Source organism: Notolepis coatsorum (genome assembly GCF_963971535.1).
Source record: "Notolepis coatsorum genome assembly, chromosome: 8".
Taxonomy (NCBI): Eukaryota; Metazoa; Chordata; class Actinopteri; order Aulopiformes; family Paralepididae; genus Notolepis; species Notolepis coatsorum.
Genome location: NC_140172.1, coordinates 93,862,479 through 94,006,657, shown reverse-complemented (window position 1 = coordinate 94,006,657; position 144,179 = coordinate 93,862,479). Strand labels below are relative to the sequence as shown.

Genomic DNA, 144,179 nt, shown 5'->3' with positions numbered 1-144,179 from the left:
GTGCTTACAACATTTTCTTATGTACCCCAGTTGCTATTGCATGTACTTATTTGTGTTTCATTACACGTATATGTACATGCTTATCAACAGTTTTGCCTGTTTTATAGCAACACACTACTATCACCGACATCTAAGAAGGGAGATCCCCCCTTGAACGGCCCTTCTAAGGTTTCTCCCCTCCACTTTGCCTGTGGTGCTTTTTTCCTATTGCTAGGTTTTTAGTGAGTTTTTCCTTACCTTCATGTCTGGGAGTGTTGCATTAATTTAATTTATTTATTTTACATTTTATTTTGGATTTCCTGGTGTTTTTGTCTTTGTTCTTGATTTATTGTGATGAGTCCCTGTGATCTAAAGAGAGAGACGTAGTATTCACAATGTGTCAGACCTTATAAGGGAAGTTTGATTGATTGTAGCCACGCCCTTTTTAGTTTGATTGATTGTGCATCCGCTCCTTTTGGGCTTCTCTGATTGGTCGAGGATTCAAGGAGGCGGGACATCCGGTTTCGAGGGGAGGGACATCCGGTTTCGGAAGAGGAGTTTACAGAATTTTCAGATTTTTTTTTCAAACTAATTTTTTTTTTTTTTTTTTTTTTTTTCAAAATAAAAGTTTTTTTTGTTTTCAGATTAAACATTTCAGAATGTATTTGTAGGGGAATTAAGCAAAAATACAATATGTATATGTTCAGAATGTATTTGTAGGGGAATTAAGAATACATTTCAAATGTGTGTGTGTGTGTTTTCCTTGATAAAGCCATGCATGTTAGGGGAATATTTTTTAAGAAAAATACAATGTCACAATCTTTAGACACTTGTTTCAGAAAATGGTTGCATGGAGGATTAGAATGTATGTGTGTGTGTGTGTGTTATGTACCATGAGCTTGATCACTCCTGTGTCACTGGGCATGCAGCTGAGGGCTGCTAATTAGCTAATTGCTGCTGATTGGTTACCTGCTGGCAAGGTAAAACCAGTCCTTCAGACACACATGCACTCTGTCTGTGGCTAGAGGAGTGTGTGTTAACAGAGAGTTGTCACGTTCTCTCATTCTTTGTTCTTTGTTTTGTACCAGTAATTCATTGTTAGGGTAGTATTTTGAGTTAAACACAGGTTTTGGTGTCGGTTTGCACATAGGTTGCGTCCCTTTGAGCCAGGGTCGTAACAGTTGGGCGCTCGTCCGGGAGTGAATTTGGAAACAAATACCCCTAGAATTTGTTTGGTGTTTGGTGTTTTTTTTTTTTTTGCATGGTGTGTCGTGGTGCTATAGTGTGGATGGTGTTAGTTACATGTTGTGTAACGTGGGGGCTCAAACAGGTGAGTATGCCCTTATTTGTTTGTAATTTGATGTGACTACTTAATGCTGTTAAAATATATAGTTTAGTGCACACCACATGTAGGTAGGGACATTATTTTCTGGTTGTTTGTTAGCTTCCTGTGCACCACATACTCCTGGGGCAGTCAGAGAAATGATTAGCACCATCTACTTGTCTTGTACCATACCATATACTTGACGGGTGGATTGTCAATATGATCTTTGGCTGGTAGCAGGTGTGGTTGAAGAGGGTTAGGTCTACAGGGCATTAGCTTAAGGGTAGGTAGGATAGGGGGGCCAGAAAACACAGGTAGTGTGGTAGGGCCTGATTTAGTGTTTTTTAGGGTAGACATGTGGTGGGCCGTTTTGACTGCAGTTTAGATGTAGAAGCGTAAGTAGTCGTATCAGGTTATAAGGGGCACCTGTTTGAATTTGTTTGTTGTATTTATTTTGTTTGTTTTGAGTGTTTAGATAGCCTACCTGTTAGCACCTGACCTCCTGCGCGTATGACACATCTATTTATTTCAGGGTGGTTGTTTTTTTTATTTTTATTTTTTTTGCAAACTAGAAAGGTGCGCTCAGTAGAGCACACATTTCCACCGCGTCTCCTTATGGTTATTGGTATTGGCATTAGCATTCTTTATGGTTCTTCAGTGGTTCTTCAGTGGTTCTGTAGTGTTTCTTCAGTGGCTCTTCGTGGTTCTTCAGTGGTTCTTTGGTGGTTCTTCAGTGGTTCTTTAGTGGCTCTTTAGTGGTTCTTCAGTGGTTCTCGGGTAAATTGTGTGTATGCTAGGGTGTTTTTGGTGACTCTAAAGTGAGCAGGTTGTGGCGCTGGTGCAGTAAAGATGGCTTCCATTAAGGATTTTGTTGATCACCCTTCTCATGACATGTTGGAGAGGTTTTCCAAAGAACAGCTTCTGGAGCTTGCTGTGCACTACAAGGTAGAGCTTACTGCCAGTGAGAAACGTTTGAAGCCAACTGCCTTGGGTGCTTTGAGGGTCTTACTCATTAGGGAGCAGGTGCTTGTGGCGAGGGTGGAGGAGCCTCCTTTGTCTGACGTGTCTCCGCTGCTATCTGCGGTGGCGGAGTTTAAGGAGAGACAGCTACAGCACGAGCGTGAGGAGAGGAGAGAGGAGCGTGAGCTTAAGGAGAGACAGCTACAACAAGAGCGTTACTTGAAGGACTTAGAGCACGAGCGTGCGCAGAAGGAGCTTGAATATAAGCATGCTGCCTTGCAGGCGGGTGCTCTGCATTCAGGGTCGCGTTCCGGTTTTGATGTCGGCAAGAATATTAGGATGGTGCCTCCTTTTGTTGAGAAGGATGTGTAAAAGTATTTTCCCCTTTTTGAACGGGTGGCAACCACCTTGAAGTGGCCTGGACACTGCTGCTGCAGTGTGTTCTTGTTTGTAGGGCGCAAGAAGCCTATACTGCTCCGTCCCTTGAACAAAGTACTGACTATGAGCTTGTTAAAGCTTCCATATTAAGGGCTTATGAGTTAGTCCCCGAGGCCTATCGTCAGCGTTTTAGAGGTTATCGCAGGTCGGAGGGACAGTCGTATGTTGAATTTGGAAAAGAGAAGGAGAACCTGTTTGACAGGTGGTGCACCTCTCAGAAAGCAGAGTCAAGAGAGCAGCTTAGACAGTTGATTCTCCTAGAGGAATTTAAAAGATGTGTTCCTGATACCGTTTCCACTCATCTAAACGAGCGTAGGGTATTGAAGATAGGCGACGCTGCTATCTTCGCTGATGAGTTTGTGTTGACACACAAGTCCGTTTTTGTGGAGGACTACCGTGTTGAGTCCAGGGATAGATGTCCTTTTCAGGGGGGGCCGTTTCCCAAAACCTGTGTCTGCTGGTCAGTTAACTTCACCTCCTAGGCGGGGTGGTTCTGCTAGTGCATTCCCAGAAGGGATTATATGTTTCTACTGTAAAGAGCCTGGTCATATCGTTGCTGGGTGCCCGGTGCTTGAACAGAAAAATTTCAGAACGGTGGCTCTGGTAGAGACCATATGCAGAACACCTGTGCCAACATTAGAGGGTGATGGGGAAAGTATCAAACGTGTGGACAAGGAGCTTGAGGATTCCTCAAGATTTATGATGGATGGGTTTGTTTCCCTGACTAATGCACTAGAGTCCAAACAGGCTATAACAATTTGGAGAGATACCGGAGCTTTTCAGTCCCTCATTCTGGAGGAGAGTTTGCCGTTTTCAGAAAAGTCTTCTTTGCATTCCGGTGTCGTTGTTCGTGGCTTTGGAGGTGGATTTGTGGATGCACCTTTGCATGAGGTCACACTCAATTCTCCCTTAGTATCAGGCAATGTTGTTGTGGGGGTATGTTCTCACATTCCCATAAGAGGGGTGTCCTTCATTCTAGGGAATGATTTGGCTGGTGATAAAGTGTTGGCAGTTGTAACTCCCATTCCTGTGGTTTCTGAGGTCCCTAATGAGCTGGCACAGAAACATCCAGGAGTGTTCCCGATGTGTGCTGTGACACGGGCAATATCAAAGGACAAAAGTGATGTTGTTGATACTTCGACTTGTGACATTACACTTAGTGACATATTCTTTGGTGAATTGAAAAGTGTACCTGTTGAGAATTTTGGAAAGCACACTGTAGATGTACCTCTGCATAATGATTCTCTTGATTGTGCCTTTGTGTCAGGCCCGGTGGTCAAACCAGAGTTGACATGCGTGCCGGATAGGCATGTGGCAGGAGATGATCTGGCAGCGCAGTGTCTCAAGGTCTTCCCAGCCTGTACGGTGGCTGAGGCCACGAACGAATTGGAGGATGAGTGTGGGAAGGATGCTATGAGAGATGCTGTTGATTCATGTGACACCGTTCTAGTTGAAGAGGCTACAAGGCCTGACTTAGGCTGCCAGCCTTCCCACAGTAGCTCTATTGTCCCTGATGTTTCACTTGTGGGAAGGGATGGTCCCAGTATGTCAGTTGATGATTCTGACATTGATTCACGTGTCCACACTGACTCTCTGCCATGCACTAGGTGTGCTAGTCAACCTAGTTACCTGTGTCCTGTGGAGCAGGAGCTGCCTTCGCGACCTGGTCTGATGAGTGGCAACCATTTTGATCAGGACAATGTTATTTTGTGTGACGCCATTTTAGATGGTGTTCCAGACGCTTTTGTGACTGATGTATTGCCATGTTCCAGGGACGGTGGGTCTGTACCTGAGGCGGTGCATCCTACTCTGGATGTTCACGGTTTGCAGTATCCTGAACTGCCAGTGCCAGGTGGGATGGAGATGGGCGCTGTGGTGGTATCAGAGATCTATGGTTTTTGTTTTTCTGTGTTCTGTCCTGTTGAGCGCAGTGAGCTTAGCTCTCAAATTGATTTTGGTTTGCAGTCTATTTTTGACAGGTCGGTATCGGTGGAGGGGCCTGTTGAAATGGAGCTCATATATGATAAGGTCTTGGTTTGTCGATGGGGTCCTCAGTGGAGGAGGCGCCTGCCCCACTCCAGCCATATACCGCAGTGGCGGAACCTTTTGTGAGGTCTAGCTTGCCCGAGAGTCGGGACAGGGTTGTTTTTTGTTTTACACAGCATTGGCGAAGGTTCCACAGTGGGGAGCATGCGACACGGTTGGTGGTCGTGTTCGACAGGGGCCGGCCCATTATCGCTGTTGTGGTAGTGGCCCTGACAACTAATGGGTCACAATTTTTTTTGTTTATGGGTTTGATGTGTAGTGGTTGCCTCTTGGGCAACCAGTTTGGTGGGGGAGGTGTTATGTACCATGAGCTTGATCACTCCTGTGTCACTGGGCATGCAGCTGAGGGCTGCTAATTAGCTAATTGCTGCTGATTGGTTACCTGCTGGCAAGGTAAAACCAGTCCTTCAGACACACATGCACATGCTAGAGGAGTGTGTGTTAACAGAGAGTTGTCACGTTCTCTCATTCTTTGTTCTTTGTTTTGTACCAGTAATTCATTGTTAGGGTAGTATTTTGAGTTAAACACGGGTTTTGGTGTCGGTTTGCACATAGGTTGCGTCCCTTTGAGCCAGGGTCGTAACAGTGTGTGTGTGTGTTTTCTTAATGCCAAATGCCAAATGCCAAATGCAAAATACAATGTGTGTTCAGAATAAAGTTTCAGAATAAGTGTGTGTGTGTGTAGGGGGCTTAAGAATAAGTGTCTGTATTCTACATGATTCCTCTGTGTGTAGGGGAATTAAGACAAATACAATGTATTTGTGTATTCCTCTGTGTGCGTGTAGGGGAATATTTTTAAGAAAAATACAATGTGTCTATAAGTGGAGAATGCTTTCTTCCAAGTGGTATGGTTTCTGTCTCCCCTCCGTAGGCTGAAATGTCAAGCTGTGAGTTCTCAATCTGTTTCTCAATAGATTGGTTCTGCAGTGACACTCCTCCAGCGCTGTCATAGAAGGGGGGTGGCCAACCTGAAAATTATGGCACACCCCCTGGTGAGTGGATAACAAAGTATCCAGCTCCTGTCAAGCGGTGTTATATATTTATGACTAGTTCCCCTTTTTTTGCTGGATGCATGTCTTGTCCGAGTCTAATAGATTTACGACAGGGTGTTTATAGGAACACGAAAAGCTTACGTACAGTCCCCTCCCCATCATATGTATATACTCTGTCAGGATCTAGGGGTAACAGTACTGTATATTTGAATACCGCCTATGTCACAAATGTATCAGTACTAAACACCTATATGTCCCTATGCCATAAATGTCATGTATGTTGTGTATGTCATAAATGTCTATATGAATTGAAAATGGGGGACCCTGATGGAAACAAGACAAACGTCTTTCTCAGGTCTGCATCCCCTTAACAATTGTATGTATTGAGCCGTACTGTATTGTACCCATTCTGCAATCTGTTAAATAAAGTTTTCATTCATTCATTCATTCATACGCTTCAGAGGTGTGTGTGCGTGCGTGTGTGTGTGTTTGATTCTAGGGTTTCCCCCTTAGTGATCAGAGGTGTCAAAGCGTGCCATGCTTGGTGATCCATAATGTTTTTACAGAAGGCCAGACTGTATCTTTGATACGACATTCTGTTAGAGTGATAAAGAGATTCAGAGGTGTCCATGGGGGTTGCTCTCACGTCCTTAATATCTTAGTTATAATAAGAGGAAGTATATGAACACTACGTGAATGGCTAGAATTTCTAACACATAAAGTAGGTGTACCCTTATTTCTTTTAGATTATTCTCCCTGTTATAAATACATCCCCATAGGTTTAACTGTGTTGTATCTGTGTATTCCTCCGTGTTCAGACATCGAGAATGGCCTACGAGAATGGTATACATGAAGGATTGTGTTTTTTAAAGCAATACAATTATTAAGCTCAAGAATGTATTTACAACAACCTTAATCTCTATATTTTAGATTCATATCCTCAGCACTGGTCTGACACATTGCTATCCTATGGTAAGTACGAATTAATGAATACGATTCTATTTTTAAAAGAGTTAAATCCTATTCCGTGTGCGCTGGTGCCTATTATAACGGCGTGCCTTATTTTTTCTTTTTTCTTTTCTAAAAGCAGGAGAGGCCTTACAGACGGGGCGTGAAGCGGCTAGCTGGTTAAATGATAATGCATACGGTAAGTTTTTATACATATAAAATATATTAGATTAGAAATAGATTTTGACAATGTATTTTTCTTAGAAAATATCCCCCTAAACATGCATTTATCTTTAAAACTCTTACAGATGGAGACGCATTGATGGATTCTAGTGACGGCACCGTTGTAAATATCCAGGGCGAGATCGAGGATTATGACAGATATGGTAAGTGTATAAACATCCTCAGTTTAAATAATTGTATCATGAATCAATAAAAGGCTAATTATGACATTCTTTTATTCGTTTCTACACAGCTCGGGACATTGCAAACGACTGGGACCGTGAAACGATCTGGGAGTTGGCTCTCATCGATAAACAAGCCATTGCTAAAATATTAAAGGCCCTACACAGTGATTCGTCCGTCCAGCAAGATTTTTATGACGAATGGTGAATTGATATATTAAGCCAGATTGATTGTTTCGACAAGACAGGTATGTGTAAAACGAGTCTAGTACTATATCATAAATACATATGTTCTAAGTCATCATAATGATAATTGTGACCTTCTTTTATTCTGTTCTACACAGCTAGTGTTACAGACGACGATTGGAATCCGGAAATACTTGATGAATTAAGCAGCATTGATCAACAAGCCATCGATGACCTCGTCGCCCGCCACAAGCCGGAGGCCATCGATGACCTCGTCGCCCGCCACAAGCCATCGTTCCACAGCACCCCCTGACTCTTGAAGCGCCATACTCCACGAAATACAGACGTACAGTATTATCATGCCATGCAAGACTCCACAGGGCTGTACCCTGTGACAATGCCTGTGAAATGCAGATATCTTAGATTGTAATTAACTTGTGGGGGAGTCGTTTTTATTTTAATATTTTTGTAAACACCTATAGCTAATTATGGAGGAAGATTTAAGCGATGCAGATATACAGGATTGCTCATTGCCAGATATGGGCAAATTTGAAGCCTATCTGTTCTCTGATGAGTCTAACCCTTGGCTTTTCAACATAACTCTAGAATCCCAGCGTGTCATGACCAATACCTATGTAGACCCTGCAGATTATCTTCATTCGATAGAGATGATTAATGCGATTACAGCTTTGAATAATTCTGTACAAACTACCCCTGTAACTGAAATCTTAGATTTCGTAGACCCCACCCCTGCACCGATCGATAATGATTCCTTGCTCACTGCTATATGTGAGACAGAGGCTAATATTCTAGAACTATGCATGAATAGTTACGATGATGACAGCGTTCCTGAAGATTCTACAGCGATGGATGAGTTATTTGCTGAATTAGACGAAATACAAGCAGTGGAGGCACGTGTCGTAACAACTCCATCTAATGAGACTCGTATACCACCTGTCCTATCGACACCTCACTCAAGCACTGACAATCCTACTGTACAAACTGGTAGTGGTCGAGCTACAGTACATAACCGTGGACTTTTTAATAACACAGAGTTAAGAGAATATTTTAACTTACACCCTACGAAAGGCGTACCAGACTACGCTACATTCCATAATAATATTATGGCCACCATGGAGCGTATGCTAACTAGAATCCAAAGTGAGACAACAGATAGAGACGTTATACAGGTATCGTTAATAGGTGAAGGGGTGGTAGACGAGGTCTATAGATACCTACGAAATGGCCGTGAGAGTTTTGATGAATTTTACCAGATACTTGAACAGATTGTGCAATCAAATCAAGCACTGCTCGCTGATACGTCATTACAACTGGTAGCCCAGATCGTGCACGTCCCTGTGGGGGAGGGGCGGGGGAACAGAAGAAAAATCTACGGTTTATTAGATAGCGAGGTCCTCCCCAAGAAGAGACGCTTCTTAAACATCATAACTAACCCTAACGATCGACAATGCTTCGCCACAAATGTTGCATTGCTCCTAGATCCATCTATAAATCAGGATGAGGCCTACCTGCAAATCTTCCTGAAGGAGGTGTGGGTTTCACCGATATACAACGCTTCGAGCGGGTTTTAAATCGTTCTATAGTTGTATTCTTCCGAAATGCTAAAGGTTTCTCGCATTATAATTCAGGGTTTGAAGGACCAGAACCTGCTCTGCATCTTCTGTTACATTCTGAACACTACTACGGGATAACCAGACTGCATTAGTTTCTAGGCACATCATACGTGTGTCCTGGATGTTTTGCGGGGTACACTAGAAAGGGGGGACACAGCTGCAAGACTACCTGTTGTATATGTCACAACGTTGATTGTCATACCAAGCCAAAAGCGCTACAGAAATGTAAAGACTGCAATCGGATTTGTCATTCGTCTTTCTGTTATGACCAGCATAAAGCAAAGCGCTCAACCGTTCTAAAACAATGATCTGTTTGCGAAGCCTATAAAAAATGTGAAAAATATGGTGAGATCGTCTACATCGTGGTCTCGAAACCAAAAGAACACAAGTGCAGACTGGCTACCTGCTACACGTGTAAGGAGCCTTTAGCTGACGAGATGTTTTGTAGACATAGGAAGTTCTAAACAGGGATCAAAATCATATTCTGCTGTAAAATCCATTTTACTCACTCAATACCCAAAAGGTTTCGTGGTACCGTTAGAGTATAACCTTCTTTTATCGTAAACCACTCTGACTCTCTTCAAGACGGTGGCATTAGATAGAGATAGATCCTTTTTACATCTATTTATGTTGAATTGGGGAGCATACAGAATATGTTCTGGTGCAGAAGGGTCACGTTTTAGATAGTGTTCAACTAAATCACACATACCCCCAAATGAAACCTCTTTGCAACTCTCATAAGTTTGGCTTATACCATTCGCTTTCAAGACAACATTATCTTGGTTAGTACGATAGGCGTACGATTTTGGTCCACAAGTTAGCCAGTCGATGATAGATTCGCCCGGTCGTAGTTCGCCCGGTCGTAGCTCGCTAGTCAGCTTGCCTAGATAGGAACCTAAGATTAAACTCTCGCCATCCTTATCTGTCTTATAAATCACACTATCAGTGTCATATAAAACATTTTCGCCAAGTTTATGCAAATAACTATACAGATGCATACGTCCGTAGCCTGTCACAAAGGATGCTATGAAAATATTGGTGTTTCTTTGACTGAGAATATGACGTTCTGTATAACACCACTGAACTAATGCGACCTCATCGTTAACACTTTGAATGCCACGAGGTGGCGCCAGAGGTAGCGCTTCAATGCCACCATCGTCGCCAATGTTACGCTTAATATCGCCTAATCTATGTTTTAAATTATGGCTATGTGTCTAATCTGCCCGTCGCTTATCAAAGAATCCTTTTCCAGTCAGTGCTGTCAAGGCAGATTGGTTTTTTATCGCTTCATTTCCGTTTGAGAGCATTTAGAAAAGCACCCGTTTTGAGGTAAAAAACAGTTCATTCTGGACCATTCTATGATAATCGTCTTTTACTGGAATATTCCAGAACGTTGATATTCGTCGGCCTATTTATGAATCGTTTTCAAATAAACGCTAGATGATCAATATTATACGTGCACGCAAGCACATTCGAGCCGCGCACGGATAATCGCCGTGTTCATTTCCTCTTGGACTTTTACAGTGAAACCGAAAGAGCCCATTTCACAAAACAGCTTATATCTTCATCAAAATTAGTCTGATTATCCTAACACTGATAACATAGATTCCTTACCTGACATCAGATGGTATCCAACTGGTATATTCCAATTCCTGATCACCATTCGAAAAAATCGATAAGTGTATGGATTTTTGATTTGAAGTCTTTATTTCGAACATGCAATGAATATAACAAACAATAACAAAAAAGAAAAACAACTCAATCTGCATGTTCGAAAAGGAGTAGGAAGAAGTATACACTTATTTAATCCTACCCCTTTTCCACTACTCAAATGAGTGTACTATTTTAAACATAAAAAAGAAAAGAAAAGAAAAGAAAAAAATATATATATATATATATATGCAAAACAAAAAACAAAAACTATATATGTATAAAATAAAATAAAATAGAAACAAAATAAAAATGTAAACACCTGTGAATATCAAGTCCCTTCTTCATCCCTGTACCTTGTGAACATAATTTCCTTATACATCAGTTTGAATTGTCTCATGTTTGGACATTGCTTTAACACCACATTAAGACTGTTCCACAGTTTCACTCCACATATTGAGATGCAGTGTTTTCTCATGGTAGTGCGTACGTTTAGCACCTTTAAATTGTGTTCTCCCCTCAGATTATAACCCCCCTCCCTATCAAAGAACAATTCTTGAATGTTTCTTGGAAGTGCATGACTTTTTGCTTTATACATTAATTGTGCCGTTTTAAATTCCACAAGATCATGTAACTTCAATGTCTTTGACTCCAGAAACAATATGTTAGTGTGATCACGATAACCTGCAATGTGAACTATCCTTATGGCCCTTTTTTGGAGTATAAAAAGTGGTTGTAGTGTAGACTTATAATTGTTTCCCCAGACTTCAGCACAGTAATTTAAATATGGTAAAACTAGTGAACAGTAGAGAATGTAGAGTGATTTTCCATCCAGGATGTGCTTTACTTTACTCATGACTGAAATGCTTCGTGAGAGTTTAGATTGGACATGTTTTATGTGAGGTTTCCAACAGATTTTATGGTCTATTATTACACCTAGGAATTTATTTTCATAAACTCTTTCAATAATCACATCATTTATTTTAACTTGTACCTGAGTATCCAATCTACAGTTTCCAAACAACATAATTTTAGTTTTGCTCAAGTTCAATGATAATTTGTTTCTATCAAACCATTCCTTCAATTTCTTCATTTCAGATGTGATGACCTCTAAAAGCTGCTGGACATTCTCACCAGAAAAAAAAGATTAGTGTCATCCGCAAATAAAATACATTTAAATATATTGGATACTTTACATATCTCGTTAATGTACAAGATGAACAGTTTTGGACCCAACACTGACCCCTGGGGGACACCACAAGCAATGTCCAAACATTCAGATTTATAATCTCTCATTGTCACAAATTGTTGTCTTTTATTTAGATAGCTTCTTACCCAGTCCAATACTACCCCCCTGATCCCATATCTCTCCAATTTCCTGATTAATATATCATGATTAATAGTATCAAATGCTTTTTTTAGGTCAATGAATACTCCAGCTACATGTTTTTTTTGATCTATGGAATTTGTGATTTTTTCAATGAGTTCTATTAACGCTAGTGATGTTGACCGGTGTGTTCTGAATCCATACTGGCTATCGGTGAGTAAATTATGTTTATCAATGAATTTATCTAATCTGTTGTTGAAGAGTTTTTCTAATATTTTTGAAAACTGAGGAAGTAGAGAAACAGGCCTATAATTTGTGAAGTGGTGTTTATCTCCAGTCTTGAACAGAGGTATGACTTTTGCTATTTTCATTTTATTCGGAAATCGACCAGTTTTGAATGATAAATTGCAGATGTGCGTGAGTGGTTTTGAAATCCCAATAATGAAATTTTTTACTATTTTCATATCTATTTCATTACTGTCTGTAGATGTCTTGTTTTTACATTTATTAGTAGTTTCTATAATTTCATTTTCATCTACCGCTTCCAGAAACATTGAACTAGGATTTCTTTCAATGTAATTGTCTTTTATGTCTTCAGGAGTCACTGGATCTGGGATTTTTCCCGCTAATTCTGGTCCAATATTTACAAAAAATGTATTAAAGTTGTTAACCACATCATCCATATTGCTAATAGTTTGATCCTCTTCCATAAAATACTGAGGATAGTTTATTTGTCTTGATCCATTCCTGATAATACCATTTAATATCTTCCAAACACCTTTAATATTATATTTGTTGTTATCTAATATTCTACTATAATGATCCTTCTTACATCTTCTCATAATATTAGTCAACTTGTTTTTATATTTCTTATATTTATTTTCTGCCTCTTTAGTTCTATGTTTTATAAATTCTCTATATAGTGTATTTTTCTTTTTACATGCATTCTGTAATCCCCTTGTGATCCATGGGCTGTCTGAGTGTTTATGTTTACTGCTATATTCTTTTATTGGACAATGTTTGTGATATAGTAAGTTAAATATAGATAAGAATGTTTCATATGCTTTATCAGTGTCATCCTCTTTATATACTATCTCCCAATTTTATAGTAGCAAATCATTTTTGAAAGCGTTCATTGATTCTTCAGTCCTTACTCGTTTAAATTGTAGTTTATTGTCCTGCTTGTTTTCTGTGTAGTTGTTGTCATAAACTGTAAAAACTGGTAAATGGTCGCTGATGTCATTTATTAGTAATCCACTCACTGTATTGTTTTCTATAATGTTCGTAAATATATTGTCTATCAGAGTGGCACAATGGGATGTGATTCGGCTGGGTCTTGTGATTTTTGGATAAAGGCTCAAACTATACAATGTGTTGATGAATTCCTCAGTCATTTTATGTTTGTTTGGATTTAAAAGATCAATGTTAAAATCCCCACAGATGAAAATAGCCTTTTGATTATTGTTTATATACATTAAAGAACTTGAACTTGAACTTCTTCCATCCAGTCCTTGAAAACTTCAATATTCGAACCTGGTGCTCTATATATACAGCTCACAATTATATTTTTCTTTTTTTCTACACATATTTCTATTGTTATACATTCTAATAAATTATCAATCACATTTGTCATTTTTTCTACAATCTTATAATTCAAGTTATTATCCACATACACAGCCACTCCTCCACCACTCTTATTTTTTCTGTTCATATAGTTGAGTTCATATCCGACCATTTCAAAATCCATTCCCTTTTCCTCGTTCATCCAAGTTTCTGAAATGGCAATTATGTTAAATGGTTGTGTAAACTGGTTTAAGTATTCCTTAATGCTGTTAAAGTTTGCGTACAGACTTCTTGAATTGAAGTGAATTATTGATAGTTTGTTAACTGTCTTAATTGTCCTGTTGTACTGATCTTCAGTATAGTAGCAGCAGTTGTCGTTGATGTTGAAGAATATATTATTGTCTGGGTCAATATCATTTTCTATATCCTGTAGATTGTGCTCAGTGTATTCAAATGTTTTGAGTTTCATTTTTTCATGTTCAAGAATCCACTGTGTCAAATCCACATCATCTCCACATACATTCACATGAGCTAAAACCAGGCCCTTGTGAAGGCCTAACTTAATGCAGGGTATATCAGTATTGGATGTAGTCATAGAAATTTATAGAAAACAAAAACAAAAATGAAATGAAAACACAACATCCTCCATCTAAAACAGCCAGGGGGTCACCTTTGAGTCTCTATACAGTTGTCCATTTATGTACAGTTTATCGACTGACAAAGCCACTCTGTGATTCAGGGCCCTGTTTTCCCTCATGATAGGAAGCAGTTGTTTTCTCCTGTCATTGATCTCCACAGGAAAGTGGTCATTTAACCACAGAGAGGACCCCTTCAACTCCTTACCACGGCTCTTCACCAACTCCTTATGCTTGTAGTGCTCAAACCGAGCTATAATTGGTCTGTTTTTTCCTTCAACAGGTCGGCCCAGTCTGTGAACCCTTGAGAAGGTTATGTCCCTAACCACCTCAGGGGACAGTTTGAGTTTTTTTGACATAAAGTCTCTTACAATTTTTTCCGGCTCAGTTTTATCCTCAGCTTTGTCCTCACTGATACCAGAGAAAATCAAGTTGTCCCTCATCTCTCTGCACTGTATTCCCAGTAAGGTCTCTTTCATATGCTTCTTCTCCAAGGTGAGAGAGACAGCAGATTGCTGTACCTCCTTCACCACACCCTTAAGGAAGGCATTTTCCTTCATCAAGTCCTCAATCTGCTTTTGACTAAACTCCAAGCTGGTTTTCAACTCACGGATGTCATGTTGTAATGAGTCAAGGATATCCAACTTGGTTAGTCTAGCGTTGATTGATTCCAACAGTGCTGCATCCACCTCCACGACACCACCCGACTCACCCACACTCTCCGACCAAGGTTGATTAGATCGTAGTAGTTTCTTGGGCAGTGGTTTATCAGCAGCCTTTTCAGGTACCACCTTGTCACCGGTTTTGGGAGGCATCCCAGCAGGTTAGAGGGCTTGAGCAGTACAGACCTCAGGTAGGCCCAAGGCTTGAGCAGTACAGACCACAGGTAGGCCCAAAACTGAATCCTCCAGGTATCTTCTCTTTTAACCATCAATCCACAACGACCCTTCACTTAAAATCACTTTACTACTACAAACAGTAGAATAAAGCTTATATTGACGTAAAATCTTTAAAAACTGAGAAAATATCATAAAAAAACGACAACAGCAGCAGAAGAGCAATCTCCAGGTGCAGCAAACAGGAAACAGGAAACAGGAAGTCAACAATATCCAACGTGATACAGTAGTACACATGATTCCGCGGGGCTGAGAGGCTCCAGAATGAACTGTGGTAACCCCGGCTGGATCAGTGGACTGGAAAATGTGGAGTACCGGATTTTTTTTTCCCCCATCCATTTTCATTGAGTCCATTCCAAAATCCCTTATGTCATCTGGGAGACGATAGGGGGCGCTTTTTTCCACATATGATCGCCGGCGGCGCTCGGGTAGGCTCGCGTGATGCAATATGATTTCAGATCGCTAAAAAAAAAATTAAAAAAATACGAGAAATCTCGTGAGTGGCTTTCAACATAACTATCGGAAACCCGAGATATCTCGTGTGTGGCAGTGAAAGTGTTAAGGAAAGATATATATTTAACGTCTTACTCTTCAGAGAATACAAGTTTGAAAAACTCTGAAGGGTCTCTTAACAGCACCGTGTTTGGTAAATTAGAGCGTTGGGCAAATTTCCCCCAAAAAGAATTCAACATCAATTTGAACAGACACCTCTTTGATGGGTTCGATGTGATCGAGGCTTTATCTAGCAGTATACCTTCGCGGGTCAGGTACTCGGCTATGTATCTATCTTTATCAGCCTCGGTGACCACGTCAGAGGGGTAACCGCTCGCTTCGGTTTTGCCCTTCAAGAAAGCTTTGATGTAAGAGGCAAAGATATCGTTACTACGTTCAGCGAAATCCCATACTTGATGGATTTCTGCTACGCGATAACCTGAGTCTATAGCTTTGTTTAACTCGGGGGTAATCCATACACCTGTTAATGATCGTTCTACATCAGTGTGTAGACAATCAGTATCCTGATTGTTTGCGAGAGCGCACGTTCGACACAAGGGGAATAGGAGTTTACCGTTCCCTCTATAAGGGAGTACTGGAAAGTATAGCCCTCTCGGGGGTATCACCGTGGCCTTGATCAGTCCAAAATAAGTGTTTAGGTCCTTGAAATCGCTTCGTATAATAACGGGGTGACCTATTGGGTAAAAATATTCTGAACTACGCATCACGTGCGGATATAAAGAACACACGTCATTGTACGATATTGTCTCATCGGCTGTGGTTATGTAACGTAGTCTTATAGCAGATGTGCGACCTCCATACAAAGCATCTCTAGGGTTCAAACATTCCTCTGTTAGACTGTACGGGTATTGTTTAAGGAAAGATTGAACTTGTACGTTTGTATCTTTCAAATCTTTCCACTCATGTTCCCAGATCACAGTTGTATCTAGGCCGTACGTCGCTTTTAAATCAGCTATCTTAGCTAAACTATCTGTATACATCTCTCCATACAGTTTACGGGTCAAAGGATTCAAATCATGGGCCTTGTAACATTCTGTACAGCCATGGAAGAAGCAGCCATAAAACTCGAAGGCACGTTTCTCTAGGTGGCTCTCATGGTACCCGTCTACATAGTAGGGCCCTACACGTGTCTCACCACCATTCAAAGCATGTTTTATGGAAATAGCATGTTTTTTAATAATAATAATAATAATAATAAATCAAATTTATATAGCGCCTTTCATAGAACCCAAGGTCGCTTTACAATCAGGACAAAAAATAGGGCAAGGAAAGTAGGGGGGGAGAGGGAAGAGGGGATGAGGGAAAGTAGGGGATAATGGACCTAATTTAGTCTAAAACTAACTGATGGGGAAAGCCTTGGTGAAGAGGTGTGTTTTTAGAGCGGATTTGAAGGTGTCCAGGGTTGGGGCGTTGCGGATTTCGGGGGGGAGAGAGTTCCAGAGGGTAGGGGACGCCACGCTGAAGGCTCTGTCCCCAAAAGTCCGTAACCTGGTGCGAGGGATGGAGAGGAGACCTAGATCAGAGGATCGTAGGTTCCGGGATGGAGTGTACTGGTGGAGGAGATCAGACAGGTACCGGGGGGCGAGGGCATGGAGGGATTTGTAGGTGAGGAGCAGGAGTTTGAAGGTGATGCGGAACCTGACTGGAAGCCAGTGGAGAAGGATGAGGGTGGGGGTGATGTGCTGCCAGGGCTTGGTGTGAGTGAGAACCCTGGCAGCTGAGTTCTGGACATACTGGAGCCTGTCCAGGGCTTTGCTGGGTACCCCGAACAGGACTCCATTACAATAGTCCAACCGGGAGGTGACAAATGAGTGGATCAGGGTCTCCGCCACAGAGTCTGAGAGTGAGGGTCGGAGACGGGAGATGTTCCTGAGGTGGTAGAAGGCAGACTTGGTGACAGATTTGATGTGGGAGTGAAATGAAAGTGTGGAGTCAAGGGTGACGCCCAGGTTACGGACTTCGAGAGACGGGGAGATGGAACAGCCGTCAACGTGGAGGAGGAGATCTCCAACCTTCCCGAGCAGTGCCTTGGGGGCCACAACCATGAGCTCTGTCTTTTTGCTGTTGAGTTTGAGTAATTTGGTTGCCATCCAGGTTTTTATAGCGTGGAGGCAGTTGACTACAGACTGTGGGGGGAGCTGGGAGGATGGTGAGGTGCTGATGTAGAGCTGAGTATCATCAGCATAACAGTGGAAGTTGAGTCCGTGGTGACGTATAATCTGACCGAGGGGGAGCATGTAAATGGTGAATAGTAGGGGACCCAGCACAGAGCCCTGGGGGACACCGTGGTTGACTGGGGCCGGGGGGGAGGATGAGCCGCTGACGCTGACAAACTGAGATCTATTAGTGAGATATGAATGAAACCATGACAGAGCTGTACCGGTGATGCCTAGGTTGTCGGAGAGGCATTTGAGGAGGACTGAGTGGGATATTGTGTCGAACGCCGCGGAGAGGTCGAGAAGGATGAGGAGGCTGATGTGTCCGGAGTCTGCAGCAAGGAGGAGGTCATTAGTGATCTTGATGAGGGCGGTCTCTGTGCTGTGATGTGCTCGGTAGGCTGACTGAATACATTAGACATGTATTCGAGCCATTGTATGCCAGCATTAGAGTAACATTTCTAACTTCTATAATTGTCGGGATCCGGTATGGCTAAGGTGTCTGCTTTTAGATATTTTGTTTTGAAAACTCGTAAGCAGGCCGCGGCGATGGTAATAGACTGAAATGGATCGACCGATGTTTCTTTAATGAAATCCTCCCGAAATTTCAGACATCCACGGCTAAGTATATCTATGTCGTTGGTACAATAACGTTCCGCCGCCGATGCAAAATTAAAAACACCCGTCTTAACGCGATCGTACCAGAGAAAAAAAAATCTCGTTCTGTCGTGGACATTCGATCGGGGTTATAGCACTCGGGTGCAGGATAGGGACCTATGTAGTTAAGGTTGTCTAGAGAGCTGAATGTGGGAAATACCCCTTCACTTGATCTGCTTGCAGTATTTGACTAAGCTTCATGGGTAGAAAGGACACAGAGTCTATATATCTCTGCCGAAATGTTTTATCGTCTAAACATAGGATCTTACTACCTTGGGTGATTAGATCAGGGGTTAATCCATCTTTAACCATCGGATTTAACACTAGATAGCTATCGAAACCGCGACTATTATGGGCAATGAATGTGTAACCTTCAAAGCAGCGTTTTCGAAAATGTTTAAGGAAGTGTTTAACACAATCTGTCCCTTTCCATGAATCTTTGCGACTATTAGTCTGACTACATATGAGATACGGCACATGTCTGTTATTAGCATCCACAAATGATTCAATGTCATAAAACACTATGCTGGCTTTAGGCTTCGTGTCGACGGGTATTGTTTTGAAATAACATTTATGATCACGTTTGGCTATCTCGTCAGCTAAAGGCTCCTTACACATGTAGCAGGTAGCCAGTCTGCACTTGTGTTCTTTTGGTTTCGAGACCACGATGTAGACGATCTCACCACATTTTTCACATTTTTTATAGGCTTCGCAAACAGATCGTTGTTTTAGAACGGTTGAGCGCTTTGCTTTATGCTGGTCATAACAGAAAGACGAATGACAAATCCGATTGCAGTCTTTACATTTCTGTAGCGCTTTTGGCTTGGTATGACAATCAACGTTGTGACATATACAACAGGTAGTCTTGCAGCTGTGTCCCCCCTTTCTAGTGTACCCCGCAAAACATCCAGGACACACGTATGATGTGCCTAGAAAGAATGCAGTCTGGTTATCCCGTAGTAGTGTTCAGAATGTAACAGAAGATGCAGAGCAGGTTCTGGTCCTTCAAACCCCGAATTATAATGCGAGAAACCTTTAGCATTTCGGAAGAATACAACTATAGAACGATTTAAAACCTGCTCGAAGCGTTGTATATCGGTGAAACCCACACCTCCTTCAGGAAGATTTGCAAGTGTGTGTAAATCTCGACCGCGCAGGTAGGCCTCATCCTGATTTATAGATGGATCTAGGAGCAATGCAACATTCGTGGCGAAGCATTGTCGATCGTTAGGGTTAGTTATGATGTTTAAGAAGCGTCTCTTCTTGGGGAGGACCTCGCTATCTAATAGACCGTCGATTTTTCTTCTGTTCTCCCGCCCCTCCCCCACAGGGACGTGCACGATCTGGGCTACCAGTTGTAATGACGTATCAGCGAGCAGTGCTTGATTTGATTGCACAATCTGTTCAAGTATCTGGTAAAATTCATCAAGACTCTCACGGCCATTTCGTAGGTATCTATAGACCTCGTCTACCACCCCTTCACCTATTAACGATACCTGTATAACGTCTCTATCTGTTGTCTCACTTTGGATTCTAGTTAGCATACGCTCCATGGTGGCCATAATATTATTATGGAATGTAGCGTAGTCTGGTACGCCTTTCGTAGGGTGTAAGTTAAAATATTCTCTTAACTCTGTGTTATTAAAAAGTCCACGGTTATGTACTGTAGCTCGACCACTACCAGTTTGTACAGTAGGATTGTCAGCGCTTGAGTGAGGTGTCGATAGGACAGGTGGTATACGAGTCTCATTAGATGGAGTTGTTACGACACGTGCCTCCACTGCTTGTATTTCATCTAATTCAGCAAATAACTCATCCATCGCTGTATAATCTTCAGGAACGCTGTCATCATCGTAACTATTCATGCATAGTTCTAGAATATTAGCCTCTGTCTCACGTATAGCAGTGAGCAAGGAATCATTATTGATCGGTGCAGGGGTGGGGTCTACGAAATCTAAGATTTCAGTTACAGGGGTAGTTTGTACAGAATTATTCAAAGCTGTAATCGCATTAATCATCTCTATCGAATGAAGATAATCTGCAGGGTCTACATAGGTATTGGTGATAGGGTTAATCATGACATGCGGGGATTCTAGAGTTATGTTGAAAAGCCAAGGGTTAGACTCATCAGAGAACAGATAGGCTTCAAATTCGCCCATATCTGGCAATGAGCAATCCTGTATATCTGCATCGCTTAAATCTTCCTCCATAATTAGCTATAGGTGTTTACAAAAAAATAAAAATAAAAACGACTCCCCCACAAGTTAATTACAATCTAAGATATCTGCATTTCCGATACACATTGTCACAGGGTACAGCCCCGTGGAGTCTTGCATGGCATGATAATACTGTACGTCTGTATTTCGTGGAGTATGGCGCTTCAAGAGTCAGGGGGTGCTGTGGAACGATGGCCTCCGGCTTGTGGCGGGCGACGAGGTCATCGATGGCCTCCGGCTTGTGGCGGGCGACGAGGTCATCGATGGCTTGTTGATCAATGCTGCTTAATTCATCAAGTATTTCCGGATTCCAATCGTCGTCTGTAACACTAGCTGTGTAGAACAGAATAAAAGAAGGTCACAATTATCATTATGATGACTTAGAACATATGTATTTATGATATAGTACTAGACTCGTTTTACACATACCTGTCTTGTCGAAACAATCAATCTGGCTTAATATATCAATTCACCATTCGTCATTAAAATCTTGCTGGACGGACGAATCACTGTGTAGGGCCTTTAATATTTTAGCAATGGCTTGTTTATCGATGAGATCCAACTCCCCGATCGTTTCACGGTCCCAGTCGTTTGCAATGTCCCGAGCTGTGTAGAAACGAATAAAAGAATGTCATAATTAGCCTTTTATTGATTCATGATACAATTATTTAAACTGAGGATGTTTATACACTTACCATATCTGTCATAATCCTCGAACTCGTGCCGAAGACAACGGTGCCGTCACTAGAATCCATCAATGCGTCTCCATCTGTAAGAGTTTTAAAGATAAATGCATGTTTAGGGGGATATTTTCTAAGAAAAATACATTGTCAAAATCTATTTCTAATCTAATATATTTTATATGTATAAAAACTTACCGTATGCATTATCATTTAACCAGCTAGCCGCTTCACGCCCCGTCTGTAAGGCCTCTCCTGCTTTTAGAAAAGAAAAAAGAAAAAATAAGGCACGCCGTTATAATAGGCACCAGCGCACACGGAATAGGATTTAACTCTTTTAAAAATAGAATCGTATTCATTAATTCGTACTTACCATAGGATAGCAATGTGTCAGACCAGTGCTGAGGATATGAATCTAAAATATAGAGATTAAGGTTGTTGTAAATACATTCTTGAGCTTAATAATTGTATTGCTTTAAAAAACACAATCCTTCATGTATACCATTCTCGTAGGCCATTCTCGATGTCTGAACACGGAGGAATACACAGATACAACACAGTTAAACCTATGGGGATGTATTTATAACAGGGAGAATAATCTAAAAGAAATAAGGGTACACCTACTTTATGTGTTAGAAATTCTAGCCATTCACGTAGTGTTCATATACTTCCTCTTATTATAACTAAGATATTAAGGACCCCCCTGGACACCTCTGAATCTCTTTATCACTCTAACAGAATGTCGTATCAAAGATACAGTCTGGCCTTCTGTAAAAACATTATGGATCACCAAGCATGGCACGCTTTGACACCTCTGATCACTAAGGGGGAAACCCTAGAATCAAACACACACACACGCACGCACACACACCTCTGAAGCGTAAGCTTTTCGTGTTCCTATAAACACCCTGTCGTAAATCTATTAGACTCGGACAAGACATGCATCCAGCAAAAAAAGGGGAACTAGTCATAAATATATAACGCCGCTTGACAGGAGCTGGATACTTTGTTATCCACTCACCAGGGGCTGCGCCATCATTTTCAGGTTGGCCACCCTCCTTCTATGACAGCGCTGGAGGAGTGTCACTGCAGAACCAATCTATTGAGAAACAGATTGAGGACTCACAGCTTGACATTTCAGCCTACGGAGGGGAGACAGAAACCATACCACTTGGAAGAAAGCATTCTCCACTTATAGACACATTGTATTTTTCTTAAAAATATTCCCCTACACTCACACAGAGGAATACACAAATACATTGTATTTGTCTTAATTCCCCTACACACACAGAGGAATCATGTAGAACACAGACACTTATTCTTAAGCCCCCTACACACACACACACTTATTCTGAAACTTTATTCTGAACACACATTGTATTTTGCATTTGGCATTAAGAAAACACACACACACACACACACATATATACATTCTAATCCTCCATGCAACCATTTTCTGAAACAAGTGTCTAAAGATTGTGACATTGTATTTTTCTTAAAAAATATTCCCCTAACATGCATATGGCTTTATCAAGGAAAACACACACACACACACACACACACATTTGAAATGTATTCTTAATTCCCCTACAAATACATTCTGAACATATACATATTGTATTTTTGCTTAATTCCCCTACACATACATTCTGAAATGTTTAATCTAAAAAAAAAAAAAAAAAAAAAAAAATGAAAAATAAAATGAAACAAAAATTATTTTGAAAAAAATATCTGAAAATTCTGTAAACTCCTCCTCCTCTTCCGAAACCGGATGTCCCTCCCCTCGAAACCGGATGTCCCGCCTCCTTGAATCCTCGACCAATCAGAGAAGCCCAAAAGGAGCGGATGCACAATCAATCAAACTAAAAGGGGCGTGGCTACAATCAATCAAACTTCCCTTATAAGGTCTGACACATTGTGAATACTACTTCTCTCTCTCTAAAGCTACAGCGTATGGGTTAGAGTCCCTGTGATCTAAAATCACTAAAGCTACAGTGTAAGACGTGGAAAGAGAGCCGGGGTCCGAAACAGACTGAGGTCCAAACGACACAGAACCACATTGCCCAGCATATTGTTGGCCAATGTGCAATCGATAGGAAATAAACTGGATGACATCAGAGCACGGATCCAATTCCAGAGGGACATTCGGGATTGTAACGTCCTCTGTTTCACAGAAACTTGGCTGAGTCCAGATGTCCCGAATCACGCAATAGAACCGGCAGACCACTTCTTCGTTCTCCGCAAGGACCGGACGGCAGAAGAGTCATTAAAGAAGAAAGGAGGCGGCATTGCCTTCATGATAAACAAGGAGTGGTGCGATTTAGGCAACACAAAGGAACTGTCTAACCACTGCTCCCCAGACCTGGAGTTTATCACGATAAAATGTCGACCCTTCTTCCTCCCAAGAGAGTTAACGTCCATCATCCTCATCGGAGTGTACATTCCACCACACGCGAACACTGGGGTCGCACTTTCAAAACTTCACGACGAGGTAAACAAACTCCAGGCAGCTAATGTTGACGCTGCCATTTTGGTTCTGGGCGATTTCAACAGCGCGCGTCTTAAAAAGGTGCTGCCGAATTTCTATCAGCATGTGACCTGTCCCACCAGAGGCGAGAACATATTAGACCATGTATACTCGCAATTTAAGAATGGGTACAAGTCACAGGCTCTTAGTCCATTCGGTAAAAGCGATCACGCCGCCATCTTTCTTTTGCCAAAGTACAAACAAAGTCTCAAGCGAACGCCGGTGGTCTCGCGAGAGGTTAAGCGTTGGGCCGTGACGTCAGAGGAGTCACTCCAAGCTGTACTGGAATGCACAGACTGGAGTGTATTCCGTGATAACACAGCCAATATTCACGAATACACCGAAACGGTGATTGACTATGTCTGTACTCAGGTAGAAGAAACAATCCCCTCCACCAAAATTAAAATCTACCCAAATCAAAAGCCCTGGGTAGACAAATCCGTCCGTGAGGCTCTGAAAGTGCGCACATCAGCATACAACACCGGGCTGGTGACAGGCAACATGGAAGAACACAAGATGGCAAGATACAACGTCAGGAGAGCAGTAATAGAGGCAAAACGACGTTACAGGGATAAAGTTGAACTTCAGTTTGAACAGGCTGACTCTAGAGGCATGTGGCAGGGCCTCAGAACAATGACAGACTACAAAGGCACCCCCCTCAAACTGAACAGTGACATCTCCTTAGCAAATGATCTCAATTCCTTCTATGCGAGGTTTGAGGCTGTGAATAACAACACCAGCCTACAAACCACGGCAATGGGGGGGGGGGGGGGGTCTGCTGATGGAGACTCAGTGTTCAGGGTAACAGAGCATGAGGTGAGACGGATCTTTAAAAAAGTGAATATCAGGAAGGCAGCAGGACCGGACGGCATCCCCGGCCGCGTCCTAAAAGTCTGTGCCGACCAACTGGCCCCGGTATTCACTGACATCTTCAACCTGTCCTTGGAACAGGCTGTCATCCCCACCTGTCTGAAGAAGTCCACCATCATCCCTGTACCCAAAAAATCTACGCCCGCTTGCCTCAACGACTACCGCCCTGTAGCCCTCACCTCCATAGCCATGAAGTGCTTTGAGAAGCTAGTGAAGGGCTACATTTGTTCCTCCCTCCCCATCAACCTGGACCCTCTGCAATTTGCATATCGCCCCAACAGGTCCACGGAGGACGCCATAGCCCATGTGCTGCACACAGCAGCATCACACCTGGACAAGAGGCAGGGGAACTATGTGAGAATGCTGTTCATCGACTACAGCTCAGCATTCAATACCATAGTCCCCTCCAAACTCATAGCCAAGCTCAGGGACCTGGGCTTGAACTATGACCTGTGCCAGTGGGTCTTGGACTTCCTGACGGGCAGACCCCAGGTGGTAAGAGCCGGCAACTGCACCTCCTCATCCATCACGCTCAACATAGGGGCCCCCCAGGGCTGTGTTCTGAGCCCCCTCCTCTACTCCCTGTACACACATGACTGCGTAGCACAGCGGAACAACAACACCATCATCAAATTTGCTGATGACACAGTAGTGGTGGGCCTGATCTCTGCCAACGATGAAAGGGCCTACCTGGAAGAGGTAGAGAACCTGTCACAGTGGTGTCAGGAGAACTGCCTCTCCCTGAACGTCAGCAAAACAAAAGAGATGATTGTGGACTTCAGGAGGTCGGGGGTCAAGGACTACAGCCCCCTCAGCATCGACGGGGCACCGGTTGAGAGAGTGAACAGTTTCAAGTACCTCGGAGCCCACATATCCGAGGACTTGACATGGACCACACACATTGACAGTGTTGTGAAGAAGGCACGACAACGCCTCTACTTCCTCAGGCGCCTAAGGAAGTTCCAAGTCAGTCAGAAGATCCTTAGGAACTTCTACTCATGTACAATAGAGAGCATCCTGACCGGCAACATCACCTCCTGGTTTGGGAATAGCACTGCACAAGACCGTAGCAGACTACAAAGAGTGACACGTTCAGCCGAACGCACAATTGGAGGGGGGCTTCCCACCCTCCAGAACATTTACAACAAGCGGTGCAAGGGGAAGGCTAAGAGAATTATTAAGGACTCGAGCCACCCGAACAACTGCCTCTTTGAACTGCTGCGGTCAGGCAAGCGATACCGGAGTCTTAAGGCGAGCACAGAAAGACTCAGAAGAAGCTTCTATCCCCAGGCCATCAGGCTGCTAAACGAACAATAATCGCTAAACGAACAATAATCACTATGCAACAACCATCAAATGCACACAGCACACACACCCACACACTCACTCAAACAAACAACACACTGCAGCACCCACTCTCCACACTTTAGATCACACAAACACACTTACACTTTATATTTATTGATAAAGGATTTGCACTACAACTCGTACACCTACTGTGAATTGTACCTAAATTGCACCTCGTCCCATTTCTCCATTTCTGCCTTGCACTATATAGTATTGTATATTAGTACACTGCACAGTATTGTATATTGTATGGTAACTACGTCTATTCTGCATCGAACATTGTACATATGTCTAAACTGAACACTGTGACCTCTTTTTTTTACTTCTAATTTTACTATGTTTTTATTTCATACTTATCTTGTCTTGCACAGTCTCTGGAGCGCAACAGTAAGAAGCATTTTGTACAAAAGTATTCTGTACTTCTGTATGACAACTATTAAAGAAACTTGAAACTTGAACTATGGGTTAGAGTCCCTGTTATCTAAAATCACTAAAGCTACAGCACTACATTATTGCACTATTTTGCTACTCTTTTATCATTTTAAAATTGTCTATATTATGTGTGATGATCAAGCCATAAACAGGGAGGCCTGTTGGGATGTTGGATCCTAATGTGAAGAACTGTGATTTGGTGTTATATGTCTTACAAGGTGGCCTGTTAGGATTTTAGATCCTTATGTGAAAAACTGAGTTTTTTTTATGTCTGCTCATTTTACCCTTGCTATTATTTTACTTATTTTTACTTTTATCTCTACGCCCCACTATCTGCTGGGTGCATACTCTGACCTTTATCATGTTTTGTAACAGATTACAGAAGCGGTTCTGATATGATTTGATTAATATATATCCCACTTTATGCTTTGCTCTTGCTGCTTGTTTTACACTGATTGTATGTCTTATTTCTTACTGATCGCACATTGAACTGCAATCCCCAAATAAAGTTATTATTATTATTATTATTATTATTATTATTATTATTATTATTATTATTATTATTATTATTATTATTATTATTATTATTATTATTATTATTATTATTATTATTATTATATTATATTTCTGGCAGAAGGCAGCATGGAGTGCAGAAAGCTGGATAACAACACATTGAAACTTCTGACAATTAAACATTTATGTACCGGTATGTACTTTGAGTGTTTTTGGTTTAATGCACAGTATATTAAAAACACTGCTGCAGTAGAGTCATCCTGCCTATCTCCCTTAGCCGGAGGAGATCAGTGTAGTGTAGTGTAGCCTGTGGGACCAATTGCATGCCCTGTCTGAGATAATTGCACTGATTACCGCCCCTTCACTTCTGAATATAAGCTACCAGTTCAGGCACAGCACGACTATATTAGACGACTATTGCCCAGTCCTCATGCTACTTCCTGGTCACATTAGTTGGTGGCATTTGTTTGTGCTTTCCAAGAAGTGAGTTGTGGAATTGCTGCTGAATTCCTACCATGTATGCACGCAGGTAGGCTACTGTAAATTATTTAATCCAAATTGTGAAATAATCCTCATTTATAAATTGTGAAATAATCCAGTTGGGCCTTCACCCAATTTGACTTGTATATCTGACTATATTCAATATCCAAATTGTCATGGTCAATCGTATCCAATAATGAAAGGTAGCACATCTTTCAATGGTTTTATTCCAAGAAGTGAATCAGCATAAGTTACAGACGGGTATACAATACGTTGAAATGTGGTCATTTTCAACTGGCATTCTAGGTTCTGCCAAGAGCAGAAAGTAACAAGTGACTTATATCTCGTCCATTAGCCAATGGAAATGCATCTTCAGAAATAGGATCAGAGAAACAAGACTGACACAAAACCAAATAGGGAACAGGTATTGGTCAGCTCGGTATGGATTGTATTACAACTGAGCTCAACATTATTAGAACAGACTCTCTGGTGCCTGTTGTATAGGTCCACAGGAATGTATTGACATTTTACATAGGCACACATAGTGTCATATATTCAATTCACATAGAATCAGTTTTAACACAGTAGATAAGTACATTGTAGGCACTGTTTAAGTAATTTACAATATATGGAATTTATAAATAGATAGATAGATATGGTAGAATGTATATGGTAGATTATAGATACTGTAGATACTTTTATGGATAGTCTTATATTGGCATAAAACCTGCAATATTCTAACACTACCAGCACTACCAAGTAAACAAAGGCCACACTACGACCAAGCATTTGCCAATAACCCGGACATTCCTTACCTCCTGCTAAAGGACATTGCACCTTTGCACATTGCTGTTCAGCCGCTGTTGGTTCTGCTAACCAGCCGGGAGAACTGAACCTTCCCCTGTGGCCCACGTTCATGTGAGCTGGTTGGGTATTTGCCCCTGGCCATCCAATACTTGACACCAGGCTAGACCCCTGGACTAAGGCAGTAATATACTGGATAGATTCACAGATTGAATTGTTTCATTGTGTGTTTTTTTTGTTTGTTCCTCACATTCACCCATTCACTCACACATTCACACACCGACGGCGAAGGCAATCATGCAAGGTGCCAACCTGCTCATTGGGAGCAATTAGGGGTTGAGTGTCTTGCTCGTGTTGTGACAACTTCTGTTTGTTCATTTAAACTGAACACTTACTTCTGGGGAAATTAACCTAACAACGTGTTAGCGCCTCCTAGTGGTCAGGTCACAGTAGTACTAAGGCTAATATCTCCCTTAGCCAGGGGAGATTCAGTGTTGTAAGTGTAATATCTCCCGCAGCTAAGGGGGGGGGGGGGTCTTCTTTAGCTGACCGGTAGATGTTTGGTTTCCCATGCATGCAAGGGACCTGGGTTCAAATCTAGGTAGGTTTACACTGGTACCATGTCCCAGATGGGTGTACTGTCCCCACAAGCCTAATGTCTCCTTTGGACAGGGGTATAAAAAGTACCCAGAAATGATACTTAAGTGAAAGTATGGGTACCGTCTCAAAATCGTACTCAAGTAAAAATCAGAGTATCTGGCTAAAAACACACTTGAGTAAAAGTCTGTGTTGGAAACCAGGTGAGATACACTGCAACCTCTGAGGACTAAGAAAAAGCTCTAGTTGTATGATTGTTTTATGGTCAACATTTTGCTGACTGGATAATTAATGTTAAAGTTACGTCATGACTTCCCCTTTCATGCCAGCCATTGTTTCTGAGTAGATGACTCTTGTATAATAACCACTGCCCGCCCATCACTTTCAAATATAGACACACACACACACACACACACACACACACACACACACACACACACACACACACAATTAGTACCCTAATTTGCTGTGTCTATGGAGTACAATATCCTGTATAATTGCTGTATTTTGGATACACATATTAAGGTTGCAGTGATCACAATGTTAGTGTCTTAACGGTTTTAATTATTGTAGTCTAACATAATGTGAGTTGTTGCCTCAAAAATAATATCCAGGATCATTACCATTCATGTCTAAAGTTGTATTTTTTTTACCTATGTACTGCTGTCATTCATTTGATACGCCTGTCCAAATACATTAAAAAATATATATTTATTTGTTTGCAGGTCCCCTTCATTCTTGGTCAAACCAAGGGGTGGCATATAGTTCGATACGTAAATGTGTGTTGGATTTGAGTGTGGATATTATGGGATGGGTTGCTATCGCTGGCCACACCTCAGGCTCTAGAGGTCTAGAGAAATGCTCTGTATAATAAGTTAATGAACTCCAACCAACACATCACACCAAAACAAAAAATATAAACCATATCAAGCGGGACTCTTTTGCCTAGAGGTAACTTTTGACAGCATTACATATTCTACCTTTGAGGAGAATGAGAAACAGTTTTACAGACATTTCCACAGATATATATATATATATATATATATTTATTTGTATCCACTTTTTCTCCTTATTTTTCTCCCATCCCAATTTCGCCTCGCCAATTCTCCCCTCCCCTGTCTCGAACGTTGCTAGACTATGCCTCCCACTGGTCGGCTGCAGTGAGGACCAAGCCTTGCATCACGTGTCCCCTCCGGTACACGAGGAGGCAGCCTGTCGCATCTTTTCACCAGACAGCGCAGACTCTCAGTGGCGAGGAGTAACGCGTGGGAGGCTCACGCTGCCCCCGATACTTCCTGTCTCTGCTGTACAGGCGTCACCCAACCGACCTGTAGGAGTCGCTGTCCACAACGTCCAATCCCCACCCATCGACTTTCCACCCGCTACCTCTGCCAATTGAGATAGTATGACGACTGGCCCAAGCCGGAGGCAACGCTGACTCGGGGAGTCGAGACCAGAGTCTCTTGCATTGGTGACGAGCGCAATCTCCGCTACGCCACCCAGCCGCTTTGCACTGCACTGCATTGTTTTGTTATTTTATTTTGTTGTACACTCAGCAGTTCTGTAAATGAGGTGGCCTCACCTCAGAGCTCACCTGAGTATAAATAAAGGTTTCAATCAATCCTGTGGCCCTCTGGTAATAATTTAGCCAACTTTTTAACAAGTTTCTATTGTCTGAAAATGTAAGGGCTCCTAAGCCATCTAGCATGAGTTTTGGGTTTCATTCTTCACGTTTGGGTAACACTACAATCGAGTGAAGCTGCGATGAAATTGGTATTTGTAATTTTATGTACTGTAGACCTACACAGATCAGAGCACAGGGTTGCGTTGCGTGCCTCTCCATAAAACAGGGACACATACCCAAAGACTTCCAAATTGCGAACCGCCCTGTTTCTATTCTTACCTCCATCTCGAAAGTTGTATACGATTGTATACGAACAGGTCGAAAAATACCTCGCGGAAAAAAATCTATTCTACGAATTCCAATCAGGCTTCAGAACATCCCACTCCACTGACGCATGCCTTCTCTATTTGAACGACCACATCAAACAAGAGGTGGACGCGGGCAAATACTGCGGCATGGTCATGCTGCACCTACAAAAGGCCTTTGACACTGTCAATCACTCCATTCTGATTGACAAGCTAAAAGCAATTGGTTTTGATAGTCTATCAGTGAGCTGGATGCAATCCTACCTGGAGGGGAGAGAACAGATGGTGGAGGTAAACTGTACCATATCCCCCCCCCCTCCCAGTGAGCTGTGGTGTTCCACAAGGAAGCATACTAGGTCCGCTACTGTTCCTAATTTATGCAAATGACATGTCGTCAGCTTGTGACTGCAACTTGTTCCTGTTCGCGGACGACTCAGCCCTGCTGGTCTCTGACAAGAACAAGTTACAGGTTGAGAAAACCCTCAGCTCGGAACTAGGCAAAATCTGCACCTGGCTCGCTGATAACAAACTATCATTACACCTGGGTAAAACGGAGTCCATTCTCTTTGGTTCAAATAACAAACTCAGCAAGACCGACGGCTTCTCAGTTACAGTGGGTGACAATATTTTCACAAGGAAAGATGAAATTACATACCTAGGTTCCATCCTAGAGGCAAATCTTTCCTGTGACAAAATGGCATCCAATGTAATAAAAAGTCAACGAACAAGATTCTTGTACCGGATATCCTCTCTGGTAAACAAAAATACCCTGAAGACTCTAACAGGAGCACTCATTCAAGGGTACTATGACTATGCTTGCACCTCATGGTACAAAAGCACCCCAAAGGCACTAAAAACAAGATTACAAACTGGTCAGACTACTGCTTGACCTTACTCCTAGAACCCACCTCTCCCCTGCCCACTTTGACAACCTAGGATGGCTTAGAGTAGACAACAGAGTACAGCAACTTGCAATGGGCCTGGTCTACAAGATACACTACACAACTAAGGTACCCATGTACATGTCAAATTACTTCCCAAAGGTCAGTGAATACCACGACCACAACACCAGAGGGAGCTCCACAAATCATGTGAAACCCAGATTCGGCTCAAACAAGGGGCAAAACACGTTTCGCAATTATGCCACATCAATGTGGAACGCCCTACCTCAAAGAGCACCTACGAGAGACTGCAATTCGAAACTGGCCCCTGTAAATGTCCAAACCCAACCCCCTCCAAGGTACAGTAAATACTAACCCAATAATACACGAGACCCTCTTCTTGGGAGCAAGTAAGGTTTCGTGGATAATCCAATGTACAGCCCCCCACCCCCCCCTCCACCTACCCAACCTCCTCCAATGTAGTTTCTTCATCAAATTTATATACTCTTTTGTATCACAAACAGTACTGTATTTGTAAATCTGGTATGTCATACATGTATAGATGTAGCAGTACTGTCTATCTGTATGTCATGTATGTCATATATGTTATGATGAATTGAAAATGGGGGACCCTGATGTAAACAAGATGAAAGTCTTTCTCTGGTCTGCATCCCCTTAACAATTGTGTGTATTGAGCTGTACTGTACCCATTCTGCAATCTGTTAATAACATTTTCAATCAATCAATAAATCCATGGACATAGGCGGTGCCGTGGGCAATGGCACCATTAGGCCTAGATAATACCAGCCACTCTTGTTGCCAGCTCATAGCTGGACTGATTGATTGAAAATTGTATTAACAGATTGCAGAATGGGTACAGTACAGCTCAATACATACAATTGTTAAGGGGATGCAGACCAGAGAAAGACTGTACATTGGAGGGGGGGGGGGGGTTGGGTGGGGGACACTGTACATTGGAATACTGACAAAGCCATACTTGGTCATTTACTGTACAACTGGGTTAGGACATTTGTAGGGGCCAGTTTCGAATTGCAGTTTCCCGTAGGTGTTCTTTGAGAGTGTTTTTGAAAGTGGGTAGTGATTCACATTCCTTTACAGCTTTGGGTAGGGCGTTCCACATTGATGTGGCATAATTGCGAAACGTGTTCAGGACCACACTGAACTATACATAATAAGCTATAGTGTTAGACCCTCTGTGTATCTGATCATGCCATGTCGTTGATGGAACCCCAAAGCCACCTTCTCTGCCTTTTTATAATTATATATTCTTTCCATTCCTTCCTTCCAAGTCAAAATCCACGCATCAGCAGAACATTCTGCATTCCTTTAGCCCCATCTATTGGCAAAACCAAGGACTCGCTACCGCTCAGCCCATAGGGTTCAACCTCAACGAGTGGGGCGGCTTCCTTGATTGATTGATTGAAAAGTTTATTAACAGATTGCAGAATGGGTACAGTACAGCTCAATACATACAATTGTTAAGGGGATGCAGACCAGAGAAAGACTTTCGTCTTGTTTACATCAGGGTCCCCCATTTTCAATTCATCATAACATATATGACATACATGACATACAGATAGACAGTACTGCTACATCTATACATTTATGACATATCAGATTTGCAAATACAGTACTGTTTGTGATACAAAAGTGTCCAGAAAAGGAGTGTATATACATTTGGCGTAGAAACTGTACATTGGAGGAGGTTGGTTGGGTGGGGTTGGGTGGGTTGGGTGAGGGCTGTACATTGGAGGTGGGGGGGGGGTTGGGTAGGGGACACACACACATTTTACACTGTACATTGGAATATTGACAAAGCCTTACTTGGTCATTTACTGTACAACTAGGTTAGGACATTTGTAGGGGCCAGTTTCGAATTGCAGTCTCACGTAGGTGTTTTTTGAGTGTTTTTGAAAGTGGGTAGTGATTCACATTCCTTTACAGCTTTAGGCAGGGCGTTCCACATTGATGTGGCATAATTGCGAAACGTGTTTAGTCCCTTGTTTGAGCCGAATCTGGATTTTACATGATTTGTGGAGCTCCCTCTGGTGTTGTGATCGTGGTATTCACTGACCTTTGGGAAGTATTTTGACACGAGTAGTGCTCAATGATCCAGCGGGCGTGCAGAACAAACGGCTAGTTATAATCAATCGAAGAGCAAGAGGACGTGCCAGATTTGCGAGGTTAAACAGATCGGTTACCGTTAGGTAATCGTGTTAAACCCAGATTCGGCTCAAACAAGGGACTAAACACGTTTCGCAATTATGCCACATCAATGTGGAACGCCCTACCCAAAGCTGTAAAGGAATGTGAATCACTACCCACTTTCAAAAACACTCTCAAAAAAAACCTACGGGAGACTGCAATTCGAAACTGGCCCCTACAAATGTCCTAACCCAGTTGTACAGTAAATGACCAAGTATGGCTTTGTCAGTATTCCAATGTACAGTGTACAGTGTGTGTGTGTCCCCCCCCCCCCACCTCCAATGTACAGCCCCCACCCACCCACCCACCCAACCTCCTCCAATGTACAGTTTCTACATCAAATGTATATACACTCTTATTCTGGACACTTTTTGTATCACAAACAGTACTGTATTTGCAAATCTGATATGTCATAAATGTATAGATGTAGCAGTACTGTCTATCTGTATGTTATGTATGTCATATGATGAATTAAAAATGGGGGACCCTGATGTAAACAAGACGAAAGTCTTTCTCTGGTCTGCATCCCCTTAACAATTGTATGTATTGAGCTGTACTGTACCCATTCTGCAATCTGTTAATAAACTTTTCAATCAATCAATCAATCAGCCAGTGGGCGATATGTTCGCCAGGGGGAGTGCCAACAACAGTTGGTAGAAACATGTCCGTGCACAGGATCCCACGAATAGAACGAACCGAACGGCACCAAATGGACATCTAAGTTGTCTGGGTCCAGACCTTTGAATCCGCCCACTTCCAGTCGACTGGTTGACTGAAATCAGGCAAATATAGCAGGCCTCATCTTCCGCAAAAGGACACATTGCCCTTGCCTCGGTGGCGTGATTACCAAACCAAGCCGCATTTCTCGGAGACGCTCTCTGATTGGCCGACGCATGTTTCTACACTGGTTAAGTTTAGGCACTCTTCGAAGTTGGTTACGGTTAGAGTTTGTCTTAGAGCGTGACGGCAAGTTCTTTCGACGGTTAAGCTTAGGCACTCTTTCGAAGTTGGTTTAAGGTTAGAGTTTGTCTTAGAGGGAGCATGGCGATAGAACCATATATCTATGGATAGAACGCCAGGTAGTTTGCAGGCTGTTTGACGTGGAAATGGGCAAAGACACAACTCGTCACGGATTGGGCAAACGCGTCAGTGGCCAATCAGAGAGCGTCAGTCAGTGCCAATCAGAGAGAGTCTCCGAGAAATGCGGCTTGGTTTGGTAATCACGCGCCTCGCTGGGTTGGTTGACCACACCAGAGATTGTTCAAATGGGGATTAACCAAGTCCTCCTCACTTCCTGTAACGAGTCACGTGAGCTACACAAGGCGCGGCTGCAATAAAACTGGGAACGAGGACGTCACACAGAACCAATGAGATGCAGAGGTTTTGGTTGAATGTGACTATTCTTTTCTTTACCACTGACATCGAGGTAAATATTTAACCGTATTTTACAAATTGAAGGTATTGTGGACACTTTGCCACTAAACATGTACTACTACAGTGTAGAACCAACGATAAACAAGTGTGAAACTTATCCAGCAACCTCACAGGCTGTGTACAAAAGTCCCGCCTACTTATGACGAGACCGGAACTCTTCATTTAAATTCGCACGGCGTTATTTTACCCTTTTTATTCGAGTGTCTTATCTTTGGTTCGACACAGCGCACCGGTATTGATGGGAAACTAGGACTCTGCGAACAGCAGGAGGGATTGGGACTATAAAGGTACGGTCTCTATCATCCTTATTATTGTAGCCTAATAGTCGAGACGCATGCGATGTTAGGCCCAAATGTTGCGAATGATGTGTTGGGACAGATATTTAGCCTATCTATGATTAATATGACAACAACAAAAAGGCACAGAATCTAATTGATGAAAATATTCCCTTGGTTGATGGAAATAAACCCTGCCTGGATACACAGTCCGAATCGCCAATCGTCAGTCACGCGCCTACTTTAAAGTTATATTTATGTAATTGTTTGTTCGTTTACTTAAACATACACATAACAGAACACTGTATGTCTTGACTGCAACTAATTTAAGACTTCGTAAATTAGTTTATTGCAATTGGAGCTGTTTATGCTATTTCTATTGCTTTTCGGATGTCCTGTTTTATTCATGTTGCTGCTACAAGGCTGAGGATCCAAGAAATGTATAATGTTGTCATGTGTGAACATTTGACACATAAGAAAATCTGAATCTGAGGTCAAGAGTCAAGACCTTGGAAAAGTTTTCACTACGGAAAAAGTTATGAAAGATTAATATACAAATATAAAGGTAGACTATCATGGATGATAGATATATATATTTTTTTTACTACACCTTCATCAACTGTATACACAGCGTAAATGATAGCCCCTTTCGTGACTGATGCCCGTTTTCGAGGGGGTCCTTTTAACATAAAATACAAAACATACAATACATAACAAAACAAAACGCAGGACAACAAAATACACTTATACACTTGACAGACGCTCTCCCAAGCTCACCCACCACAGTCCACACTGATTCCTCCCAAGAGGATCGTCAATATATTATATGTTCCCAACTTCCCATATAAGTGTACATACAAAAAAAATACAGTTTGATATGTAAACCATAACACAGTAAATCAGATGCAATTAGTAACAAGTGCGCAAGTAGTCTGCAGATGAGTTAACAAATATGTCTTAAAGAAGTGAGAGATCTGAGTGAACTAGGCAGTTTGTTCCAACCAGCTGGAGCTTTATATTTAAAGGCAAGTCGACCAATAACTTTGGTGGTTCGAGGTATGATAAAGAAAGGATGATCCGTGTGTCTTAAATTATAAGTTGAACTATATGGAATTAAGAACTGCTTTAGATAGGGGGGATAATTAAAGTAAATGCATTTGAAAACAAAAAGTCTTCTGAATTGAGGAGAAAGCCAGTTTAACGACTCAAACATAAGACCGTGATGGGTTCTATAAGGACACCTCAATACAAATCTGCAAACACTATAAGTGGCATTTAAAGGACGGAGGTTTGATGGGAAGATCCTAAGAAAGATGCATTTGGTGGGCTGACATGTCTGTTGCTTTTTACAGCAGACCTGACGCACTTTCCTTTAGATTTCTGTTACAGAAATTGATCTAACTGTTCTTTTTGTATTGTTATGTTTTCTAGGTTGGCGTGAGGTTTGTCGCTACCTCCTTAGTCCTACAGGAAGTAGAACCACAAACGGTACCACCAGCCTGGAAGAAATAGGTTGTCTCCCTCTGGCAACGATTGAATCGGTACTGTCAAGCCAATGCCAGATCTTGTGCAACACCCACTTTCTGCCAGTATAAACACCAACTTGAAAATCTCCACCTACCATTGAGAAAAGTCCCAACTGTGGCCACTGATTACAGCATCACATTCTACGTGATTGGCCCTGTTCCCGATTACAAAAGGACCAATAAAGGATTCCCAGTCTAAACTTCCCTCAACTTTTCCAACAACCAACAACTTTTTTTTTTTTTTTTACGCCAACCATTTGGTTTTGTGTTTCTGGAATCATGGGGTCCAGCGGTTATGGCTACTATCGTGTGGTCATCTTCTCGTGCATGTTCACTGGGTACTCGCTGTACTACTTCAACAGAAAAACCTTCTCCTTCGTCATGCCCTCTGTGATGAAGGAGATTGAACTGGACAAGGATGACCTGGGTAGGAGGACAATGGCATTGCTTTAGTATCTATTAGGTTTGTTTTGTTTTTGACGAGCCTGGGTCAAATAGTAATGGTTTGTTTTACTTGCTTGAAATACGATATGGATGGGTGTCATCACACAGGACAATACAATTAGCGTCAGAATGTTTAATCTAGGAAAATGTGTTTAGTGTAATTGACAACTATTGATACACCCTACCCATCTGATACTACAAATGCTACTTATTTATCAAAAGTACTATTTAATCCAAGTCTGCTTGTTATGAGTTGTCATCTGTGCAGTCAGGTATTGCCAGAGTTGGGGAAGCTTCTCTGAAAGCATAGTTTTACTAGCTACCAATTATTGCACACTGGCTACGCTCAAGAGAAATATAATTGTTGCCTAGTTAAAGCTAAAAAAGTTACAAATCAAAATCATGACATATAGGCTAAGACTAAATTAAATGACATGGACATGACTGGACAAACGATTGAAAGTGAAAAAAATCATACTGGTAAAAAATAAATGTAGGCCTAATTTCTTTCTATTCTAGTAGCCTCTATGCTTTGATGTGGCATACGGTCTAGGATACAATTACATTTGATACTCTAATGTACAGCCAACTGTAATTTAATGACCCTGTATGCTTTACTGTTAAAGGGTTAGTTCAGAATTTTTGACCCCTGGCCCCATCTCCTATACTCATCTATAATGTGGAAGAGTAGCGTCCATTCTCGGCACAGTCCATGTTGTGCTTCGTAACAAAAGGATTATACCCAGCTCTTCCTCAGTTTAGCCACAAAATGAATATAAAGTTAATTGGGCCACTAATAAAAGCACTTACTCATACTACTGTGGAGTAGTTTTCAGTGTTTATTTCACGGATTTTACAGGCTGGAGAGCGGCCTCATTACTTTACATTCGTTTTGTGGCTAACCAGCCAGGGTTGTGGGTATCCAGTATGAATAACAGCATGGATTGTGCTGAGAAAGGACTCTACCGTAAAAACTGTTAACAGTCTGTAGTGTGGTAGTGAAAGTTAACCTTCTGTGGTGTGGTTGTGAAAGGGTTAACCATTTGTCGTGTGGCAGTGAAAGGGTTAATCTCCCCTCCTCCGGTCTCTACAGGTCTGATTACCAGCAGCCAGACCATGGCCTATGCCATCAGTAAGTTCATCAGTGGCGTGCTGTCAGACCAGATCAGCGCTCGCTGGCTCTTCTCCATCGGGCTGTTGGTGGTGGGAGTCATCAATGTGGCCTTCTCCTGGTCCTCCACCGTGGCCATGTTCTCACTACTCTGGTTCTTCAATGGCCTGGGTCAAGGCTGCGGCTGGCCCCCCTGTGGGAAGGTGCTGCGCAAGGTAATACTATTAGGGCCGCCTGCCCCCACAACATAGTCCATTACTCAGTGGATGTGGTCTTAGTCAACAAAGATTTAGTTAGTCGTTTTGTATGCTTTTTTTCCAAGCTGAATGCGTTATTTCCTGAAAAAAAGAAGTCCATCTCTGGTGAACACTAAATTTAAACGGACCCTTCTGCAGGGTTCGTACGAGGTCCTTGAAGTAGTGCTTGATTTTTGACCAAAAAAAGTCGAGGCCTGGAATTCCTTAAACAGCCCATTTTTTAATAAGGTGCTTAAAAACTCCTTGAAATTCAAATCAACCATTCGCATTGAACATTTTGTTCAATGATAACATTGTTCTGAATCAAGAATTTTCTTTTTTTTAATCTAAAGTGTAACTAATTGTCGGAAATAGGTTTCTTAAGCCATAAATATTGGATCAAATTTTTTTTTTATTAAAAAAAAACACATTGTATCCTTTTAAATGCCTTTAAAATGATAAATAGTGCTTGGAAAAGTCATTGAAAGTCCTTGAATTTCATGTTGCAATGTCTGGGAACCCTGTGAATGAGTTATTTCCCGAAAGAAAGAAGGAAGTCTATCTCTGGTGAACACTAAATTTAAACGGGTCCTTCTGCATGTGTGGGAAACAATTTTACAGATTGTCAAATAAATCAACCAATCAATGTCGACTTAAGAATTTCTTTGGTTGAGGATGGCCCTAAACAATACAAACTTCTAATCCACAGAGCCTCTGTTCACAGTAGTAGAACTTGTTCACTCTGCACTGAGGAACATGTTCATTTCTGATGGGAACTCATTACTCGCACACATACACACTAGGGATGTACATGACTGACCAAAATAATTTTCAAATAGTCTACTGTTCTTAAGACCCAATATTCGAAAATTCGACCTCATCACTAACGCATACACACGCATACCGGCACAGGCCACTCCGGTTCCCACATTGATCAGGGAGTCTCTCTCTCTTCCAAAGAAAGAAGGGGGTCCCACGCCTCTTCCAAACCGTGAAAGGACATGTTCTGCGGCGAACGTGCAGCTGTCACTCTGTGTGTTGGCACCTTTCCAAGCATGGTCAAGAATTCTACTCTTTACCCTCTGATGACCCCGACCTTTTGGGCCAGAGATGGCATCTCTGGCTTGTGGAGACGTCAGCTACAGCAGAATATCATTAGAGCCAAAATCACAGTATAACATCACTTACTAATAACAAATTCTTCTTTGTGCTCTAAGATGGAAGAGTATAGCTGTAAACATTTCTTTTTTTAAAGAATTCTGCCACTATAGAAGATGGTTCTTAAATGCAGTTACGATTTTGGATATTATCACTATTCCCGCCTTATTTTATTCCAACTCCCAAATCCTTACTATTTACTTTTTTACATTACAACCCTTTGCATCCTGCCTCAATGTGTGTAGTCAGTGACACCTGGAGCCCGTAGACTCTGCCATAACATCAGTACTGTTCAAAGCATGTGGAATAAATAGGCTTCAGCATGTGCTCAGTGTACAGATACTAGATAAAAGAGAGAGGGGGGGATTAGGTTGCAGGAGATTGTATTTATAGAATAGAGCCTTAAAGGTCTCATGTTTTGCTATTCCTTTTTGGGCAATGTTACACAATTCCTGTGAGTCTATGGAACACATCTGTAAGTTTTTTTAATGCATTGTTTTGTATTTCTAATCAAGTACTCTAAAGCAACATTTTTCCACTTCAAGCTGTTTTGGGCTGGGCTCCGCCCATAAGCGCTTTGAGTGACCGTCACCCACACAGCGTGTGAGCGGCTTGAGCGATTGTGTGTAAACTGTATTACACACAGAGAGGGAGAGTCGGGGACAGGGAGACCGCTTCCGCATTATTCCCACTGCTCCGTTGTTGAGAAAATTGTTGATTCTCTGTTGGCACCCGCGCACGTCAACCCGTTTGAGGAAGTGTCAGTATTTCCACTCGCTCTGTTGTTGAGTGCACTACAACCATAGAGGGGGCGATGGTTATGCAGATCAGCAGCACCTACTGACGTCAGGGAGCGAGTCAAATCAGAATGGCTTAGTTCACTGGGGGAGGATATTGTCTCAACTGAATTGGAGCAATCCGCCAAAATGAGAATTGGAGACACAGACCCCATTGATACAAACCCCCATTGCTAGAAAACAATGCTAAACACTGGAAAATGCAATTTATAAGACAGGGTACCACTTGGACAAAGGTGTGTCCCTCTGCTGACAGGATGACTAGTAGCACCTTATCCTGGCTTAGCACAGTGTAGTAGCTACGATTCTGATTGGCTTAGCACAGTAGCTATAATTCTGATTGGCTTAGCACAGTGTAGTAGCTATAGCTACGATTCTGATTGGCTCAGCACAGTGTAGTAGCTATGATTCTGATTGTCTTAGCACAGTGTAGTAGCTACAGTTCTGACGGGCTCAGCTCAGTGTTGTAGCTACAGTTCTGACTGGCTCAGTGCAGTAACTATATTTCTGATTGGCGCAGTAGCTATAGTTCTGACGGGCTCGGATCAGTGGAGTGGCTACAGTTCTGACTGGCTCAGCACAGTGTAGTATCTACGGTTCTGACGGGCTCAGCTCAGTGCAGTAGCTACAGTTCTGACAGGCTCAGCTCAGTGCAGTAGCTACAGTTCTGACGGGCTCAGCTCAGTGCAGTAGCTACAGTTCTGATGGGCTCAGCTCAGTGCAGTAGCTACAGTTCTGACTGGCTCAGCCCAATGCAGTTTAGTAGCTACAGTTCTGACTTCTGATTGGCTCAGCACAGTGTAGTAATAATAATAATGGCTTGGATTTATATAGCGCTCTTCATGACACCCAGAGCGCTTCAGAGTCCATTATTCGTTCATACACAGTCATACCGGTGGTGGTAAGCTACAATTGCAGCCAGAGCTGCCCTGAGGCAGACTCACGAGTAGCTACAGTTCTGACTGGCTCGGCTCAGTGCAGTAGCTACAGTTCTGACTGGCTCAGCTCAGTGCAGTAGCTACAGTTCTGATGGGCTCAGTGCAGTAGCTACAGTTCTGACTGGCTCAGATCAGCTCAGTGCAGTAGCTACACATCTGTTGCTGATTCGGTGTAAAGCACAGAAGGATCCACAAGGTCTTACATACCTGTGGCTGTTCCAATTGATTGTCATTGATTGCCGCCTTCGACACTATAGACCACACTGTCCTGTCGCGGCTGGAAAAATATGTTTGCATCACAGGTGTCGCCCTAAGCTGGTTTAAGTCCTACCTGACTGGCCGGAGCTTCTCAGTCCAGCTTGGAGAATTCTTCTCTTCAGTGGCCCCTCTTACCTGTAGAGATGTTCCGATACCATTTTTTCCTTTCCGATCCGATTCCGATACCTAAGCTTTGGGTATCGGCCGATACCGATACTTATCCGATACCAGTGCATACATTAAAAAAATAAAAAAAATATTATACAATTTTTTTTTTTTTTTTTTTTTAATACAGCTACTGTTTATATACTGTTTTTTTTAGTAATAACTATAACGTTTTATTCAACAACAGGTGATTGTATAGATTAGTATTAGTATCAGTAATTGAAAACTATCTCAATGAGTTCACCCACGGAAAGGTTGTTGGCACATTAGTTCCACACGGACATTATTCGTTGCTGCACTTGCTTCCACAAGAAGGCTCCGTTTAGTACCAAAGACTCTTATCATTTGGCACTAAAAGCTAAACATTGTCGCCGATATGGCTGTCCGCAACATGTCATTAATTGTGTACGCGACGTGCAATTGTGCAATGACGACGTTACCGTGAGCTAGGTTAGCTAGCATCAGAGCTACCGGTATATGGAAAAACTAACGTTACTGGTGACATTGTGATTTAACTTGGAATACTCCTTTGCCAACCTGCTGTACTTTGCTTGCAGGTCTGCAGCCATTATTGCTGGATTATGAATAGCCCCAACTTTAGCCAAGGTAACGTTATGGCTAAACCTTTAACGTTAGTTAATGCTAGCTTTCGGTTAGCTGTTCAGCTAATGCTAATAACATCAGAGCTCCCCGTCAACAGCGCTCTGCCGGGACGATGGCATTTTAAGAAAGTATCTGCTGTCTGCTCTGCTGTTAAAATGGCAATTGACACTTTAATTCACGGTTGATTAGCACACGTTTGTTTTATATTATTATTATTTATATATGGTATCGGAGCGCAACATTAGAGGGTACTCGCCGATACCGATACCAGCATTTTAGGCAGTATCGGCGGCATTTCCGATACTGGTATCGGTATCGGAACAACTCTACTTACCTGTGGGGTGCCCCAGGGGTCGATACTGGGCCCCATCCTTTTTTTATTATATATATGTTGCCCTTAGGCTCAATCATTGCAAAGCACATGTCCTACCATTGCTTTGCCGACGATGTGCAGATCTATTTACCCCTACAAGCAAAAGGCAAGGTTACATTACAGCCACTGTTAGATTGCCTGGCTGACATAAAACTAGGGATGAATGCAAACGTTCTCAACTTAAATGAGCGCAAAACAGAATTTTATTTAGTAATGATTCGGTTGACCCTACTGCCAATGCCCTAGGCCCTCTGGGCTCAAATATCCGCTTCTCTGTCAGAAACCTTGGAGTAATCTTTGACAGACATTTTAAATTTGATAAGCAGGTTAGCTCGGTTTTAACCAGCTTTTTCCACCTCATACTCCTGGCCAAGACTAAACCATACCTCTCCCAGAAGGATCTGGCGAGGGTGATCCATGCCTTTATCTCGACCCGGCTGGATTACTGCAATGCGTTGTATGTCGGCATTGACCAGTTGCTGCTCCCTCGCCTGCAACTGGTACAAAATGCGGCTCCCCGTCTGCTTTCCGGTACCAAGAAACGTGACCACATCACACCAGTTCTGGCTTCTCCCCACTGGCTCTCCGTTCGTTTCTGTATTGATTTTAAACTTTTACTGACTGTTTTTAAAGCACTACGCGGACTGGCTCCACTGTATTTAGCTGAGCTCCTGCATCACCACACCCCATCCAGAGCCCTAAGGTCTGCTGACCAGCTGCTGCTGGAGGTGCCTAGGACCAGGCTTAAAACTAGGGGAGATAGAGCCTTTGCTTCTGCTGCCCCCGGCTCTGGAACAGCCTCCCCCACATAAGATCTGCCCAGAGCCTAGAGGTTTTTAAATCCTTGCTCAAAACACACCTCTTCTCCCTGGACTTTGACCAGAGCTAGCCTAGCATTTACACATGACGTCCGCTGTCACTCTGGACTTTTTATCCAATTTTCCTGTCTCTTTTTATATTGCACTTTGCCCTTGCTTTCTTATGTACTGTACTTTACCTTTTTCTGTAATTTTAGTGTATTTTATTGCATTGTATGTGTTTTTATCATGTTGTAAAGCACTTTGGTTTGTCTGTTAGTCATTTGTAAATGTGCTATATAAATAAAACTGACTTGACTTGACTTGACTGTCATGTTACTGGTCACTCACTTGCTGAGTGGTTGGTCTTTTGGGTTTTAAGTTTAGAGCCGTAATGGCCGCAGCTGTATTATTACATCATTCTGGGATTGACATTTTAGACATATTCAGAGGTATTAACATCTGTGTGTAACAATAGAATCTCAACACTTAAGTGGTAAAACTGTGGTTAGGAATGTGACAGTCCTTTGATATGAGGTTGTTAATTAAAGGGGACATATTTTAGTCCTTTTCAACAAGTTAATATAAGTCTTTGAGGTCCCCTAAACATGTGTTTGAAGTTTTTTTTTTTTTTTTTTTTTTTTCTGTAAAAGAAAACTACTCGGATTATGCATTCTAGTAGCCTCTATACCTCCGTTTCAGTCCTGTTCTCTTTTTTTTTATCTACTTTTTCTCCCATTTTCTATTTTTCTCCCATCCCAATTTCGTATCGTCCAATTCTACCCTCCCCTGTCTCGAACGCTGTTTGGTCATGCCTCCCACAAGCCGGCTGTAATGTGGACGAAGCCATACATTGCACGAGTCCCCTCCGGTACTCGAGGTAGCAGCCGTCGCATCTTTTCACCTGCACAGCGCGATCTTTCAGCGTCGGGTCTGCGCTTTGGAGGGACGCCGCCCCCGTCGCTTCCTGATTCTACTGCGCAGGCGCACCAACCGACCTGTAGGAGTCGCTGTCCACAACGTCCGATCCCCACCCATCAGCTTCCCACCCCCTAATACTGCCAAATGTATTAGTATGAACGACCAGCAAAGCTGAATGCAATGCGGAGAGCTGGGCTCGAACCCAGCGTCTCCTGCATTGGTGGTGAGCGCCTTGCCCACTGCACCACCTAGCCACCCGTTTCAGTCCTGTTGTCAACGTGTAGCAGCATTATCATTTCAAACTTAACCTGTTAAGCTGTAGCCCTATTTTAAGAAGATTCCGCCTAAAGGTACATGCCCAAGTAAGTGGTATCTAGGGACCTGGGGGTATGTATTCCCAGTGTCAGCAATATTGTGTCTGTTAGTTACTAGGCTTGAGTAAATTGTGATGAAACAAAGGAGAATATAAATTATTTCTTTTTTGCATCTTCGCCGGTGAATAACACCATGAAATTACGAGCTCATTCAGCACCTTCTTGAGATCAAGTGTACAAAAAATCTAAGCAAATTAATAAAGGGAAGATGATTTGTAGATACTGTAATAAATTATAATCTATTTTAATTATAAATTCATATTTGAATTTTACCTTGACCTTATTATAGCCAAATCATACATCTATGTATAGGGAAAAAGCTCCTCCTTCCAATGGAAGTGTCTAAATCTGGATTTAGTCATTTCCTCATGGTTTTACGATAAAAGAGAGATGTAATTATTATTTTTCCGATAAATTTTAGCCTATTTTCGGTAAATCTTAACATCGGTAAACAAACGTAGTGCTGAAAATATACACTTTGACTGCTGTTTTGATAGGGTTAAGGTCTTTACTCTTGGCTACATTTGAAAAAGAAACTCAACATTAATTAATACGGTCTGTATTGATCGATTTATGATAAAAATTGGGGGACCCTACAGCTTACAAGTTTAACATCAAACTTGTCATCAGCTGAACTGCAGAAAAGTCACAATGCACATATTTAACATGTTGTCAGAGGGTGCACAACCCCTCATTCTGTAAAAACAAGGCAAAACAATGCTTCAAAATAGACCCCTTGTTACGGCAATGTCAGGACAACTATAGCCTAGTGTAAAATACAAGCTCCTGTCTGACGTTGCTTTCATACAGTTTTAATGCGATTTACCATTAGCTAACAACAAGTAACTTGAAAATGATGGACATTAAATGATAATACCGTCTATTGTTTTTAGTTCGGCTCCGCCAACCGATATAGTTCTCTAAACTATCACGCTAGTAAAAAAAAAAGTGGCTACATACACGACACCAATACAGTGTTGTACGTCCGTTTACCATACAGATATCAAGTTGAATGTAAACAAAGGCAAAGTTATACATTAACTGTTAAATGTTGCAGTGCTGTTATACTGTACATGTATCATGGTTGTTTGATGGTCATTTCAGTTTTACCATTATGGTATCAGCCATTGTGAGATCCACAGCCTTGGTTGACCCGCGCATGCACTTTTCCGTAAGAAAACAGTGGAGATAGGCGGCTGGGTGGCGCAGCGGACTAAGCGCTCATCAACGCGAGAGACACTGGTATCGAATCCGGCTGTCGGCGTTGCCTCCGGCTTGGCTGGCCGTCATACTTGCTCAATTGGCAGAGTCAGCGGGAGGGAAGCCGGTGGGGTGGTATTCTGGTCGTTGTAAACAGCGACTCCTACAGGTCGGTTAGGGCGCCTGCACAGCGAGGGAGGGAGATGGTGAGGGTAGTGTGACCTCCCACACGTTACACCTCACCAATGAAAGTCCGCGCTGGCAGGTGAAAAGATGCTGCTGGCTGTCTCCTATGTCTCGGAGGAAGCATCTGATAGTGACATGCGAGCAATGACCAGGAAGGGGAGGGGGGAATTGGCATAACGACTAAATTGGGATGGGAGAAAAAAACAGGAGGAGAAAAAGTAAAAAAAAAAATTTAAGAAAACAGCGGAGATGAAATAGTTTGGTTTATAAAAAAGGGTATTTATTGTCATTTACTTGAAGCTTAGTTTAGCGTGGATGGGTTCTTACCATACGACGTGGCGGTGTGCTGGCTTGTTCCCGTTGCATGGTGTTCTGGTTTCCAAAGTTCCAAATTCGTAGCGCTTGCGACGGTCAAAAAACGTCTGGGCTGCATGCTTTGCATTTCCAGTGTCGTGTTTTACTAGGGCACCAGTCCCATTGATAAAAGTGTGTTCACACACTCGGGTGCTGCAATCACCGGTTCAAAATGGGCTGGACCAGACATGCCTCCACGTTGTCGAAGCAACACTCATCCAAATCATACCAAATAAAGATGTTATCAGGGCTTATCAAAATAAATGTTTTGATTCCGGTTGCCGACCGACCCTGCCGATTTAGGTACGACCCTATATATTTTATGAGTTAAAATTCTGTAATTTTTTTTACAATAAAGTTTCATACAAATCTTAATCAAACCTTTAGTATTATGGATATTAAACATGCTGGCAGAGTACATGCATCCATGTTGTCATGAACATTTTAATTAAATAAAGAAATTCCCTATCCATAGTCGCCGTGGGAAAAAATAAAATAAAATAAATTCCCTACCTACCCATGGCCTTAACTGACAACCAACAGGAACCAAACAATTTATTTTGTTAGGCCCAATCAAGATCGTTTTCCAAACAATATTGCTTCATATATATAACTAAATGAATAATAAGGACTGAATCTGGCTCCAACAGCCATGGTATAAATACTAGGGGTGTAACAATTAAGCATTACATCACGTGTTATAGGAATGAGATCACGCCTAGGGGTGGTTGTTAGGCCCGACGCACAGCGGAGGGTCGTTAGACCCCCCTAGGTGTGATCTAATTCCTATAACGCACTACTTCAAGTGATGTAATACTTTTATACAATGGCCGAATTCACCCAACCTTATTGCTATAGAATAAACACACAGTAATTTAAGCATAATGGAGATTTATTCACACAACCATCTGCAGAAAAAGTAGGTCCAAAAAATGTTTACCAACCAATTACATAATCCAACATTGTGTAAACGACTAACATATTCCAGTTGACTGTATCTTTTTTTAAATTATTCGTTACGAATATATCCATACTTCCATTGTGTCCGGGACGCCTATTCTTTATTCCCAGCGGAAGAGTGCTGCCGAGTGCTTCCGCGTTTTCTCTGATTGGCTGCGACACGCAGCGCGGCAGCCGCAGAGCGGAGCGGCAGAGCTTGCGGCATTATGTAGCCGTAATCCCAGATGTTTTTCATTCGACGCTTAGCTCAACTGGTATGCTGCCGTGCTGTGGATCCTGCGGTCCGTTGGTGACGAGTTCGATTCCCTTCATTTTTTTTTTTTTTTTTTTTTAACATGCATTCTTTCGCCGGTTAAGTTTAGGCATGTTAACTTTAAGCATTGTTTCGGAGTTGGTTATGGTTAAGGTTAGGCATTGTTTCGGAGTTGGTTAAGGTTAGAAGGGTTAAGTTTAGGCGCTGTTAAGGAGCTGGTTAAGGTTAGAGTTTGTCTTAGAGAATGGCAATATTCTTTCGGAGTTGGTTAAGGTTAGGCATTGTTTCGGAGTTGGTTAAGGTTAGAAGGGTTAAGTTTAGGCGCTGTTAAGGAGCTGGTTAAGGTTAGAGTTTGTCTTAGAGAATGGCAATAGACAGCCTATTTCCGCACTGCCGCTCTCTCGCGCTGCCGCGGTCACATGGGCGTCGCAGCCAATCAGGGAAAACGCGGAAGCACGCGACGCACTCTTCCGCTGGGAATAAGCTACACGCGTCCGGGACATCCAGTGAAATCGTTTCGTGCGACAGTGTCCTTTTGAAGCAGAGGGAGGTTGCTACAAAGCATGCCATCTAACAACAAACTTCATATAAAATGACTGCTATAGAGCCACACTCCGTTATGCACAAGTTTACAGACATACATGACATACAGATAGACAGTACTGCTACATCTATACATTTATGACATACCAGATTTACAAATACAGTACTTTTTTTGTAGGGTGATTATGGTTTATTTACATTGAGATTCTGGCGTCACGTGGAGTGTTTAGAGCCATATGAAATCCGTTATTTTTTTCCAAATTCCATTTAATTTTTTTCCAAATTCCGTTTTTTCCATTTTAATATTTCAGAATTCTGTATTTTGCTTTGTACGCTCATTTTACCATCAGAAATAGTGTCTAATAAGTGGGAATGAATAAATGTCCACAATTTAATAAGATATAACAGTCCATTTAATAGGGCTGTCTTAAATACTTCGAAGCTTCATTCGATGGGCATGGGATTCGAATATGAAAATAAAATTCGATTATTAAAATAAAAAAGAATATTTATTTTTGCAAAATCAACTCTGCCTCTATTTGTTAACTACAACAAGCAATGCTGTTTGTTATTTAAGATGAGGTCGGACTCGGCACTGACAGATTTGTGTTCATTGTGCTGCTTTTATAAAGCCTCAAATGATGGCTTACAATATTTCATGAAAGCAAAGTGTTTTGTTTGTCTAAGATTTAAAAAAGGTTTAAACTTTACAGCACTGACAAAGTTGAACAAAGTGCTGTACAAGTCCCACAACATTAGTTGATTCCATTTTTATTGCTCAATTCCGCGATTCCGTGATCGCGGATTCCATATGGCTCTAAGTGTTGTACGAAATAACAACCGGTAACTTCACTGTGCTTCTTAAACAATGATTGGTGTAAATCGTGTCGGTGCCCGCGGCTTTACATATTCGGGGTAACATCATACATGTACATAGATCAAAATGTACAATGATAATGATAACGTTTTCGTCAATGTCAGCATGTCTTTTTTCCTTCTCCGGCTTCTCCTGCTGTATAAGTTTACAGACTTATATTATTCAATGAGACTGCCAGCCAGCTTTTGCGCGACGGAGAAATACAATTTCAATTGTGACGAGAGAAGATAATCTCCCGATTCAGATACAATTTAACACACACGGTTCCAAAGATATGAATGTTTTGCGGCAAATTTTCACCCCGCAATGATTTGATTTGATTTGATTTTATTAGGGATCCCCATTAGCTGGTGCGATAGCAACCAGCTAGTCTTCCTGGGGTCCACACACAAAAAAACACACAAACAATCACTATTGCAAAAAACAAAATTATTAAAAGTCAGTACACACAATGCATAATGAACCTACTGTAACAATTAATATAGCTAAAATTACATTAGTGTAAACCACCTGGAGCTTTCTGAGGTCACCACTGGCAGCAGATGACCACATCGCAGAGCAATAGTCAAGATGACATAAAACTAAACTTTGCACTATCTGACATAAAAGGGGACGGGCAACAAAAGAAGCACATTTCCTGGAAATACCAATTGCTCTTCCCATTTTTAAAACAAAAATGGATTTAGGTGCGTCTAATCTCTCATGTTGTGCTTCTCTCCTCTCCGGCACCCGAGACAGAGGGCACTGTCAGCTAGTGGCCACTCTCCTCAGAACCCCCCCCCCGCGATTTATATTTTGTTTTACAATGGGTCATGACAAACTAATTACATAATCCAACATTGTGTAAACAACTAACATATTCCAGGTGACTATCTTTTTTGAATGAGTCGTTATGACGAAATCAATACATCCATTCATAAAGATTATTGTCCGGCATCTTGGTTTCATTCGAATGAACGGCAGATTCATTCGAAAAAAAATGTTATTCGGTTGTGGGCGGGTTCTGGGGTCACGTGGAGTGTGCGAAATAACAACGTCTGAAACAACTTTCAGCTAATCGGTATCAAGAAATTTGCATGCCATTGTATAATGCATCGCAATGCATCGATCCTAAGGTGACTATTCAACTGCATCGATTTGAGAATTATTATTTTTCTAATATTATAATATATATATTTTTTATGTCTATTCTTTATTGACCTATAGTCCATTCATGTTGAGTGAATCAGTTCCCCCAGCCACATTTGTGTATTTTTGGGGAATTAACGGATCAAATCGAATCGTGGTCAAATGAAGAGATTTCATGATTCATTGAATCGTAATCGAATCGTTGTGGGGTCAAATATTTACACCCCTAATAAATACTAAAAGCCATGCATCTCCATGGTGGCACTTTTGTACTTAAATAATACCATGGTATAATCACATTTCATGCACCAGTTCCTCACTACCATCAATACCATGATACTGTACTCTTTTGTAAGGGTCATGGAATGCCTCACAAGGAAAGATGAAATTACATACCTGGGTTCCATCTTAGAGGAAAATCTTTCCTGTGACAAAATGGCATCCAATGTAATCAAAAAAGTCAACCAATGAACTAGATTCTTGTACCGGATCTCCTCTCTGGTAAACAAGAATACCCTGAAGACTCTGGCAGGAGCACTCATTCAAGGGTACTACGACTATGCTTGCACCTCAAAGGCGCTAAAAACAAGATTACAAACATCACAAAACAAACTGGTCAGACTACTACTTGACCTTACTCCTAGAACCCACCTCACCCCTGCCCACTTTGACTACCTAGGATGGCTTAGAGTAGACGACAAGAGTACAGCAACTTGCAATGGGCCTGGTCTACAAGATGCACTACACCACACAGGTACCCATCGAAATGTGTCGAAATACTTTCCAAAAGTCAGTGAATACCACGCCCACAACACCAGAGGGAGTTCCACAAATCATGTGCAACACAGATTCTGCACAAACAAGGGACTAAACACATTTCAAGTTTTCAAGTTTCAAGTTCAAGTTTCTTTAATAGTTGTCATACAGAAGTACAGAATACTTTCATACAAAATGCTTCTTACTGTTACGCTCCAGAGACTGTGCTAGACAAGATAGTATCAAATAACATATTATAGCATGTAAATTAGAAGTAGAAAATGAGGTCAGTGTTCAGTATAGACATATGTACAATGTTCGATGCAGAATAGACGTAACTGAGTTACCATATAATATACAATACTATGCAGTGTACTAATGTACAATACTATATAGTGCAAAGCAGAAATGGGATGAGGTACAATTTAGGTACAATTTACAGTTAAGGTGTACGAGTTGTAGTGCAATCCTTCATCAATAAATATAAAGTGTGGGGAGTGGATGCTACAGTGTGTTTGTTTAAAGTGAGTGTGTGCGTGTGGATGTGTGTGCTATGTGCGTTTGATGGTTGTTGTTGTGTAGTGTTCATTGTTCGTTTAGCAGCCTGATGGCCTGGGGATAGAAGCTTCTTCTGAGTCTTTCTGTGCTCGCCTTGAGACTCCGGTATCGCTTGCCTGACCGCAGCAGTTCAAAGAGGCAGTTGTTCGGGTGACTGGAGTCTTTAATGATTCTCTTAGCCTTGCCCCTGCACCGCTTGTTGTAAATGTTCTGGAGGGTGGGGAGCCCCCCTCCAATTGTGCGTTCGGCTGAACGTGTCACTCTTTGTAGTCTGCTTCGGTCTTGTGCAGTGCTATTCCCAAACCAGGAGGTGATGTTGCCAGTCAGGATGCTCTCTATTGTACATGAGTAGAAGTTCTTAAGGATCTTCTGACTGACTTGGAACTTCCTTAGGCGCCTAAGGAATTAGAGGCGTTGTCGTGCCTTCTTCACAACACTGTCATTGTGTGTGGTCCATGTCAAGTCCTCGGATATGTAGGCTCCGAGGTACTTAAAGCTGTTGACTCTCTCAACCGGTGCCCCGTCGATGCTGAGGGGGCTGTAGTCCTTGACCCCCGACCTCCTGAAGTCTACAATCATCTCCTTTGTTTTGCTGACGTTCAGGGAGAGGCTGTTTTCCTGGAACCATCCCGCCAGGACCTTGACCTCTTCCAGGTAGACCCTCTCGTCGTTGGCAGAGATCAGGCCCACCACCACTGTGTCGTCAGCAAATTTGATGATTGTGTTGCTACTCCGCTGAGCCACACAGTCGTGTGTGTACAGGGAGTAGAGGAGGGGACTCAGAACACAGCCCTGGGGGGGCCCTATGTTGAGGGTGATGGATGAGGAGGTGCAGTTGCCTGCTCTCACCACCTGGGGTCTGCCCGTCAGGAAGTCCAAGACCCACTGGCAGAGGTCATAGTTCAAGCCCAGGTCCCTGAGCTTGGCTATGAGTATGGAGGGGACTATGGTATTGAATGCCGAGCTGTAGTCGATGAATAGCATTCTCACATGGTTCCCCTTCCTCCATTTCGGAATTTTGCCACAACAATGTGGAACGCCCTACCCACAGCCGTAAAATGATGTGAATCCCTACCCACATTCAAAACCGCTCTTAACCCATTCAGTGCCAACCACGAGATTAGTCGGGTTAACTCACCATGTGTTGAGTGCCAAGACCCGAGAAAACCTGAGAACTCAGGTTTTAATCGTTGTTTCTTTTATTAGCAATATCCATTCATTTTTCATCCATCCAGCCTGACGTTATCATTGGGAATGGGTCTGAGCTCGAAAAGGGCAAATACCGCCGCCTATCTTCTCCCGGATGGTATTGGATTGGATTGGGTGGGACTGTGCATAAAAAAAAAAACAAGTCCGGTCCCGGTTTTACTTCTCGGGCATGCAGCTAGATACTATTTCATTGAGTCCCCCCACTGGAAGCAGCGTCGATTATGTGTTTTGGTGCTATAACGTTGGATCAATAAACGTGATCAATATTTGGAATGGCGATCAGGAATTGGATTAATCTTTTTGCAGAACATCTGATGTGAGGTAAGTACTCTATTTTACCAGTCTTGGGGTAATCGGATGTTTTTTTCTCCGCCATCGCAGTGTGTGTGTGCGTAACGTTAGCCATTATCCATTTTTCAGCCCGCTTCTCTAGCGTGCATAAGTACACACATACTATCGATAATCTAGCGTTTATTTGAAAACGATTCATAAATCGGCAGAGAAATTACATGTTTTGTGTATTCCAGTAAAGGGCTATTATCGCGGAATTTCTCTGGAATTCTCCAAAATCTCAAACTATACTCGTATTCAAAACGCTATAAAACGGAAATGTACCAATGAAAAAAACAATCCGTTTAATACATGTTGACTGCAAGCAAGTCATTGATAAGCGAGGGGTCTTTTAGACCCATAGCCATAATTTAAGATATCGTTTAGGCGTTCGCAAATTTCCCCGACCTCCCATTGGCTTCCTTACTGGCACGGAGTGGCACGCTAGCCCTAATGCGTGTATCGCTTCCGCAACGGAATTCGGTTTCCTGGTTCCTCTGATTGGCCGCAACCCCCCCCACGTGACCCGTCCACCGATTGGCCGCGGACTCGCTCGCTTCCTCAATTTATACGCAATGGAAGTATTGACTGAATGAATGAATGAAAACTTTAACAGATTGCAGAATGGGTACATTACAGTACGGCTCAATACACACAATTGTTAAGGGGATGCAGACCTGAGAAAGATGTTTGTCTTGTTCACTCTAAGCCAGGGGTTCTCAAACTTTATTTTTATTATTTTTTTTAGGATTTTTTTTTGGCGACCTTTGGGAGCCAGCAGTGTTTTCCTTTTTACCCCCTTGAATGCCACCATCCACTCCCAATGTTAACTTAATATCGCCTAATCTATGTTTTAAATTATGGCTATGTGTCTAATCTGCCCGTCGCTTATCAAAGACTCATTTTCCAGTCAACATTGTCAAGGCAGATTGTTTTTTTATCGCTTCATTTCCGTTTGATAGCATTTTGAAAATCACTTGTTTTCGCGGAAAAAACAACCCTATGATGATAATCGTCTTTTACTGGAATATTCCAGAACGTTGTCATTTGTCGGCCTATTTATGAATCGTTTTCAAATAAACGCTAGATGATCCATAGTATTATGTGTGCGCTCGTGCCGCGCGCTGATAATCGCTACTCTTATTTCCTGATGGCTTTTACTGTCAAAACAGCTATATCACATATAGGGGAAACACTTATATATCCATGAAAACGAGTCTGATTATCCTAAGACTGATAACATAGATTCCTTACCTGAGGTCAGATGGTATCCAAATGGTTTATTCCAATTTCCGATCGCCATTCGAAAAAATCGATAATTGTATTGATCCACCGTGTGTTCAGTAGAACACATATTCGCCGTGGCACCAAGGTTCCAGAATGAACTCTGGTAGACCCCGGTTAAATCGGTGAGAAGTAAAATGTGGAGTCAGAAATCCGTTCTCCCATTCACTTTCAAAAGGGTGATTTACCATCTGGGAGACGATAGCTTTTTTCACATCTGAGCGCCGGCGGTGCCTGGATCTCCAACGGTAGGCTCGCTTGATGCAATATGATTTCAGAACGATAATTAAATTTTTTTTAAAAAAAAACGAGAATACTCGTGACGTGGCATTCAACGGTCGGGGGGGTAAACCAGAGAAATCTCGGGCGTGGCGCTCAAAGTGTTAATGTATCGCGTCATTTCAACATGGAATTAAGGAATCTAAAAAATAAAAGCACACGTTGTTGAACTTGATCATGCATATTTATTAGAACATTTAATTACAGCACTATGTTATCAATACACATTTATAAAACGAGGCATAATTTAGCAAATTTGCCAATGTGCTGTCACCTACCCACGACCCCACTTTGGGTCGCACTCGCAACCCGTAGTTTGAGAACCGCTGCTAATGAGAACAGTTGTCTAATAGTAACGATTCCAACACACAAGTTAATGTATCCCTGACTTCTCCTCTTCACAGTGGTTTGAGCCCTCCCAGTTTGGAACGTGGTGGTCTGTGTTGTCCTGACTTCTCCTCTTGTGTCTCCTCTTCACAGTGGTTTGAGCCCTCCCAGTTTGGAACGTGGTGGGCTGTGTTGTCCTGCAGTATGAACCTGGCTGGCAGTCTGGGTCCTCTAATAGCCACCGTGGCTCTCCAGTACTACGACTGGAGGACCATTCTGTCCACGTCAGGCATTTTCTGTGCTTGCTTCTCATTCGTCTGTCTGGCGTTCATAAAGAACGAGCCGAAAGACGTGAACCTGCCTAACATCGAGGCTGCAGCCAAGAAAGAGGCCAAAGGAGGTAGGCAACGAGAGGAACTGGTGCATGGTATAAGAGATTTAAAGGTCCCGTGTATTGCTATTCCTTTCGCTATTTGGGCAATGTTACACAATTCCTGTGAGTCTATGGAACACATCTGTAAGGTTTTAAAAAAATAATATTAAAAAAAAAAAAATCATTTTGTATTTCTAATCAAGCCAGTGTTTGTTTACATTTTCATTTCATTCAAAGGATCCGAACCGATTGAAGTTTATGGATACCATGACTGTGGTAAATTTTAAGGGGCTAGCGTTGCACAATAAATGAGTTATAATAATACCACGAGTGTGGATTCACTCGCCCAAACCCTGTAGCCGCGCATCAGTCATGAAAGGGGCTAACTAGGTCGATAGTCCAGCAACGTTGTGACTGTCCTATTCATCAATCTCACAATATTCGCTAACGTTAGACAGATGGAATACAGCCTTCCATCTAAAAACATAAATGAAAACTTACCACAGTCATGGTATCCATAAACTTCAATCGGTTCGGATCCTTTGAACGAAATGAAAATGTAAACAAACACTGGCCTCAAGTTAGAAAGTAGCACTGGTGACGTGAAATCACTGAGCCCAGAGAGGAGTGGTTCTGCAAAAAAATTGTTCCAAGTATATTTGCTTAGAAAACGTAAATGTCGAATTCAATTATTTTTTATTTCTCGATGTGGTAATAAATACACGGGTCACAACATGTTTACAGGAACGTTTTGGAGTTGTATTTTGGAGTATTTCGTGACTATAGGGGACTGTAGGGAACTTCAGGGTAAAGGTCTGACCCACTTCCAGTGATGAAGCTACGTTAACGGTGCGGGCGTTCCCTAAGCCTAATTCATCCAGAGAGACAAAAAAGGTATGTATCTTCTTGTCTAACTCCAGGGAAGATGTTAAATAAGCTAATTTCCCAAAATGTTGGAGTTTTCCTTTAAGGACACATCAGTGGGCTGAGATGATGTGTGGGGGATGACAAATGACATGAACCGCTTTCGTCATTGGAAGAAGTAATCTTGAGATAATGTTATGTGAACTTTTCATGATCTTCTGTTTAGTGAGGGTATTTCTTTCATGATTAGTAGATTACTCCCTTTACTGTTCTGTAACTGATTTTCTGGAGTGCAGGCTTATCACTACTTTATGTCATTGCCCACAACATCCAGCCACAAGTCTGCTGAATTAGTAGGCAACTGAATAAATGGCAACAAAGAAGCCCAATGTCTGCTACAAAGTGCTCCGAGAGCATCATAGGCAGCAGCACAAGGCAACACAACCAGTGGTCCAATAGTGCTTCTCTAGCCAGTGGCTCATCAAGGCAACACAACCAGTGGTCCAATAGTGCTTCTCTAGCCAGTGGCTCATCAAGGCAACACAACCAGTGGTCCAATAGTGCTTCTCTAGCCAGTGGCTCATCAAAGCAACGCAACCAGTGGTCCAATAGTGCTTCTCTAGCCAGTGGCTCATCAAGGCAACATAACCATTGGTCCAATAGTGCTTCTCTAGCCAGTGGCTCATCAAGGCAACGCAACCAGTGGTCCAATAGTGCTTCTCTAGCCAGTGGCTCATCAAGGCAACACAACCAGTGGTCCAATAGTGCTTCTCTAGCCAGTGGCTCATCGTTACAGAAAAGACAGTTGTCACTAAACGGCCAAGCTAAAAAATAAAATAAATAAACGTATCTTTGATCACAAAAATATATTTTTGATTCATAGTAGTTTGTTATTAAAGGTGCTATGCAGTGATATTCCTAGCACTATTTGGGCAACTTTACACAATTCCTGTTGGTCTATTGAAGACATTTGTAAGTTTAAAAAAAAAAAATGCATTGTTTTATATTTCTAATCAAGTACTCGAAACCATCATTTTTCAGCCTCTAGAAATCAGGCTGTTATGGCCTGGCTCCGCCCATAAGCACTTTGAGTGACAGTGCCACACAGTCTGCACTGGTAGAGGGAGGGAGGGAGGGGGGGGAAGAGAGAGAGCGAGAGAGGGAGGGGGTGGGAGAGAGAGAGAGAGAGAGAGAGAGAAAAAAAAGACAGTCCGCCGGCAGCTTGTTTTTTTTTTCTTTCTTTCAATCTCCCGTTTGCGTGTGTGGCTCGCTGCAGGTCCCCCCCCCCCCCCCCCCCCCCCAAGTGCTCTCTCTCCCTCTCTCTTCCTTTCTCTCCCTCTCGAGTATGAGGAAATGGTTTCGCTGTGTACAGTCAGTCTAGGTAGAATGGGGGCGGGCATTAGCTCCAACCACAGAGCCAATCGCATCACTGTCTATCCACAGCGCCCAGTGACGTGCTCAGGGACTTCAAATCAAAATGACCCGATTTACTAGAGGCACAGAGGGGCTGGGCTGAAACGGAGGAATTCGCCAATATTGTATTTAGACCCTAAAACACATTGATACGAACTCCTATTACTATAATACAATGCTAGAGACTGAAAAATGACATTTATAATGCATGGGACCTTTAAGGCAACGGTATGTACCTGTTGTGGAAAACGAACTTAGCTTGATTTTTAAGAACAAAGTAAAAAGAACAAAAGGACATTTCTGGAGAATAGGAACCACTGCAGTGTGCACCTGCTTGCTAGCCGAACTAGTCGGATGCTCTGTACACCAGCTCTGGTCACTAGGCCAGTGGTTCCCAACCTTTTTCTTAAAAGAGCCCTATTTTCCCATTGTATATATACACTGATGACTCCCAACGCCCCCCCGCCCCCCAGATACAAGGCTATGACTGGGGCGTAGCTGTAAACCAAATGTAGGCACCGTCTACACTCTACAATCGTAGTCAGACAGCAGGTGTGCTCTCCCACTTTAAAAAATAGCAGTACAACACTGGTGTGTGCCTGTCTCTGCACCTGTTGTACGCCTGAGCTCCCTGGGGCGGGGGGGGGGGGGGGGGGCGTTGGGAGTCGTCAGTGTATATACAATGGGAAAATAGGGCTCTTTTAAGAAAAAGATTGATTGAATTGATTGATTGAAAAGTTTATTAACAGATTGCAGAATGGGTACAGTACAGCTCAATACATACAATTGTTAAGGGGATGCAGACCAGAGAGACTTTCGTCTTGTTTACATCAGGGTCCCCCATTTTCAATTCATCATAACATATGACATACAGATAGACAGTACTGCTACATCTATACATTTATGACATATCAGATTTGCAAATACAGTACTGTTTGTGGTACAAAAAGAGTGTATATACATTTGACGTAGAAACTGTACATTGGAGGTGGGTGGGGTGGGGTTGGTGGGTGGGGGCTGTACATTGGAGGGGGGGGGGACACACTGTACACTGTACATTGGAATACTGACAAAGCCATACTTGGTAATTTACTGTACAACTGGGTTAAGACATTTGTAGGGGCCAGTTTCGAATTGCAGTCTCCCGTAGGTGTTCTTTGAGAGTGTTTTTGAAAGTGGGTAGTGATTCACATTCCTTTACAGCTTTGGGTAGGGCGTTCCACATTGATGTGGCATAATTGCGAAACGTGTTTAGTCCCTTGTTTGAGCCGAATCTGGGTTTAACATGATTTGTGGAGCTTCCTCTGGTGTTGTGATCGTGGTATTCACTGACCTTTGGGAAGTATTTTGACATGTACATGAAGCCCCTGGGGGTGTCCCATTGTGGTGTGGGTCTGTGAAACCCATTGGGACATACAGTATAATTGTTATAATGGGCTATATAAATACACTTGACTTGTGTGTCTGCCCATAGACATATAAAGGCTAGATGACTCACCCGCGCTGCTGGCCAATGGAGACCGACGTTGCCACATGGCGGCCATCTTGCCACAGACGGCACGCCCACTCATAACATGAATGTCTATGGTGCATGTACCATAGACATTCATGTTATGAGTGGGCGTGCTGCCTGTGACAAGATGGCCACCAGTGAACTACGCTGGAGACTCCGCCTTGCACCATCTAGCTATATATATCTATGTGTCTACGTATCCGTGTTGAGGGGTTGTTGATGTTTCTTTCCTCATTTCTCTTCTCCACACCAGGCAAAAGTGATTGCACCCTCAGGGAGTTCCTGCTGTCCCCCTTCCTGTGGGTCTTATCCCTGGGCTACTTGGTGGTGTTTGGGGTGAAGACGGCTGTCACTGACTGGGGACAGCTCTTCCTCATCCAGGACAAAGGACAGACTATTCTCATGAGTAACACGGCTTTAATAATAATTAAAATAACCTTTTCACTACCACACTACAGAAGGTTAACCCTTTCACTACCACACTACAGACTGTTAACCGTCTAGTGTGGTAGTGAAAGGTTAACCTGTAGTGCGGTAGTGAAAGGGTTAAAGACGGTTTCAACCTGAACACGTAAAACATTCTAAATGAACCCCAAGTTTATTTGTTTACTAGTATCACTAACTGACAGGGTAAATAAACATGTGTCCAAGCTGTTACCTAGCAACAGAATTACACATCTCATTCCGCTGAATCTCCTTATTTAATATTGATGATCATGTTATAGCTGATGTAGTTTCTCTAACTCTAACCGTGTTGCTTGCAGGTAGTTCCTACATGAGTGCCCTAGAACTGGGAGGCTTTGTGGGCAGCCTTGCGGCAGGCCTGCTCTCGGACAGAGCGGTGGCTCGGGTGAGTGGTGAACACAATCTAGCTCTCCATTTTTAGATGTGATCGGCTGTTAGCCCTTTCACTACCACACTACCAAATGGTTAACCCTTTCACTGCGACAATACAGAAGGCCCCTTCACTGCCATGTGACAAAGGGTTAACCCTTTCACAACCACACTACAGAAGGTTAATCCTTTCACTACCACACTAAACCGTCTGCAGTGTCGTAGTGAAAGGGTTAACTGTCTGTAGTGTGGTAGTGAAAGGGTTAACCTTCTGTAGTGTGGTAGTGAAAGGGTTTGTGTTCCAATTAAATGCCATGTCCCTTTTATTGGCTGGGTATGGCTATTAATTTTGACAAATAAAGGCAAGTCTCGATTAGGCTATAAGGCCGTGTTTGACTTTATTCCTTATATAATTACCATGGACGCATACCAAAAATATTATAGATAGATAGATAGATAGATAGATAGATAGAATGATGTATTATAGATTTTTTTTTTACCGATATCCGATATACCGATATTGTCCAACTTAATTTCCGATACCGATGTATGCAGGGTCCCCCCCCCCCCCCAAAAACGAAATCATTTCAGGTAACTAACATCACATATCTCTTGTTGTGGAATTAACACAACATTATGCTTACTTTTGACAATAAAAGTATGCATTGATGTGTTAATTTCACTGGATGCATTCAACAAGGCATTCTAAATGTAAACATTATCTGTGCATCTCTACTTTTCTTCTCTCTCCCTCTGGTTCCCACTCTCCCTTTCTCTTTTTCCCTCTTTCCTTCTCTCTCCCTTATGTATTGTAATTTTCCTTGTATACTATTGCTACTGTAATTTTTTATTTGCTTGTATGCATGACATAACCTTGTTTTTGTTGCAGCCTCTCGTCCCGTCCCCCTCTTCCCCTTCCCTCAAAAGGCTTTTGCTTTTTGGTCAGGCTGCTTTTGTATATAAGAATTTGTTCTTGCTTGCCTAGGTAAATAAAAGGTTAAATAATAAAAACCCTGATTGGCCAGATGGGCTTGTTATAATAATAAAACCTTGATTGACCAGATGGGCTTGTTATAATAATAAAACCCTGATTGCCCAGACGGGCTTGTTATAATAATAAAAACCTTGATTGACCAGATGGGTTTGTAATAATAATAATAATAAAAACCCTGGGGGGAGGGTAAGGGTTAAAGCACCATACCAAGACAGCTTGAAATTAGACTTCTGTAAGCGTGTGTTACAGTTTTGTCAAAGTCCTTAATATCTTCTTGCCCACCACCAGCAAGGCTTGGGTACCCATGGCAACCCTCGCCATGGCCTGCTCATCTCCATGATGGCTGGTATGTACGTGTCCATGTACCTCTTCAGAGTCACCGTCACCACTGAAATCCCAGAGGTAATTACAATGTTTACATCCATCATCAGAAAAACACGTTGAGACCGATATTGCATTTTCCTGTCACTTGATTTGAAATTTAAAGGGGAACTATCTTATAAATGGCCTTTTTCAGTGTTTAGCATTGTTTCCTAGCTATGTGGACTTATATTAATATGATCTATGTCTCTAATTCTCATATTGGCGCATTCTTCCAATTCTCCTCTCACAATATTCACCCTCACTGAACTGAGTCATCTGAAAATGTGCTGATTTGTGATGTCAGAGACACCGCTGCATGATAATGTTCAGGCGAAGCAGAACCATTACCATTGTGGTTGGTGCCCAGGCTCAAAACGGCTTAAGATCTTGAGGTAGAAAAATGCTGTTTTTGAGGACTTGATTAGAAATACAAAACAATGAATTAAAAAAAATAAAAAATTACAGAGGTGTTCCATAAACTCACAGGAATTGTGTAAAAGTGCCCAAATAGTGAAAGAAATAGTAAAATAGTTCCCCTTTAAAACATGCCTGTGATAATAAATGTCATGTTTCTTGGTTCGCTCCCAGGAGGCTCCTCTTTGGGCCCAAGTCCTTCATCCCGTCTCTGTCCTCGTCGGCCTGTCGGAGAAAGAGGTACGGTATATGCTGCCTAGAAACCAGGGGTGTAAAAAGTACCCAGAAATTATACTTAAGTGAAAGTATGGGTACCGTCTCAAAATCGCACTTGAGTAAAAGTCAGAGTATCTGGCTAAAAACACACTTGAGTAAAGTCAAAAAGTTTCTACTTTTAAATGTACTTAACACTTTCAATGCCCAAAACGACCTAACACGTGTTATCAGCCCAATATTGGCCTGAATGCCCACCACGACAATTGGCGTGTTATTTTTGTATTAGCGATCTGAATTCATATTTCATCAACCGAGTCTCCCGTTGGTATGCAGCCCCTGTAGGAGCTCAGATGTGAAAAAACCGCCCCCTATCGTCTACCAGATGGTAATGCACCCTTTTGGAATGGACTCAATGAAAATGGATGAGAAAAGAGAAATCCGGAATCCACATTTTACTTCTCAGGCATGTAACCCGAGCCGATCGGATTCATTGTGGAGCCTCAGAACAGAGTGTAATACATGTGTACAGTATATAGCGTTGTATCAATAAAAGCGATCGATTTTTGGAATGGCGATCAGGAATTGGAATGATCTTTTTGGAGAACATCTGATCTGAGGTAAGGAATCTATTTTACAAGTCTTAGGATAATCAGAGTTGTATTCGCTGAGATCTCAGCGTTCGCCCTATGTGTGATGTGGCTGTTTGTGCGCGATCGCTTTGAGGAAATCAGAGAATCGATTTTTCAGATCGCCTATATAGCGTGCATACGTACACATATACTATCGATAATCTAGCGTTTTTTTTAAACGATTCATAAATAGGCTGAAAATTGACAGTTTTTGTGTATTCTAGAATATTCCAGTAAAGGGCGATTATCATGGAATATATATTTATATTTTCCTTAAACGAGGGCTTTTCTAAATGCTATAAAACTAAGATGAACTGATAAAAAAACAATCCGCTTCGACAATGTTGACTGGAAAACGAGTCATTGATAAGCGACGGGCAGATTAGACACATAGCCATAATTTAAAACATAGATTAGGCATTATTAACGCTAACATTGAAGTGGATGGTGGGCATTCAAGCGGTAAATCAAGATTAAGCTTGGGCTCTGAAAGTGTTAAAGGTCCCCTGTCTTATAAATTGCATTTTCCAGTGTTTAGCGTTGTTTTCTAGCAATAGGGGTTTGTATCAATAGGGTCTGTCTCTAATTCTCATTTTGGCGGATTGCTCCAATTCAGTTAACCTGTTCCACCCGACGGGACCGGATCCGGCCCCAAAATGACATCTGGTCATAAATCAATATTTTTCAGAGTGATGCAAAAAAAATCGATTTTTAAAATCAAACGTATATAAGTATTAACATCACTAACATGTCACAAAAGCATGTAGAATGTATATTATCATCTATACGTTAGTTTAGCAATAGGTTAATTAAGGTAATTCTTTTTTTATCCTCTCTTTCTCCGATTTTTTTCTCTGTTTTTCTCCCCATCCCAATTTAGTCGTTGTGCCAATTCCCCCCCTCCCCTGCCTGGTTTGTTGTGCGCATGTTCTCCTACTGGTTGGTACAAGGGAACCCTGAAGTCATCCGCACGCTTCCTCCGACACGCGCGGCGACAGCCAGTGACTCTTTTTTCACCTGGCAGCGAGGACTCTCATTGGTGAAACGTAACGCGTGGGAGGTCACGCTGCCTTCATCAAGTCCTGCCTCCGATGAGCAAGCGCCCAGATCTGACCTGTAGGCGTCGCTGTCCACAATGCTAGATTCCCACCCATGACTTCCCTCCCCCTAACTCAGCCAAACGAGTTAGTATGACGTTCAGCCCAAGCCAAGGCAATGCTGACTCCGGGAGTCGAGACCGCAGCCTCTTGCATTGGTGACGAGCGCAATCTCCGCTACGCCACCTGACCGCCTCCTATTCTATAATAATATTTCAAATTGTATTGGTCCAGATGGGAGAATTCAGTACTGTATCTACAGAACCTTCTGTTTAATCATCTTCCCTTTATTAATTTTTTTAGATTTTTTTGTACACATGATCTCAAGAAGGTACTGAACGAGATCAGTGGCAGTTTATGTTTGGTCATTATTAGCATGGTGTTATTCACTGTCAAAGATGCAAAGAAAAATCATAATTCATATTCTCCGTTTCATCACTATTTAAGCAAGCCTAGTAATGGACACAATATTTCTGACACTGTGAATACATTCCCTGAGGTCCATAGATACCAAGAATATGCAAATGTGAGCTGTACTGTATTGTACCCATTCTGCAATCTGTTACTAACATTTTCAATCAATAAAAAAAAAATTCAATCTGTCCCTGACTCTCACTCTCTCTCTCCACGGTCCACCTGCAGTTTACACACAATCGCTCGAGCCCCGCACACGCGTGCACGGAGCGATGTATCCTCTCTCTCTCGCTTGCTTATCACTCGGACTGTCTATTCTTCTGATGGCAGGTGTAGTCGTCATTATATGAAAAAACCTAGGACAAATTGCAACAGTAGCAAACTCAACTGATTTTGTATCCTCATTATGTCCTTAGTGAGGGGAAAAAAGTCCCTAGGAATCCCATCATGGGAAAGTTTTGAAAACGACCTATATATATTCATATCGAAAAATGCCTGTTATAACATAGTGGTGAAAATTTTACTTTTAGATATCACTATAAAAACTCACAAGCTGATTACACACACAAAGACAAGAAAAAAGGTCAATCACAACTTCATTGAATTATTCTGTTTACTCATGCAAATCACACATTATCTTATTTGATATGCACCAATTAGCATACACGCCAGAACTAATCAAAACATTTGATAAAGACATTTCTTTCTTCTTGGAATATTAGTAGATAGGCTCTGTGGAGCTCAGTCCACGAGGATGGGGCTCAAGGGTTTATGTCCGTGGGGATAGGTCCATGGAGATGTTTTTTTTTTATAATAGGCGGAAACTACATATTTGTACAGCATGCAAAACACTACATGATTCTTGCACAAAACTACATGGGCTTAACATAAATTTGGTATGTCTGTATAGGGGAGGCTTGTAGGTACCCATGTAACCCATTTCCATTAACATATATTGAGGTAGAAGGCCAAGGGACCATTTGAAAAATGGTGATGGCCACATTTCCCTCCCCAAAAAATCGTCTTAACTTTGAATAATTAGGTATGTAGCCCCCTTTCCAATGAGGTAACATGACATGGTTGGTCTCATTGGAAACCCGAGGTTGTCTAGAATCAAATGGTATCTTTACTTTTGAGCTACCTCAAAATTTGAACGAGTCACAATCTCTGAAAGACAGTGTCGTCAGTGATCCTGCCAGCAATCAAGTACATTGAAAAAAAAAACATTTCCCATGATGGGATTCCTTGGGACTTTTTTTCTCTCACTAAAGACATATTGAGGATACAAAATCAGTTGAGTTTGCTAATGTTGCAATTTGTCCTAGGTTTAGCCTAATTCTGGCCTATAATGACTGGACTATAGGGGTAACAAAACATTGAAAAAAAAACACATTTCCCATGATGGGATTCCTTGGGACTTTTTTTCTCTCACTAAAGACATATTGAGGATACAAAATCAGTTGAGTTTGCTAATGTTGCAATTTGTCCTAGGTTTAGCCTAATTCTGGCCTATAATGACTGGACTAGTGTTTAATCAAAGATCCCCGCTTGCTAGTCTTGCACAAGGACCAATCAGCATGGGTATGGGCGGGTTCATTTTCCATTGATGGGGATTTGATTCGCTTTTGTTAAATAAAGTGCGGCCGCAGGATTAATAACGTTAACGTTGGTTTGGCCAGAGAAACAAATTATACGAATTAAAATGGTTGGACCTGTGAGATTTGTACTTTGTAGGTCTGCATTTTAAATGTAAGGAGTAAAAAGTGTGTTTTTCACTGAATATCATTACACCTGGGTAAAACAGAGTCTATTCTCTTTGGTTCAAATAACAAACTCGGCAAGGCCGACGGCTTCTCAGTTACAGTGGGTGACTATTGTCACAAGGAAAGATGAAATTACATACCTAGGTTCCATCCTAGAGGCAAATTTTTCCTGTGACAAAATGGCATCCAATGTAATAAAAAAAAAGTCAACCAACGAACTAGATTCTTGTACCGGATCTCCTCTCTGGTAAACAAGAATACCCTGAAGACTCTGGCACGAGCACTCATTCAAGGGTACTACGACTATTGCACCTCATGGTACCAAAGAACCTCAAAGGCGCTAAAAACAAAATTACAAACATCACAAAACAAACGGGTCAGACTACTGCTTGACCTTACTCCTAGAACCCACCTCACCCCTGCCCACTTTTACAACCTAGGATGGCTTAGAGTAGACAACAGAGTACAGCAACTTGCAATGGGCCTGGTCTACAAGATACACTACACGACTAAGGTACCCATGTACATGTCAAAATACTTCTCAAAGGTCAGTCAATACCACGACCACAACACCAGAGGGAGCTCCACAAATCATGTTAAACCCAGATTCGGCTCAAACAAGGGACTAAACACGTTTCGCAATTATGCCACATCAATGTGGAACGCCCTACCCACAGCTGTAAAGTAATGTGAATCACTACCCACTTTTAAAACCACTCAAGGAGCACCTACGGGAGACTGTAATTCGAAATTGGCCCCTGTAAATGTCCTAACCCAACCCCCTCCAATGTACAGTAAATGTCCTAACCCAGTAATACACGAGACCCTCTTCTTGGAACCAAGTAAGGTTTCGTCGATAATCCAATGTACAGTTACCCCCACCCCACCCACCCAACCACCTCCAATGTACTGTCCTCCCCCGCCAGAGAGAAAGAAATATGTATAGAGAGAAAGAAATATGTATTAGGAATATTCATTGACCTAAAAAAAAGCTTTTGATACAATAGATCATGAGATTTTACTGAAAAAGATGGACAGGTTTGGTGTCGGAGGGGTTGCTCTATACTGGCTGAAAAGCTATATTAGTAACGGGCAGCAATTTGTTCTGATGGGTCAGCACAAGTCACAATGCTTAAACATTACCTGTGGTGTTCCACAGGGGTCAGTGTTTGGACCCAAATTGTTCATTTTATACATAAATGATATATGTATAAATGATAATGGTTAAACACTTTAGACGTTTGGGAGTTGAAGTATTCCCTACCATAAGCCAAACGGTGAAGCACAATTACATAAAAATCCAAAATTAAATAAAATACGACTTTGACAGGTGGTCAAAACTTAAAAACTCAGTACAGGCACGGGTTTCAATAGTTAAGATGGATGTCTTACCTAGAATCAACTTCATCAGCTCAATGCTACCGTTACCCCCTCCAGATGGTTACTGGAAAAAATTACTCTTCCGCATACAAATTTATTTGGAATAACAAACCACCACGTATAAAAAGATCCACCGCACAGAGAAACAAAGCCGACTTGAGGTATGGCATTTCCAGATTTTTTCCACTATTTTAAGGCGTACACTTTAAGACCACTGACAACCTGGTTTGATCCCCAAGCATCAGTATCCTGGAGAAATTTTGAAGTAAATATAGTAGCACCACATAGACTGCAGGACATAGTATACACCAAATTATCAATTAAGCAATGCGAACTAAAAATTTGGCCCCATTATTACTCATGCGATCCGGATATGGCGTGAAACACACAAAAAATATTCTAACTCACATAAATGGCATAATCATACTCCCTTATTCAATAACAATGCACTCCTGATTGGAAAAACGACCTATAAGATTCCCTAGATGGGAAAAGCAGGGCATACACACATTAGGAGATGTTTTCAACAAACAGGGTTTTTGTAGTTATGAGGAAATACGCAAAAAATGTAAGCTCACCAGTTCCACATTATTTCTATGCACAGTTATTGTTATGTTTGAAGGCTTACGGTGTTCCATTAAGGATACCAATTGTACACCACAGATACCGCAAATTCTTCTATGAAAGAGAGACATCGAGAGGTTTTGTTTCAGATTTTTATCATCAATTACTAACGTCCTCGTATGAAATCCTCCACCTAGACTCAGTCTGGAGGAGGGATATACCAGACCTGGAAATAGATTTTGATTGGCAAGAAGTCTGGGCAAATGTTCGACTTGCATCAAGGAACCCGGACCATCAACAAATCAATCTTAACTATATTCATATGACATACTTGACTCCTATAAGACTGAACAGAATGGGTCTTAAACAAGACTCCAAATGCTCCTTATGTACAAATGGGGACGAGGGGACATTTATGCACATGTACTGGGACTGCCCACCAGTTAAGATATTCTGGAAAGAAGTGACCCAGCAATTATCAAATCTCTTAACTCTGATATACCTGTACACCCCTCTGTATTACTGCTGAATGATGTTTTTGAGTGTGCAGTACCTATACAGCTAAAGAGATTGGTTTTATCTGGTATCACAGCGGCTAAAAAGCTGATAGCATCATGATGGTTTCAACCGGAAAAAATGTGCCGGAAGGTCTGGATTCTTACATAAGTGATTTATCTAGAAATATCTACAGCAAGAATTTTGGGTCTCAATTAATCCAAAATGACAATGTGGTGGAGAGAATAAAAGCTAGCATATAATGGTAGTGCCTGATTAGGAGCGAACGATAATGGATGGATTATCCAATGGGGGGAGCGAGCGAGAGCATTGTGTGTAGAGGGTATTAGATAGCAGGTATTAGGGGTATATCTTGTATAAGACATTTATCTAAATGGTGATTTCATTGGATGTGCACTGTTAATTAATGCTTGTATATATATATATCTATATTTTATGTTGTCATGTTTGTTTGTGTTTGTTTACAAAAAAAAAAAAAAAAGGTATCTGACATACTGAAACTTGTTGTCTTTGCGGATGACACAAACATTTTATGTTCGGGGGATGACCTTCAGCAGCTTTTAGAAGTGGCAAACATAGAAATGGACAAATTAAAAGGTTGGTTCAACACATAAGTCACTAAATTTGAAAAAAACCAACTTCATGATATTTGGAAATTGTCAAATAATCACTGATCCTCAACTGAAAATTGATAATGTAAAAATTGTGAGAGTATATACAAACAAGTTTCTAGGGGTCTTAATAGACTACAAACTCTGCTGGAAACCCCATATAAAATATTTGTGTTCAAAGTTAGCGAAGTATTGGTATACTGGGCAATACTAGATATATCCTGAATCAGAAAACTCTATATACCGGTACATTATATTGCACACTCATTGTACCATATCTATCATATTGTGTTGAAATCTGGGGAAATACTTATAAAAGCAACGTACAAAAGATATGCACACTGCAAAAAAGAGCCATACGGATAGTACATCATGGTAGATATTTAGATCACACAAATAGTCTGTTTGTAAGGAGTCAAACATTAAAATTCATGGACTTAATCAAATTCAAATCTGCACAAATTATGTTTCTGGCAATAAAAAACAAATTACCAAGCAACATTCAAAAAATGTTCACGGCTAGAGTGTTTATAATTTTAGAGGGACATTAGCTTTAAAGCAACCTACGGTACGTACAACTCTTAAAAGTATGTGCATTGCAGTTTGTGGGGTATCACTCTGGAATGGTCTGGATGCGAATATAAAATTAAGCAAAAATATCAATACATTTAAAGGTATAGCTATAAACAAGCACTTATGGACACATATAAGAGAGAGGAGCTTGAGCAGTAATGTGACTGCCTATTATCTTTTCTCATTTGGATATAAAAAACTGTACTTTTATTTTATTTCTTATTTGTTATATTATTTTTATTAAATTATAATGTCAAATATTGTAAGGAAGGGGCAGAGCTTGATAAGTTGTTTTACTTCCCCGTTCCTTCTCGAACACTTATTGTATGGAAATAGTCTTTGACTATTTACCTTTTTGTTTTTTAAACTTGTTTTATGTTTCTATGTTCGAGACAAATAAAAATCAAATCAAACCCCACCCCACCTACCCAACCCCGCCCCACCTCCTCCAATGTACAGTTTCTTCGTCAAATGTATACTTTTTTTTTTTACTCTTTTTGTATCACAAATGGTACTGTATTTCTAAATCTGGTATGTCATAAATGTATAGATGTAGCAGTACTGTCTATCGACTAAAGACTCACTTCTTCAACCATTATCTGAAATGATAAAAAAAAATCTAACCGTGACTAACCTTACTGTCATGCACTTGTCCTAATAAACTAACCTACACTGTAACACGCAACACTTTGATGAACATTGTTACTCAGCTGATAGAGTTGTACCCTTCTTGCTGTCTTGTCGTACAGAACTTGTACGTCGCTTTGGATAAAAGCGTCAGCTAAATGACTAAATGTATATGTTATGATGAATTGAAAATGGGGGACCCTGATGTAAACAAGACGAAAGTGTTTCTCTGGTCTGCATCCCCTTAACAATTGTGTGTATTGAGCTGTACTGTATTGTACCCATTCTGCAATCTGTTAATAAAATGTTCAATCAAGTACAAGTATACAAACCTAATAATACTCGAGTAAAGTACAAATCCCCAAAAACAGTACTTAAGTATTGTAACGAAGTACAATTACTCAAGTACTTTACACCTCTGTTAGAAACTCCTTTCATGGATTTGCAGCTTGCATGGGGATCGAAGGTCTTGTTTTTGAAATTTAGGAACATTTAATTCATTGTATAACTTGACTCATTTGTAGATCTGGATCCTCTTGCTCGGTGCTTTGTTTGGATTCTCTTCTTATGGACCAATTGCCCTGTTTGGAGTGATTGCCAGTGAGAGTGCTCCGTCCAACTTCTGCGGGACCTCCCATGCTGTTGTAGCTTTAATGGCTAATGGTAAGCTCTTTTCAACTTTAAAACATTGCTACCAAGCCTATTATAGTTGACTAACATTAAGACTAAAACCAGACGTGAAAAATAAATCTACTTTATTATTGCAGTAGTCTATTTTGATAATAAATCTAATTATTTTCTAGGGAGTCTGATCTGGCTCGCAAAGAGTAAACGTATCGAGTAATAAGCACCATGAGAGAATTATACCATTGCTAAAAAATAAATATAGAAATCTTGGCCATTAACTTCCAATCAACCGCAATTCCTTTCATGACCCAATTTCTTTTCTCATGGGCTAATCTCAGTTGCATGCAGGTTTCACCAGTAGCCTACTATTAGTTTTCCAAATGTAGATTATTCATAGTGAGTAACATAAATCCATCATAAGGTCACCAATAGGGAGGTGTAGTCTGACGTCACTTTAATTTCCTGCACGGTCCACCCGTATAGGGATTTATCATTGGGAAAATGTATTATCGTCTATTGTAATAATTCTGCCTCGTGAACATTGGCAAGCTTTCCATTTTTGCACAAAATTAGTTCCCTTCTATCACTACATTATTGTTTAAGCGTTTTTGGTTGAAATAAAGTTAGTTATAAGTAGGGATGGGTACCTTTCACATTTGAACCGGTACCTGTGAATCGATACCGGTACCCAACAGTACCTTTTTTCGGTACTTTAGTCTCAAAAAAATGTATCTACCTACCTCAGTTGTAAAAAAAAAAAAAAATCCAAACTTAATATTTAATAAATAAATAATGTATTATTATTATTTACATCTTACTGATGTAAAGCACTTTGAACTGCAATCCCCTGTATGAAAGGTGCTATACAAATAGTTATTATTTATTTAGAACATATATATACAGTCACACACATCTTTAAATACATGTTATGTTTATTTAAAAAAAATATGTTTTACAAATTAACTAAAGGTACACATCTATATATTTAAATACAAAATAAATAAAGGTATTATATTTTACAAAATAACAAGGGTAAACAAACCACTCTAGCAGCAAATAACTATTCTGCTGATCAAAAAATTGTCATATTTATTAGGGATGCTCGATATTGGCTTTTTTACCTATACCGATATTGTCCAACTCTTAATTTCCGATACCGATATATGCAGGGTTTTCCCCCCCAAAAAACTGAATAATTTCAGGTAATTAACATTACATATCTCTTGTTGTGTAATTAACACAACATTATGCATACTTTGACAATAAATACAATAATAATTTGTTCTTACTTGCTTGCCTGGGTAAATAAAGGTTAAATAAATGTTTAAAAAAAGAAATATATATATATATATATTTTTGAAAACCGATACCGATATTTTTCGATATCACATTTTTATGCCAATATCGGACATCCCTAATATTTATTTAAATAACAAATAAATGAAAGTATTTTACAACTGATTAAACAAACAATCTAGCAGCAATGAACTACTCTGCTGCTGATTGAGTATTCTAGCAGTTATTTTCGCTCCACATCAGTGTCCCCCGCTTTGGAGAAGACTCGCTCTGTGGTGTGTTTTGGTTTTACATAACAGCCTAATTTGTGACTTGTTTAGCGACGTCACATCTGCTACTCTTGTCCTGACTGCGCACTGTAGGTAGCCTAGGGAGCTAACGTTATGTCCGACGATTAGCTAACGTTAACTTAATAACGTTAAATGGATTACAAATATGTGAACTATGGAAGGAGTAAGCAGACCGCTAAAAAGAACCCACTGCGGCAGCGCAAGCACATAACAAAAGAAAGTTTCGAGAGGTTGGACGTTTTGAGATAGTAGTGTTTCAAGAGCAGAGGTAGAAACTGAGCTAACACTTTCTAACAACCTGCCCACTGTACCAAGATATCGGAGACATATACTTCCCATGAAATGCAAACACCCAAAGAGAGTTTGAAAACATGTATTGTGCCATTGACATTAACGTGTGGTTTCGTTTTGCGGTAAACAAAACGTGACGTCATCAGACTTATTTTTAATTTTTTTGCATTACCGATAATTTGTTATGGTGCAATACACATTGTGCACCCTGTCCATAGCCAATGCACAGGAGGTCCTACTGCTGCCCCTCTAGCCTACTATTTGAAATTCATGAGAGTTTATGATGGGTGATGATATGATGATGATAAGTTAACTTGTTCATGGTCGGCTAGTTGGTGGGTGCTCTGAACAAATAAGCCAATAGTCTGTGCCGACATTCACAAAGAATAACACATGGCTCACACAGTGGCGGCCGGTGCTACGTATAGTAGGAAGGGGGGGGGGTATAGATTGTCAAATGAGTTGTGCAATAGACAATTTTGGTGTTTCGATACAATTCACTTGTGACATTTAGGTTAACATTAATGAACAAAGGGACACCTACAGTATGTAAATTGTAAACCTTTTTTTTTTTTTTTTTATTCCAGTCTATCATAATGATCATGATCATACTACGGAGGGCTCATTGCGTTGGAGAGAGAGAGGTAGAGAGAGGAGATCGATGATCTCTCTCTCTCACACAGCATTAAGTACCTCACGTGGAATCCCAAGCAGATCAGACCTAGTATACAGTATATAATAACTTCAGTACGAGTACAGCATATTTTGCATATTGTTAAAAGAGCCAAGGCTGGCTTGCGTAAATTAAACATATGACTTACCATCAGAAGAGTTGACATTCAGCTGTCCACAAAAAAAAAGTTTCATATCCTTTACTCCAGTAACAGTCCATGGGCATGTTGTATCTGTCCCCGTCGTTTGAAAAGGCAGGAAAGCAAAATACGCATTTACATGACTGCATCCAGCTAGCCATATAGCTTGTTGTTGTTCTTACCGAACCAGCTAAATGACAGAGTATAGCCTTAACCCTCCGAGAAGCTTTGTGGTCCAGGCTTGAACTTTCCATAAAAGTGTCCATATAATCGAATCCGGGTGTCAGCATTGCTCGAATCCGGGTGTCAGCATTGCCTCTGGCTTGGGCCAGCCGTCATACTAACTCGTTTGGCTGAGTTAGCGGGAGGGAAGTCGATGGGGTGGTAATCTGGCATTGTGGACAGCGACTCCTTCAGGTCAGGCACCTGTACAGCAAAAGACAGGAAGTGGTGAAGGCAGTGTGACCTCCCACGCGTTACACTTCACCAATGAGAGTCCGCGCTGTCAGGTGAAAAGACAGCCGCTGGCTGGGCGGCTAAGTGGCGCAGTGGGCAAGGCGCCCGCCACTAACGCAGGAGATGCTGGGTTTGAGCCCAGCTCTCGGCGTTCTTCCGGCTTGGCTGGTCGTTCATACTAATACAATTGGCAGTATTAGGGGGTGGGAAAGCCGGTGGGTGGGGATCGGACGTTGTGGACAGCGACTCCTACAGGTCGGTTGGTGCGCCTGTACAGCAGAATCGGGAAGTATCGGGGGCAGCGTGAGCCTCCCACGCGTTACTCCTCGCCACAGAGATCGCGCTGTGCAGGTGAAAAGATGCGACGGCTGCCTCCTCGTGTACCGGAGGGGACACGTGATGCAAAGCTTCGTCCACATGGCAGCCGACCAGTGAGAGGCATGGTCTAGCAACGTTCGAGACAGGGGAGGGAATAATTGGATAATACGAAATTGGGATGGGAGAAAAATAGAAAAATGGGGAGAAAAAGTTGATTAAAAAAAGAAAAGACAGCAGCTGGCTGTCTCCACATGTGTCGGAGGAAGCATGTGGTAGACCTCAGGGCTCCCTTGACCGACCAGTAGGGGGCACATGCGCACAACGACCAGGTAGGGGAGGGGGGAATTGGCGTAAGTGTCCATATAAATCCATTTAGTTAGATCCAACACTGTCTGAATGTACAGTACCTTGTGATTATTATCAATTTCCGACAACTAGTACTAGCCGAGCGTATTTTCCTAGTAGACCCTCGAGGTGATTCGGGACGAGATGTCACGTGCCACTCTCAGCCAATAGAGAGACTACTTCGAGCGCTAGAGGAACGCGCCCTCGGATATCGTATTTGACTGCGCTGATTGGATTAAATGTAGTTGCAGTTGCATTTTGCCCTGTGAGTTGCGCACTGACTGTGGAGCTGAGGGATAGCGCCCATGAAAAGAGAGTGGAGGGGGCCGGGGGACGCACAAAGAATTATTTCTTCTTCTTTCCACCAGGGGGGGGCGGCGCCCTGGACCAGCCGCCACTGGGCTCACAGTCCGTTCACTGCAGCTTCTGGCTTCTGCACACGTTTAACTGAGGAGCAAGACATCGTGCATTAGATCCACATTAATCGGGGCCTGAGACAACGGTTGGGTATTGAGAACCAAGTACAGATGTGGGAGAATCTTCCCGGATCAATGAATGTAGAATAGTCAGAGATAGACTTGGTTAACAAAGGTTTATTAGCTTACAACCCAGGAGAATTGGCTGGAGAGACCCAACAATCCCATGGCCGGGGGGGTCTCGTACAGGTTCCCTGAGAAACAGTGGCCTTTATAGGTCGTAGGGATGGGTGTGTCCAGATGAGCTGCCTTGATTTGCCCACTGCATCCCGTACTAAGATATTGAGGCGGCTGGGTGGCGCAGCGGACGAAGCGCTCGTCACCAACGTGAGATACACTGGTATTGAATCCGGCTGTCAGCGTTGCCTCCGGCTTGGCCGGCCGTCATACTGGCTCAATTGGCAGAGTTAGCGGGAGGGAAGCCGGTGGGGTGGTATTCTGGTCGTTGTAAACAGCGACTCCTACAGGTCGGTCAGGGCGCCTGCACAGCGAGGGAGAGAGATGGTGAGGGTAGTGTGACCTCTCACACATTACACCTCACCAATGAGAGTCCGCGCTGGCAGGTGAAAAGATGCTGCTGGCTGTCTCCTATGTCTCGGAGGAAGCATCTGATAGACTTCAGGGCTCCCTAGACCGGCCAGTGGGGGGCACATGCGAGCAACGACCAGGGAGGGGGGAATTGGCATAACAACAAAAAATTGGGATGGGAGAAAAAGTGGATAAAAAAAAAGATATATTGAAGCCTCATCTTCTTCACTTTTAGCTCGACTGTGGGCTGGAGTGGGTTTACTATGCTGCCACACCGAGTGGTACCAGTCCAACATGGGCGATACTACCCAGACCCAATTATGTGCTGCACCAAAATTGTGAGGATCCATGTACTCGTACTGTAAGTAGTGTGGTGCAGCCATGTACTATACTGTGGTGCAGCCATGTACTATACTGTAAGTAGTGTGGTGCAGCCATGTACTATACTGTAAGCAGTACAGTATACCCCTGCCCCTCAGTAAACGGGTGTAACTATTGGCCTCCCCTGCCCTTGAATCGTGACTGTGATGCACGCCAACAAGGTTTGGCCGAGTGAATCCACAGTCCCTTGCTCCTCAATAGGAAACCAACTTAGATTTACCATGAAGAACTGGTCCTACCCGAACCGTTCGTTATACAAGTATCAGAGAAATTTCAATTGAAATGAGTTTGATCAAATTGGCAATTAATATATACACACAAATCCTGGGGGTCTCTGGGCCTCTGGTGGTCCGGGGGCCCCAAGGTATTTGCCCAGTATGCCCGGTAAGTAATCCAGGCCAAAGCAGCCAGTTTGTTCACCATGGTGGCTGTCAAATAGCCAGCAAGTGATGAAATATCAACATATAGGAACACTTGCCCTCCCTCTTACCGAATGTCTGTGACCAGGGCTCAGTGATGCGACTTTTCATGACTCAGCTAAAGTTAGTAGTTACTGAGCCTCTGGTCTAACCAAACTCATGCTTCATCTGAGCATGACTTGCTTTACTGGAATAAACAATGGCTAATGGATTCATTTAAACTATATTTAACCTTCTGTAGTGTGGTAGTGAAACGTTAACCCTTTGTCGTGTGGCAGTGAAAGGGTTAACCTTCTGTATTGCAGTGAAAGGGTTAACCCTTTACAGAAGGTTAACCCTTTCACTACCACACTAGCAAAGGGTTAACCCTTTCACTGCAATACAGAAGGTTAACCCTTTCACTGCCACACGACAAAGGGTTAACCTTCTGTAGTGTGGTTGTGAAAGGGTTAACCATTTGTCATGGCAGTGAAAGGGTTAACCTTCTGTATTGTCGCATTGAAAGGGTTAACCCTTTGGTAGTGTGGTAGTGAAAGAGTTAACCTTCTGTAGTGTGGTTGTGAAAGGGTTAACCTTCTGTATTGTCGCATTGAAAGGGTTAACCCTGTGGTAGTGAAAGGGTTAACCTTCTGTAGTGTGGTTGTGAAAGGGTTAACCATTTGTCATGGCAGTGAAAGGGTCTCAGTGAAAGGATTAACCCTTTGGTACAGTAGTGAAAGGGTTATGGCAGGATGAAACCCTTGAGCCTCTTTGGAACATCCCCTCGGGACACTGCGCTGAGACATTGCCTGGAGTTGCCTCTTGTGAACAGAATATAATAATTTAAAATATTTATTTTGGATGATGAGCAAACTGACTTGATATAAAAAGAAATCCCCATTTTCAAAGCATTATTGCGCACTGACATATTTAACAAATTATGACCACTTAATAATTGTTTCATATGGCCTAAAACACTGAGAAGCACATATTTAATATAAATGTACGTATTGCAGTCTCCCACTCTTTTTTTTTTTTTTTTGCCCATCCCTAATGTTAATCGATACGCCCCCTCGCTCGCAGTGGGAATACTGCAAACAATGATCTGCTTGCATTCGGACATGAGCGCAGTTTGTACGCAGTCTTAAGACCAGAGTGCTGGGATGGTTCCGATTAATGTGCGGTTAAGAGCAGGGGTCCAGTGCGTGTCTAAAGGGGCCATCATGCCTGCATCTTACCTTGCTCGCTAAATAGCTTACCACACTTTTGTCAGTCTATACCACTAAGGTGTTTATTTTAAACAAATGATTGACAGTTTTTTTTTATTCTGCACATTAGCTAACTGTGGAAAGAGCTACCTTATTTTTATGTCACTTTTTCATTCTTTATGATATATTTAGGAATGATGAACACTGATAAATAGACGAGGGACCAGACGACATTTACTTTCTATTTTGGATTGATCAAAAATTGAGTAACCTTATTCTAAAGGGTATAGCACGGTGGTGTAGTGGTTAACACTGTCGCCTCACAGCAAGAAGGTCCAGGGTTTGATTCCCGCTTCGGGACCAGGTTTCCATGATGCCAGTTACCCAGGTGGGGTATCTCCCAGGCCTTTCTGTGTGGAGTTTGCATGTTCTCCCCGTGCTCGCAAGGGTTCCCCCCCCCCCCCCCCCCCCCCGATAAGATAAACCCAATGGAAAAACATGCACAACAATAGATCGCTAACGCTGTGGCGTCCTTGATGAAGACGGACAGGAGCACTTGGATTGGTCCCCTGGCTTGGCTCACGTTGACGCCTGTCTGCTCCCGGCTGCCCTTGGGGGGGAAGGACGATGGGATGGGTTAATCGCAGATACTAATCGCATCGCATGCGTGCCGATTGATGACCTCTGAGCAGGTGCTAAATTATTATTATTATTTATAGGGTATATATTCTAAAGCCCCATAGCTGACCTATCTCAAATCTTTTCTTGATCCTCCGTTCACAACTGTTGCTTTCCTCTGAGGGGAACACTTCTGCTCTAATAATGAGGTGATTAGATGGGGTTTTCTGCAATGTCATAACAGAGATGTGGACAACCAGGGGACAGAGCTGGGGTAGAAAACCAGGAGACAGACAGAGCTGGGGTAGACAACCAGGAGACAGACAGCTGAGTTAGACAACCAGGAGACAGACAGCTGGGGTAGACAACCAGGAGACAGACAGCTGGGGAAGACAACCAGGAGACAGAGAGCTGAGGAAGACAACCAGGAGACAGACAGCTGAGTTAGACAACCAGGAGACAGACAGCTGAGTTAGACAACCAGGAGACAGACAGCTGAGGAAGACAACCAGCAGACAGACAGCTGAGTTAGACAACCAGGAGACAGACAGCTGAGTTAGACAACCAGGAGACAGACAGCTGAGTTAGACCACCAGGAGACAGACAGCTGAGTTAGACAACCAGGAGACAGAGCTGAGGAAGACAACCAGGAGACAGACAGCTGAGGAAGACAACCAGGAGACAGACAGCTGAGGTAGACACCAAACAAACAAGTAAAAAGATGTCTGCACACATTCATTTGTGCTCTGGAACAAAGACGGGGTCCGGTAGTTGCTCATCATGGCTAGGATCTGTTCAGACAATCAATCAGGGTTCGCACAAGGTCCTTGAAGTGCTTAAAGTGCTTTATTTTTGTCAAGGCCTGGAATTCCTTGAAAACAGCCCTTTTTTTTAACAATGTGCTTAAAAAGTCCTTGAAATTCAAATCAACCATTTGCATTGAATGTTTTGGTCATCCATGATCAAATCGTTTTTTTTGTTCTATTTTAATCAAATCTGACGAGTCACTGTCTCCCGCGCTCCAACTGCTTTTTCTCATTTCTTCGTGTGTGATGCTCTAGCTTGCTCTAGCTGGCAAGCAGGCCAGTTTAAACTTTATTTGAACAGGGACGGCACACATTAATGAACGTGAAAGTAAATGTGTGAGACAGTGTTGGGCAAAGCAAATTTGCAACTGTTGTCCCTGGTCCCTGGGCCTGGTGTTAAAAGCCACTAAAAAATTAAGCATAACATATATTGCATACGGTTCATTAACTAATTCAGGGCCAACAGCGCCCTCTGCTGATGGCCCTTCGGTGCCAACGCTTTATCCAATGGAGAATAGGACTTATTTGCGAGTGCATAAAACATATCAAATATAATAGCAATAGATCTAAATAACACAGTGATCGTCAATGAGTTGCTTCCAGTCAACATGCACGAAACGGATAATTTTTTCATACATACATTTCCATTTTATACCGTGATGAATATAAATATATTTCTAGGGCGTTCTGTCTCATCTCAAGAAACTCCAGCAAATCGAGCTTAAATGTATTTCCTTAGAAAGCGGGCCATTTGTCGCTTGATTTATGAATCGTTTTCAAATTAACGCTAGATTATCGATAGAATATGTGTCCTCATTCACGAAGAGAAGCGGGTCTGAAAAATCGCTTCTCCGTACTTTGGTCGGCGCGAACCTCACACACACACGCTCCGATGGCGGAGAAAGGAACACCTGATTACCCCAAGATTCGTAACATAAAGGCCTTACCTCACATCTGATGTCATGCAAAAAGATTAATCCAATTCCTGATCGCCATTCCAAATATCGATTGCGTCCATTGATCCAACGTTATAGTCCAAAACACATAATCCACGATGCTCCCAGTCCCCCCAGTCAATGCAATAGTATCCAGCTGCATGCCAGAGAAGTAAAACCTGGACCGGACTTATTTTTTTGATGCACAGTCCCAGCCAATCCAATCCAATGGATGACAAATGAATGGATATCGCTAATAAAAGAAATATGGATTAAAACCCGAGATTTCTCTGGTTTGGCGCCCAAAGCATGGCGAGTTAACCCAGACTATCTCGGGTTTGGCCTCCAGTGAGTTAAGAACAGGTTAAAAACACATACAAATATATACAGCAGACAGTATACAGCAGACATGTACAGACAATGTACAAACAATAATACTACATATTGGGTACAGGCAAGCATATAGGGTTAGAGTTCTGCAGGGCTATTGTGTTCACATGTGTAGTTATTTCTTAGCCATGTTTTGAAAGTGTGTTTGAAGGATCTGTGTGTTTCAATATTGCGGCTGCAAATTGGAATAGAGTTCCAGGTCCTGGCAGCTCTCACGAAGAGGGCTGATTGGCTAAATGTACTTTTTCTCAATGGAACAGCCAAGTCACCCGGTACAAAAAAATCGGAAAGTGGGGGTGGGGCTAGACCATGGAGGATTTTAAAGACCAGACTGGCATTGGTTAATTTAATGATGTTGTCCCAGCTCAAGAGGGCATGCTTGTCCAGGATATTGCATTGGTGGTGATGGATAGGCTTCTGGTCCAGAACCTTCAGAGCCTGTTTGTAGTTGTTTTGCAGTCCTGGGTCCAGCTGGTAATACAGTATGTAAGGTGTGACATGATGATGGCATTGAAGTACAGTGTTGCTGCTTCAATGTTCAGACAGTTTCTGGTGTATCGGAAGTTAGATATATTTAATTTGAGTGACATCCTTGAAAATGAAAAATAGTGCTTGGAAAAGTACTTAAAAGTCCTTAAGTCCATTTTGCAATGTCTGTGGGAACTATTGAGTGTGTATTACTATCACTGGAAACATCCATGCAAGTAATCTGTTTTTTCTTTTGATACAGTTGGGGCCTTTATGGCTGGACTGCCCTTCAGCACCGTTGCCAAACAGCACAGCTGGGACATGGCTTTCTGGGTCACCGAGGTGGCGATCGGCGTTGCCACCGTCTGCTACTTCCTTGTGCGCAACATGCGCACAAAGATGGGCCGCGTCGCAGAGAAAATGGATTAACATCTTTTGTCGGCTGCTGAGCCCAGATGGGCCTTTTTGAGCTGTTGATGATCTCACCTCATGCTGAATACATGATCACCTCCAGTTCCACTAAACACAACCATGGAGCCCCTTTCCCCAGATGAGTCACACTGGAAGCAGGGTGATATCATACATGAACCCTTTCACTACCACACTACAGAAGGTTAACCTTCTGTAGTGTGGTTGTGAAAGGGTTAACCATTTTGTCGTGTGGCAGTGGAAGGGTTAACCCTCTGTATTGTCGCAGTGAAAGGGTTAACCATTTGGTAGTGAAAGGGTTAATAATGGGGTCTGCTTGAGTTGGGTCTGCCAGTGAGCCAGCGTTGATAGTAGTCAGTAGTACACTGGAACACCTTAATTAAAAAAATAAATTAAAAAAATGTAAGTTAATAAAAACTGTGTATACCTTGGTGTGACACAACAGTGAAAAAGGTCCATTGTCTCAACAAATGAATAATCAAAAAATATTTGGTATCTCTTATTAACATACAGTGTTGAAAGAAGAGGGCAGTCAGTAATAATGACAGATTTTGTACAACAGCTTGGCAATGTTGGGCGTTATCTGGTAATAAGGTTATAGCTACAGTATATGTGTTATTGCATAATTGGTTGGGGGTAAACCGTCCCAGAAGGTTGCATGTTGTTTATTCACAGTTATCAGTAGTTTCTATATTTACCCAGAGTAAGTTCTCTAAGCATGAAGGCTCTTTTTCAGCAACGCCCTGCTTCACATTCTGGATGGGAGATTATTTATTATATCTATTTACTTCCCACACCCAGATTTCTCCTGCTATCTGGGGAATTGAATCAACGACCTTCCAGTCATAAACCCACTTCTCTATAACCTTTATCATTAATAGTTCCCCTAACATGCCTCAGGTGTCGCTGTAGTAGCCTATAGCACATCAGCACAAAGTATATTTATATAGTAAAGTCCAAAGCAACTATAGTCCATAACCATAGAAATAGAATAATGTAGAAGCTACAGAGCCTGACACCACGAAGTCCATAACTGCAGCTTTAGATTCTCTCTCCCCCAGGTGGGAGAACAGGAGGGAGAGACACACACACTTCAGGTTTACTGTACAAAAGTATATTGGTCTGTAAACGGTTAGCAGGAGATAAACATTGGACTCGTTTTTTTTTTTTTTTAAAGCAATGCAGTACAGAAACACTATGATTAAATTAATACTATAAGGCTATAGATACCAGCCCACTACCATGGAGTCTACTGAATAATAATAATTATTTATTTTTATTTCAAATAACATTCTCTGAGATGTTTTTAAGATCGGCTAGAATGATGGAAGTGAAGAAACAACATGGAGAGGCATGCTCGTAACAGCTGTAGAACTCTGACCATTCACACTGAAACCTACTGCACGACATAACCTTTACAATTATTAGATATTGCTTGCAAATTACCTGGCTGTTGAGACTGTTATCAAGTTGCCCCCTATCCCTTTCAGTACCATAGGTTAAAGTGCCACCACCATGTTTTATGTTTACTTGCATGGATTTAGTACAGGAATAATTGTTTGTTGTTGATAGTATGACGTCCCACACTGAATCACTCCAAAGGCCTCACCACTAACGGCCACATGCTACAATTTTAATCATGTTTGTGATTTTGTGAGTGAGAAGACGGATAATGGTTATTTGAATGAACAGCTTACAGTTTAGATGCATCTGTTGATCAGCATGCTTAAGAAGCACATTTGAAAAGACATTGAGCTAATGGTTTGAATGGAGCTTGATCATATTACGATACAGTGAATGTGTGCTGCCTTCAGTGGAGGTCAGTTATCCTGAAGTTACTGAATGATTTATTGAAGAGTCTGCATATTCTAGGCCATGTCTAGAGATATTTGCACAAATGTGTTTCTGTATGATATTCTTGATGGTTCCCTTTCACTGTACAGACCTCATTCATCCTTACAACTTGAAAAGTAGATAATGTGTTCAATAATAGAGCATGATCTTATTTTTATACACCACTGTAGTACACATTACCAGACGTCTTGATATGTTTAGATTCATCTCTCTTATGGAACATCAACTGTGATTACATTATAAATGACTGAGGTTTAATGTGGCAATGTGTCATTTTGAGAGGAAGGATTATCCTTGGAAATATTCCATCTTGTCATGATAAATCCGAAAGAAACAAATTTTGAGGCACTGAACCAAACTATAATATATATATATAAAATATATATTTTGATTTATCATGACTTAATGCCACTGCCATAATGCCAGCAGACTAACTGACATTTAAATTATATGGCATTATTATCCTTTCCATGTCTACAAAGGGTCACTGTAACCAAGTTGTTATTAATAATATGTGACGTCTATGTTCAGTACCATCCTATGGCTTATTTATAACTTACTATCATTTTAATAATAAAAAATATATTATATTATTTATTTGTCATTCATTTCATTTTGGGTAAGTGTTTTTAATAATTAATGATTTAATAAGTGTAGAATGAGCTAAATTTCTAGTAGTATCACCAATGTTATTAAAAGTGAAAATCACAGCAAATCAACAGTAGTTTTTTTGCTGTCTTTTTTTTTTTTTTTTTGACAAATGCAATATCTGCAGCCTAAGTATTGAGCAAATTTTGACATTGGTTAGCTGGTTTTATTTTTTATCAACTTTATTTCTGCTGAAAGCCCCCCCCCCCCCCCCCCCCGAGTCTTTGACACGTATGGGGAAAGAAAGCCTTCTTAATCTCAACTCCCTCTGTGAGAAATGGCCAGCAAGAAGATTTACACCTTAAAGGAACGTGCCAACTTTTGGGGAAATTAGCTTATTTGCCATCTACCCTGGAGTTAAACAAGCAGATACATACCCTTTTCTTCTCTGTGCATGCATTAGGCTTGGAGAACAGCCGCACCGTTAGCCTAGCTTAGTGTCATTCACTGGAAGTAGGTGTGCCAGTGTAACCTAGTTCCCAACAGTCACGAAATACACTCCAAATACAACTCTAAAACGTTCCTGTAAACATGTGACCTGTGTATTTACCACGTGGAGAAAGTAGATATATACTCTGAACTATTTTTTGCTGAACCACTGCTGCCTGGGTGCAGTGATTTCATCACCTAAAAAGCCCTGTTTTTTGTTCTCTAAGCCTAATGCATGCACAGAGAAGGAAAGGGTATGTATCTGCTTGTCTAACTCTAGGGTAGATGAGATGGCAAATAAGCTAATTTCCCAAAAAGTTGGCGTGTTCCTTTAAAGAGCTGCTTACTCCTGGTGCATTTAAAGCATTTGTCAAGACTATGACATATGAGTCTTTTGTAAATTGTCAATGTTTTGAAATTGATTACCGGCTGATACATCAGACCGGCATCGTGTCACCAGCACTGCTCTGTGGTCGCCATGGCTCTCTTTTCACAATCATCTACAACTTTAACACTTTGATTGCCTAAGGTTAAATTCATGATATACCATCCGTTGCCAGCTCTATTTGTCTATGGAGAAGTTCCCCTTCTTTGCAGGGCTATAACTTTTTAAATTCTATTGCTAGATTGCCATTATTAGGGCCCATTCAATGTCCTATATGTATTGTTCAGGGTGTATGAACGTTAAACTTTTTCGTTCACATATTCATACTAAAATATGATCTAAAGTATAAGTATGTTTTCATCTCTTTATGCAGCTTTCTCCAGAACGTGATTTATAGCCCCAAATGCATTATATTGATGATCAAATACAGTTTGGTAGCGATTGGTGGCAGATGAAAAATTTCAAATGGACGTGCTTTTAGAAGTTTCTACGTATCATCTGATGATGACCGGATGGGCGGGGGATCGTTTATAATTCCGTGGGCAACGTTATACCATTCATCTAATGTGGGTCAAATGTTCATCATAGCAGTTAGTGTCGAACACGGTAATACTACACGCTAAAACTCACCCCAGTCTCCGCGGGCCGTTGGGCGATCAGCGTGGGGTAGACAGTTTTCCATTATGGGATGTCGAAATACCCGGTCCATTGCCAGGTTGTATAATAGTATATACGTCCAAATCATGTTGTTTATCGAGTTATTGGCAACGGATCGCTATGTATTGTGTTGAGCTCGAGTCCCGGGAACTATAGCGAGTGCCCGGAAGTAATATGGGTGATCACCACTTCATCCACATGACTTCCTGTTTGGCGCTTCTGCCGATCGGCCACCAGATGGCGCTCTTGAACCGCTAGAGGATTGAGAGGAGCTCAGAACTGTGTGTGAAGGCTGCAGAGGGGAAATATGATTCCGATCACAGATTTTTGAAATATTGATATTAAAGACGAGTTAGGGCGTCCTCTGCAACTTTAGCATGGCTAGGAAAGACTCCTAAACACGTTTTCAGCACTTAAAGTGTTAAGACAAAACAAATAAAAGTCAATGTTGAAGACTATCAAGTCCCAGTAATAGTTATTACCTCTTAGTTTTATGTCACCCAGATATTAATAAGCGTAATATTAAATGTCCAGGTAGGGAAGTGTCCTGCCACTGAATGGGGAAAGACCATAGACTTTAGAACATAAATCCTGTTATCCTGGTCAGAACAACGGGGCAGACTAGAATATATTTGCATTTGTTAGCCATGCTAGCGATTTAAACAATCAATCCATGCCAAAGCTAGATATGTAAAAGGTGAAAGACTCACAATCACAGCCATGCTGATTTGGCAAAATGACATCCAGCCGTTTTCGTTTGAAACAACTTTTAGTCAGGGAGTGCCATGGTTTCTCCCCATTGTACTTCTTTTGGCGAAGCAGCTCGCGCAGGTCTGGGGTGCGTGAATACTTTCGGCAAGCAACATGCCCTTCCGCGTTGCTCTGATTGGCCAGCGCTCTCCTGCGTGAATACCAACGCTCTACGCTCGTTTACCCCCTACGCCGCGCTGCCCGCGCATGCGCATGAGGCCCCCCCAGGTTAATACGCGACAATAATAATAAATGGGCATCACAGAACACGCCATAGCAACGCTGGTTAATAATAATAAGCGGGTATAGCATGATAATACCTAGCTGCATCAATATATGCTGCGCTATATACGCTATACTCCAACGCCTAACTAAGCAAGATGGACGCCGCGGGCGATCACTGCTATTCAGCCAAGCCAACATGTTTTTTAAATAAATGCCCAGTCTTGTAAATAATAATAACAATAATTGTGTTGTGAAACCTGTGGTGCTCAAGTGCAACATCCCATGGGACACGTGAGCCTTCAGAGCTGCTCTTATTTGTAAATAGAAGAAAAAGGAGTTTTTCATTGTTCAAGGGATATATATGTTGCAGAACATGCCTGTTAATTACCTTTTAAATATCTGTTATGTGGTTAGGGTATGTATGTTTTTTTAAATAAATGCCCAGTTGCGTGCTTTGTCACCACCTGTCAATCTGTTCTGTTATTGGTCCATGATGGCAATAAGTGGATGAACCTATTAATATTACCTATGTGTTGATATAGAGAGAGTAGTGATCGCGTCAATATAGAGAGAGTAGTGACGAATGCATAATGCCGCAGCGGCAAAACCTATTAATATTACCTATGTGTTGATATAGAGAGAGTAGTGACGAATGCATAATTTACACTTGTGCCAATTGCGTGCGTTTGTCTAAGTATTATTATTCTAAGTATTGCTATTATTATTATCTACCGGCTAAACCTATTAAAACCTGCCGCCGCTGCGGCAAAACCTATTAAAACCTGCTATTAAAACCTGCACAGCTTGCGGCTGTGTGGCGAAAACCTGCTTGGCGTGTGAGTGCCGTCAAAAAGAATGCGCGTGTTACCGGCGTAGGGGGAAAACGAGCGTAGAGGGCTGGCCGATCGCTGGCCAATCAGAGCAACGCGGAAGGGCATGTTGCTTGCCGAAAGTATTCACGCATCCGGCGTAACTTAGTCACGTGACTCGGTTGGTATTGCTGATTGGCTCGAACACGGTTTGATTGATTGAAAACTTTATTAACAGATTGCAGAATGGGTACAATACAGTACGGCTCAATACACACAATTGTTAAGGGGATGCAGACTAGAGAAAGACTTTCGTCTTGTTTACATCATGTCACAATCACGGCCCGGGCCTTCCTCTGCCCCTGTCCTTCCGTGCCCTTATATGAGCAGCTTCCTGCCGCAGCCTTCCCACGCTGTCAACTGGCGTCAATCGGCATAGCTGAGAGGGATCTGCTCATCAGCAGCCCCAATATACACCCCATGGATCCTGTCGTCCTTCGTCGGAGTGTTAACTAGCCAACCTAGGATAACCCGCTGCCGGCCTACGCTGTCTATCGAGACGCCACCTGCCCGGACGTTCCCGAGGAGAACGAAGAGTGCTCCTGTACCACATTCTGCACATTCCCTGTTGTACTATTGATGCATGGTATACCTTTGGAATAAATATCCTAAACCGCTCCACTCTCTCTCTCCCTGTGTTTCTGCTATTGGGTTCAGCTACTGCAGCCCCCGTAACACATCAGGGTCCCCCATTTTCAATTCATAATGACATTTATGACATACACAACATACAGATATATATCATGACATTTATGACATACATGACATACAGGTATATAGTATTGTTACATTTGTGACATACAATTTATGCAAATATACAGTACTGTTTCAAACGGAGATCCTAACAGAAAATATATACATACGATGGGGAGGAGACTGTACATTAGGAGGGGGTGGGAGGGGGGATTTGGACATTTCGAATTGCAGCCTCCCATAGGTGCTCTTTGAGAGCGGTTTTGAAGGTGGGTAGGGCGTTCTACATTGTTGTGGCATAATTGCGAAACGTGTTTAGTCCCTTGTTTGTGCCGAATCTGGGTTGAACATGATTTGTGGAACTCCCTCTGGTGTTGTGGTTGTGGTATTCACTGACCTTTGGGAAGTATTTAGACTGAAAGGTTAACCCTTTCACTACCACACTACGGACGTTAACCGTCTGTAGTGTGGTAGTGAAAGGTTAACCTTCTGTAGTGTGGTAGTGAAAGGGTTAAGGTGATTGTTGTTTTGTCTGAACAATATCAGCTTGAATTCATTGCAAAAGGTTGACTGTCTAGGATTGATTGATTGATTGATTGATTGAAAAGTTTATTAACAGATTGCAGAATGGGTACAGTACAGCTCAATACATACAATTGTTAAGGGGATGCAGACCAGAGAAAGACTTTCGTCTTGTTTACATCAGGGTCCCCTGCATTTTCAATTCATCATAACATATATGACATACTTGACATACAGATAGACAGTACTGCTACATCTATACATTTATGACATATCAGATTTGCAAATACAGTACTGTTGTGATACAAAAAGTGTCCAGAAAAAGAGTGTATATACATTTGACGTAGAAACTGTACATTGGAGGAGGTTGGGTGGGGTGGGTGGGGGCTGTACATTCGAGGGGGGGAGTTGGGGGGGGGACACACACTGTACATTGGAATACTGACAAAGCCATACTTGGTCATTTGCTGTACAACTGGGTTAAGACATTTGTAGGGGCCAGTTTCGAATTGCAGTCTCCCGTAGGTGTTCTTTGAGAGTGCTTTTGAAAGTGGGTAGTGATTCACATTCCTTTACAGCTTTGGGTAGGGCGTTCCACATTGATGTGGCATAATTGCTAAACGTGTTTAGTCCCTTGTTTGAGCCGAATCTGTGTTTAACATGATTTGTGGAGCTCCCTCTGGTGTTGTGATCGTGGTATTCACTGACCTTTGGGAAGTATTTTGACATGTACATGGGTACCTTGGTCGCGTAGTGTATCTTGTAGACCAGGCCCATTGCAAGTTGCAAGTCATTCTCATATCAGGTTTTTCCCCGTTACCAGCCTCCCATACGCTTATTTTTGTGTGAAAGACTTTCATCCCGTTCCTCATTAGCTAGAGATTGAAAGTACTAGGCATCCATGAACGAATTTACACTCTCATTGCCTACTATGGTATTCAATTAAACTAATCTTCTTAGGTTCAGAGTGCCACTGTGCCAAAAAAAGGCAATTTTCTATTTCAATGCTTTTATGCCTTGAAAATCATCAAGAATATTTTGCTGACTCATCTCATATGAAGTTATTCTACCAAAACATTTGAAGCTAAATATTTTTTGACATTTTAAAAATATTGCAAAATAATGTGATGAGGTTATAGCTCTGACATTATTATAATTATGTTTACAAAGTCTTAAGTGTTATGAGCGATGCTCTGTTGTAAATTGTATTGTATATTTCTATTTAACTATTTTATCACACTGTCTATTATATTTTAGTATTGCCTCTTTTTAAACTGAATCAAACTGCTTTTTTTTTTTACTACAAATGGTCGAGAACGCTGCAGCAAGGCTGGTCCAGCAGGTCAACTCACATCACACGCATCCTATATTCCTTACACTGGCTTCCCATTAATTGTTTATTCATAAGGTTTGTTTTCATATAAAGCCATGTATGGTCAGGCACCTGTGTACATATCCACACATCCAACTACTAGGAACCTAGTAGCTGACTCCCACCTAAAAGGACAATATACGTACCTTATGTGAATACTGTATACTTCATCAGAGCATATAGTTTGCATTTTTAGATTATATATTGTAACTATATTTATTGTAGGGCAAAATAACAGAGGGCATACATACCCTCATCGCGCACCTTGTTGCCCATATGCACATGTCCAGAGTTAATTAGTGCCTTTTTATTCTATTTTTACTTCTCCATTGTAATAATTATATTCTGTGACCTGTATGTCTTCTACTACCTGTACCTCTCCCATGCTGCTATGATACCTGAACTAATAAAGAAACTTGAACATTGTGCTGTCTTGACACCTTTAAAAAGCAGCTGAAGGCTTATTTATTCAATATGACCAGTTTTGTAAATGTTTGTGTTCTTGGTTTTAAAGTATTTTCTATTGCTTATTTGTTTGCGTTTTCTACCATTTTATGGTATTATTTACTTGACTTACGAGTACCAGTACACAAGAAAAATTGTAACTCTACCAGCCATCATGTAGACCAACATTGTTATCACATTAGAAAAACAATTACCAACCTTTTTTTTTTTTATTGTTTTGCTTATAACAATACACAAATACATCTATAAACAAAGGGGGGAAATGTACTTGATACAGATAACTAACCGACGTGAATATTGCTACTGCTGGTACGCATTTGTCATCTGTGATATACATTTAGTCTCTTGGCATTCCAGAAACCATTATCGAGTTTGTATTACATGGTCATAAATCAATTAGCTTGGCTAAAAAATAAAATAAAAACTAAAAGATATTCCATTTTTACCATCCTCACAATGTACCATTACAGACTGCAAATAGAGAAAGTTCAAAAACTCTTTTTCACAGCAGCTATTCAAATTTTATTGTGATGCTATCACAGAAACAGACAAAACCAATACATGCAATGCACCGGCCTGGAAGGGAGAACTCCAACACTAGGGGAGTTTTGTTGATTAAATTGGTTACGAAAAACCTGCATGAGTACAAGAGTTAACATAGGAACAAAGGAACAAAGCTTACAGACATTCTAAAACAGTTTTTTTCCTCTTTATAAACAATAAAACAATGTGTTGCCCTGCAAGAGTATCAGCCCCACCCCAACAGATTACGTACACAGTCCCTCATAAAGCATATGGAATGTTAGCCTCTCAAGTTGTTGCACCTCCTGTAAATGGCATGCCTGCATGTTTATACAGTAACCTGCCCCCCCACAACCACCACCCACCCCGCACATTGTAAATAAAAACTGGCATTTTAAAAATGACCGCAATTGTTCTGCCAATGAAGAAAAAGAAAAAAAGGGATGTGATGAAATCCCCATCTCTAAATGTACTTTTTGTTGTTGTTGTTGTTTCGTTAAAAAAATGTGTTCTCTACAATCAAACTACTAAAAAACCTGTATTTAGAAAATTGCTGATAAAAATATTCCCCTGAATTGTACAAGAAAAAGAGGTACAGGGAGCGCCGAGTAAACATGTGGTTTTTGAGATGCTATTCTGCCGCCTCCTCTTCCTCCTCCTCCTCTTTCTCTTCAGTTTCTTCTGTGGCCGGCGCTGCCTGAAAACACAAGGATGTGCAAAAGTTAGAAGGGGGGCTTTTTATATTACATTTATATTGTGAAATACAATATTTTACAAAAGCATCTTGTTTGACAGGCATTGCATACATGCTACATAAAGTAGGCTCAAACAAGCACATTTACCTCTATTTATTTCACGCATTCATTTAATTTGTATATTGTGCCCTGTTACTTTATGTTTATATTAGATTTTTTTTTTATATACAAGGGGGGAACGCAATACATTTTTCTGTATGTCTTGCACATTATGGGAAATAAAGTTGACTTTGAACGAGTCTTTTTGCAACCGCAATGGTCATTCAACCTTAATCTGTGAGATTGTGTACATGGTGTTGACAGGAGAAGAAACACCTTAGGGAAACATAGTCATATGGGAGAGTGGAAAGTTGTTCTGTATTCATTTTCAAATGGGAAAGACGACCGAAGTCAAATCGGGCTTCTGCTAAAGACTCACCCAGGGTTCCCACAGACATAGCAAAATCACTTTTAAATGGGCTTATTTATTGGAAAACAAATCGGATCCAATGTTTATGGCTTTTTCGACAATTAGTTAAACTTTTTTGGGTCAAAATTCAAGCACTTCAAGGACCTTGTGCAAACCCTGCTCACCTCTTCCTCAGCTTTGTCTTCACCGTTCTCTGTCAGAGCTTCTGCCTCCTTCTCTTCCTCAGGTTCCTTTGGCACCTCTTTAACTTTCTTGGCCTTCGCAGGTGCCTTCTGCAAAACAAAACAGGGGGGTTTAACAACAGGTTAGGCTAAATTACATAAAGTATGGATGTAACCTGAGGGTTAACAGAAGATATAACACAATATTGTTCTAAAGTTATGAATGATCTAGCAGAGGAGCGGGGTTGTGGTGTTGGTCCTGGGGTGGGGGGGGAATGTCTTTTGTGGTGTCTGATAATATCATTAGAATTAGTTTTTTGTTTTGTTTTTTCTAGTGTCATTATTATTACTAGTATTGTCCTGTGATTTGTTGTGATTTATGTCCTATGTTATATATATATATATATTTTTTTTTTTTTTTACTTGATGAAATATATATATTGATTATTGACTCACCTTTGCCTTTGGTTTAGGCTCTGCTGCTGGTGCGGGTTTCTGTGATGAAATAATGAAAAGATACATGTTTTAATTAATTGTTCTCAGAATAGGACACACTCTTACAACTATGACAGTATGATGCGGCCCACACTTACGGATGTAAACCTCGACGATTTCCTTAAGACCTGCAAAACAATCAAACAGAGAAGACATGTACAGTTAGTCACCATCAACACACTGTTAGTCACCATCAACACATTGGAAGCACAATAGTGGACCGATGCTGACCCCTGGTGGATGAGCAGGAGAATGCATCACGAATGAGTGAACACGCAACCCAAACAAACAAATCATAATATTTTTGTTTATTCCCTTACCGGTGCATCGGCATCAATGGCTGCCTGTAGAAAATAAAAAGGGAGACATTAGGCATCAACTCATTAAATAACATTTACATTAAGCCATGTTTGATTGACGTAAGGGGCGGGGGCACGTTATGTAACGGGAAGCAGTCAGCCTGCCTCAGTCTATGTTTTTAGTTTTTTATTATTAAAACTGAGTCAACATGCTATTAAGAGTCATGTCGGTCGGGTCTTGCCAATGATTGTTTCAATCTTAATACGATTATTTGGCGGTGAGGAGGGGGGATGTCGAGCCCGCCTCCATTCAATGGCGATCATGCCAGACTAGAAAAACGCGCCCTCCCCCGACCAGGCCACTGTAATGGGATTTCCCGCCATACATTTGAAATTCAACTCCGAGATGCTCAGCGATCCTCCGAGTTGGTTGCAGAATCCACCAGAACACCCAGCAACACGAGCAGCGCTGTGATGTCGGAGGATCGCCATATTGCATAACCTAGACCTGGCGCGCGCGAACAATAAATCGAAAGGACGCGCGAGCACGACAAAGGCTTGAAATAGCACAAATCGGAAAAACAAGATATAAAAAAAATATTTTACCATTGCAGAGAATGGCGACCATACACAGACATGTTTTAATCGTGCATGTAATTGCCACAGAATGATGATGTTAAAAACGTGCCGTCTACGTTTGGGTTGCAGCTCAAAGGGGAAACCACATCCAACTGATACTTCGTGTCCATTTTGAGAAATAGCCCGCCGTCCAACTCGCCCCATACAGAATGATCAATAGGTGCAAAACTTCCTGCAGAAATGCTAATCTAACGACGCAGAAAACGGCCACCTATTTGTGTTACTCTGAGGTTAGGCCTAAATGTATTTATATATTTTTTTAATATATAAACAACTGGAGTTAAACTACAAATCACGAGATTCGTGTAAAACGTGACTTAACAAATACATCAAATGTAACGCGCAGACAATCGCTGCACGAAAAATACCACGATAAACCCAACTTCAAATTAAAACGAGGTATAAACTCGGGAGCGCCGCGGCGAAACACATTATATCGCCGTTAGAACGGAGCACAACAATGGACGTCTACTGCTGTGTTTAAAAAAAGCGCTAAACTGAAGCAATGTCGTGCAACTATGTTTCTAAATGGTGTACAAGCGAACACATAAAATATTCTACTTACTGCTTTCCTTCTGGGCATGTTTGCGTTGTGTGTTTGTTTCTTTGCGATAAAGAATGTGTCTAAATGTCTCAGAAAACGCAGAGGTATATATGCTTCCACGGAGTAGCGCGAGGCGTTAATGTTCCATTGGAACAGAACGAGCTCAAACCGGATTGGGTTCTGCCCCGCCCCCTCTATTCAACTCATCACAGTTCCGACCTGATGGACAGGCCGCGCCCCGCCCCCTGCAGCCATTGATTGGTTTAAGCTATCGTCAACAACACGCTTTCAAATCAGACCGGTTACCTGTGTGGGTATATTCACACGCCAATCACAAATACGTTGTCTTAGCCTATTTGTGAATGTACGGGAGTGCGCTACAACAACACAAATAAATATCCACTCTGCCCAATAATATTTTAGTTTTTTTTATTAACTAATTTGTTTGAATATCATTGCACCACTGCCTCCCAAGCGCTTATGTTGCGATCGCCTTAACTGGAGAGATATAACAAGACTGGGAATGGTGTTTCGTTGCCAAATCTCTTGTAAGCCGCCATAAGCTTGTGAACTGACATGAGGATGCTCTCTATAATTCTATGGGGATGTCTAGTTGCTTCCGGGTCTTAAGATATGTGGCTCTGGTACGACCTTGTGGTTTTGCCATTCCTTCCAAGGACCTTTACCTCAATATACTATTATTTGTCTATAAATCACTTAATGGTTTAGCGCCAAAATACTATGCTATTTCCTGTAGACTTTTTAGGTCTTATGGGACTGGTCTGCTAACTGTTCCTAGAATTAAAACAGCACTATTTTTTTTGAATCACAAACAGTACTGTATTTGGAAATCGGGTATGTCATAAATGTATAGATAGCAGTACTGTCTGTCTATCTGTATGTCGTGTGTGTCATATATGTTATGATGAATTGAAAATGGGGGACCCTGATGTAAACAAGACGAAAGTCTTTCTGCATTCCCTTAACAATTGTATGTATATTGAGCTGTACTGTACTGTACCCATTCTGCAATCTGTTAATAAAGTTTTCAATCAATCAATCGCTGAAGCTATACATAGTTGGAACAAAAAAAATTAGGAGAAAAATGTCTTAGATCTCCCCAGCTTTAAAAAAAATAAATAATAAAAAAAACAGGCTAAATACTTTTGTATTCATCATTGCTTTTTAGATTTTGCTTTGTGCACTTTTCGTGTTTAGCTATTTTATGTAAAACACTTGAAATAGCTATATAATTGTATGAAATGTGCTAAACTTGACACAATTATTTACATTAGTGAAAGCATTTCTAGTGGTCCAATTTTAGACTGTTTTAAATGTCCTGAGGGCAATATCTACTACTGTATCAACTTCGAGGCCATTTGACATCTTTCCTAACCTTGATAATGCTCTATCTTAGCGGACTCAGCAAACGCAAACATTTGCTAGAAGTAGGCCTACTGTGTTACAGGAATAGCATGTGCATCATCACAGGCCTTCCCGCGTTTCAAAGATGTGTTGCGCAATTCATTTGAAGTCACCCTACAACATGCTGGCTCTACTTTTGGGATACTTTTAATAAAAAATGAAAATATTAGTATCTTTGCCCACGCTACAGTTCCATGGTCGGAAAGGTGTCACTGGGGGGGGGGGGGTGCTATGGCCCGTGGATAAGAGAAGTGCCCCCTCCTGTCCTTCATGGTATGAGGTCTATTTTCACACCATTTAATCCTGCATGAGTATCACAACAAAAGATCGGTAGTTGAGATTAGGTTTAAATCTCCAGTAAAGTTGGTATGGACAGACCTTGCTGAGTGAGAACAAATAGCCCAATAGTTTTACTCTATAGGCCTACCTGGTCCTTCTAATCAATTGATAATGAACACACTAGAATATAATTACAAGCTTCTATAAGAGGATGATATTATTATGCATTATTTTATTTATTGACTATGGCTATGTAAAGGTCCCATATAAATGTTATTATGGTCATTTTCACACTTAAGTTTGTTTGAAATATTCCAAATCAGAAGTAAATAAATAGCTACTTTTGTTGCAGTTTCTATTGGTTCGGTTTTGTTTCACATCACCATTGACAAACCAACCATGCTGTTTATTGGACATACTTTTTCTATCAACTTTCTATATAAAACTGGTGGTGGATAACATATAATCAGTTGAATGGCCTAAGAGGAGTAGGACAAAATGTGAACATTTTTAAATAGATTTTATGCATCAATTTCATATTGATAACATAGTTAGGACAACACATCTGCAGTTAAAGGAATTGCCAGCTCTTGAGGAATTGGGTACTTTTATTTCATTGGCACAGGCAGCAAATTGTGCCCATGATATAAAAGTACCTAAGGACATTTCCATGAGTGTTGGCAATAAATAATCTATCTAGTGTAGTGCTGAGAGACGGGAGTCTGAGGCGATGTCCTGAAGTCGAAGGTAACTCCTTTAATATTCATCAGCGCAACTACAAGATACAATACATTACTAGAAAGCTAAACAGAATGCCAGTGGCAGGAACTGCCACCATTTAAGCATGCTAGAGGTTTCTAGAAGGGACTACTATGACATCATCACCAATGTTCCAGAATGGCTACTATGACATCATCACGAACGGTCCAGAATGATTGGGCAGCACTAAGGTTCTAGAATGTTCTGGCATACTATGACATCATCACCAACATTCCAGAATGTGCTACTATGACATCATCACGAATGGTCCAGAATGATTGGGCAGCACTAAGGTTCTAGAATGTTCTGCCATACTATGACATCATCACCAACGTTCCAGAATGTACTACTATGACATCATCACGAACGTTCCAGAATGATCGGGCAGAACTAAGGTTCTAGAATGTTCTGCCATGACATCATCACAAACGTTCCAGAATGTTATGTGCTACTATGACATCATCACGAACGGTCCAGAATGATTGGGCAGCACTAAGGTTCTAGAATGTTCTGGCATACTATGACATCATCACCAACGTTCCAGAATGTACTTCTATGACATCATCACGAATGGTCCAGAATGATTGGGCAGCCTTAAGGTTCTAGAATGTACTGCCATACTATGACATCATCACCAACGTTCCAGAATGTACTACTATGACATCATCACGAACGTTCCAGAATGATCGGGCAGAACTAAGGTTCTAGAATGTCCTGCCATGACATCCACAAACGTTCCAGAATGTTCGGGCGGCACTAATGTTCTAGAATGTTCCTAACATTAGTTCCGTGGGTGAATTATGTACCATTACAATCACTACACTAGATCGTATACCCGGTAAGAAACTATTGGAAAAAGTTAAAGCTATGCTCACACCATCTATAGCTATAGGACAACACATCCTAACACATCAAAGTGACAGCACATCCCACATTTCATTATTTTATGACTGTTGAGCAGTTCATATGTTTTTGTGGTATTTGAGATTCACACCACCATGTGGCCAAATGAGTCAAAACATATCTGGTCTCCTTCCTATCATATAGGCCTCATTCCCTTCATTGTGGGACAAACATACACTATGTCAAGTTCGCTGCAAATCATATAAACATATCACTTCCTGTTTACCACACATTTAACCCCAATTCGATTATCTCTATGGTCACACTTTGGACTATAGGAAGATGATGGTCCCTAGGTGTCACACAACAAATATTTTGTGTGTCGCGTGAACCGCCTAGACTCTAGAGTAAGGGCGGAGGGGTTCTATTTTCAAAAGACTTAACGTTTTCTTCTGGTTCTCGAAATGGGAAATACAAGGTTGAACATGGGAAGAATACACTGGTATTCTTGCTTCTTCACCCTTATGTGGAAATAAACCAACATTTCGGTCAACAGGCCTTCTTCAGGGCACTATGGCCATCTGCTGCCACCCATATCTGCATAAAAAATGCATGAAAAAGGTAAGGTTTTCTGGATTCACGTAAACCATATTCTCATCTCCATATTGGGGCTTGGCAGAAGGGCAATGGGGTTTTCAATTAGCTCATGTGCTGGCTATAAGCGGTTAGTGGCTTCAAGACCAACCCCTTTTCAAGACATTTACTATCTATATATTTTTTATTTCAGTGATACAATTTTCCCTTTAAAGCAGAGGAAGGTCAAGGAGAAAAACAGGGGTCAGACCGTATACAGCCAGGGGTCAGACGGTTGATTCAACAACAACTTGGTTCATACAGCCAGGGGTCAGACGGTTGATTCAACAACAACTTGGTTCATACAGTCAGGGGTCAGACGGTTGATTCAACAAGAATTTGGTTCATACAGCCAGGGGTCAGACGGTTGATTCAACAACAACTTGGTTCATACAGCCAGGGGTCAGACGGTTGATTCAACAACAATTTGGTTCATACAGCCAGGGGTCAGACGGTTGATTCAACAACAATTTGGTTCATACAGCCAGGGGTCAGACGGTTGATTCAACAACAATTTGGTTCATACAGCCAGGGGTCAGACGGCTAATTCAGCAGCGGTGGCCTAAAAGTTAGAGAAGCGGGTTTGTGACCGGAAGGTCACCGGTTCGATTCCCCCGGACCGGCAGGAAAAATCTGGGCTGGGGAAGTGAATGAATAACTCTCTCCCATACCCTTAACACCAACCGCTGAAGTGCCCTTGAGCAAGGCTGTGGTTGTACTGGGCAGCTCCCAGGTGTGAATGGAACTGTGTGAATGTGAAGCAGGGCGTAGCTGAAAAAGAGCATCCGTGCTCAGCAAACCTATCCTGGGTAAATAAAGGTTAAAACAATTTGGTTCATACAGCCAGGGGTCAGACGGTTGATTCAACAACAATTTGGTTCATACAGCCAGGGGTCATATAGCCAGCTGTTCTTGGTCTACAACTTTGCCTCAGAATACGGTAATTTTAAGCCTCTGGTACAATATTATAATATATATATCTGGTAATGCTGACCAGTGTGACCACCTCATTCCAGATGGGAGCAGAGTTGAGCATAATGAAAGTTTTGTTGTATTCATAGAACTATATAAGTCCTAGAAGACGTGTATCCGCTTAGAATGCTTTCAAAATGTCAGCGAAACAGCCGATAGTGTATATGGTTGGTGACATGGACCCCAAGTTCTCACATGAATGTGCTTGAGGTGGGGAGACAGTGATGGAGGACTTCCATTGTGCTATAACATCAAGGGACTTCAAGCCGTGTGAATTTTTGGCCTTCTCATGCATATGCACTTAATGAAGAAAAGGCTAGCCAATGGCTGAGTGGGGGCAGGTAAGGAACAACTTGACATTGTATTTATCATGCAAATTGAAGCTTCAGCGCGAACAATGCTACCACCATTTCAGCCTGTGCACACCTGTGTGTCAGTGCCATACAAATGTTTATAGGGTACTCCAGTACGGTCCCAACTTTTCAGTTGCAAATTGCTTTAAGAGGTCATGCATGTCACTGTATCCCACTGCTATACAAATGCGTATTACCTATGCCTGGGCCATCAGTGTTGTTTTGTGTCATTTGGTAATTGGAGGTTCATTCGGCAGGTAACAGTTGGAGTTTAAGTTTAAGTTGATTTACATTTACATTTAGTAATTTAGCTGATGCTTTTATCCAAAGCGACTTACAAGTTCTGTACGACAAGTCATCAGGAAGGGCACAACTCTATCAGCTGAGTAACAATGTTCATCAAAGTGTTGAGTGCTACAGTGTAGGTTAGTTTATTAGGACAAGTACACGACAGTAAGGTTAGTTAGGGTTAGATTTAAATTATTATTATTATTTTTTTTTAATTTAATTTCAGATAATGGTTGAAGAAGTGCGTCTTTAGTCGACGGCGAAAGATTGGACGGGGTTTCGGCTGTCCTAACAGGGGTGGGTAGTTCATTCCACCATTGTGGGGCAAGGACTGAGAATAGGCGACTTGATTGATTGATTGAAAACTTTATTAACAGATTGCAGAATGGGTACAATACAGTACAGCTCAATACACACAATTGTTAAGGGGATGCAGACCAGAACATTTACAACAAGCGGTGCAGGGGGAAGGCTAAGAGAATTATTAAGGACTCGAGCCACCCGAACAACTGCCTCTTTGAACTGCTGCGGTCAGGCAAGCGATACCGGAGTCTCAAGGCGAGCACAGAAAGACTCAGAAGAAGCTTCTATCCCCAGGCCATCAGGCTGCTTAACGAACAATGAACACTACACAACAACAACCATCAAACGCACATAGCACACACATCCACACGCACACACTCACTTTAAACAAACACACTGTAGCACCCACTCCCCACACTTTATAGCACACACTCACTTTAAACAAACACACTGTAGCACCCACTCCCCACACTTTATATTTATTGATGAAGGATTGCACTACAACTCGTACACCTTACTGTAAATTGTACCTAAATTGTACCTCATCCCATTTCTGCATTTCTGCTTTGCACTATATAATATTGTACATTAGTACACTGCATAGTATTGTATATTATATGGTAACTCAGTTACGTCTATTCTGCATCGAACATTGTACATATGTCTATACTGAACACTGTGACCTCATTTTCTACTTCTAATTTACATGCTATACTATGTTATTTGATACTATCTTGTCTAGCACAGTCTCTGGAGCGTAACAGTAAGAAGCATTTTGTATGAAAGTATTCTGTACTTCTGTATGACAACTATTAAAGAAACTTGAAACTTGAAAACAGAGAAAGACTTTCGTAATTTTTTTTTGGGATTTGGATCCCCATTAGCTGTTACAAATGTCAACAGTTACTCTTCCTGGGGTCCACACAAAACAATAAATACAAACAAACAACATAATTAAAAATAAAAACAACAAACATACGAGTGTATATGCTCCTCTATACGTTAGTTTGTCAGGTTTGTTGAGGTATATAGTTCTATGCAGTATAGACTAGATATTGTGTCAAAAAGAATAAAGCCCTCTGGTGCCCAGGGAAGAAAAGAAATAAACATGTAAGCCGTAAAGCCGTCCTCTTAATGCTTTCAAAATGGGAGTGAAACGGCAGAAAGATAGAGGTTTACAGTCACAGACACAGCCCAAATTCTCACATGAATGTGCTTGAGGTGCTATATACAGCTCCACAGTTTAGCCATTCGGGTTTTGGTATATTTGATCCTCTTGAATTAATTCTCTAGCATAGGCTATATCTTCACCATTAACCCTTTCACTACCAAAGGGTTAACCCTTTCACTGCGACAATACAGAAGGTTATCCCTTTCATTGCCACATGACAAAGGGTTAACCCTTTCACAACCACACTACAGACAGTTAACCCTCTCACTACCACACTACAGAAGGTTAACCGTCTGTAGTGTGGTAGTGAAAGGTTAACCTTCTGTAGTGTGGTAGTGAAAGGTTAACCTTCTGTAGTGTGATAGTGAAAGGTTAACCTTCTGTAGTGTGGTAGTGAAAGGGTTAAATGTTCTAAGCAGCAAGTCATATAGCAAGTCATACCTACCAGGATGGTGTTGGACTTAAGATCCAATTATGCCCATGTGGGTTCGAAGTTCTTCGAACCTCCCTTCTGGTATATACCACACAATAAAAACACTTGATTTATCAGTTTGCTTGCCAATGTAGCCTGTATACTTCAATTGCAAATGCCTTAAATCAGCCATGCCAGCCTTAACCAGCTTTCTATACATTTCTATCGAGGGGGAGTGAAATCTGTGTTTGTTAACATTGTGGATAAAAGGGGAAATTATTCAGGTGGAGATAAATTTGTGCAACTTTCAAACATATTCAGCGCTGTGTATGAAGGACATTAGATGGTCACACACTCTTCACACCATGTGTTGCATCAAACTTCTTAGAGATCATCCTCCACTTTAACTGGTTATTTATACTCTTCATGTTCTCCAATATGCAATATTCCGTGCATATGTAATTTATGTTCTGCTGATCTTAGTTTGCCCCACTCTATATGATATTTTAAATTATAATTGTTCTTAACTTTGTTTGCACCAGAAACATGTAGACATAAGGTCCAATGTTACAGTGATTGTGTACACCGCAATCACATTATTCTGGATAATAATAACCTGAATAAATTCGTATCCCATGAGAAACCTGGATAAAATACCAGGGATATGCTGATCTTAGTCCAGATCACCTCATCCTGTTTAGTGATGGGTTATAGTCGTCAGTCAACACAACATGAAAATGTTGGACAACACATGGATGGCCCCATCTAGATCTTAACTGAAATGAGATATCTTAAATACTGTGTGTATTTAAATGTAGTCACTAAAAGCTGGTTAAATAAAAAACGTTTGCCATTAAATATATTGTTGGGGAAAATGGTGGTTATGGATTCTAATTCTAATGCAGAAAAAAATCAACCTCAATGATATGAGCTGTAATGTTATTAGACACACTTTTACACAGAGTTGGACTACAGTCAAACATCTCTGCCAAAAATCGTAGTCTCTTAAATGACTAGTAAGTTTAACCCTTTCACTACTACCGCACTACCAAAAATGGTTATCCCTGCGAAAATACAGAAGGTTAACCCTTTCACTGCCACACGACAAAGGGTTAACCCTTTCACCACCACACTACAGACAGTTAACCTTTCACTACCACACTACAGACCGTCTGTAGTGTGGTGGTGAAAGGTTAACCGTCTGTAGTGGTAGTGAAAGGTTAACCGTCTGTAGTGGTAGTGAAAGGTTAACATTGTGATAGTGAAAGGTTAACCGTCTGTAGTGGTAGTGAAAGGTTAACATTCTGTAGTGTGGTAGTGAAAGGTTAACCGTCTGTAGTGTGGTAGTGAAAGGTTAACCTTCTGTAGTGTGGTAGTGAAAGGTTAACCGCCTGTAGTGTGGTAGTTAAAGGTTAACCTTCTGTAGTGTGGTAGTGAAAGTTTAACCTTCTAGTGTGGTAGTGAAAGGCCGTCTGGTAGTGAAAGGTTAACAGTCTGTAGTGTGGTAGTGAAAGGTTAACCTTCTGTAGTGTGGTAGTGAAAGTTTAACCTTCTGTAGTGTGGTGGTGAAAGGCCGTCTGTAGTGTGGTAGTGAAAGGTTAACAGTCTGTAGTGTGGTAGTGAAAGGGTTAACTTAAACATCAGAAACAGCACATAATGGGATCTGCTGGTTGAAATCAGCTGACAGAGGCTCTTCCAGGATGCACAATCACAGACACAGTCTTTCTCAAACTCCATTTTATTGTGGAAAATGGCAATAATAAAGTTGTATTTTTAACAGTTGTACATTCATTTAGATAATGTATTCAATTTCACAGATGTAATATTCAAGCATCTCTAAAGCCATATAACAATAATGGATGTTCCTCTGGCTTCTAATTGAAAATCAACTTCTGAGGTCAGATGACTTGAGGAAGTTAAAAACCTGTTGTTTGGCTCCACTGTTCGCCCTCTTGTCTTCCCCAGCTGGCTTTAAAGGCGGGAAAAGTCCCTAGTCTATAGTGTCACTGTTCCAGCTCTCTATAGGGGACTCTGTACAGTTATTACGAGCAGAGTGAGGGGGAGACGGTGAGTATGAGAGAGAAAAAAAGTAGGGGGAGGGGGTTGTAGGCGGGGCTAAGATAACAACGCGTGACTTGGGAGGGGGAGGGGCTCTGCGTCACAGCTGCAGCACGCTGCTGTGCTACTCTGTCATCTTTCTCTCTCCTTGTCTTGTTTTCCCGCCTATTCACTAGTCATGACAGTGAAAGGTGGGAGGAACAGGGCCACACACTAGGCTACTACAGTAGTGATCTCTCCAAAGAGTGGCTGCTACTCCAAATATAAAAAATATATATATATATATATATATATTAAATAAATCTAATTTAAAATACTGTTTTTGGTGGGTGTAATTTCTCTAGTCCCATGCTCAAAAGTAAAGCATTTCCACCATGCATGTGGTGAGTTAGTACTGAACAGAGAACAACACAATGAATGAATGAAAACTTTATTTAACAGATTGCAGAATGGGTACAATACAGTACGGCTCACTACACACAATTGTTAAGGGCATGCAGACCAGAGAAAGATGTTTCTCTTGTTTACATCAGGGTCCCCCATTTTCAATTCATAGTGACATTTATGACATACACAACATACATGACATCATGACATTTATGGCATAGGGACATACATGACATACAGGTATAGTAGCCTACTGTTACATTTGTGACATATATACGATATGCAAATACTGTTACCCATAGATCCTAACAGAGAATATATACATATGATGGCGAGGAGACTACATTAGGAGGGGGTGGGCGGGTGGGAGAAAAAATATACATACAAATATACAACACACTGCAGCAGCTAATATCAACTTAGTGAAATATAAAGCCTTAGTTCAGTAGATACATTTTAAGAATAGTATAGTAGCCTAATAGATAGTATTAGCTGTATTTGTGTGGCATGTGATACTCTGTTCAGAATATTCTCTATATAGACCTTTTCAGAAGAAATTCCGTTGCTAGGGGAACAGCTCTTAAGACATTTAATTGGTCATAGGGAGGTCAGTTAGTTGTTAGAGGGCACGTATAACGCTCGGCTTTGGAGTTACTATCTGGAAGTACAATCTAGGAGGGAGGGGATAATAATGTGCAAAAAAGTAGGTCATTCCTCTCTATGAGAGTATCTGTTATGCTTCTTCAGGATAAGATGAATAGAGTTTTGAGTTCGCAGCTTCGAGGCCACCAAACTATTGACCCTTTCATAATCCTCAGAGCAGAGCCACAGATGGATGAGGGGGAAAGGTGACCTCAGCTAAAGCTTCTTTGAAGGAGGGTAACGTTTCTCCTTCTCTCTCTCTAACACCCCCCCCTCTCTCAGACCCAAACTCACCAGTCTACAACTATTGGTATATTGTGTGTAGATGTACAGTATGTCACTTTCCACAGTGAAATCCAGAACAGCACTATCACTACTATCTACAATAAGAGAAAATATTGTGAATGAATAAAATAAGTTAGATATTCCTTTATTGATCCCCTTGGGGAAATGCAGGTCTCATAGCAGCATGGGGGAGGGGATGTACAGGTAGTAGAAGACATACAGGTACAGGTCATAGAATATAATTATTACAGTAGAGAAGTAAAAAATAAAAATAGAATAAAAAGGCAGTGTAAACAATACAATGTAATTAACTCTGAATGAACACAAGCTCCTGTCTGCACAAGCGGACTGAACAAGCTAACTGTACTTTGTGTGCACTGTGGAGTAGGTTATAGTTTGAGTCCGCTTGTAGAGGCTGGACTTAGTTTGTGGCTCACTAAGCGGAGCTGTAGGTATCCAGTATGAAGACCATGGATTGTGTATCATTGGTAAAGAGGAATTAGGACTAAGAGGAAACATCCTTTTAAATTCCAATCCCTGGGTCTCTAACGGATTGCCTCTCACAATCCCTCCGGATATGCATGCACACAAACACACGCCATGCCTTCTTCTTCCAGCCTGCCCTGATCTCTCTGACCCTGGAAGTATAGCGCTCTCAGTGACAGTGCTTCCCCAGTAAGTGGATTTATTCTCTGGTGCAAATTGTGGGCCCCATCTGGAGTGGCATGGTAAACCAGATTATACTCCACCAAGGGGGACTCCATAAAGATGTTTGTAGAATGCACCACCACAGGATTCTCAGCAAATCACACACTGGACAGCTTACTATATATTGGTGTGGGATTTTCAACAATGTTGTCAGTGGATAATGATTGAGAAATCAAATCAAATCAAATATATTTGTAAGGCCCGACAAACGTCCCCATGGGCCGGACACGTCTTCTTTAAAAGTCAAGAAGAAACATCACAATAAAACAAGAACAAAACAAAAACACCATGAAGTCCAAAATAAAATGTAAAATAAATAAATTAATAAATGCAACACTCCCCGACATACGCGAAGGTAAGGAAAAACTCACTAAAAACTATAGCAACAAAAAAAAGGAAAGCACCACATAGGCAATGTGGAGGGGAGAAACTTTAGAAGGGATCTCCCTTCTTAGTGTTGCTATAAAACAGGCGAAACAGTTGGTAAGCATGTACAATGAACTAATGAGAATACGTGTAATGAAACACAAATAAGTACATGCAATAGCAACTGGGGTACATAAGAACATTTTAAAAGATTGAAAATGCATGAAACGGTTTGTGCCTCTGTCATTTTTCAAGAAGTACAGAATGTAAGCTTTCAAATTATGTCAAATGACTAGCTGTCATCAGTCAGTGACTCAACTGTTGAAATGCCAAATGTACATTAGCCACATAACCCTATATACTTGAAAATAGATGTGTCCCTAAGGGATAAATAAAAGTAACATAGAACCTTGCCGTTTTCAAGCGTATACGTTTACTGCCACATACTTTGCATGGTAGGTAAGTAATTAGTAGTAAGACAACACTTCTTCCTTGTAAACATGTACAATTTATGTTGAGTATACATTGTTGTTGCACCTTCGCAGGGACTGATGAGAATATAGGCTACTACACCGCTACAGAATTGCATTGCACATAATTTATTTCAAAAACGGAACCTTGAACAATGAAAACAGGCAGGGTTATGTGTGAACAGTTCTTCCTTATAATTTAAACATGTAGGCTATGCTCTATTGTAGGAGTATGTGCAAGATAATGTCCAAAATAACTGCACTGCAGTGTGTTCTGTTGACAAGTATAAATCATGCATCTTTTCTGCTCCTTTGGTGAGGGTTGTATTATATCTAAACAAACTTGTTCTGAGGTGCTGTGGACTTTAGTGGAGTGCATTGGCTGCAACAGAGCAGTATTGTCCTTTCCTTAAACATGCAGTCCATGTGGGGTTTGCACCGGAAAGCCATCTTGGTGGACGGCATTTAAGCAGCTGAGAGTTTTCTTCCTCTCATGTACATTTTTTAAATTAAGGGGCCCTTATTTCTTATTAATGGTTATTTCAGCGGCAAATTAAAGACATTTTAAGGACTTCAAGTTTTGTAGTGTGTGGCACCATGCCACCCATTAGTCTTGTAATGTAGTGTATGAAAATGGCTTGGAGAAGTGCTTTGCTGACCCTGAACAAAAAACCCTTTTGCAGAGCTACAACACAAGACATTGGTTCCCCTTTGGGAGGATGAGGTACCTTTGTTTATGTTGTGCATTTGTCTCCAAATGGTGGTAACATTGATGTGACGATCAAACACCACTTTATACACGTCAGTTTACCCATAATTAAAGGAAGCAGAGCATCGCACGACAGACCACGATGGAACGAAATCTGTATGTTGATCGGTGAGCCTGTCGGATGCTATTCACTTTCGGTCATTTGATTCTGAATCGTTCATACTAAAAGACACACGTCCCTCTCTCTCGGTGTCCATCCTGCTTTTGACCGTTTTTTAGGTCGAATTTTCGTCTCTGCTAGCATTTGCAATCAAACGTTCTTGTTTTTTCATTTCTGCATCGCTGTGACTGTCCACTGTTATAAGTATAACCAGGTTAGTAGACGAAGTAACCAGGTTATAACATCCATATCTTCAACGGCGATAGTCTGGGCGTCCATCTTGTGTAGTCGCAGCTCAACAATGTCAACACGAAAGCCATGTGCTATTTATTATGGGCGTCGACAAACTCGAGAACAAAGGCCGGTGGCTGGCGATTAGCCAACAAAGCCACTCATGTTATTCTTATGTTATGTCACCCCGCCCCCAAGCACAGACTTGTGCCCCAAGAAAAACGTTAAACTTTTAAACAAAATAAATTACTATCTAGAGATACTATAACTGTTAGCTGCTATTTTATTTAACCTTTATTTTACCAGGTAGTCACTTGAGATCAAAGATATCTTTTTCGAGCAAGACCTAGCTGGCCAATAAATATGTATTATTTAACAGATTGCAGAATGGGTACAATACAGTACGGCTCAATACACACACTTGGGATGCAGACCAGAGAAAGACGTTTGTATTGTTTACATCAGGGTCCCCCATTTTCAATTCATAGTGACATTTATGACATACACAACATACATAATATTATTATTATTATTATTTATTATTATTATTATTATTATTATTATTATTATTATTATTATTATTATTATTATTATTATTATTATTATTATTATTATTATTATTATTATTATTATTATTATTATTATTATTATTATTATTATTATTATTATTATAATTATAATAATAATAATAATAATAATTATTGTTATTATTATTATTATTATTATTATTATTATTATTATTATTATTATTATTATTATTATTATTATTATTATTATTATTATTATTATTATTATTATTATTATTATTATTATACACAACATACATATTATTATTATTATTATTATTATTATTATTATTATTATTATTATTATTATTATTATTATTATTATTATTATTATTATTATTATTATTATTATTATTATTATTATTATTATTATTATTATTATTATTATTATTATTATTATTAACATATTATGCCATCATGACATTTATGGAATAGGGATATACATGACATACAGGTATACTGTTACATTTGTGACATATATGATATGCAAATATACAGTACTGTTACCCATAGATCCTGACAGAATGAATGAATGAATGAAAACTTTATTTAACAGATTGCAGAATGGGTACAATACAGTACGGCTCAATACATACAATTGTTAAGGGGATGCAGACCTGAGAAAGACGTTTGTCTTGTTTCCATCAGGGTCCCCCATTTTCAATTCATATAGACATTTATGACATACACAACATACATGACATTTATGGCATAGGGACATATAGGTATTTAGTACTGATACATTTGTGACATAAACGGTATTCAAATATACAGTACTGTTACCCCTAGATCCTGACAGAGTATATACATATGATGGGGAGGGGACTGTACATTAGGGGGGGGTGGGTGGGTGGGAGAGAAATATACATACGGCGGGGAGGGAATATATACATGCGGTGGGGAGGAGACTGTCTATTAGGAGGTGGTGGGGGTTTTGGACATTTACAGTGGCCAGTTTCGAATTGCAGCCTCCCGTAGGTGCTCTTTTAAAGCGGTTTTGAATGTGGGCAGGGATTCACATTACTTTACAGCTTTGGGTAGGGCGTTCCACATTGATGTGGCATAATTGCGAAACGTGTTTAGTCCCTTGTTTGAGCCGAATCTGGGTTTAACATGGTTTGTTGAGCTTCCTCTGGTGTTGTGGTCGTGGTATTCACTGACCTTTGGGAAGTATTTTGACATGTACATGGGTACCTTAGTCGTATAGTGTATCTTGTAGACCAGGCCCATTGCAAGTTGCTGTACTCTGTCGTCTACTCTAAGCCATCCTAGGTAGTCAAAGTGGGCAGCATAGTGTTGCCTGACCCATGTGCTGTATCCTAATGGCCTTCACCAGGGAACAAAGGTTATCCTATAACCAGGGTTCGAATTATCATCTGAGAGCTATGGGGGCCACCTGAATTTTTTTTCTTTTTTTTACAATTTTTTTCCTGAAATTGTGGCTGTTTTCGAAGTCATATTTAGAGGAATATCTCATTAGGATTAGTCTAATACTAAGTAATAATGACATCACACAACAGTCTAATCATTAGACTATTGTGTGATGTCATTATTCAGTCTCATTCTTAACAATCAATATTTGTTCATTTTCTTACTCACCTCTGATATATAATGCCATATTTACTTATTTGCATTTTGCACCTTATAAAATACAACAATTTAATTTGAAAAATGAGACCAAATTTATGAACTTGAATTAACATGAATTTGTCTCTGCACTTATAAATCAAAAACTAACAAAATAATCGAATGGAAAATAAATAGTTGTATGGCACAACAGCAGCATTTATCAGGAATCAGTAAGTAACATTATCATCTGATAATAAAATGAACATAAAATAAATACTTGTATAAATCAAAATAAATAATGTTATAAACAAATGTGCACAGGTAATCAAGAGAACTGAATGAAAAATAAATTAGAAGTAGCAGCATCTTCTTAGAACAACGAGAAGAAAAGTAACTACTGCAGCACGTCGCCGACATGCAGACCGGAAGAACCGGGATTCGAACCACTGACCTCTTTTATCCAAAGTGAGTAGTGACGACTAGCTCTACCTCCTGAGCTACAGCCGCCACATCATGATGACTTAAAGCAGTGGTCACCAACCTTTTTAAGCCCAAGATCACTTCTTTTTTTTTTGGTGAAGGCAAGATCTACCTATTGAAGCGTTGAGAGAAAAAGACAGCCAAGATTGTACTTTAAACTAAATGACTTTTATTTGCCTGTATTCTAATTACATGCTGCTCGATATTGGCTTTTTTACCGATACCGATATTCCGATATTGTCCAACTCTTAATTTCGATACCGATACCGATACCGATATCAACCGATACCGATATATGCAGGGTTTCCCCCCCAAAAAACTGAATAATTTCAGGTAATTAATAATTTCACTGGATGCATTCAAAAGGATTTCTAAATGTAAGCATTATCTGTGCAAAATATGATAATTAAAAAAGTAAAAATTAACATTACATATCTCTTGTTGTTGAATTAAACCAACATGCATACTTTTGACAATAAATAAAATAAGAATTGGTTCTTACTTGCTTGCCTGGGTAAATAAAGGTTAAATAAATGTAAAAAAAAAAAAAAAAAAAATTTTTTTTACCGATACCGATATTTTCCGATATCACATTTTACTGCCGATATCGGCCGATAATATCGGTCGGCCGATAATATCGGACATCCCTACATGCAATGCTTTGGTCCAACATTAAAACGTCAAAGTAGAACTATTATGTACTTTCTCAGTCAGTGCTAAGTGCAGTCATCTTATGCAGCATCACTTTTCACATCAAAACAAAAGTAGAACTGTAATGTGGACTTTCTCATATTATTAACATTGACAAACATATTTACAATTAGCATTTTATAAAGTAGAACTGTAATGTGTACTTTCTCAGTCAGTGCTAAGTGCAGCATCACTTTTCACATCAGAACAAAAGTAGAACTGTAATGTGGACTTTCTCATATTATTAACATTGACAAACATATTTACAATTAGCATTTTATAAAGTAGAACTGTAATGTGTACTTTCTCAGTCAGTGCTAAGTGCAGCATCACTTTTCACATCAGAACAAAAGTAGAACTGTAATGTGGACTTTCTCATATTATTAACATTGACAAACATATTTACAATTAGCATTTTATAAAGTAGAACTGTAATGTGTACTTTCTCAGTCAGTGCTAAGTGCAGCATCACTTTTCACATCAAAACAAAAGTAGAACTGTAATGTGTACTTTCTCAGTCAGTGCTAAGTGCAGCATCACTTTTCACATCAAAACAAACGTAGAACTGTAATGTGGACTCTCAGGGTAAGATTACATTTTTTTCTTTTTTTTTAATTTTTAATTTTCATGGAAAGATCTACAGGGACAGTCTCAAAGATCGACCAGTCGATCAAGATCGACGGGTTGGTGACCACTGACTTAAAGTGTCACACAGGCAGCCAGGGGTTGATGCCTTTTCTATCTCAGACCACGAGAGTAATAACAACATCTGCAATTAGAGCTCTGCATTATCAGAAGCCATTACATCAAGCTATAGATTGCATCATCTCAAGTGGCAATTATTACGTTTTTCTTAACACTTTCTCCCACAAATCTGTCAAAATGCAAAAACTATACAATGATCAAAATACCAGCAGCATGTTACCAAATAAGCAGCAACATTACATCAAGTAAACAACAGTAACAACAACTTCCTCAGTTTTTCCTCCTACAGCTCTAAAGTGTCTCATGTCAGTCCAGAATCCAGAAGACCCATCACGCCCGCTCCCTGCAGCGGAGTTTTTCCTCTTCACTCGTTCTCTCTTCGGTTCCGTCTGTCTGCACATTTGAGGTTTATTGTTTATTTATATATGTATAGTTGTTGTGTTACATACATACATTTACTCTATTTCCGAGGGACAAATTGTCTGCTTCTTCTTGGTTGGAGTAGCGTTAAACTCATGTAGCGTAAAACTCATGAGCGACGCTCATGGGCGACGCATAGCGGCTTGGAGGTGAAATGTAGCCTATTCCACAACATTAATTACTCTGTTCTTTTAAAAACTGAAAATAAAAATATGATCTATTAACAATTTATTTAGGTAACATAAATAATAATTCGTACAAAAAAAAATATTATATAATTTTTTTGAGAGACCCCCACAGGGGGTCTTGACTATGGGGGCTCAGACTATAGCTATGGGGGCTGAGCCCCCATTGGCCCCCTCATAATTCGAACACTGCCTATAACCCTAGTTATATGATTACTCGAAAATCGTCTTTCTTCGCCCAGATATATATAAACACTAGATGGCTCAAGGCGGAGTCTCCAGCGTAGTTCACGGGCGGCCATCTTGCTTCAGTGGACTATTCTGTTAAGGTGAATGATCTGCACAAACAAAAATACTCTTAACTCGCTGAAATCTCTGACGGATTTACAAATGGTTTGGTTTATTACCTACGTTATTAACGTGGCTATGATTCTTGCTTGGAAGAATTTTATTTAAAATTTGTATTTTTTATATGAAAGTCCATTATAAGTATGCAGTAGGATAACTACATCTCTGACGTTTTTAACAAACCAAACGGTTGAACATTTAGCAAGTTATGGTTATTTCAATAGTACATGCACTATAGACATTCATATTATTATTATTATTATTATTATTATTATAGACATTCATGTTATGAGTGGGCGTGCTGCCCTGCAGCAAGATGGCCGCCTTGTGGCAACGTCGGTCTCCGTTGGCCAGCAGCGCAGGTGAGTCATCTAGTGTTTATATATATCTATGCTCGCGCCTATTGCGCATGTTGAAAGACCTTTTTCATGCACCTTCCATCTACCTAGCCACGGCCACGTCCCTAGTATATAACCAGGGGAAGTGGCCATGCTCACCCTTCCGAGTCAGAATTTCACATGAAAAATGGACTTGGGTCCTCAGGGCCAAAAAAGCAAGACGCTTTACCAGTAATCACATAACTAGGGTTATAGGATAACATTCGTTATATTTCATACTGGTTTCGCATCTTGCTTCGCCTATTGGACTAATGGAAACCAAGTGTGTAGCCCCGATAAATGTACCCCCTGAGGTCCCCTGAAGACCACCGAAAGCGGGGAGGGTCCTAGCCCCACACTTGTCCTAACGGGGAGCCTAAGGATAGAACACAGACACCGTGCGTAACAGGGCGCAGCTCCCTAAAACGCACAAAATGTGAGCAAAACATGCGTTAAACCCACAGTCCACATCACACATCCCTGCTAACACACAGCAGCGGGATGAAGATGAGGTCCCAGCACTAAGGACCGCATGAGAGACAGAGCTCTCAGTCTTGTCCATCAGATAGAACCTAGGGAGGACCAAGAAGCCGGAGCGCAAATGTCCTCCACCGAGACCCCTCTGAGCAGGGCAGAATAAGCTGCTACTCCACGAGTGGAGTACACTCTGATACCTGCAGGGATTTGTGCCCCTTGGTCCCTGGGGAGCAGTGGTCCTGGTACAGCTGGTCGAGGGTCTCACAGCCTCCTCCAGGGATGACTGCTCCAACCACAGATTTCTGTGGTCAGGGCCATCACTTTCCCTGAGGCTATAGCCTGCAACTGTGTCAGATGCAGGATAGCCCCGGACGCCCTGAGCCGCGACAATGTCTGTAGGCCCACCCTGCTTGGTCCCCAAGACGCCACTCGCCACCTTAGGCTAAATGCCAAGAAAACCAAGCTCATAACCTATAACATCCTCCCGGATCATCCACCTCTAACAACAACAGGAGGCACTGCTCTAAAGGAAGTCAGTGACTTCAAATACCTGGGCTCGTGGGTCAACTCGTCCAAGCAAGACCTTAAAGTGAGGAAGGCGCTTGCGTGGAGGGCCCTGAACGGCATGACTAGTGTGTGGAAATCCAACCTCCCCCGTCAAATCAAGCTCAGCTTCTTTTATGCAACAGTGGAGTCTGTCCTTCTGTATGGCAGTGAATGCTGGACCCTGAAGCCCACCCTGCAGAAGTTCCTGGATGGGTGCTACACTAGAATGATGTTGTTAACATCAACAGGGATGAGCATGTCGCCAATACAAACTTGTATGAGGGGGCGCTAAGGGTGAGCGAGAAAGTGGCAGTCAGGAGAATGAGGCTGGCAGGTCAGGGACAATGATGGAAATAAGTCCTGGACTTTTCGTTTCTATCCCTGACAAAGCAAATACTCATGTGATCTGTATATGTTTATTGTCTAAATAAAATCACTCACTCACTCACTGCCAGAGACACCATGAGCTGCCAGCCAGCAAACTTGTGCTGTGGGAACCAACACACGGGCATTGATCACGAGGACGTCCCACATTAACATACGTGGACGTACTCAGGAGAGATGCAGGAGCAAGTACCGGCAAGCTAGCCAGATGCATGGAGGATCGGGATGACTGGAAGCACCGATGGCGTGCCCGTCCGAGGACAACCTAGATAGACTCGAACCAGGGCTGGACGTCCTTCTCCCGCGAGGACGCACAGTGACAGCTCGGCGGCTTAAGCTCCTACCCGATTGCTGCAAGCTCTCCCCGGACTCCTTTAAACTTTCTGTGAAAGATCACCGGTCCAGGGATACTCCATTACGGCTGGAGCATGAACGCTGAAAGCGTGAGCACTGTCACGTCCCACCTGTTAACACATTCGGGACGGGCCACGGATTAATCCGTGGTTCGGCCCCATGCTTAAAGGACCAACCACGGACATGTCCGTGGCAAGGTTGTTTTGGCTTTTATTCCATTGTAATAACCTACTCAAGGTCACCGAGCGGCACTGCAGAAGTACCCTACTCCTTGAATTCGAAAAAGTGCATTACCGGCCAGATCCTCTTAGGGGCGCTATCTCGATAATGCAGTGTTCCCTGTGGCAGAAGTTGTCTTGTTTTTTTCTGGATTTCCAATGTAGTTTTCTACTGACCTGAAGCGATGCCTATACACAGATTACGTTTTGGGACGCGGATTTCACTATGCAGTAAAGGAATATATCATCAGCCAATGGACATATCGATCTACCAGATGGTGATCGATAACTGGGAAATGCTCTGGGGATCCAACCGGCCCACGGTAAGATCTTTGGAAAAAATAGTATACAGGTCGAAAAGTACCTCGCGGAAAAAAATCTAATCTACGAATTCCAATCTGGTTTCAGAACATCCCACTCCACTGATACATGCCTTCTCTATTTGAATGACCACATCAAACAAGAGGTGGACGCGGGCAAATACTGCGGCATGGTCATGCTGGACCTACAAAAGACCTTCGACACTGTCAATCACTCCATTCTGTGATTGACAGACCTCCAAGAAGGTCCAGGGTTCGATTCCCGCTTGGGGAGCAGGTTTCCATGATGCCAGTTACCCAGGTGGGGTATCTCCCAGGCCTTTCTGTGTGGAGTTTGCATGTTCTCCCCGTGCTCGCAAGGGTTCCCCCCCCGATAAGATAAACCCAATGGAAAAACATGCACAACAACAAGATCGCTAACGCTGTGGCGTCCTTGACGAAGACGGACAGGAGCACTTGGATTGGTCCCCTGGCGCGGCTCACGTTGACGCCTGTCTGCTCCCGGCTGCCCTTGGGGGGGAAGGACGATGGGATGGGTTAATCGCAGAGACGAATCGCATACATGCATCGCATGCGTGCCGATTGATGACCTCTGAGCAGGTCCTAAATTATTAATTATTATTAAGCTAAAAGCAATCCTACCTGGAGGGGAGAGAACAGATGGTGGAGGTAAACGGTACCCTATCCCCCCACCCTCCCAGTGAGCTGTAGTGTTCCACAAGGAAGCATACTAGGTCCACTACTGTGCCTAATTTATGCAAATTACATGTTGTCAGCTTGTGACTGCAACTTGTTCCTGTTCGCGGACGACTCAGCCCTGCTGGTCTCTGACAAGACAAGTAACAGGTTGAAAAAACCCTCAGCTCGGAACTAGGCAAAATCTGCACCTGGCTCGCTGATAACAAACTATCATTATGTGACGGATCATACTGGGTCTGCGTTGTGTTTGATGTTAAATGAGAATGAGAATGTCCCGAGGGGGAGTCGAACAGGGGGCTCCCGCGTCCGCGGGCGACGACACAGGCCGCTGCACTAAGAAGTGAATTCACTCCTAACTACCGTACCTATGCGTCTGTTAACCCTGTTATGGGGAAGTGAGTTTAATTTACCAGCCCGCACTGCCACAGTCACTCGTCAACACACCTGTTTCCGTGACTGTGGACATACCCACAGGCTTCCCTGTTACACTCACCTCCCTAAACTCACGCCCCTCAGGACATCCGGGTCACGGCACCACTGTGACGGATCATACTGGGTCTGCGTTGTGTTTGATGTTAAATGAGAATGTCCCGAGGGGGAGTCGAACAGGGGGCTCCCGCGTCCGCGGGCGACGACACAGGCCGCTGCACTAAGAAGTGAATTCACTCCTAACTACCGTACCTATGCGTCTGTTAACCCTGTTATGGGGAAGTGAGTTTAATTTACCAGCCCGCACTGCCACAGTCACTCGTCAACACACCTGTTTCCGTGACTGTGGACATACCCACGGGCTTCCCCATTACAATTACACCTGGGTAAAACAGACTCCATTCTCTTCGGTTCAAATAACAAACTCAGCAAGACCGACGGCTTCTCAGTTACAGTGGGTGACAATATTGTCACAAGGAAAGATGAAATTACATACCTAGGTTCCATCCTAGAGGCAAATCTTTCCTGTGACAAAATGGCATCCAATGTAATAAAAAAAAGTCAACCGGGCGGTCAGGTGGCGTAGCGGAGATTGTGCTCGTCACCAATGCAAGAGGCTGCGGTCTCGACTCCCGGAGAGTCAGCATTGCCTTGGCTTGGGCTGATCGCTATACTAACTCGTTTGGCTGAGTTAGGGGGAGGGAAGCCGTGGGTGGGTCTTGGGCGTTGTGGACAGCGACCCCTACAGTTCGGTCGGGGCGCCTGCACAGCGAGGGTAGGATCTGGAGAGAGGTAGTGCGACCTTCCACACGTTACACTCTCCCAGGCTGGCTGCCGGCTGGCTGCACATGTGTTGGAGGAAAACATGTGACAGTCTCCGGCCTCCCGGACCAACAGTAGGGGGGGGGTGCGCAACAACCAGGAAGGGGGTTGGGAATTGGCATAACGACTAACAGTGGGATGGGAGAAAAATCCGAAAAAAGGAGGGGGAAAAAGATTAAAAAAAAAAATAGATTCTTGTAACGGATCACCTCTCTGGTAAACAAGAATACCCTGAAGACTCTGGCACAAGCACTCATTCAAGGGTACTACGACTATGCTTGCACCTCATGGTACCAAAGCACCTCAAAGGCACTAAAAACTAAATTACAAACATCACAAAACAAACTGGTCAGACTACTGCTTGACCTTACTCCTAGAACCCACCTCACCCCTGCCCACTTTGACAACCTAGGATGGCTTAGAGTAGACGACAGAGTACAGCAACTTGCAATGGGCCTGGGCCCTCATTCATCAACGTGTTCTACGCACAGATTTGTGCTTACCCTGTGCGTACGATCATTTCTAAGCAAAGAGTGGGATTCATCAATTTCAACTTGAACTTGACTTCGTGCTTATATTTACGCACAGCTCGGACCATGCGTACCTGGCGCCCAGTGGTAGAATATGTTATTACAACAAGGAAATGAGCTTCTGTGCATAATAACACTGGATGTTCTGTATGAACCGTAATTCATTATAGTTCATTGTAAAATAGCAACAGTAGTGTAATTATGGTCAAAACCCTATAAATAGCATTTGGAATAATAGATCTTTCTCTCAGAATGAATGCAGCATGGTTTATATAGTGTTATCGGAATATACGGGTGTAGGCTACTGACTGACTGCGCTCCGCGTAGCTTGATTGATTGAAAAGTTTATTAACAGATTGCAGAATGGGTACAGTACAGTACAGCTCAGTACATACAATTGTTAAGGGGATGCAGACCAGAGAAAGACTTTCGTCTTGTTTACATCAGGGTCCCCCATTTTCAATTCATCATAAATCATAAAGCTCAACTCGTTATTATTTTGCGCACAGACCGCCGAAACACGGGAACGTTTTGATTATATTTAAAAGGCTTTACGTTAAACGAAACAAGTGGAATTTCGAAGCTGTAAGCAGAATACAAGTCATATGAATATAGTGTTCTTCCCCCTTTTTACTGTATAAGAAAGAATAGAAAACGCATTGCAATGACACCAGATAGTGGACAGACTATGTATATGATGGGATTCAAGTTCATGTATTGAAAGGCAGGCTACATCATACATGCAGTGAGATTCATTGTTCTTGTATATGCTCTCGTATTATTGTTTATATAGGCTACCCAATACTGACATCAAAATAGATTGTAGTATGCCTCTAGAAATCATATGCAGCAGGTAGAAAATTGACGGGAGATCCATCGCGATTTGGAATAAAATTGAGGAGAACTTTAATCCCTGGGTATTAATCAAACAACACGGGAAAAGGCAGTCATATTCCAGCGCGGTCTTTATTAGCCGACAACAAAATAGATGCCTCTAAAAATCATATAGCCAATCGAACACAACTAATAAAGGCATTCATATTACAGCACGGTTATAATGACACACAACCAACGCCAAACAGTGGTCAACGAACGGTCTTTATTAGTATTTTGAGCTGTCCAGGCAGAATTGCAGCAATGGTCTTAGGGAGCCGTTGATATCTGACATCACCGTTTACAAGTCCGCCTTTTATTTATCCCATAATACGCGATAGTGTCTTCTTGGTTCGACAGCAGTGAACAATCTTCGTGGAGTTTCTCAGAGTTCCGCTCGGGTCAGTCCATTATTTCACATCCCATGGGGGGTGTTTCCTCATTTTCATGACCATATATGGATAATCATGCACGAGCATTGACGGTAGAACAAAGTGGTATTCATCAACACGGAGGAGCATAGAGCCTGCGTACGCACGTGTGATGAATCCCGACTTCCCTGTGCGTACACTGGTTCTACATTCCGTGCTTACGTGTGGAAATAGAACATGTTCTACGCACACATTGATGAATGAGGGCCCTGGTCTACAAGATACACTACACGACAAAGGTACCCATGTACATGTCAAATTACTTCCCAAAGGTCAGTGAATACCACGACCACAACACCAGAGGGAATCTCCACAAATCATGTGAAACCCAGATTCGGCTCAAACAAGGGACAAAACACGTTTCGCAATTATGCCACATCAATGTGGAACGCCCTACCCACAGCTGTAAAGGAATGTGAATCACTACCCACTTTCAAAACCACTCTCAAAGAGCACCTACGGGAGGCACATCAATGTGGAACGCCCTACCCACAGCTGTAAAGGAATGTGAATCACTACCCACTTTCAAAACCACTCTCAAAGAGCACCTACGGGAGGCTGCAATTCGACACCAAGCCTCTTCAACTCATTCAGAACGCATCGGCCCGCCCCCCCCCCTCCACCCCACCTACCCAACCTCCTCCAATGTACAGTTTCTTCGTCAAATACTCTCTTTTTTAGACTCATTTTTGTATCACAAACAGTACTGTATTTGTAAATCTGGTATGTCATAAATGTATAGATGTAGCAGTACTGTCTATCTGTATGTCATGTATGTCATGTTATGATGAATTGAAAATGGGGGACCCTGATGTAAACAAGACGAAAGTCTTTCTCTGATCTGCATACCCTTAACAATTGTGTGTATTGAGCTGTACTGTATTGTACCCATTCTGCAATCTGTTAATACAATTTTAAATCAATCAATCAAAGCATTTTAAAAGTGCTTAAAAAAATAAAAACTCTAACCCTAACTAACCTTACTGTCATGCACTTGTCCTAATATACTAACCTACACTATAGCACTCAACACTTTGATGAACATTGTTACTCAGCTGATAGAGTTGTACCCTTCCTGCTGTCTTGTTGTTCCTGCAGACCTTCAGAGAGTCATCTACGCCTTCATTTCATCTAGATTAGACTACTGCAACTCCCTCTATATAGGCATTAACCAGTCTTCCCTGTCCCGCTTACAACTGGTACAAAACGCCGCTGCCAGACTGTTGACCGGAACCTGCAAGAGAGACCACATCACCCCTGTCCTTGCCTCCCTTCATTGGCTTTTAAGGTTCTCCTAAAATCGCAAATTTTTTGCATCACTCTGGAAATATGGATCTTTGATCATAATGTCATTTAGGGGTCGGTACCGACCAAGGGGGGTGGAACAGGTTAAAGCCCTTAATGGTCACCCCCCCTCCTACATCTCAGACCTCCTATCCCCCTATTCCAACACCAGGTCCCTCAGGTCAGCCGATCAGAGGCTCCTGACAGTCCGGAGGTCTAACCTCAAGCTCAGGGGGGGCCGTGCCTTTGCTGTCGCAGCCCCTGAATTGTGGAACAGCATCCCCACCTCCATTAGGCTTGCCCCCTCGATAGATGCCTTCAAATCTAGGCTCAAAACCCACTTCTACTTACTAGCCTTTCCCGTTCACTGACTCATGCCCTGTTATCCTGTGTGCTTGCCTGTGTGCCCTCCCATAAAACGGAGTTGTGATTGTTGTCTATATGTATCTATGTATCTACCCTCTGTACAGCACTTTGGTTGACACGTGTCATGTTAAATGTGCTATATACATAAATCTGATTGATTGATTGACTGGAAAAGGCCATTTATAAGACACGGGATCTTTAAAACTAGAAAAATAACCAAAAAGACATGTTTTTACAGATTTTATTTTTGACCTACTTTTTCTCCTTTTTTTCTGTGATTTTTTACATGTATCTATGTGTATCTACCCTCTGTACAGCACTTTGGTTGACACGTCTCATGTTAAATGTGCTACAGTATATAAATAAATCTGATTGATTGATTGATACTACAAAACTTGTAAATTGCTTTGGATTAGCGTCAGCTAAATGACAAAATGTAAAATGTAAATGTAAAAGTTGTTTGTAATAGAAACACTGTATGCGCTCTAGTATATATATAATTAAATTAAAATGCATCTTGCATGTATTTATTTGCATATTGAGCGGGGAAGTGAGATACGATCACAAGTGGTCACTCAACGCATGTGGAGAGATGCATTCTAATGCCAGGTGTGAGCAGACATACTTGAATGAATGAATGAAAACTTTATTTAACAGATTGCAGAATGGGTACAAAACAGTAGGCTACGGCTCAATACACACAATTGTTAAGGGATCCAGACCAGAGAAAGACGTTTGTCTTGTTTACATCAGGGTCCCCCATTTTCAATTCATAGTGACATTTATGACATACACAACATACATGACATTTATGGCATAGGGACGTACCGTATATAATACTGTTACATTTGTGACATATACGATATGCAAATATACAGTACTGTTACCCATAGATCCTAACAGATATACATATGATGGGGAGGAGACTGTACATTAGGAGGGGGTGGGCGGGAGGGAGAAAAAATATACATACAGTGGGGAGAAAATATATACATACGGTGGGGAGGAGACTGTCTATTTGGGGGGGGGGGGGGGGGTTGGACCTTTACGGTAGCCAGTGACATTTACATTTAGTCATTTAGCTGACGCTTTTATCCAAAGCGACTTACAAGTTCTGCGACAAGTCATCAGGAAGGGTACAACTCTATCAGCTGAGTAACAATGTTCATCAAAGTGTTGCGTGTTACAGTGTAGGTTAGTTTATTAGGACAAGTGCATGACAGTAAGGTTAGTTAGGGTTAGAGTTTTTTTTTTTTTTTTTTTTTTAATATTATTATTTCAGATAATGGTTGAAGAAGTGCGTCTTAAGTCGACGGCGGAAGATTGGACGGGTTTCGGCTGTCCTAACTGGGGTGGGTAGTTCATTCCACCATTGTGGGGCAAGGACTGAGAATAGGCGGCATCTCTTTGATGACCCTCCCGGGGCTTGGATAGGAGTAGGTCTGAGGCGGCCAGAAGATGCAGAGCGTAGGGGTCTTGAGCATAGATATCTATGGTCTTGAGGGTGTGTAGTTAGAGACCATTGACCGGAGGTAGACGGGAGCGGTTCCCTTTGCCGCACGGTATGCTAGGTCGAGGGCCTTGAAGCGGATACGTGCAGCAATGGGGAGCCAGTGCAGGTCCCTAAGAAGTGGGGTGACATGGGCCGACTTCGGTAGGTTTGAGATCAGGCGGGCCGCTGCGTTCTGAATGAGTTGAAGGGGCTTGGTGTCGAATTGCAGCCTCCCGTAGGTGCTCTTTAAGAGCGGTTTTGAATGTGGGTAGGGATTCACATCTTTTTACGGCTGTTGGTAGGGCATTCCATATTGTTGTGGCATAATTGCTAAATATGTTTAGTCCCTTGTTTGTGCCGAATCTGGGTTGCACATGATTTGTGGAACTCCCTCTGGTGTTGTGGGCGTGGTATTCACTGACCTTTGGGAAGTAGGTATCTTGTAAACCAGGCCCATTGCAAGTTGCTGTACTCTGTTGTATACTCTAAGCCATCCTAGGTAGTCAAAATGGGCAGGGGTGAGGTGGGTACTAGGTTTCTTAAATGTCATTGTCCACTTGTGATCGGATCACCCAAGAAATGCCAGGTGTAAATAGGGCCTTTATTCCCCCGGAGAAATTCATTATTCAAGTTGCCCTTCCCCCACCATCTATTTCCTGTTTTGCATGGCTGTTTCTGCGGACATGTCGATCCCCCCTGCTGGCCAAACCGCGGCAATGCAACTTAATCCCCTCTGGCCCGAGAAGCATCCAGGTGCAGAACCGCAGAGCGGCGCTCTCACGGCCGCGCTGTGAGGGCCGCTCAGCAGCGCCATCCTCTGGCCTGTTTGTAGAACTCCCCTGTGTTGTTGACAAAGCTAAACCCTATTGATATGAAGTCTAAATAACATGAGAGGATGCCGTCATTATTGCACTACTGAGTTATTTGCTATGTTTCAATATTATAAGAAGAATTATAATAATACTTTTGAGTTTTATATTGTAACTTCAACAGCAGAAGCTTATATGCTAACCATCAAAACATTAAAGAATATTTAGAGCAATTCCATAAACCTTTCAATATCATAGCAATATCCGAAACTTGGTTTAGCTCTGAGAAAGGAGTTGACTTTGAGTTGAATGGATATCATATGAACTCAATTATATTAACAGGATTGGGAAAAGAGGTGGGGGTGTAGCCCTATATATAAAAAATAGCCTCAAATATAAGGTTGTAGAATGCACGTCAACTACCATTGACAACTTGATGGATTGTATCTCAGTAGAGATCTGAGAAACGTGATTGTCAGTTGTGTATACAGAGCTCCAGATTCCAGCATTGAAGCATTCAAAGACTGCATGGAGGTGTTATTTGCCAAGACTCAGAAGGTTACATTCACCTGCAGGGATAAATCACTGTACATTCTATATTGCTCAGTAGTACCATATCTGAACTACTGTGTGGAGATTTGGGGTAACGCCTTATAAAAGTAAAACCATTATGCACACTACAAAAAAAGAGCAATTCGGATTGAATGGCCCTTCTAAGGTTTCTCTCCTCCACATCGCCTGTGGTGCATTTTTTCCTATGCTAGGTTTTAGTGAGTTTTTCCTTACCTTCTTGTGGGGTATGTCCTGGGAGTGTTGCATTTATTTATTTTGCATTTATTTTACATTTTTTGGACTTTATGGTGTTCTTGTTTTGTACTTGACTTATTGTGATGTTTCTTCTTGACTTGTTTAAAGAAGACATGTCCGGCCCATGGGGACATTAACGTGTGTTGTCGGGCCTTACAAATAAATTAGATTTTGATTTGATTATCAATAAGGTAGGATATCTGGAACACACAAACACACTATTTTTTAAATCACATGCCATGAAACTCGGGGACCTGGCTGAATTTAAGACTGCACAAATCATGTTTAAAGCACGAAACAATTCACTCCCGGGTAACATCCAAAAAATTCTGTGATAGAGAGGAGAGTCTAACTTCAAGAAACAGGCTGTTCATTCAACAATGTATGTATATTTCAGTTTGTGGAGTGAATATGAGTTGCATAAGATAATAGAGTGTGAAGGGGGTAGGAATACATACGTTTACACTTCATCCTACTCCTGCTTGTTTGTTTTTTAATCTGTTTATTACTTGTTTTTTATTATTATTTATTTTCAATTTATGTTCGAAATAGATAAACGCATTCATTCAAGATATTGTGTGAGCAAAAGTATAGTTAATTTACTCATACAGTATGTACATCCTCTGGCCTGTTTGTAGAACTTCCCTGTGTTGACAAAGCTAAGATACGTCATCATACAGTATGTAGCGGCCCGCTGTGACAAAATGGCATCCAATGTAATAAAAAAAGTCAACCAATGAACTAGTTTCTTGTACCGGATCTCTTCTCTGGTAAACAAGAATACCCTGAAGACTCTGGCAGGAGCACTCATTCAACAAGGGTACTACGACTATGCTTGCACCTCATGGTACCAAAGCACCTCAAAGGCGCTAAAAACAAGATTACAAACATTACAAAACAAACTGGTCAGACTACTACTTGACCTTACTCCTAGAACCCACCTCACCCCTGCCCACTTCGACTACCTAGGATGGCTTAGAGTAGACGACAGAGTACAGCAACTTGCAATGGGCCTGGTCTACAAGATACACTACACCACTAAGGTACCCATGTACATGTCGAAATACTTCCCAAAGGTCAGTGAATACCACGACCACAACACCAGAGGGAGTTCCACAAATCATGTTCAACCTAGATTCGGCACAAACAAGGGTCTAAACACAACTAGATGTGCACAAGTCTTATTTAGTTTAAAGGGTCTAAACACATTTCGCAATTATGCCACATCAATGTGGAACGCCCTACCCACAGCCGTACATTTATTTGAATCACTACCCACCTTAAAAACCACTTTCAAAGACTACCTACGGGAGGTTGCTATTCGAAACTGGCCCCCATAAATGTACAACCCCCCCCTCCCACCCCTCCTAATGTACAGTTTCCTCCCCCTGGTATGTATATATTATCTGTTAGGATCTCTGTTTAACAGTACTGTATATTTGCATATCTTGTATGTCACAAATGTAACAGTACTGTATACCTGTATGTAATGTATTGTCATAAATGTCATGATATATATCTGTATGACCCCCGTAAATGTCCAAACCCCCCTCCCACCCCCTCCTAATGTACAGTTTCCTCCCCCTCGTATGTATATAGTTTCTGTTAGGATCTCTGTTTAACAGTACTGTATATTTGCATATCTTGTATGTCACAAATGTAACAGTACTGTATACCTGTATGTCATATATGTCAGAAATATCATGATATATATGTTGCGTATGTCATAAATGTCATTATGAATTGAAAATGGGGGACCCTGATGTAAACAAGATGAAAGTCTTTCTCTGGTCTGCATCCCCTTAACAATTGTGTGTATTGAGCCGTACTGTATTGTACCCATTCTGCAATCTAAAGATTTCAATCAATCAATCAAACCGTTCTAACAGGCTACTCCATGGGAACGAAAGACCACGTGATTGCACACTGCATTCTGGGTATTAATCGCCATTTTACTAGGTATGTTCATTGTTTTACGTTATCAGCTGATTCAAGGGTGAACTGGATTTCGCTGACTCCAACGTTTTAGATTTACCAACCATAAAGCAAAAAGGAGAATAATTGTACTAGTGATGGCGAGATGAAGCTTCATGAACCATTGTAGCTTTCCATCCAATAGTGTCGCTTCATGGTGGTTCATTTTGTTACGGGGGCTGCGGTAGCGGAACCCAATAGCAGAAACACAGGGAGAGAGAGAGTGGAGCGGTTTAGGATATTTATTCCAAAGGAACCAGGCGTCAATATACAACAGGGAATGTGCAGAATGTGGTACAGGAGTACTCTTCGTTCTCCTCGGGAACATCCGGGCGGGCGGCGTCTCGATAGACAGCGTAGGCCGGCAGCGGGTTATCCTGGACACAGGGAGAACAAAGGTTAGCAAAGGGTTGGCAGCATTTTAGGTGAGAGCAGCAAGGTAGGATACGTCCTCGTACCTAGGCTAGAGATAACACTCCGACGAAGGACGACAGGATCCGTGGGGTGTATATAGGGGCTGCTGATGAGCGAATCCCTCACAGCTGCGCTGATTGACGCCAGTTTGACAGCATGGGAAGGCTGCAGCAGGAAGCTGCCCATATATGGGCGCGGCAGCAGGAAGCTGCCCATATATGGGCGCGGCAGGACGGGGGCAGAGGAAGGCCCGGGCCGTGATTGTGACACATTTGCTCTACTGTGCCATTAAGTGGACAATAAATGTAGAACAGGCAGTGATTATAATACCATGGCTTTGGTGTGTGAAGCTTTGATGTGTTGAATGATGATGCCAATAAACAAATAATATTCTGTCTGTTTTTCTGACAGAATGATGGCAGGGACAGAGGAGAAAGTGCTTGTGTTACTACAACATTATATCCATTAACACCTGAATATACTGTATATAAAAAAAATATATATTTCAAGAATCTATTATTACAATTATTTGATTTAATTTAATTGTCATGTCTTATTGTCTTATTCTGTTTATCATCCCCTCATCATCATTATTATTATTGTTACTGTCTTGTGATGTCTTGTTTCATGTGAAATAAATAAAAAATTTCACACACAAAAAAACATATCTATTAAGCAGTGTCCACAATTAAGCCTGACTCTTAAGAGGCTAAGTGTCATGGTCAGGGCTCGGGCCTTCCTCTGCCCTCATCCTGCCGCGCCCATATATGGGCAGCTTCCTGCTGGAGCGTTCCCACGCTGCCAGACGAGCATCAATCAGCGCGGCTGTGAGGGATTCCCTCATCAGGCAGCTCCTATATCACCTGACGGATCCTGTCGTCCCTTGTCGCAGTGTTAAACTGCCTACCTAGGCACGACCCTTCAGTCCGAAGACCTGCTAGACCCTAAACCGCTCCATTCTCTCTCCTCCTGTGTTTGCTATTGGGCTCCGCAAAAACCCCTCTCCTCACACTAAGTTGCTTGGCATGGTTCTTGATTCTGGTTTAAAGTGGAGAAAGCAAATTGACAGTACTGTGAGGGCTGGAAAGGACTGCATGCTGCCCAACGAGGGGGCGTGCCGCTTTTCTGCTTCACGCACCTGAGAGGAGTTTGCAATCAGCTCGGATGAGAGTACAAGTATTGCAGACTCCCTTCCACTCCTTGCCGGGTCATCTTGTTACCACCATCTACTGCAGCGTCTCCGGCGTGAGACGTCGTGCCACCTACATCCTACCACCTGCTGCCGCGTCCCCTGTGTGAGATGTCGGCAGCGTTTTCCTGCTCCTGTGGAGGTTCCCTGTGTCCTGCAGCCGCGTCCCCTGTGTGAGATGTCGGCGGCGTCCTCCCGCTCCTGTGGAGATTCCCTGTGCCGTATACTCCTGTGTCTCCTGTGTGAGACGTTGCATTGCTCCTCACCGTCCCATGGATGTTTTCCCTGGGCGCTCGCTCTCTTTCCTGGGATCCGTGTTTTTTAATTGCCCATTCGGCAGTTGCCCCCTGGTGAGTCCTTACTGACGGCACTCCAAACCGTGACATTATTACGTTGACTGTTTTTGCCTTGAGAGGACTCGTTTTTCTTCACGTACATTTTTTCCTTAAAGGAACAGTGCTGCATTTTTTGTTGTTCATGATTCCTGGACGCGTGAACACTTTCGGCAACCAACATGTACATCCGTGTTTCTCTGATTGGCCAGCGATCGGCCAGCCCTCTACGCTCGTTTTCCCCCTATGCCGGTAACGCGGGCATGCGCATTTCGTACTTTTCTCCCTGTGTACAGCTGAGAGCTCCAGCATAGTTAACTTGTGTCCGCGAGCTAGGCGCAAGCCAGAGTAAACACAGTTATATTTCGTATGGCTATCGCATCCCGCTCAAGCCTATTGAGATACCCCTTATCTCCTTGTACCTAGTGTACACCACCACGAACAATTTATGCACCCACACCTGACCGGGTCCCGCCTCTATGGAGGCGTAGCCTATAAGACCATGGTACTGGTCACCAAACACCCTTCCTCTATTTTCGTTCCATCATACTGGATGCTGTGCACCTTATGTAACTAGTAGTATGAAAAGATCAGAGAAGGTTCGTAATGTTGAAAGCTTACCGGAGGTTTGCTTTTCCCTGGCATCTTCGGAGCATGTTTCAGCGACACATTGGGCCGGTGCTGATGTTTCCTCGGCTGACGACGGCAGACCGAGGGGCAGCGTACAAGGTTTGACTATCAAGTCGGCTTGTACAAAGGTAAGGCCTGTGTCATTAGGCATCAATGTCAGTATTGGTAATGCTGTGGAGTATGTTTCAGCGCCAGGGCCGGGGCGGCTTGGTGATCGTTCCACTGCAGTGGACGGTTTCCTGGCAATCCTGGAGCACGCTGCTAACGTTAATGCTACTACTGCTACTTCTGCTAATGCTAACGTTGACGCTGAAATGGGTCGTTGTTCTAATAATCCCTGCCGCGGGATACCACTTTTCCCTCCTCTTACCAGCTTCATTGATGAAGGTCAGTCGGTGGTTGATGTGGGGGGTTTCGCTGATTCCTATTTACCCTTTTTACAGGTGAACGGGCTAACAACAGGGTGCAGGCCGGGTGTACCGTGGCTAAGCAGCCAGGTAGCTTTGTTCCTGTGCCCCGGCGGGGATGAACGACGTCCCGCCCGGCCGATGCTTGATAGCGAATCGGCTCGGAGGGTGGCAGTATGGACGGATGAGTTGTATACTGCTACAGGATGGTATTTGGCGGCGGCCAGTGTTATGGCTCAGCTGGCTAGTTTCCTATCCATATTGGCGTCGGGTAGTAGGACTTTGGGTCCAGCCGACATTGTAAACATGTTGCATGTTTGTGGTGTTATAGAGATCTTGACTCAGTCGCAAGCTATAACTGCGGGGAGGATTAGGATGCTATCAACGTTTGTTGTTAGGCATGTTTGGTTGGAGCAAGCTCCTCTTGGGGAAGAGGATAGGTTTTCTCTCCTCACGACTCCTTTTTCCACAGATAGTCTTTTTGGGCATTCTGTGGAGGCGCAGGCGGCTGTTGATCTGGGTCCTACACCGCCTCACGCTGTGCAGCCAGAGGTGGGAGCACGGTCTCGTCAACGACTGTGGCGAGATCCATGACAGGCGGCCATGTTTCCCCCGCCAGTGGTGCCCTGGGTGGAGAGTCAACAGGGTACCACAAGGCCGACAGCCTTGGCGGCCGAGGGATCGGCCATTTTGGGTGAATTCGAGTTTGTAAAACAAGCCGTCGTCACTTTGCCGCGAGCAGCCCGCTCCCCGTTCAATTCTCTCTCTGTTACCCACGGAAGCGGGGCTCTGATCGTTCTCCTTTGGCTGCGGGCCGCGAACCTTCATTGAAGCGTATGCGGCCCCATTCTTCACTTCTCATGGGGACAGGGGCTGACACCCAGTTGATGGCTGAGCCTGGGTCTGTCCGTGAGAATGTTCCGTCGCGTGGTTCCTGCACCACACGTTGTGTGTTGGATGAGCCTGGTGTTATAGCTGCCACTAGCTACAGTGGTCAGCTGGGGGACTCGAGGCCTCTTCTGTTGAATGCACAGCAGGGGTTACCCCGGCTTCGCCTTCGCCAGGGGGGGTATCGCGCTGGTGCCTCCCACTCCCGTCACAGCGGCAGTGGTCTGCAAAGGAGAGGCGAGCGTGATTTGGGTGGTAGCAATATCACTGCAGGGCTTCGGCGTGTAGGAGCGCATGGGGTCCTCATGCCTTGCGTGTCTAGCTGCGGAACAACTCCTCAGCATGCGCTAGAGGGGTGTTCAGGGGGGGGGTGTGTGTCAACCAGTTTGATGACAGCTTCTCCCGTATCAAACCGGCCCTTTCTGTCGGGGTCCCCCCTTGGGTGCGTCGCACAGCGGGAGGGACCGGGCCAACTATCTACTGTTCCTTGCGGCCCAGCGTCAGTTGACGGCGGGTGCGCTGTGGGATTATTTTCACATTTGGCGACAAGAATGCCGTTTGGGGGGTGGATAGAGAGAACGTTGAGGGGGGGGCTTGTTTTGCAGTTCGCACAACCCCACCCTCCGTTCTCAGGTTTGGTGCCGACCCTATTGTCAGGGTCAGAAGCAGTGACAGCCCTGGCCGACGAGATCCAATCTCTGTTGGCGAAGCAGGCCGTCGTCGTGGTTCCGAGAGAGGATGCGATGTCAGGCGTCTACTCCCGTTATTTTCTGGTGCCCAAGAAAACAGGGGGGGTCAGACCTATACTGGATCTGTCCGCGTTCAATCGGTTGATTGTAGCGAGACCGTTCAGAATGTTGACCGTCAAACTCCTTCTGCTTGCTGTCAGGAGGGGAGACTGGTTCACCTCCATAGACCTGAAGGATGCGTATTTTCACATCCCCATTTACCCTCCTCACAGGAAATTCCTACGGTTCCTGTTTCAGGGCGTAGCGTACGAGTACCAGAGGATGCGTTCGGTTATTCTCTGGCTCCCCGCACATTCACCAGGTGCGTGGCGACTGCACTGGAGCCCTTACGTCGTCGGGGGTTACGAGTTCTATTCTATCTCGACGACATTCTACTCAGTCGTTTGGAGGAGGTTGCCAGGTCTCATACCAGGCTGGTGGTGGAATTCCTCACCAACCTGGGTTTTGCTGTGAATTGGAAGAAGAGTACCCCTCTTCCCAGTCAACAGGTGGAGTACTTGGGCTTGACGTTGAGGTCAAGGCCCATGATTGTAACCCTCTCGGAGCAGCGTCGGGTGGTTCTCCGTCACACGCTCTGGGGTTTCCGTCTGGGAGGGACGGTCACAGCGCTGCAAGTGATGCGTCTGCTGGGCATTATGGCATCTGCTCACACGGTGGTTCCTCTTGGCCTCCTCTTCATGAGGAGGATACAGAGGTGGTTTCTCTCTATGAGAATAGATCCGGTGAGGGACAAAAGGAAACGGTTGACGGTTCCTTTGTCGATATGGGGAGATCTCGCCCACTGGAGGAGGCTGGGTATCCTCACCATTGGGGTCCCCATAGGCAGCAGGAGCTCACACGTCACGGTCTTCACCGACGCCTCTCTCACGGGTTGGGGAGGGACGTGTCGGACCCACGCAGTGGGGGGCAGCTGGACGGGTCATGCTGGCCCAGCTACCCCGCATATCAATGTGTTGGAGTTGAAGGCGGTCCTCCTGGTCCTCAAACGGTTCGACCACCTGGTGGTAGGCGAACACGTTTTGGTCAGGACAGACAGTATGACGGCAGCGGCGTATATCAACAGGCAGGGTGGGACTCGTTCCATCCACCTGCTCCGGGCGGCGGTCGAACTTTGGCTATGGGCATCTCGCAGGCTGTGCAGTCTGAGGGCGCTCCACATTCTTGGTACAGAGAATATGGGGGCGAATATGATGTCGCGGTCCTCATTACGACAAGTGGGAACTCCGCCCCGACATAGTCAGACAGATCTGGGATCGGTTCGGGGAGGCCTCGGTAGATCTGTTTGCATGCCGATGCTCTCACAAGTGCCCCTTGTGGTTCTCGCTCAGTCGAGCAGATCATCCCCCCTTGGGGGTGGATGCCTTCTCGACCTTTCCATGGCCGCCCGGTCTTCTGTACGCCTTTCCTCCTGTACATCTGTTGAGTCAGCTGTTGGAGCGGATACGGAGGGAGCGCAGGACGGTGATCCTGGTGGCGCCGGACCGGGGCAAGTCAGTATGGTTCCCGGTCTTGATCCAGCTTCTGGTCGCTCCTCCTTGGGTCGTTCCTTGGTCGGCGACGGCCCTCTCACAGCACGACGGGTCACTGTTCCAGTTTCCGATGTTGGGCCAACGGCTGTTGGTGTGGCTGGTGGGAGGGTGAGTCTGGAGAGGATGGACCCTTCGGTGGTTGATACCATCCGGCGTGCGCATGCTCCCTCCACTGTCGCGGTTTACGCGGGCAGATGGCGTGCGTTCCAAGAGTGGTGTAAGGCGGGGGGCCGGGACCCAGTCTCCTGCCCCCTGGATGCTGTCCTGAGTTATCTCCAGTCTCTCCTTGATAGACTGTCGGCTTCGACGGTGAGGGTATATGCGGCAGCTATATCCTCCTATCATGAGGGGTTTGAGGGGACTGTCTTGTTCAGCCACCCTCTTGTGAAGCATTTCCTGCTTGGCGCTCGACGCGTTAAGCCGGTGCAACGCTCCTTGGCTCCGACTTGGGATCTTCAATTGGTCGTCGGTCGGTTGTCCTTGGCCCCGTTTGAGCCACTCGAGCAGGCGCCGTTGGAACGGCTGTCTTTCAAGACTGCGTTCCTGCTGGCTGTCACTTCCGCTAAACACGTGGGTGAGCTCTGTGCTCTCTCGGTACGTCCAGAGTGCCTGTCTTTTCGGGCCGATTGCGGTGCCACTCTGCGACCTAATCCTGCTTTCATGCCTAAGAATATCCGGAGTTCCTTCCGCTCCCGGGATATTGTGGTTCAGGCGTTTCGTCCTCCTCCTCACGCTAGTGAGTTGGATGCAGGCCTTCACTTGTCATGTCCGGTCCGTGCTTTGGGAATTTACCTCAGCCGTACTCAGGACCTCAGGGTTACCGATCAGCTTTTTGTCTGTTACGGTGGTTATCGTGCCGGTAAGGCACTGTCGAAACAGCGCCTGTCCCATTGGTTGTGCGAGGGCATTGCCCTCTGCTACACATTGGCTGGGCAGGATCCCCCTGGGGGCGTCAGGGCACACTCCACTCGTGGGGTGGCTGCCTCTGCCGCTCTCCTGGGTGGGGCCTCGGTGGAGGACATCTGTGCTGCAGCTTCATGGTCCTCCCCGGGCCCCTTTGTAAGGTTTTACCTCATGGACATGACCGGGGGTTCTGTCTCCCAGGTGGTTCTGGGGTCTGTGGCCTTTCCTGCTTCCCGTCCTTTGGTAGGGTAGCAGGAGTGTGTGGGTATGGGCCACAGTGTGTTAAGTCACACGTGGTTCCGCCTGTGCTGTGTGTTCAAGGGGTTCTTGTTCCCTCTTGTTCGCACTCAGGTGGAGTTGACTGCGTCCCCCCTTCATTAGGAAGGATGGGGTGACAGGGCTCCCCGCACCCCTTGATGTGGGCTTACGGGTCCTCAGGGGGTACATCTGTCGGTTCTCGCGTCCGCTCTAACCCATATCTCAATAGGCTTGAGCGGGACGCGATAGCCATACGAAATATAACGATAGGTTATGTAGATAACCTAGTTATATGAGTATTGGCTGAGCGTCCCGCTCTAAGCGGCCCTGAGTCCCCTTTTTTGAGGGATCTTTTACTGGAACGGGATTTTGGCGAGGAAGGGTGTTTGATGACCAGTACCATGGTCTTATAGGCTACGCCTCCATAGAGGCGGGACCCGGTCAGGTGTGGGTGCATAAATTGTTCGTGGTGGTGTACACTAGGTACAAGGAGATAAGGGGTATCTCAATAGGCTTGAGCGGGACGCTCAGCCAATACTCATATAACTAGGTTATCTACATAACCTATCGTTTTCATTCAATCAATAATAACATTAACGAGACTCTCGTTGTGTCTATTCTGCTAACGCTACTTCTCATTGCTTTAACGTTACCTAGGCTCTCGTGTCTATCTGCTAACGTTAACGTTAGCATTAAGCTAACAAGCTGGGGCCGCTGGTGTACAGCTGAGAGCTCCAGCATAGCTAACTTATGTCCGCGAGCTAGGCGCAAGCCAGAGTAAAACAGTTTTCATTCAATCAATCAATCAATAATAACATTAACGAGACTCTCGTTGTGTCTATTCTGCTAACGCTACCTCTCATTGCTTTAACGTTACCTAGGCTCTCGTGTCTATCTGCTAACGTTAACGTTAGCATTAAGCTAACAAGCTGTAACGGCACCAGTCTCGCGTCTATCTGCTAACGTTAGCATTAGGTAATAACCGGTTTAAAATGGATGGTGATTACCTCACGTTGTGTCTATTCTACTAGCATTAACCATTAGTTACTAGTACAAACAATCAATAGCGAGTTATATTGATCACGCTATGCACGATAGCCATGCTAAAACGCTAGCACAACATTAGCACCTAACCTAACAACAACAACAACAAGCTTAACAAGTCAGCGATCTTTTTGTGAGACTAAACTCTCCGCTCGGTGGCAAATTGTGTTGATGTCGGTTTTGTTTCATCAATAAATGAGGCAGAATACACAGTGACTGTATCCTTTTTTGTTTAGTGCACTTGTTCCTCCTATGCGAGACATTAAAGATGGCGGCTTTCTGTTTTTCTGGAGACCCTCCAACGAGTGACGCGTCTCTCTTCTGACCAATCAGTGGTCTGCAGTGTTTCACGTGACTCATGAGGGGCTAAACGAGCGTAGAACGGCTGGTATTCACGAAGGAGAGCACTGGCCAACGCTGGCCAATCAGAGAAACGCGGAAGTACATGTTGGTTGCCCAAAGTGTTCATGCTTCCTGGACTCTATATAGTGCGGTGGCTTAGCAAAAAAAAATGGACGCGCCGGACAAAAGCACCAAATTTTTCCCACGTGTTCCTCATCATCATAGCTTTCATTTTGGGGTAGGGGCCACGTCATCATGATGGATTTCAAGATGGCCGCCATGTAAAATCAAGGTTCTGCCCATTAATAAATATCTTGGTCCATAGCGCACTCAATATTTGAGCGAACACAAAGGTATTGGTATCCCTGTAAACTAGAGAAGCTAAGCTTTCCATTGGTATCATTTTCATTAACTGTTGGGAAGGGGGTTTTAATAGGCAATGATTCAAAATTATGTTAAATCTTTGCCTAGAAAAAACTGCCATGCTCATCTTCCAAAAGGTCCCTTGGCCGTTCACATGAATATATCAGAGTGGACATTGGTTTTATAGGTACCCACAAGCCTCTTCTTTCCAGACATACCCACTTTGTCCAACTTGCATGCTATTTGGGGAGATAATCAAGCAGGTTTGTGCATGTGGTACAGAGAAGTTGATTTACCAGAGACCATACTATGGAAACCATACTACTAGCATAGTATAAGAACTGAGGAGGGCAGTAATACGCCACGATGCGTCTACACTGCCGGAAATTCAAAAGAAGAAGAAGAAGAAGTCTCTTCCTTCTCTCTTAAATCTTTCTTTGGCATGGATAATGAGAACCACCAGCTGATCACAGAGGCAGTGCTGACATTTCTGCATGCTTCAGAGTTGTACCAGAGGATATAGCGTTATTGTATTTATTAGTATTGGACAGGCAAGAGGAGCAGAGAAGAAGGAGATAGTGTGTTTTGAAGATGAGAAGAAGAAGAGGGTAAACAATCAAAAGTTGGTTTACCAGAGGCCTAACTATGGCACACCACTAGCGTAGTATAAGAACTGAGGAGGGCAGAAATAAGCCTGCGGGAAATTCAAAAGAAGAAAGAAGAAGAAAAAGAAGAGCGCATCAAAAGAATTGCGGAGGGCAGTAATACGCCACGATGCGTCTACACTGCCGGAAATTCTAAAGAAGAAGAAGAAGAAGAACAGGCAGTGTGTAGCTTGAAACGGGACTGAACAGGACTGAACAGATAGACTAAACAACATAGACTGAAGCCTGCATTTCTCAACCAAGGTGCCAAGCCTACCGTTTTGCTGTGGAAAGAGCCGGCAAGTTGATTTACGGCTTTCCAGTGTGGAGGAATTTTCATGTGTCGAGTCTGCGGTGATTTTGGAGACTGGGAAAATACAGTTTTCTTACCTTGTAGTAGTGACGTGAATATTTAGGAAAGTAGCTTTAGGACCACTTCTGTAAAGAAAGACTTCGCTGTGGAAGAGAAATAAACCATTTGTATATCTTTGTTTTACACTGGAGCGGCTGTGGACATAATTTTTTCAACGAACGTACTACTCACGAGTAAGCAACTTTAACCAGTAGCTAGAGTGGAACGTCGGCCCTCATAAAGAAAACTCTGTTCCAAGAGGAAAAAGGAATCAACACAAACTACTGGAGCGCTGAAAGAAGGATAACAACAAAATGTCGGAACCTAAGAAGGTTGAGATGACACAAAGGGTCTATGAGGAAGATGTCCGCCAGGCCATCAATAAGAGGAGAGCTAAGTTAGGTCAACTAACTGGTCACATGAATAAGATGAATCAATTAATGGATGAGGACGACGACGGTAACTTGGAAGGTGTACAAGATTGGTAGAATTCAACAATCTATTTGGAGAGTTCGGTGAGCTTAAACTTCAGTCCAGGTGGTACTAAGCAAGACATCAGAAGAGGAGAAGAAGAAAGATCAGGATGAATGGTTCACGCCGAAGGCTGACACATTTTACAACTTCACAGTAAAGGCTGACACATGGATGAAAGAGGTGCATCAGCGTATAGCGGAGTCTAGGAAGCACCAAGATGAGGTCAGGCCTGAAGACAGTGCATCCGGCGTCGTAAAAAGGAAAGGGTCTAGAGCACCATCCACTACATTTTCCAGAACATCATCTGCAAGCGTGCGTCTGAAAGTTGAATTAGAGAGGGCTGAGTTGCTAGCCCAGGCTTCCGCTCTAAAGCAAAAACGACAACTCGATGAACAGGAGGCTCTGCTCTTAGCTACCTCATCTAAGCTAAGAGCAGAGAGGGAGGAACAGGAGGCTCTGCTCTTAGCTACCTCATCTAAGCTAAGAGCAGAGAGAGAGGAACAGGAGGCTCTGCTCTTAGCTACCTCATCTAAGCTAAGAGCAGAGAGAGAGGAACAGGAGGCTCTGCTCTTAGCTACCTCATCTAAGCTAAGAGCAGAGAGAGAGGATTTACAGGTCCATGCTGCTTTAGCTGCCGCAGAGGCTAAGTTCAAAGTACTGGAAGAGTACGAGGGCCAGTGAGCCTCATCCAGAGTGTCCCGTAGGGATGGAATGAACTCTTACAGAAAAAGAAGCCCTTCGAATCACAAGCTCATGAGCAGGCTACGCCTACTCCTCAGGCCGTAGCGATAAAAGGAGAACCTGCTTACAGTAGCAGCTCCAGAGCACCTGGCGGTGCTACACAGAAGGAACAAGAGTCTCTCCAACAAGAGTCCACACGAGCCATGGTGGATTTCCTAGTGAAGCAACAAAACCATGCTACTCTGCCCCCTCAACAGATTCCTATATTCAAGGGAGACCCTATGGGGTACAGGCTATTCATCAGTAGGGTTGGGCACCGAAAACCGGTTCTAATAGGAACCGGTTCCTAACTTCCGGTTCTGGAAACGATGCCCAAACCTATTCATCAGGGCCTTTGAACACGGAGTGGAGGACAAGACAGATAGTAACAGAGACCGGCTGTACTCCATGGAGCAGTACACGGATGGACAGCCAAGAGAGCTGATAAGAAGTTGTCTTCACATGGAACCAGAGCGAGGCTATCGCGAGGCAAGGAGGCTCTTGAAAGAACATTTTGGAAATGGATACAAGATCTCAATGGCGTATATACAATGTACTGAACTGGCCTACTATCAAGTCCGATGACGGAGAGGCGCTCCACTCCTTTGGCCTCTATCTCACTGGATGCCTCAACACTATGGCTGATGTGGAGTACATGCAGGAGCTTGACAGCATATAAAATGCATTCATGCATGTCTGACTGTTAAACAAGTAAAAAATGATGTAAATATGTTGTTAGAATGGTACAAATATTCATCTGGTGACATTCTTCATAGCATTAGTGTAACTGAGGGGTACAATTCCCTGACTGTATTGATAAGTATGGTATCATTAAACCACTACCGGTTATGTACTTTAACTACTGGCCACACAGTACATGATGTAGATATGATGAACACTTTCCCACCTGATGAAACGAAGTCCACACAAATGTATAAATCGAATATTTTATATAGCAAAGGGTATATACAACGTTCACTTAATGACATTTATGATTTGAATGCACTTGTAAGGCAAATGAGTATTCGTAGGCAAATCAACATTGAATGTCCAATCTCTGCTTACGCAGGGAGCAAGTATACAACCTGGTTCTTTAGGGAACTATAGCGATGGTACTTAAATGATTATAGCTGGATATACTAAAAGGGGGTCCCGCTGGTTGTAAGTCAGTAGGGGGGGGGGGGTTAGGAGAGCCGCTGGCGATATCCCATCTGGCCAACGATTTCTTGGGAGAATTCAGAGTGCTGAACACGGTGCCCACAGAACCTCGGTCCACAGATGAATACAGCTGGGCCCTCTTGTAGACGGTAGCTGCCGGTCCACAACGAAGAGACGTGAGGCGACCTCACTCGGGGTAGAGCGCCGTCTCACCTGGACTCCTCTCGGGGGGTAGTTCCAACACTCAGCAGTGTTGGCTGTTATCCATGGCATAATCAAAGCACCCAAAGCAAGTAGATAATCCAAGCCGTGTAGGGCTCGCCGTCGTCCGGGTAAAGTAATCCAATGTACAGGTCCACTCGTCCTGGCCCAGAACTCCTCGGATGAAAGCACCACACGTGGTCTGCCCAGCCTGGTTAAGACTCTAGATAACGCCAGGAACGATGGGGGTACTGCTCACTTTATAACTCTAACCGAACGATGCACCCTACATAATAGACTATTATTAACTTAATGGAAATACGTCCCACTCTACGGTATAGTGCCAAACTATGACAATTCAACTATTAATCCACACGATGTCTCAATGCCTATTCTGAGGCCAAGTAGGCCATACTGCACCACACGTGGGTCGTGGGTGAGGCTTCACGTCTGTTACTAGGTTGGAGGGTAAAGGACTAATGGACTAAAAGAAAGTTCTACTTTACTTGCGCCATATATATATGCGCTGTGAACAAATAGTACCATTCGTATTTCGCCAGACGTATTCCTACGCGGAACCGGGCTTGTAACGACATGTTCGTCGGCACGATTGAACTTGAACCAAGGGGCTTGGCTGCTGGCGCCAGGTTCTTGTCCAATGGTAGAATGAAACTATTATGGGCTGTTAGTAGACTAAAGGGATATTCAGTGTATATGTACAAGGAATATACAAGGGATATCAAACGATATACAAATACTATTAAATATATATCCATAAATAAATATATATATTCGGTTTAATCTGATCCTTCACAACAGCCGCCCCCTAATTAGTCCCACCTAATTAGCTAAGCAGAGACAGATTAACCGCACTGTCTACCACTCAAGGTCCGCTGTAAGGGTCAGTCAACTCACAAAGTCATGGGGTCATGGTCATCATCGATAGTGTCTGGGAGTCTGGGCAGTTCTATTAGCCTCGCCACGGGTCGTGTGTAAGTTCGCCCTTGGACGAGCACCTCAGCTGCTCGGACCTTGCCATCGGCACCGGTGATCACTTTGCTTACGCGGCCAGCCGGCCACATAGCTCTGGGTAGTGACTGGTCGATAATCATGACGACTGTTCCTTCTGTCAAATTGTCTCTCTCTTTTACCCACTTCTGGCGGGTCTGTAGAGACGGTAGGTAGTGGAGTAGAAAGCTGTTCCAAAACTTGTCAGCTAGTACTTGACTGTACCTCCACATTCTTCGGCCGTTCGCTTCTTCAGGCCTGTACATTGTCTGGGGTAGCGCGGGGTCCAGCCGCCCCATCAAGAGTGTGTTGGGGGTGACTGGGTCGACATCTGCTACATCACTGGAGACGGAGCCGAGGGGCTTGGAGTTCAATACTCCCTCGATCTCCGTGAGGACTGTCATTAGGACTTCTTCCGCCACAGTCTGGGCCCCAAGCACGGCGTACAGGGCTGTCTTTATTGAACGTACTTCTCGTTCCCAGGTTCCACCGAAGTGGGGTGCGTTCGGGGGATTAAACTGGAAATCAATCTGGGATGGAGCGAGGTGGGTCTTAAGTTCTGGGCCCATAGCTTGGAAGCTCTCTCTCAGCTCTCTTTCTCCGCCTTTGAAGTTTGTCCCGTGATCAGACAACAATGTAGACGGTTTTCCTTTCCGTGATGTGAATCTTCGGAAGGCCATAAGGAATGAGTCTGTGCTCATGGTCGGAAGGAGTTCGATATGTATCGCTCTGGTGGTCATGCATTTGAATACAATACCCCACCGCTTCTCGGTTCCTCTTCCTTTCTTTATGTACAACGGGCCAAAACAGTCCATGCCTGTGGAGTGGAATGGCTTGTCGCCGAGTCGGAGGCGACAGGGAGGTAGGTCAGCCATCCGGGGTATGCTGGGCCTCTTTAATGTCAATCTTTGTCACGTGTCCCGCTGTGATTAGCTTCTCAATCTCAGCGCGGTACACACTCTCTTGAGCGGGGTCTTTGGCTAGGCGCCGCTCTGTGTTCAATAGATACCGCTCCGTGGCGTCTTTCTTTGCGTGAAAGGTGGGCATTCCCTCTCGCCTCAGGAGTGGAGTTGCGTATCTCATCACTCCGCCGACTGTGACTCTCTTTGTCCCTTGCTCGAGGAGGTTTATGGCGTAAATGTCTTCTTTAGAACGAATGTCTTTCTTTTCGTTCTTAAAGGGCATTGTCTCTAGTGTCCATAGCCTCTCGACATGCTGCAGGAGAGTGGTGTCTTCTTCTGTCGCTCTGGAGTGGAGGCAGCTAGTGGCTGCTGTTCGGTTGAGAGATTTAGCGAGGGGGCCTTGTAGTGTCCACCCTAGGCGGGTCTCGACTGCTGCAGGACAGCCTCGGGGTCCTGTATGGACCCGGTCTATCGGGACGATGAGGTCTGCATGGTCGGAGCCTATCAGCAGGGTCGGGGTGGCGCCGTCTATGAGCGGGATAGGTAGTTGACGCAGGTGCACATATTTATCCATCAGCTTGGCGATGGGGTAGGTGTACTGTGATAGTCCTATTTCTTGGCTGGTGAAAGCATTTGTAATCCTATACCGTCGCTCTGGCTGCCCGCTTGCTGCAATAGGGAAGGAGACATTCTCGCCCTTTATCGTCTTTAAATCTCTTCTTATTGTCCGAATCGTCATTTGGTTCTCGCTCCCCCGCAGTCCCAGCTGGGCCGCAGCGGACGCGAGCAGAAGGGTCTTCTCTGACCCGTCATCAAGGACGGCATAAGTGTCCATGACTTTATCTTGGTAGCTCAATGTTACACGGACTACCTTTAAGAGCACTTGGGCGCCGCTGCTGCTGGCGGGGTCAATGTACATGACACTTGCCTTGGTGCTGCTCGATGGTGCAGGTGCAGGCTTTCTTCTGTTACTGTCGTGTAGTACATCTAGATGGGCTCCGTCACACCGACTGCACCTCTTCTTTAGGCGGCATTCGGCTGCCATGTGACTGTGCGCACATCGGTAACAGCGCCTGTTGGACTTTATCCATTGACTCACTTCTTCTGCATTCATCTTTGTGAACAGGTCACATTGTGACAGCCAGTGTTCCTTCTCGCAGTACGGGCACGCCATCTTCCACTTCTCTTTTCTCGAGGGGGTACTGTGGTTCTTACTGCTCGGTACTGATTCTGATTGGTGCATGACAGTCACCGATCTTCTTCCATCGTTTATTCTCCTGGGTCCCTCTCTGGAGCTTGGTGTGCTCCGCACGAACGTATCCAGTCGTAAGCTGCTGACTTCTCTCGCCAGGAAGTCGGCTAGATCGAGGAGGGATGGTTCGGGACCGTTAGGATCACGGTGGTCTCTCTGCCGCCTGAAGCGCTCTTGTCTGGCGGGTGGCAGCTTCTCTAAAATCCTCTCGACGTTAGAGTTGGCGTATAGCTCGTGCATACCCTTTTCTCGTTGCGCTCCCAGCATCCCTACCAGGGACTGCACTTTTATAGACAGGTCGTCTAATGAGCGATTGTCTGTTGCTGGGGGTAGGCGATCAATATGCCTTATCTCTTGGATTACGTAATCCCATATACGTCCATATCTCTGGTCCAGCGCTGCTAGAGCCGCGGTGTATGGGGTCGTAGAGGTGGCATAGGCTAGCGCTATATTGTGCGCTCGCGGTACTTTCAGGTGCTTCAGTAATATTGCATACTTGTGGCGTTCATCAGCGACATCCACCATCATTGTCTCTAAGCACATCCGGAGCTCCGTGTACTGTGCTCGATTCTCATAGGTAAAGTCTGGAAACGTCGGTGTAGCAATGTATGACGCCGTGGATGGCTGATACATCGGCGAGCGTTGGGGGAGAGACCTCCTAGGCGAGTCTCCTCTTGCGCCTCTCTGTGGGCTGGTACCGGCAGGGTACCATGGCCCGCTGGTCCAGGTGCTATTCCTCGGGGCTGGTCGTGCGTCATGCTCACCCGTGAATAGAGTCGGGGGTCTGTAGCGCAGCGCCGCGGGGGTATAGCCTGAGCTGTACTGGACCTCCTGGTCCGGTGGAGTACTGTGCTGTCGTCGGGCTTGGTTCTCCTCCTCTCCCTCTTCTTCTTCTATCAGGTCCTCTAGATCCTGTAGTCGTTTATTTAGCTTCTCCGCAGTGTATGCCGCTCCTTCCTTGTAGCTGGGTCTCGCTTGGACCGGTCTGGGAAGGGGGTCTGCGGGGGGTATAGGCTTGGTCTGTTGGTCAAGTTCAGGGTCGCTTGCTCGGTTAGGAGACGCTGCCCTTGACTGTTGTCTCGACGAGTTCCTTGAACCCCTGGCGGAGGGAGAGGGTGTTGCCTTGAGGATCAGCTGCTCCATTAGCTGCGCTTGTAGTCTGTCGCGCTCGGCTTCGCGCTTGGTGAGATCTGCTTCTCTTTGGGCACCGGCAGCGGCGCGCTGGGCGTCGGCCCGGTCTCTTGCCATATTCTCTTCCGTCTGAAGGCGTCTCATCTCCAGGCGTATGCGCTCTTCCTCGCTCCGTTGCTGTGTCTGGAGTCGATCGCGTTCACCCTGAAGTCGATCGCGTTCACCCTGAAGTCGATCGCGTTCGGTAGAGGCTGTCAGGCTGGCGAGGAACGCCTGTGATAGCATCCTCTCCGCTTCGCTGGGGGAAGACGGTTGTAGAGGTGAGCCGCTCCTGGCTGTACTCGTTGGGGAGTCCTGGAGCTCTATTTCCTCTGCGCTCTCCTCCTCTTCTTCCGTGCAGAGTTCTCTCTCTGTAGGGTTGTCTTCCTCCCGGGGCTGGTCGGGGACTACTTCTTCGGTATTGGCGGGGGGTAAAGGCATGTCAGCTCCCTCCTGGTCCCCACCGTGAGCTTGGTCAGTTACATTAGAACCCACTAGGGCCTCTGTGGTCGGGGTAACCTGGTCGTTAAGGTCAGACATAATTTTACTTTCTACTTTTACCGCGTTTACCGTTTGTCGAAGGCTAGGTAGTTGACTGACAGCGTAATCCTCTAAGTACTGAGGTGTCTGTCGTCTGCGCCGCGGGCGTTCTACGTTAGGAGGACCGTTTCGTGGAGTGTTCATCATAGGCCATTTCAATATTAATAACACTATATTAATATTACACTAGTTACCCTCCGGCTCGAAGGACCAATTGTAACTGAGGGGTACAATTCCCTGACTGTATTGATAAGTATGGTATCATTAAACCACTACCGGTTATGTACTTTAACTACTGGCCACACAGTACATGATGTAGATATGATGAACACTTTCCCACCTGATGAAACGAAGTCCACACAAATGTATAAATCGAATATTTTATATAGCAAAGGGTATATACAACGTTCACTTAATGACATTTATGATTTGAATGCACTTGTAAGGCAAATGAGTATTCGTAGGCAAATCAACATTGAATGTCCAATCTCTGGTTACGCAGGGAGCAAGTATACAACCTGGTTCTTTAGGGAACTATAGCGATGGTACTTAAATGATTATAGCTGGATATACTAAAAGGGGGTCCCGCTGGTTGTAAGTCAGTAGGGGGGGGGGGGGTTAGGAGAGCCGCTGGCGATATCCCATCTGGCCAACGATTTCTTGGGAGAATTCAGAGTGCTGAACACGGTGCCCACAGAACCTCGGTCCACAGAT

The 144,179-nt window shown here is 42.8% G+C and overlaps 2 protein-coding genes across 4 annotated transcripts; one reads left to right on the top strand and one right to left on the bottom strand.

Moving 5' to 3' along the window:
* The first annotated feature begins 35,138 nt into the window (after positions 1–35,138).
* Positions 35,139–84,094, top strand: slc37a4b (solute carrier family 37 member 4b). Of its 3 annotated transcripts, none has more exons than XM_084319932.1 (10): positions 35,139–35,236; positions 36,951–37,472; positions 38,583–38,815; positions 55,618–55,864; positions 59,881–60,033; positions 60,392–60,477; positions 61,744–61,857; positions 62,407–62,472; positions 71,147–71,285; positions 81,528–84,094. In XM_084319932.1, the coding sequence occupies exons 2-10, from the start codon at positions 37,325–37,327 to the stop codon at positions 81,692–81,694; spliced, it is 1,353 nt and encodes a 450-aa protein (XP_084176058.1). In that variant the 5' UTR covers positions 35,139–35,236; positions 36,951–37,324; the 3' UTR covers positions 81,695–84,094. The 3 variants fall into 3 exon arrangements, with proteins under 3 accessions (XP_084176058.1, XP_084176060.1, XP_084176059.1); XM_084319933.1 differs by lacking the exon at positions 35,139–35,236 and adding an exon at positions 35,465–35,531; XM_084319934.1 differs by lacking the exons at positions 71,147–71,285; positions 81,528–84,094 and adding an exon at positions 63,958–64,221.
* Positions 84,095–90,758: 6,664 nt separating this feature from the next.
* On the bottom strand, positions 90,759–94,542 carry hmgn1b (high mobility group nucleosome binding domain 1b). Its single transcript, XM_084320053.1, has 6 exons — positions 94,409–94,542; positions 93,226–93,249; positions 93,004–93,033; positions 92,867–92,905; positions 92,414–92,521; positions 90,759–91,782 (listed from the first exon to the last, which is right to left on the bottom strand). Exons 1-6 carry the CDS (start codon positions 94,424–94,426, stop codon positions 91,717–91,719), a joined length of 285 nt encoding a protein of 94 aa, XP_084176179.1. The 5' UTR covers positions 94,427–94,542; the 3' UTR covers positions 90,759–91,716.
* Between the last annotated feature and the right edge of the window lie 49,637 nt (positions 94,543–144,179).

Bases quoted from the DNA above. Each gene is read 5' to 3' on its own strand.
- slc37a4b (XM_084319932.1), top strand. From the start codon at position 37,325: ATGGGGTCCAGCGGTTATGGCTACTATCGTGTGGTCATCTTCTCGTGC. The intron at 38,816-55,617 runs GTAATACTATTA...TCCTCTTCACAG, and splicing joins GTGGGAAGGTGCTGCGCAAG to TGGTTTGAGCCCTCCCAGTT. The intron at 62,473-71,146 runs GTACGGTATATG...ACTCATTTGTAG, and splicing joins TCGGCCTGTCGGAGAAAGAG to ATCTGGATCCTCTTGCTCGG.
- hmgn1b (XM_084320053.1), bottom strand. The intron at 92,522-92,866 runs GTGAGTCAATAA...TTTGTTTTGCAG, and splicing joins AGCCTAAACCAAAGGCAAAG to AAGGCACCTGCGAAGGCCAA. The intron at 91,783-92,413 runs GTGAGCAGGGTT...TTGTGTTTTCAG, and splicing joins AAGACAAAGCTGAGGAAGAG to GCAGCGCCGGCCACAGAAGA.